Source organism: Myxine glutinosa, chromosome 9 (genome assembly GCF_964187855.1).
Source record: "Myxine glutinosa chromosome 9, kmMyxGlut1.1, whole genome shotgun sequence".
Taxonomy (NCBI): Eukaryota; Metazoa; Chordata; class Myxini; order Myxiniformes; family Myxinidae; genus Myxine; species Myxine glutinosa.
The window spans coordinates 138145447-138289625 of record NC_136269.1 but is presented as its reverse complement, the minus strand read 5'-3'; the positions used below and the strand labels follow the sequence as shown (position 1 = coordinate 138289625).

The window sequence follows — 144179 nt, the reverse complement described above, 5'->3', positions numbered from 1 at the left end:
ACACAAGTGCGAAAAGTGGGTTTTCAAAACTAACACAAGTGCGAAAAGTGGTTTTTCAACACTAACACAAGTGCGAAAAGTGGTTTCTCCACACTAACACAAGTGCAAAAGTGGTTTCCTGCACCAACACAAGTGCGAAAAGTGGTTTTTCAACACTAACACAAGTGCGAAAAGTGGTTTTTCAACACTATCACAGGTGCAAAAAGTGTTTTTTCCACACTAATACAAGTGCAAAAGTGGTTTCCTGCACCAACACAAGTGCGAAAAGTGGTTTTTCAACACTAACACCAGTGCGAATAGTGGTTTTTCAACACTATCGCAAGTGCAAAAAGTGTTTTTTCCACACTAATACAAGTGCATAAGTGGTTTCCTGCACCAACACAAGTGCGAAAAGAGGTTTTTCAACACTAACACAAGTGCGAAAAGTGGTTTTTCAACACTAACACAAGTGCGAAAAGTGGTTTCTCCACACTAACACAAGTGCAAAAGTGGTTTCCTGCACCAACACAAGTGCGAAAAGTGGTTTTTCAACACTAACACAAGTGCGAAAAGTGGTTTTTCAACACTATCACAGGTGCAAAAAGTGTTTTTTCCACACTAATACAAGTGGAAAAGTGGTTTCCTGCACCAACACAAGTGCGAAAAGTGGTTTTTCAACACTAACACCAGTGCGAATAGTGGTTTTTCAACACTATCACAAGTGCAAAAAGTGTTTTTTCCACACCAATACAAGTGCAAAAGTGGTTTCCTGCACCAACACAAGTGCGAAAAGTGGTTTTTCAACACTCACACAAGTGCGAAAAGTGGTTTTTCAACACTAACACAAGTGCGAAAAGTGGATTTTCAACACTAACACAAGTGCGGAAAGTGGTTTTGCAACACCAGCACAAGTGCAGAAAGTGGTTTTGCAACACTCACACAAGCACGGTAAGTGGTTTTGCAACACCAGCACAAGTGCAGAAAGTGGCTTTGCAACACAAACACAGGCACGGTAAGTGGTTTCACAACACGAGCACGAGTGTAGAAAGTGGTTTTGCAACACGAGCACAAGTGCTGAAAGTCGTTTTGCAACACCAACACAAGCATGGAAAGTGGTTTTCAACACCAGCACAAGTGTAGAAGGTGGTTTTCAACACCGGCACATGTGGAGAAAGTGGTTTTTCAACACTAACACAAGTGCGAAAAGTGGTTTTTTCACACTAATACAAGTGCAAAAGTGGTTTCCTGCACCAACACAAGTGCGAAAAGTGGTTTTTCAACACTAACACAAGTGCGAAAAGTGGTTTTTCAACACTAACACAAGTGCGAAAAGTGTTTTTTCCACACTAATACAAGTGCAAAAGTGGTTTCCTGCACCAACACAAGTGCGAAAAGTGGTTTTTCAACACTAACACAAGTGCGAAAAGTGGTTTTTCAACACACACAAGTACGAAAAGTGGTTTTTCAACACAAACACAAGTGCGAAAAGTGGTTTTTCCACACTAATACAAGTGCAAAAGTGGTTTCCTGCACCAACACAAGTGCGAAAAGTGGTTTTTCAACACTAACACAAGTGCGAAAAGTGGTTTTTCAACACTATCACAAGTGCAAAAAGTGTTTTTTCCACACTAATACAAGTGCAAAAGTGGTTTCCTGCTCCAACACAAGTGCGAAAAGTGGTTTTTCAACTCTAACCCAAGTACGAAAAGTGGTTTTTCAACACTAACACAAGTGCGAAAAGTGTTTTTTCCACACTAATACAAGTGCAAAAGTGGTTTCCTGCACCAACACAAGTGCGAAAAGTGTTTTTTCAACACTAACACAATTGCGAAAAGTGGTTTTTCAACACTAACACAAGTGCGAAAAGTGGTTTTTCAACACTAACACAAGTGCGAAAAATGGTTTTTTCACACTAATACAAGTGCAAAAGTGGTTTCCTGCACCAACACAAGTGCGAAAAGTGGTTTTTCAACACTAACACAAGTGCGAAAAGTGGTTTTTCAACACTAACACAAGTGCGAAAAGTGGTTTTTCCACACTAATACAAGTGCAAAAGTGGTTTCCTGCACCAACACAAGTGCGAAAAGTGGTTTTTCAACACTAACACAAGTGCGAAAAGTGGTTTTTCAACACTATCACAAGTGCAAAAAGTGTTTTTTCCACACTAATCCAAGTGCAAAAGTGGTTTCCTGCACCAACACAAGTGCGACAAGTGGTTTTTCAACACTAACACATGTGCGAAAAGTGGTTTTTCAACACTATCACAAGTGCAAAAAGTGTTTTTTCCACACTAATACAAGTGCAAAAGTGGTTTGCTGCACCAACACAAGTGCGAAAAGTGGTTTTTCAACACTAACACAAGTGCGAAGAGTGGTTTTTCAACACTAACACAAGTGCGACAAGTGGTTTTTCAACACTAACACAAGTGCGAAAAGTGGTTTTTCCACACTAATGCAAGTGCAAAAGTGGTTTCCTGCACCAACACAAGTGCGAATGGTGGTTTTTCAACACTAACACAAGTGCGAAAAGTGGTTTTTCAACACTATCACAAGTGCAAAAAGTGTTTTTTCCACACTAATACAAGTGCAAAAGTGGTTTCCTGCACCAACACAAGTGCGAAAAGTGGTTTTTCAACACTAACACAAGTGCGAAAAGTGGTTTCTCAACACTAACACAAGTGCGAAAAGTGGTTTTTCCACACTAATACAAGTGCAAAAGTGGTTTCCTGCAGCAACACAAGTGCCAAAAGTGGGTTTTCAAAACTAACACAAGTGCGAAAAGTGGTTTTTCCACACTAATACAAGTGCATAAGTGGTTTCCTGCACCAACACAAGTGCGAAAAGAGGTTTTTCAACACTAACACAAGTGCGAAAAGTGGTTTTTCAACACTAACACAAGTGCGAAAAGTGGTTTCTCCACACTAACACAAGTGCAAAAGTGGTTTCCTGCACCAACACAAGTGCAAAAAGTGTTTTTTCCACACTAATACAAGTGCAAAAGTGGTTTCCTGCACCAACACAAGTGCGAAAAGTGGTTTTTCAACACTAACACAAGTGCGAAAAGTGGTTTTTCAACACTAACACAAGTGCAAAAAGTGGTTTTTCAACACTAACACAAGTGCGAAAAGTGGTTTTTCAACACTAACACAAGTGCGAAAAGTGGTTTCTCCACACTAACACAAGTGCAAAAGTGGTTTCCTGCACCAACACAAGTGCGAAAAGTGGTTTTTCAACACTAACACAAGTGCGAAAAGTGGTTTTTCAACACTATCACAGGTGCAAAAAGTGTTTTTTCCACACTAATACAAGTGCAAAAGTGGTTTCCTGCACCAACACAAGTGCGAAAAGTGGTTTTTCTACACTAACACCAGTGCGAATAGTGGTTTTTCAACACTATCACAAGTGCAAAAAGTGTTTTTTCCACACCAATACAAGTGCAAAAGTGGTTTCCTGCACCAACACAAGTGCGAAAAGTGGTTTCCTGCACCAACACAAGTGCGAATGGTGGTTTTTCAACACTAACACAAGTGCGAAAAGTGGTTTCTCAACACTAAAACAAGTGCGAAAAGTGGTTTTTCCACACTAATACAAGTGCAAAAGTGGTTTCCTGCAGCAACACAAGTGCGAAAAGTGGGTTTTCAAAACTAACACAAGTGTGAAAAGTGGTTTTTCAACACTATCGCAAGTGCAAAAAGTGTTTTTTCCACACTAATACAAGTGCATAAGTGGTTTCCTGCACCAACACAAGTGCGAAAAGAGGTTTTTCAACACTAACACAAGTGCGAAAAGTGGTTTTTCAACACTAACACAAGTGCGAAAAGTGGTTTCTCCACACTAACACAAGTGCAAAAGTGGTTTCCTGCACCAACACAAGTGCGAAAAGTGGTTTTTCAACACTAACACAAGTGCGAAAAGTGGTTTTTCAACACTATCACAGGTGCAAAAAGTGTTTTTTCCACAATAATACAAGTGCAAAAGTGGTTTCCTGCACCAACACAAGTGCGAAAAGTGGTTTTTCAACACTAACACAAGTGCGAAAAGTGGTTTCTCAACACTAAAACAAGTGCGAAAAGTGGTTTTTCCAGACTAATACAAGTGCAAAAGTGGTTTCCTGCACCAACACAAGTGCGAAAAGTGGTTTTTCAACACTAACACAGGGTGCGAAAAGTGGTTTTTCAACACTATCACAAGTGCAAAAAGTGTTTTTTCCACACTAATACAAGTGCAAAAGTGGTTTGCTGCACCAACACAAGTGCGAAAAGTGGTTTTTCAACACTAACACAAGTGCGAAGTGTGGTTTTTCAACACTAACACAAGTGCGACAAGTGGTTTTTCAACACTAACACAAGTGCGAAAGTGGTTTTTCCACACTAATACAAGTGCAAAAGTGGTTTCCTGCACCAACACAAGTGCGAATGGTGGTTTTTCAACACTAACACAAGTGCGAAAAGTGGTTTTTCAACACTATCACAAGTGCAAAAAGTGTTTTTTCCACACTAATACAAGTGCAAAAGTGGTTTCCTGCACCAACACAAGTGCGAAAAGTGGTTTTTCAACACTAACACAAGTGCGAAAAGTGGTTTCTCAACACTAACACAAGTGCGAAAAGTGGTTTTTCCACACTAATACAAGTGCAAAAGTGGTTTCCTGCAGCAACACAAGTGCGAAAAGTGGGTTTTCAAAACTAACACAAGTGCGAAAAGTGGTTTTTCAACACTAACACAAGTGCGAAAAGTGGTTTCTCCACACTAACACAAGTGCAAAAGTGGTTTCCTGCACCAACACAAGTGCGAAAAGTGGTTTTTCAACACTAACACAAGTGCGAAAAGTGGTTTTTCAACACTATCACAGGTGCAAAAAGTGTTTTTTCCACACTAATACAAGTGCAAAAGTGGTTTCCTGCACCAACACAAGTGCGAAAAGTGGTTTTTCAACACTAACACCAGTGCGAATAGTGGTTTTTCAACACTATCGCAAGTGCAAAAAGTGTTTTTTCCACACTAATACAAGTGCATAAGTGGTTTCCTGCACCAACACAAGTGCGAAAAGAGGTTTTTCAACACTAACACAAGTGCGAAAAGTGGTTTTTCAACACTAACACAAGTGCGAAAAGTGGTTTCTCCACACTAACACAAGTGCAAAAGTGGTTTCCTGCACCAACACAAGTGCGAAAAGTGGTTTTTCAACACTAACACAAGTGCGAAAAGTGGTTTTTCAACACTATCACAGGTGCAAAAAGTGTTTTTTCCACACTAATACAAGTGGAAAAGTGGTTTCCTGCACCAACACAAGTGCGAAAAGTGGTTTTTCAACACTAACACCAGTGCGAATAGTGGTTTTTCAACACTATCACAAGTGCAAAAAGTGTTTTTTCCACACCAATACAAGTGCAAAAGTGGTTTCCTGCACCAACACAAGTGCGAAAAGTGGTTTTTCAACACTCACACAAGTGCGAAAAGTGGTTTTTCAACACTAACACAAGTGCGAAAAGTGGATTTTCAACACTAACACAAGTGCGGAAAGTGGTTTTGCAACACCAGCACAAGTGCAGAAAGTGGTTTTGCAACACTCACACAAGCACGGTAAGTGGTTTTGCAACACCAGCACAAGTGCAGAAAGTGGCTTTGCAACACAAACACAGGCACGGTAAGTGGTTTCACAACACGAGCACGAGTGTAGAAAGTGGTTTTGCAACACGAGCACAAGTGCTGAAAGTCGTTTTGCAACACCAACACAAGCATGGAAAGTGGTTTTCAACACCAGCACAAGTGTAGAAGGTGGTTTTCAACACCGGCACATGTGGAGAAAGTGGTTTTTCAACACTAACACAAGTGCGAAAAGTGGTTTTTCCACACTAATACAAGTGCAAAAGTGGTTTCCTGCACCAACACAAGTGCGAAAAGTGGTTTTTCAACACTAACACAAGTGCGAAAAGTGGTTTTTCAACACTAACACAAGTGCGAAAAGTGTTTTTTCCACACTAATACAAGTGCAAAAGTGGTTTCCTGCACCAACACAAGTGCGAAAAGTGGTTTTTCAACACTAACACAAGTGCGAAAAGTGGTTTTTCAACACACACAAGTACGAAAAGTGGTTTTTCAACACAAACACAAGTGCGAAAAGTGGTTTTTCCACACTAATACAAGTGCAAAAGTGGTTTCCTGCACCAACACAAGTGCGAAAAGTGGTTTTTCAACACTAACACAAGTGCGAAAAGTGGTTTTTCAACACTATCACAAGTGCAAAAAGTGTTTTTTCCACACTAATACAAGTGCAAAAGTGGTTTCCTGCTCCAACACAAGTGCGAAAAGTGGTTTTTCAACTCTAACCCAAGTACGAAAAGTGGTTTTTCAACACTAACACAAGTGCGAAAAGTGTTTTTTCCACACTAATACAAGTGCAAAAGTGGTTTCCTGCACCAACACAAGTGCGAAAAGTGTTTTTTCAACACTAACACAATTGCGAAAAGTGGTTTTTCAACACTAACACAAGTGCGAAAAGTGGTTTTTCAACACTAACACAAGTGCGAAAAATGGTTTTTTCACACTAATACAAGTGCAAAAGTGGTTTCCTGCACCAACACAAGTGCGAAAAGTGGTTTTTCAACACTAACACAAGTGCGAAAAGTGGTTTTTCAACACTAACACAAGTGCGAAAAGTGGTTTTTCCACACTAATACAAGTGCAAAAGTGGTTTCCTGCACCAACACAAGTGCGAAAAGTGGTTTTTCAACACTAACACAAGTGCGAAAAGTGGTTTTTCAACACTATCACAAGTGCAAAAAGTGTTTTTTCCACACTAATCCAAGTGCAAAAGTGGTTTCCTGCACCAACACAAGTGCGACAAGTGGTTTTTCAACACTAACACATGTGCGAAAAGTGGTTTTTCAACACTATCACAAGTGCAAAAAGTGTTTTTTCCACACTAATACAAGTGCAAAAGTGGTTTGCTGCACCAACACAAGTGCGAAAAGTGGTTTTTCAACACTAACACAAGTGCGAAGAGTGGTTTTTCAACACTAACACAAGTGCGACAAGTGGTTTTTCAACACTAACACAAGTGCGAAAAGTGGTTTTTCCACACTAATGCAAGTGCAAAAGTGGTTTCCTGCACCAACACAAGTGCGAATGGTGGTTTTTCAACACTAACACAAGTGCGAAAAGTGGTTTTTCAACACTATCACAAGTGCAAAAAGTGTTTTTTCCACACTAATACAAGTGCAAAAGTGGTTTCCTGCACCAACACAAGTGCGAAAAGTGGTTTTTCAACACTAACACAAGTGCGAAAAGTGGTTTCTCAACACTAACACAAGTGCGAAAAGTGGTTTTTCCACACTAATACAAGTGCAAAAGTGGTTTCCTGCAGCAACACAAGTGCCAAAAGTGGGTTTTCAAAACTAACACAAGTGCGAAAAGTGGTTTTTCCACACTAATACAAGTGCATAAGTGGTTTCCTGCACCAACACAAGTGCGAAAAGAGGTTTTTCAACACTAACACAAGTGCGAAAAGTGGTTTTTCAACACTAACACAAGTGCGAAAAGTGGTTTCTCCACACTAACACAAGTGCAAAAGTGGTTTCCTGCACCAACACAAGTGCAAAAAGTGTTTTTTCCACACTAATACAAGTGCAAAAGTGGTTTCCTGCACCAACACAAGTGCGAAAAGTGGTTTTTCAACACTAACACAAGTGCGAAAAGTGGTTTTTCAACACTAACACAAGTGCAAAAAGTGGTTTTTCAACACTAACACAAGTGCGAAAAGTGGTTTTTCAACACTAACACAAGTGCGAAAAGTGGTTTCTCCACACTAACACAAGTGCAAAAGTGGTTTCCTGCACCAACACAAGTGCGAAAAGTGGTTTTTCAACACTAACACAAGTGCGAAAAGTGGTTTTTCAACACTATCACAGGTGCAAAAAGTGTTTTTTCCACACTAATACAAGTGCAAAAGTGGTTTCCTGCACCAACACAAGTGCGAAAAGTGGTTTTTCTACACTAACACCAGTGCGAATAGTGGTTTTTCAACACTATCACAAGTGCAAAAAGTGTTTTTTCCACACCAATACAAGTGCAAAAGTGGTTTCCTGCACCAACACAAGTGCGAAAAGTGGTTTCCTGCACCAACACAAGTGCGAATGGTGGTTTTTCAACACTAACACAAGTGCGAAAAGTGGTTTCTCAACACTAAAACAAGTGCGAAAAGTGGTTTTTCCACACTAATACAAGTGCAAAAGTGGTTTCCTGCAGCAACACAAGTGCGAAAAGTGGGTTTTCAAAACTAACACAAGTGTGAAAAGTGGTTTTTCAACACTATCGCAAGTGCAAAAAGTGTTTTTTCCACACTAATACAAGTGCATAAGTGGTTTCCTGCACCAACACAAGTGCGAAAAGAGGTTTTTCAACACTAACACAAGTGCGAAAAGTGGTTTTTCAACACTAACACAAGTGCGAAAAGTGGTTTCTCCACACTAACACAAGTGCAAAAGTGGTTTCCTGCACCAACACAAGTGCGAAAAGTGGTTTTTCAACACTAACACAAGTGCGAAAAGTGGTTTTTCAACACTATCACAGGTGCAAAAAATGTTTTTTCCACAATAATACAAGTGCAAAAGTGGTTTCCTGCACCAACACAAGTGCGAAAAGTGGTTTTTCAACACTAACACCAGTGCGAATAGTGGTTTTTCAACACTATCACAAGTGCAAAAAGTGTTTTTTCCACACCAATACAAGTGCAAAAGTGGTTTCCTGCACCAACACAAGTGCGAAAAGTGGTTTTTCAACACTCACACAAGTGCGAAAAGTGGTTTTTCAACACTAACACAAGTGCGAAAAGTGGTTTTCCACACTAATACAAGTGCAAAAGTGGTTTCCTGCAACAACACAAGTGCGAAAAGTGGATTTTCAACACTAACACAAGTGCGGAAAGTGGTTTTGCAACACCAGCACAAGTGCAGAAAGTGGTTTTGCAACACTCACACAAGCATGGTAAGTGGTTTTGCAACACCAGCACAAGTGCAGAAAGTGGCTTTGCAACACAAACACAGGCACGGTAAGTGGTTTCGCAACACGAGCACGAGTGTAGAAAGTGGTTTTGCAACACGAGCACAAGTGCTGAAAGTCGTTTTGCAACACCAACACAAGCATGGAAAGTGGTTTTCAACACCAGCACAAGTGTAGAAGGTGGTTTTCAACACCGGCACATGTGGAGAAAGTGGTTTTGCAACACTCGCACAAGTGCAGAAAGTGGTTTTCAACACGAACACAAGTGCGAAAAGTGGTTCACAACACCAGCACAAGTGCAGAAAGTGGTTTTCCAACACTAACACAAGCGCAAAAAGTGATTTTGCAGCACTGGCACAAGAGCAGAAAGTGGTTTTCAACACCAGCACAAGTGCGCAAAGTGGTTTTCAACACAAGCACAAGTGCATAAAGTGGTTTTCAACACCACCACATGTGCGGAACGTGGTTTTGCAACACTAACACAAGTGCAAAAAGTGATTTTGCAACACAGGCACAAGAGCAGAAAGTGGTTTTGCAACACCAGCACAAGCACGGAAAGTGGTTTTCAACACTAGCGCAAGTGCGGATAAGTTGTTTTCAACATGAACACAAGTGCAAAAAGTGGTTTAAAATACCAGCACAAGTGTGGAAAAGTGGTTTTGCAACACTAGTACAAGCGCGGAAAGTGGTTTTGCAGCACCACCACAAGCGCGGAAAGTGGTTTTGCAACACAAGCACAAGTGTACAAAGTAGTTTTCCACACCAGCACAAGCGCGGAAGTTCTTTTGCAACACTAACACAAGCATGGAAAGTGGTTTTGCAACACTAGCACAAGTGCGGAAAGTGGTTTTGCAACACCAGAACAAGTGCGGAAAGTGGTTTTGCAACACCAGAACAAGTGCGGAAAGTGGTTTTGAAACACCAGCACAAGCGCGGAAAGTAGTTTTCCACATCAGCACAAGTGCGGAAGTTCTTTTGCAACACTAACACAAGCATGGAAAGTGGTTTTGCAACACTGGCACAAGTGTAGAAAGTGGTTTTGCAACACCAGAACAAGTGCGGAAAGTGGTTTTGAAACACCAGCACAAGTGTGTAAAGTGGTTTTCAACACTACCACAAGTGCAAAAAGTGTATTTCAACACTACGATGAGTGCATACAGTGGTTTTGAAACAATAACATGAGTGTGTATAGTATGTTTTGCAACACTAACAAGTGCGGATGGTGGTTTTGCAACAACAGCACAAGTGCAGAAAGTGATTTTGCAACACTGGCACAAGAGCAGAAAGTGGTTTTCAACACCAGCACAAGTGCGGAAAGTGGTTTTACAACACCAGCACAAGTGTAGAAAGTGGTTTTGCAACATCAACACAAGCACGGTAAGTGGTTTTGCAACAATAGCACAAGTGAAGAAAGTGGTTTTCAACACCAGCACAAGAGTAGAAAGTGGTTTTGCACACTAACACAAGTGCGGAAAGTGGTTATGCAACACCAGCACAAGTGCAGAAAGTGGTTTTGCAACACTAACACAAGCACGGTAAGTGGTTTTCAACACTAGGGCAAGTGCGGATAAGTTGTTTTCAACACGAACACAAGTGCAAAAAGTAGTTTACAACACCAGCACAAGTGTGGAAAAGTGGTTTTTCAACACTAGTACAAGCGCGGAAAGTGGTTTTGCAGCACCAGCACAAGTGCGGAAAGTGGTTTTGCAACACCAGCACAAGTGTACAAAGTAGTTTTCCACACCAGCACAAGTGCGGAAATTTCTTTTGCAACACTAACACAAGCATGGAAAGTGGTTTTGCAACACTAGCACAAGTGTAGAAAGTGGTTTTGCAACACCAGAACAAGTGCGGAAAGTGGTTTTGAAACACCAGCACAAGTGTGTAAAGTGGTTTTCAACACACCCCACAAGTGCAAAAAGTGTATTTCAACACTAAGATGAGTGCATACAGTGGTTTTGAAACAATAACATGAGTGTGTATAGTGGTTTTGCAACACTAACAAGCACGGAACATGGTTTTGCAACAACAGCACAAGTGTAGAAAGTGGTTTTCAACACCAGCACAAGTGTAGAAAGTGGTTTGGCGACACCAGCACAAGTTTGGAAAGGGGTTTTCAACACCAGCACAAGTGAAGAAAGTGGTTTTGCAACACCAGCACAAGTGTAGAAAGTGGTTTTGCAACATTAACACAAGCACGGTAAGAGGTTTTCAACACCAGCACAAGTGTGGAATGTTGTTTTGCAACACCAGCACAAGAGCGGAAAGTGGTTTTGAAACACCAGGACAAGTGTGTAAAGTGGTTTTCAACACCAGCACAAGTGAAGAAAGTGGTTTTCAACACCAGCACAAGTGTGGAAAGTTGTTTTGCAACACCAGCACAAGTGCGGAAAGTGGTTTTGAAACACCAGCACAAGTGCAGAAAGTGGTTTTGCAACACTAACACAAGCACGGTAAGTGGTTTTGCAACACCAGCACAAGTGTAGAAAGTGGTTTTTCCACACTAATACAAGTGCAAAAGTGGTTTCCTGCACCAACACAAGTGCGAAAAGTGGTTTTTCAACACTAACACAAGTGCGAAAAGTGTTTTTTCAACACTATCACAAGTGCAAAAAGTGTTTTTTCCACACTAATACAAGTGCAAAAGTGGTTTCCTGCACCAACACAAGTGCGAAAAGTGGTTTTTCAACACTAACACAAGTGCGAAAAGTGGTTTTTCAACACTATCACAAGTGCAAAAAGTGTTTTTTCCACACTAATACAAGTGCAAAAGTGGTTTCCTGCACCAACACAAGTGCGAAAAGTGGTTTTGCAACACCAGCACAAGAGCGGAAAGTGGTTTTGAAACACCAGGACAAGTGTGTAAAGTGGTTTTCAACACCAGCACAAGTGAAGAAAGTGGTTTTCAACACCAGCACAAGTGTGGAAAGTTGTTTTGCAACACCAGCACAAGTGCGGAAAGTGGTTTTGAAACACCAGCACAAGTGCAGAAAGTGGTTTTGCAACACTAACACAAGCACGGTAAGTGGTTTTGCAACACCAGCACAAGTGTAGAAAGTGGTTTTTCCACACTAATGCAAGTGCAAAAGTGGTTTCCTGCACCAACACAAGTGCGAAAAGTGGTTTTTCAACACTAATACAAGTGCAAAAGTGGTTTCCTGCACCAACACAAGTGCGACAAGTGGTTTTTCAACACTAACACAAGTGCGAAAAGTGGTTTTTCAACACTAACACAAGTGCGAAAAGTGGTTTTTCCACACTAATACAAGTGCAAAGTGGTTTCCTGCAGCAACACAAGTGCGAAAAGTGGGTTTTCAACACTAACACAAGTGCGAAAAGTGGTTTTTCAACACTATCACAAGTGCAAAAAGTGTTTTTTCCACACTAATACAAGTGCATAAGTGGTTTCCTACACCAACACAAGTGCGAACAGAGGTTTTTCAACACTAACACAAGTGCGAAAAGTGGTTTTTCAACACTAACACAAGTGCGAAAAGTGGTTTCCCCACACTAACACAAGTGCAAAAGTGGTTTCCTGCACCAACACAAGTGCGAAAAGTGGTTTTTCAACACTAACACAAGTGCGAAAAGTGGTTTTTCAACACTAACACAAGTGCGAAAAGTGGTTTCTCCACACTAACACAAGTGCAAAAGTGGTTTCCTGCACCAACACAAGTGCGAAATGTGGTTTTTCAACACTATCACAGGTGCAAAAAGTGTTTTTTCCATACTAATACAAGTGCAAAAGTGGTTTCCTGAACCAACACAAGTGCGAAAAGTGGTTTTTCAACACTAACACAAGTGCGAAAAGTGGTTTTTCAACACTATCACAAGTGCAAAAAGTGTTTTTTCCACACCAATACAAGTGCAAAAGTGGTTTCCTGCACCAACACAACTGCGAAAAGTGGTTTTTCAACACTCACATAAGTGCGAAAAGTGGTTTTTCAACACTAACACAAGTGCGAAAAGTGGATTTTCAACACTAACACAAGTGCGAAAAGTGGTTTTTCAACACTATCACAAGTGCAAAAAGTGTTTTTTCCACACTAATTTAAGTGCAAAAGTGGTTTCCTGCACCAACAAAGTGCGAAAAGTGGATTTTCAACACTAACACAAGTGCGGAAAGTGGTTTTGCAAAACCAGCACAAGTGCAGAAAGTGGTTTTGCAACACTCACACAAGCACGGTAAGTGGTTTTGCAACACCAGCACAAGTGCAGAAAGTGGCTTTGCAACACAAACACAGGCACGGTAAGTGGTTTCACAACACGAGCACGAGTGTAGAAAGTGGTTTTGCAACACGAGCACAAGTGCTGAAAGTCGTTTTGCAACACCAACACAAGCATGGAAAGTGGTTTTCAACACCAGCACAAGTGTAGAAGGTGGTTTTCAACATCGGCACATGTGGAGAAAGTGGTTTTTCAACACTAACACAAGTGCGAAAAGTGGTTTTTCCACACTAATACAAGTGCAAAAGTGGTTTCCTGCACCAACACAAGTGCGAAAAGTGGTTTTTCAACACTAACACAAGTGCGAAAAGTGGTTTTTCAACACTAACACAAGTGCGAAAAGTGTTTTTTCCACACTAATACAAGTGCAAAAGTGGTTTCCTGCACCAACACAAGTGCGAAAAGTGGTTTTTCAACACTAACACAAGTGCGAAAAGTGGTTTTTCAACACTAACACAAGTACGAAAAGTGGTTTTTCAACACAAACACAAGTGCGAAAAGTGGTTTTTCCACACTAATACAAGTGCAAAAGTGGTTTCCTGCGCCAACACAAGTGCGAAAAGTGGTTTTTCAACACTAACACAAGTGCGAAAAGTGGTTTTTCAACACTATCACAAGTGCGAAAAGTGGTTTTTCCACACTAATACAAGTGCAAAAGTGGTTTCCTGCACCAACACAAGTGCGAAAAGTGGTTTTTCAACACTAACACAAGTGCGAAAAGTGGTTTTTCAACACTAACACAATTGCGAAAAGTGGTTTTTCAACACTAACACAAGTGCGAAAAGTGGTTTTTCAACACTAACACAAGTGCGAAAAGTGGTTTTTTCACACTAATACAAGTGCAAAAGTGGTTTCCTGCACCAACACAAGTGCGAAAAGTGGTTTTTCAACACTAACACAAGTGCGAAAAGTGGTTTTTCAACACTAACACAAGTGCGAAAAGTGGTTTTTCCACACTAATACAAGTGCAAAAGTGGTTTCCTGCACCAACACAAGTGCGAAAAGTGGTTTTTCAACACTAACACAAGTGCGAAAAGTGGTTTTTCAACACTATCACAAGTGCAAAAAGTGTTTTTTCCACACTAATCCAAGTGCAAAAGTGGTTTTCCTGCACCAACACAAGTGCGACAAGTGGTTTTTCAACACTAACACAAGTGCGAAAAGTGGTTTTTCAACACTAACACAAGTGCGAAAAGTGGTTTTTCCACACTAATACAAGTGCAAAAGTGGTTTCCTGCAACAACACAAGTGCAAAAAGTGGATTTTCAACACTAACACAAGTGCGAAAAGTGGTTTTTCACCACTATCACAAGTGCAAAAAGTGTTTTTTCCACACTAATACAAGTGCAAAAGTGGTTTCCTGCACCAACACAAGTGCGAAAAGTGCTTTTTCAACACTAACACAAGTGCGAAAAGTGGTTTTTCAACACTAACACAAGTGCGAAAAGTGGTTTTTCAACACTAACACAAGTGCGAAAAGTGGTTTTTCAACACTAACACAAGTGCGAAAAGTGGTTTTTCAACACTAACACAAGTGCGAAAAGTGGTTTTTCCACACTAATACAAGTGCAAAAGTGGTTTCCTCCACCAACGCAAGTGCAAAAAGTGGTTTTTCAACACTAACACAAGTGCGAGAAGTGGTTTTTCAACACTATCACAAGTGCAAAAAGTGTTTTTTCCACACTAATACAAGTGCAAAAGCGGTTTCCTGCACCAACACAAGTGCGAAAAGTGGTTTTTCAACACTAACACAAGTGCGAAAAGTGGTTTTTCCACACTAATACAAGTGCAAAAGTGGTTTCCTGCACCAACACAAGTGCGAATGGTGGTTTTTCAACACTAACACAAGTGTGAAAAGTGGTTTCTCAACACTAACACAAGTGCGAAAAGTGGTTTTTCCACACTAATACAAGTGCAAAAGTGGTTTCCTGCAGCAACACAAGTGCGAAAAGTGGTTTTTCAACACTAACACAAGTGCGAAAAGTGGTTTTTCAACACTAACACAAGTGCGAAAAGTGGTTTCTCCACACTAACACAAGTGCAAAAGTGGTTTGCTGCACCAACACAAGTGCGAAAAGTGGTTTTTCAACACTAACACAAGTGCGAAGTGTGGTTTTTCAACACTAACACAAGTGCGACAAGTGGTTTTTCAACACTAACACAAGTGCGAAAGTGGTTTTTCCACACTAATACAAGTGCAAAAGTGGTTTCCTGCACCAACACAAGTGCGAATGGTGGTTTTTCAACACTAACACAAGTGCGAAAAGTGGTTTTTCAACACTATCACAAGTGCAAAAAGTGTTTTTTCCACACTAATACAAGTGCAAAAGTGGTTTCCTGCACCAACACAAGTGCGAAAAGTGGTTTTTCAACACTAACACAAGTGCGAAAAGTGGTTTCTCAACACTAACACAAGTGCGAAAAGTGGTTTTTCCACACTAATACAAGTGCAAAAGTGGTTTCCTGCAGCAACACAAGTGCGAAAAGTGGGTTTTCAAAACTAACACAAGTGCGAAAAGTGGTTTTTCAACACTATCGCAAGTGCAAAAAGTGGTTTATCAACACTAACACAAGTGCGAAAAGTGGTTTCTCCACACTAACACAAGTGCAAAAGTGGTTTCCTGCACCAACACAAGTGCGAAAAGTGGTTTTTCAACACTAACACAAGTGCGAAAAGTGGTTTTTCAACACTATCACAGGTGCAAAAAGTGTTTTTTCCACACTAATACAAGTGCAAAAGTGGTTTCCTGCACCAACACAAGTGCGAAAAGTGGTTTTTCAACACTAACACCAGTGCGAATAGTGGTTTTTCAACACTATCGCAAGTGCAAAAAGTGTTTTTTCCACACTAATACAAGTGCATAAGTGGTTTCCTGCACCAACACAAGTGCGAAAAGAGGTTTTTCAACACTAACACAAGTGCGAAAAGTGGTTTTTCAACACTAACACAAGTGCGAAAAGTGGTTTCTCCACACTAACACAAGTGCAAAAGTGGTTTCCTGCACCAACACAAGTGCGAAAAGTGGTTTTTCAACACTAACACAAGTGCGAAAAGTGGTTTTTCAACACTATCACAGGTGCAAAAAGTGTTTTTTCCACACTAATACAAGTGGAAAAGTGGTTTCCTGCACCAACACAAGTGCGAAAAGTGGTTTTTCAACACTAACACCAGTGCGAATAGTGGTTTTTCAACACTATCACAAGTGCAAAAAGTGTTTTTTCCATACCAATACAAGTGCAAAAGTGGTTTCCTGCACCAACACAAGTGCGAAAAGTGGTTTTTCAACACTCACACAAGTGCGAAAAGTGGTTTTTCAACACTAACACAAGTGCGAAAAGTGGATTTTCAACACTAACACAAGTGCGGAAAGTGGTTTTGCAACACCAGCACAAGTGCAGAAAGTGGTTTTGCAACACTCACACAAGCACGGTAAGTGGTTTTGCAACACCAGCACAAGTGCAGAAAGTGGCTTTGCAACACAAACACAGGCACGGTAAGTGGTTTCACAACACGAGCACGAGTGTAGAAAGTGGTTTTGCAACACGAGCACAAGTGCTGAAAGTCGTTTTGCAACACCAACACAAGCATGGAAAGTGGTTTTCAACACCAGCACAAGTGTAGAAGGTGGTTTTCAACACCGGCACATGTGGAGAAAGTGGTTTTTCAACACTAACACAAGTGCGAAAAGTGGTTTTTCCACACTAATACAAGTGCAAAAGTGGTTTCCTGCACCAACACAAGTGCGAAAAGTGGTTTTTCAACACTAACACAAGTGCGAAAAGTGGTTTTTCAACACTAACACAAGTGCGAAAAGTGTTTTTTCCACACTAATACAAGTGCAAAAGTGGTTTCCTGCACCAACACAAGTGCGAAAAGTGGTTTTTCAACACTAACACAAGTGCGAAAAGTGGTTTTTCAACACTAACACAAGTACGAAAAGTGGTTTTTCAACACAAACACAAGTGCGAAAAGTGGTTTTTCCACACTAATACAAGTGCAAAAGTGGTTTCCTGCACCAACACAAGTGCGAAAAGTGGTTTTTCAACACTAACACAAGTGCGAAAAGTGGTTTTTCAACACTATCACAAGTGCAAAAAGTGTTTTTTCCACACTAATACAAGTGCAAAAGTGGTTTCCTGCTCCAACACAAGTGCGAAAAGTGGTTTTTCAACTCTAACCCAAGTACGAAAAGTGGTTTTTCAACACTAACACAAGTGCGAAAAGTGTTTTTTCCACACTAATACAAGTGCAAAAGTGGTTTCCTGCACCAACACAAGTGCGAAAAGTGGTTTTTCAACACTAACACAAGTGCGAAAAGTGGTTTTTCAACACTAACACAAGTGCGAAAAGTGGTTTTTCCACACTAATACAAGTGCAAAAGTGGTTTCCTGCACCAACACAAGTGCGAAAAGTGGTTTTTCAACACTAACACAAGTGCGAAAAGTGGTTTTTCAACACTATCACAAGTGCAAAAAGTGTTTTTTCCACACTAATCCAAGTGCAAAAGTGGTTTCCTGCACCAACACAAGTGCGACAAGTGGTTTTTCAACACTAACACATGTGCGAAAAGTGGTTTTTCAACACTATCACAAGTGCAAAAAGTGTTTTTTCCACACTAATACAAGTGCAAAAGTGGTTTGCTGCACCAACACAAGTGCGAAAAGTGGTTTTTCAACACTAACACAAGTGCGAAGAGTGGTTTTTCAACACTAACACAAGTGCGACAAGTGGTTTTTCAACACTAACACAAGTGCGAAAAGTGGTTTTTCCACACTAATACAAGTGCAAAAGTGGTTTCCTGCACCAACACAAGTGCGAATGGTGGTTTTTCAACACTAACACAAGTGCGAAAAGTGGTTTTTCAACACTATCACAAGTGCAAAAAGTGTTTTTTCCACACTAATACAAGTGCAAAAGTGGTTTCCTGCACCAACACAAGTGCGAAAAGTGGTTTTTCAACACTAACACAAGTGCGAAAAGTGGTTTCTCAACACTAACACAAGTGCGAAAAGTGGTTTTTCCACACTAATACAAGTGCAAAAGTGGTTTCCTGCAGCAACACAAGTGCCAAAAGTGGGTTTTCAAAACTAACACAAGTGCGAAAAGTGGTTTTTCAACACTATCGCAAGTGCAAAAAGTGTTTTTTCCACACTAATACAAGTGCATAAGTGGTTTCCTGCACCAACACAAGTGCGAAAAGAGGTTTTTCAACACTAACACAAGTGCGAAAAGTGGTTTTTCAACACTAACACAAGTGCGAAAAGTGGTTTCTCCACACTAACACAAGTGCAAAAGTGGTTTCCTGCACCAACACAAGTGCAAAAAGTGTTTTTTCCACACTAATACAAGTGCAAAAGTGGTTTCCTGCACCAACACAAGTGCGAAAAGTGGTTTTTCAACACTAACACAAGTGCGAAAAGTGGTTTTTCAACACTAACACAAGTGCAAAAAGTGGTTTTTCAACACTAACACAAGTGCGAAAAGTGGTTTTTCAACACTAACACAAGTGCGAAAAGTGGTTTCTCCACACTAACACAAGTGCAAAAGTGGTTTCCTGCACCAACACAAGTGCGAAAAGTGGTTTTTCAACACTAACACAAGTGCGAAAAGTGGTTTTTCAACACTATCACAGGTGCAAAAAGTGTTTTTTCCACACTAATACAAGTGCAAAAGTGGTTTCCTGCACCAACACAAGTGCGAAAAGTGGTTTTTCTACACTAACACCAGTGCGAATAGTGGTTTTTCAACACTATCACAAGTGCAAAAAGTGTTTTTTCCACACCAATACAAGTGGAAAAGTGGTTTCCTGCAGCAACACAAGTGCGAAAAGTGGGTTTTCAAAACTAACACAAGTGTGAAAAGTGGTTTTTCAACACTATCGCAAGTGCAAAAAGTGTTTTTTCCACACTAATACAAGTGCATAAGTGGTTTCCTGCACCAACACAAGTGCGAAAAGTGGTTTCCTGCACCAACACAAGTGCGAATGGTGGTTTTTCTACACTAACACAAGTGCGAAAAGTGGTTTCTCAACACTAAAACAAGTGCGAAAAGTGGTTTTTCCACACTAATACAAGTGCAAAAGTGGTTTCCTGCAGCAACACAAGTGCGAAAAGTGGGTTTTCAAAACTAACACAAGTGTGAAAAGTGGTTTTTCAACACTATCGCAAGTGCAAAAAGTGTTTTTTCCACACTAATACAAGTGCATAAGTGGTTTCCTGCACCAACACAAGTGCGAAAAGAGGTTTTTCAACACTAACACAAGTGCGAAAAGTGGTTTTTCAACACTAACACAAGTGCGAAAAGTGGTTTCTCCACACTAACACAAGTGCAAAAGTGGTTTCCTGCACCAACACAAGTGCGAAAAGTGGTTTTTCAACACTAACACAAGTGCGAAAAGTGGTTTTTCAACACTATCACAGGTGCAAAAAGTGTTTTTTCCACAATAATACAAGTGCAAAAGTGGTTTCCTGCACCAACACAAGTGCGAAAAGTGGTTTTTCAACACTAACACCAGTGCGAATAGTGGTTTTTCAACACTATCACAAGTGCAAAAAGTGTTTTTTCCACACCAATACAAGTGCAAAAGTGGTTTCCTGCACCAACACAAGTGCGAAAAGTGGTTTTTCAACACTCACACAAGTGCGAAAAGTGGTTTTTCAACACTAACACAAGTGCGAAAAGTGGTTTTCCACACTAATACAAGTGCAAAAGTGGTTTCCTGCAACAACACAAGTGCGAAAAGTGGATTTTCAACACTAACACAAGTGCGGAAAGTGGTTTTGCAACACCAGCACAAGTGCAGAAAGTGGTTTTGCAACACTCACACAAGCATGGTAAGTGGTTTTGCAACACCAGCACAAGTGCAGAAAGTGGCTTTGCAACACAAACACAGGCACGGTAAGTGGTTTCGCAACACGAGCACGAGTGTAGAAAGTGGTTTTGCAACACGAGCACAAGTGCTGAAAGTCGTTTTGCAACACCAACACAAGCATGGAAAGTGGTTTTCAACACCAGCACAAGTGTAGAAGGTGGTTTTCAACACCGGCACATGTGGAGAAAGTGGTTTTGCAACACTCGCACAAGTGCAGAAAGTGGTTTTCAACACGAACACAAGTGCGAAAAGTGGTTCACAACACCAGCACAAGTGCAGAAAGTGGTTTTCCAACACTAACACAAGCGCAAAAAGTGATTTTGCAGCACTGGCACAAGAGCAGAAAGTGGTTTTCAACACCAGCACAAGTGCGCAAAGTGGTTTTCAACACAAGCACAAGTGCATAAAGTGGTTTTCAACACCACCACATGTGCGGAACGTGGTTTTGCAACACTAACACAAGTGCAAAAAGTGATTTTGCAACACAGGCACAAGAGCAGAAAGTGGTTTTGCAACACCAGCACAAGCACGGAAAGTGGTTTTCAACACTAGCGCAAGTGCGGATAAGTTGTTTTAAACATGAACACAAGTGCAAAAAGTGGTTTAAAATACCAGCACAAGTGTGGAAAAGTGGTTTTGCAACACTAGTACAAGCGCGGAAAGTGGTTTTGCAGCACCACCACAAGCGCGGAAAGTGGTTTTGCAACACAAGCACAAGTGTACAAAGTAGTTTTCCACACCAGCACAAGTGCGGAAGTTCTTTTGCAACACTAACACAAGCATGGAAAGTGGTTTTGCAACACTAGCACAAGTGCGGAAAGTGGTTTTGCAACACCAGAACAAGTGCGGAAAGTGGTTTTGCAACACCAGAACAAGTGCGGAAAGTGGTTTTGAAACACCAGCACAAGCGCGGAAAGTAGTTTTCCACATCAGCACAAGTGCGGAAGTTCTTTTGCAACACTAACACAAGCATGGAAAGTGGTTTTGCAACACTGGCACAAGTGTAGAAAGTGGTTTTGCAACACCAGAACAAGTGCGGAAAGTGGTTTTGAAACACCAGCACAAGTGTGTAAAGTGGTTTTCAACACTACCACAAGTGCAAAAAGTGTATTTCAACACTACGATGAGTGCATACAGTGGTTTTGAAACAATAACATGAGTGTGTATAGTATGTTTTGCAACACTAACAAGTGCGGATGGTGGTTTTGCAACAACAGCACAAGTGCAGAAAGTGATTTTGCAACACTGGCACAAGAGCAGAAAGTGGTTTTCAACACCAGCACAAGTGCGGAAAGTGGTTTTACAACACCAGCACAAGTGTAGAAAGTGGTTTTGCAACATCAACACAAGCACGGTAAGTGGTTTTGCAACAATAGCACAAGTGAAGAAAGTGGTTTTCAACACCAGCACAAGAGTAGAAAGTGGTTTTGCACACTAACACAAGTGCGGAAAGTGGTTATGCAACACCAGCACAAGTGCAGAAAGTGGTTTTGCAACACTAACACAAGCACGGTAAGTGGTTTTCAACACTAGGGCAAGTGCGGATAAGTTGTTTTCAACACGAACACAAGTGCAAAAAGTAGTTTACAACACCAGCACAAGTGTGGAAAAGTGGTTTTTCAACACTAGTACAAGCGCGGAAAGTGGTTTTGCAGCACCAGCACAAGTGCGGAAAGTGGTTTTGCAACACCAGCACAAGTGTACAAAGTAGTTTTCCACACCAGCACAAGTGCGGAAATTTCTTTTGCAACACTAACACAAGCATGGAAAGTGGTTTTGCAACACTAGCACAAGTGTAGAAAGTGGTTTTGCAACACCAGAACAAGTGCGGAAAGTGGTTTTGAAACACCAGCACAAGTGTGTAAAGTGGTTTTCAACACACCCCACAAGTGCAAAAAGTGTATTTCAACACTAAGATGAGTGCATACAGTGGTTTTGAAACAATAACATGAGTGTGTATAGTGGTTTTGCAACACTAACAAGCACGGAACATGGTTTTGCAACAACAGCACAAGTGTAGAAAGTGGTTTTCAACACCAGCACAAGTGTAGAAAGTGGTTTGGCGACACCAGCACAAGTTTGGAAAGGGGTTTTCAACACCAGCACAAGTGAAGAAAGTGGTTTTGCAACACCAGCACAAGTGTAGAAAGTGGTTTTGCAACATTAACACAAGCACGGTAAGAGGTTTTCAACACCAGCACAAGTGTGGAATGTTGTTTTGCAACACCAGCACAAGAGCGGAAAGTGGTTTTGAAACACCAGCACAAGTGTGTAAAGTGGTTTTCAACACCAGCACAAGTGAAGAAAGTGGTTTTCAACACCAGCACAAGTGTGGAAAGTTGTTTTGCAACACCAGCACAAGTGCGGAAAGTGGTTTTGAAACACCAGCACAAGTGCAGAAAGTGGTTTTGCAACACTAACACAAGCACGGTAAGTGGTTTTGCAACACCAGCACAAGTGTAGAAAGTGGTTTTTCCACACTAATACAAGTGCAAAAGTGGTTTCCTGCACCAACACAAGTGCGAAAAGTGGTTTTTCAACACTAACACAAGTGCGAAAAGTGTTTTTTCAACACTATCACAAGTGCAAAAAGTGTTTTTTCCACACTAATACAAGTGCAAAAGTGGTTTCCTGCACCAACACAAGTGCGAAAAGTGGTTTTTCAACACTAACACAAGTGCGAAAAGTGGTTTTTCAACACTATCACAAGTGCAAAAAGTGTTTTTTCCACACTAATACAAGTGCAAAAGCGGTTTCCTGCACCAACACAAGTGCGAAAAGTGGTTTTGCAACACCAGCACAAGAGCGGAAAGTGGTTTTGAAACACCAGGACAAGTGTGTAAAGTGGTTTTCAACACCAGCACAAGTGAAGAAAGTGGTTTTCAACACCAGCACAAGTGTGGAAAGTTGTTTTGCAACACCAGCACAAGTGCGGAAAGTGGTTTTGAAACACCAGCACAAGTGCAGAAAGTGGTTTTGCAACACTAACACAAGCACGGTAAGTGGTTTTGCAACACCAGCACAAGTGTAGAAAGTGGTTTTTCCACACTAATGCAAGTGCAAAAGTGGTTTCCTGCACCAACACAAGTGCGAAAAGTGGTTTTTCAACACTAATACAAGTGCAAAAGTGGTTTCCTGCACCAACACAAGTGCGACAAGTGGTTTTTCAACACTAACACAAGTGCGAAAAGTGGTTTTTCAACACTAACACAAGTGCGAAAAGTGGTTTTTCCACACTAATACAAGTGCAAAGTGGTTTCCTGCAGCAACACAAGTGCGAAAAGTGGGTTTTCAACACTAACACAAGTGCGAAAAGTGGTTTTTCAACACTATCACAAGTGCAAAAAGTGTTTTTTCCACACTAATACAAGTGCATAAGTGGTTTCCTACACCAACACAAGTGCGAACAGAGGTTTTTCAACACTAACACAAGTGCGAAAAGTGGTTTTTCAACACTAACACAAGTGCGAAAAGTGGTTTCCCCACACTAACACAAGTGCAAAAGTGGTTTCCTGCACCAACACAAGTGCGAAAAGTGGTTTTTCAACACTAACACAAGTGCGAAAAGTGGTTTTTCAACACTAACACAAGTGCGAAAAGTGGTTTCTCCACACTAACACAAGTGCAAAAGTGGTTTCCTGCACCAACACAAGTGCGAAATGTGGTTTTTCAACACTATCACAGGTGCAAAAAGTGTTTTTTCCATACTAATACAAGTGCAAAAGTGGTTTCCTGAACCAACACAAGTGCGAAAAGTGGTTTTTCAACACTAACACAAGTGCGAAAAGTGGTTTTTCAACACTATCACAAGTGCAAAAAGTGTTTTTTCCACACCAATACAAGTGCAAAAGTGGTTTCCTGCACCAACACAACTGCGAAAAGTGGTTTTTCAACACTCACATAAGTGCGAAAAGTGGTTTTTCAACACTAACACAAGTGCGAAAAGTGGATTTTCAACACTAACACAAGTGCGAAAAGTGGTTTTTCAACACTATCACAAGTGCAAAAAGTGTTTTTTCCACACTAATATAAGTGCAAAAGTGGTTTCCTGCACCAACAAAGTGCGAAAAGTGGTTTTTCAACACTAACACAAGTGCAGAAAGTGGTTTTGCAACACCAGCACAAGTGCAGAAAGTGGTTTTGCAACACTCACACAAGCATGGTAAGTGGTTTTGCAACACCAGCACAAGTGTAGAAAGTGGCTTTGCAACACAAACACAAGCATGGTAAGTGGTTTCGCAACACGAGCACGAGTGTAGAAAGTGGTTTTGCAACACGAGCACAAGTGCTGAAAGTCGTTTTGCAACACCAACACACGCGTGGAAAGTGGTTTTCAACACCAGCACAAGTGTAGAAGGTGGTTTTCAACACCGGCACATGTGGAGAAAGTGGTTTTGCAACACTCGCACAAGTGCAGAAAGTGGTTTTCAACACGAACACAAGTGCGAAAAGTGGTTCACAACACCAGCACAAGTGCAGAAAGTGGTTTTCCAACACTAACACAAGCACAAAAAGTGATTTTGCAACACTGGCACAAGTGTAGAAAGTGGTTTTGCAACATCAACACAAGCACGGTAAGTGGTTTTGCAACAATAGCACAAGTGAAGAAAGTGGTTTTCAACACCAGCACAAGAGTAGAAAGTGGTTTTGCACACTAACACAAGTGCGGAAAGTGGTTATGCAACACCAGCACAAGTGCGGATAAGTTGTTTTCAACACGAACACAAGTGCAAAAAGTAGTTTACAACACCAGCACAAGTGTGGAAAAGTAGTTTTTCAACACTAGTACAAGCGCGGAAAGTGGTTTTGCAGCACCAGCACAAGTGCGGAAAGTGGTTTTGCAACACCAGCACAAGTGTACAAAGTAGTTTTCCACACCAGCACAAGTGCGGAAAGTTCTTTTGCAACACTAACACAAGCATGGAAAGTGGTTTTGCAACACAAGCACAAGTGTAGAAAGTGGTTTTGCAACACCAGAACAAGTGCGGAAAGTGGTTTTGAAACACCAGCACAAGTGTGTAAAGTGGTTTTCAACACACCCACAAGTGCAAAAAGTGTATTTCAACACTAAGATGAGTGCATACAGTGGTTTTGAAACAATAACATGAGTGTATATAGTGGTTTTGCAACACTAACAAGCGCGGAACATGGTTTTGCAACAACAGCACAAGTGTAGAAAGTGGTTTTCAACACCAGCACAAGTGTAGAAAGTGGTTTGGCGACACCAGCACAAGTTTGGAAAGGGGTTTTCAACACCAGCACAAGTGAAGAAAGTGGTTTTGCAACACCAGCACAAGTGTAGAAAGTGGTTTTGCAACATTAACACAAGCACGGTAAGAGGTTTTCAACACCAGCACAAGTGTGGAATGTTGTTTTGCAACACCAGCACAAGAGCGGAAAGTGGTTTTGAAACACCAGGACAAGTGTGCAAAGTGGTTTTCAACACCAGCACAAGTGAAGAAAGTGGTTTTCAACACCAGCACAAGTGTGGAAAGTTGTTTTGCAACACCAGCACAAGTGCGGAAAGTGGTTTTGAAACACCAGCACAAGTGCAGAAAGTGGTTTTGCAACACTATCACAAGCACGGTAAGTGGTTTTGCAACACCAGCACAAGTGTAGAAAGTGGTTTTTCCACACTAATACAAGTGCAAAAGTGGTTTCCTGCACCAACACAAGTGCAACAAGTGGTTTTTCAACACTAACACAAGTGCGAAAAGTGGTTTTTCAACACTAACACAAGTGCGAAAAGTGGTTTTTCCACACTAATACAAGTGCAAAGTGGTTTCCTGCAACAACACAAATGCGAAAAGTGGATTTTCAACACTAACACAAGTGCGAAAAGTGGTTTTTCAACACTATCACAAGTGCAAAAAGTGTTTTTTCCACACTAATACAAGTGCAAAAGTGGTTTCCTGCACCAACACAAGTGCGACAAGTGGTTTTTCAACACCAACACAAGTGCGAAAAGTGGTTTTTCAACACTAACACAAGTGCGAAAAGTGGTTTTTCCACACTAATACAAGTGCAAAAGTGGTTTCCTGCACCAACACAAGTGCGAAAAGTGGTTTTTCAACACTAACACAAGTGTGAAAAGTGCTTTTTCAACACTATCACAAGTGCAAAAAGTGTTTTTTCCACTCTAATACAAGTGCAAAAGTGGTTTCCTGCACCAACACACGTGCGAAAAGTGGTTTTTCAACACTAACACAAGTGCGAAAAGTGGTTTTTCAACACTATCACAAGTGCAAAAAGTGTTTTTTCCACACTAATACAAGTGCAAAAGTGGTTTCCTGCACCAACACAAGTGCGAAAAGTGGTTTTTCAACACTAACACAAGTGCGAAAAGTCGTTTTTCAACACTAACACAAGTGCGAAAAGTGTTTTTTCCACACTAATACAAGTGCAAAAGTGGTTTCCTGCACCAACACAAGTGCGAAAAGTGGTTTTTCAACACTAACACAAGTGCGAAAAGTGGTTTTTCAACACTAACACAAGTGCGAAAAGTGTTTTTTCCACACTAATACAAGTGCAAAAGTGGTTTCCTGCACCAACACAAGTGCGAAAAGTGGTTTTTCAACACTAACACAAGTGCGAAAAGTGGTTTTTCAACACTAACACAAGTAAGAAAAGTGGTTTTTCAACACTAACACAAGTGCGAAAAGTGGTTTTTCCACACTAATACAAGTGCAAAAGTGGTTTCCTGCACCAACACAAGTGCGAAAAGTGGTTTTTCAACACTAACACAAGTGCGAAAAGTGGTTTTTCAACACTAACACAAGTGCGAAAAGTGGTTTTTCCACACTAATACAAGTGCAAAAGTGGTTTCCTGCACCAACCCAAGTGCGCAAAGTGGTTTTCAACACAAGCACAAGTGCAGAAAGTGGTTTTGCAACACTCACACAAGCACGGTAAGTGGTTTTGCAACACCAGCACAAGTGCAGAAAGTGGCTCTGCAACACAAACACAGGCACGGTAAGTGGTTTCACAACACGAGCACGAGTGTAGAAAGTGGCTTTGCAACACAAACACAAGCATGGTAAGTGGTTTCGCAACACGAGCACGAGTGTAGAAAGTGGTTTTGCAACACGAGCACAAGTGCTGAAAGTCGTTTTGCAACACCAACACACGCGTGGAAAGTGGTTTTCAACACCAGCACAAGTGTAGAAGGTGGTTTTCAACACCGGCACATGTGGAGAAAGTGGTTTTGCAACACTCGCACAAGTGCAGAAAGTGGTTTTCAACACGAACACAAGTGCGAAAAGTGGTTCACAACACCAGCACAAGTGCAGAAAGTGGTTTTCCAACACTAACACAAGCACAAAAAGTGATTTTGCAACACTGGCACAAGTGTAGAAAGTGGTTTTGCAACATCAACACAAGCACGGTAAGTGGTTTTGCAACAATAGCACAAGTGAAGAAAGTGGTTTTCAACACCAGCACAAGAGTAGAAAGTGGTTTTGCACACTAACACAAGTGCGGAAAGTGGTTATGCAACACTAACACAAGTGCGAAAAGTGTTTTTTCCACACTAATACAAGTGCAAAAGTGGTTTCCTGCACCAACACAAGTGCGAAAAGTGGTTTTTCAACACTAACACAAGTGCGAAAAGTGGTTTTTCAACACTAACACAAGTGCGAAAAGTGTTTTTTCCACACTAATACAAGTGCAAAAGTGGTTTCCTGCACCAACACAAGTGCGAAAAGTGGTTTTTCAACACTAACACAAGTGCGAAAAGTGGTTTTTCAACACTAACACAAGTACGAAAAGTGGTTTTTCAACACTAACACAAGTGCGAAAAGTGGTTTTTCCACACTAATACAAGTGCAAAAGTGGTTTCCTGCACCAACACAAGTGCGAAAAGTGGTTTTTCAACACTAACACAAGTGCGAAAAGTGGTTTTTCAACACTAACACAAGTGCGAAAAGTGGTTTTTCCACACTAATACAAGTGCAAAAGTGGTTTCCTGCACCAACACAAGTGCGCAAAGTGGTTTTCAACACAAGCACAAATGCAGAAAGTGGTTTCCAACACCAGCACAAGTGCGGAAAGTGGTTTTGCTACACTAACACAAGTGCAAAATGTGATTTTGCACACAGGCACAAGAACAGAAAGTGGTTTTGCAACACAAGCACAAGCACGGAAAGTGGTTTTCAACACTAGCGCAAGTGCGGATAAGTTGTTTTCAACACGAACACAAGTGCAAAAAGTGGTTTATAACACCAGCGCAAGTGTGGAAAAGTGGTTTTGCAACACCAGTACAAGCGCGGAAAGTGGTTTTGCGACACCAGCACAAGCGCGGAAAGTGGTTTTGCAACACCAGCACAAGTGCACAAAGTAGTTTTCCACACCAGCACAAGTGCGGAAAATTCTTTTGCAACACTAACACAAGCATGGAAAGTGGTTTTGCAACACTAGCACAAGTGTATAAAGTGGTTTTGAAACACCAGCACAGGTGTGTAAAGTGGTTTTCAACACTACCACAAGTGCAAAAAGTGTTTTTCAACACTAAGATGAGTGCATACAGTGGTTTTGAAACAATAACATGAGTGTGTATAGTGGTTTTGCAACACTAACAAGCACGGAACGTGGTTTTGCAACAACAGCACAAGTGTAGAAGGTGGTTTTCAACACCAGCACAAGTGTAGAAAGTGGTTTTGCTGCATGCTTTGATACAACCCTGCTTTGATACAACCCCGCTTTCCTACAATGCCGCTTTGATACAACCCAGCTTTGATACAACCCCGCTTTGATACAACCCCGCTTTGATACAACCCCGCTTTCATACAATGCCGCTTTGATACAACCCCACTTTCATTGAACATGCTTTGATACAACCCCGCTTTGATACAACCCCGCTTTGATACAACCCCGCTTTGATACAACCCCGCTTTCATACAACCCCTCTTTCATACAACCCCGCTTTGATACAACCCCACTTTCATTGAACACGCTTTGATACAACCCCGCTTTGATACAACCCCACTTTCATTGAACTCGCTTTGATACAACCCCGCTTTGATACAACCCAACTTTCTTTGAACACGCTTTTATCGGACACGCTTTGATACAACCCCGCTTTGATACAAACCCGCTTTGATACAACCCCACTTTCATTGAACACGCTTTGATACAACCCCGCTTTGATACAACCCCGCTTTGGTACAACCCCGCTTTGATACAACCCCGCTTTGAAACAACCCCGCTTTGATACAACCCAACTTTCATTGATACAGAAAATTCCTTCAGATACACACAACTCACTCTTTGAGTGCCAGTATGGCCTCAATGGAATGGGCACTTCACTCCGAGAGCTGGGCCATCCATTGTGGATTGTATCCAACAGGTGTCGCAACTCGAGTTGGGTCTGTTCCTGCAGCTGGACATACTTCTCACCTCTCCTTGGTGAAGGAGATGACGTCTAGCATTGGGACCTCCTCCAGATTGACTTCTTGCCCCGACAACTGTTAGTCAGATAACCACAAGACAGTGTATCCGGGAGTTGCATGTCCTTGCCTCTTTTATACTCGACTTCGAAATTGTACCACTGCAGATGTCACAGCATCTTCTGCAAGCGTATGGGAGCAGACTGAAGTTCTTTTTAAAATCTCTTGAAGTGGCTTCATCTTACTATAATTCACCAAATGTCCGTCTGTCCGTTCAAAGGTACCGCCAAAACGGCTCAACCGATCGCAACGATATTTTGGAGGGGTATTCCAGGGACCCCTGGGAGTAAAATAGGCTGTATTGTTTTTCCAGGTTTTCCAATTTTCCAGTTTTTCCAAACACGATGGAATATTATTTACCGATTATGAACAGTGATGTGGCTTTTATTGAAATTCTACAAATACTGTTGAGATTTTGATGACAAATATGAACCTGCCGCGAATGCGGAAGTGGACAGGTGACGGCAATGCACGAGTTTGATAATATCCAAATACAACCGTCAATCAATCGTAATGTTAAATCGTTAAACGTTAATCGTGTTAATCGTTTTGTTAAAGTATCAATTGATGATTGGAATTGAGTGAATACAATTACGATTTTAGAATTCGTAATTGTATTCACCCAACCGTACGGAACTTCACATCAGGATTTAAATGTTTGTTTATGTCACGAATGTTGTTGAAAGTTTATTTTTTATATTAATGTTATTTCATTTGTGATTGGAGTTATGCTGTTTGTAATGAAAAAAGAGATATCGAGTTCAAGTGAATGACGAAATGCCATGACGGTTTCTACTTTCTAAACGTGAATTCGCGGATCGCCATATGCAAATTCGCCATTGACTGGGTATGGAACACACGTACCCGTTTGTTTGCCAACGGGTACGTTTTTCATGGAAGTCCTTCACGAACTTGCTGTCCATGTCTGACGTGCGACTGAAGGTGCTACAGGAATGTGGAATTTATTGGTTTCATGCTTTAGCATTCGCCGTTTCTGCATTGTCTGTTTGCTTCTGGCCTCCCACCCGTGCGTAGCATGGGTACCTCACTAGTACATGAAATTTCATAAATGCGTGGGGGATTGCAAGCATTGCTTTTTCAATCTGTGCATACTGTTCGTTGTTCCACCTCCGAGAAGGGTCGCAAAGTGTATGCAGCAGACTTCCCCTTCTGTATTAAGACACCTCCAAGACCGCTTTGACTTGCATCCGCATGGATCTCCACCAGTGCATTCACGTCACCTCAATACTGGCTGGTGACAGCAGAGGTCCAATAGTTTATGGAAAGCTTGGTCCTTTGTGGGTTGCCAATCAAAAACACCATCAGCTCTCAATAAATCTCAAAGTGGTGCATCGGCTTCACTCAGTTGGGGAATAAATTTAGCCAGATAAGCAACAGATCAAAGGAAACGCACCGCGCTTCCTTTTTATTTTGTGGAAATGACATATCATGGAGGGTTTTTAATTCTCGAGTGGTCAGCCTTGAGTCTGTCTGCAGTAAGTAGATACCCGACATACCGAACCTCTTTTTGGTGAAATTTGCATTTTCAACTTGAGATTGTAGGTCGTAGCCCTCTCCATGACTTGCTTTAAAATGCTGTGATGATGAGTTCCATCTCATCCTGCAATCAAAATATCGTCCATGATCACTGTCGCTGCAGCAATTCCATCCAACATCTTATCCATGATATTCTGAAATATTTCTGGGGCACATTTCAATCCAATCAAAAGATGAACAGCGTGTTTGGGAAACACACATTTAACGCACTATTAATTAATTAACTAAACACCTCTTATCCATGTCATCCTCCCCGCGGTTTTATCAGAACGAGCTGATTCATCACACGGTCACGGATTTATTAACACCAATATGGGGCCGTTCAAAATTACGTAATGCTATTTTTAAAATAATTTACATTGCGTAACACTTTATTACCATGCGTTCTGACAGGCTTGATTAAACCTTGCTATTATTCAACATATTATTTGATTTTTTGGGGGTCCATAAATTGGGGATTATATTCAACATATATGATTTCAAATCCTCAACTCTCCCAACCCTCCCCTCCCACAACCCTTCAGAAACCTCAAGTCCTCGACTCTTCATGGTAGACATTTTCCACGAGTCAGTTCAGCACCAAATTGAGGGTAATGAAACCATTGTATGCAAAATATACAAAAAAGTTACCCTAAGCTGATGACAGTATGTATTAAACAGCTCTGTTTGGAACTGAAACATTATAATATTGGCGGCCCAGGCCAATAACCACCGATGCTGGATGGATAGACCGAACTAGCTTTATCCCCCTCAGACTGCGTTCAATTATGGCAGACTTTACCCGAACACAAAATAACATTGGAAGATTGAATCCGACGGTGGAGAATTCGATTGCAGGATGGGGAAAAGAAAAAATGGGGAATGCAATTAATAAATAATTAATTATATACAGTGTACGATGACGCCACACGTCAGTGTACTATGATGCCACACAACGAACGCCATTGTACTATGATGCCACATTCCTGACCACTCCTGACGTCCAGTGTATTATGACGCCAAACTTCTATCTTCTTTATTTATTAGACCTCTTACGGACGTAAATGGACACTCGTTTTACTATGTGCACGTTAGACCACGTTCAGCGAATTTCACCTCCCTGAACCTTGTATTTAATGTTATTTTAAAAAACGCTTCTGTACACCGCCCTTGAGGCTCGGTTTGCAAGCCACCGTTACAATTCCGTCTACAATTCCAATAGAAGAGACATATAATTACCCTTTTATGGAAAACGTTTTTTGAGTTTGATTTATCCTCTAAAATAGACCGTAGTGAACACACATTCGTGTTAAAAGATTGAACTTTAAAACCTACCCTTATGAAGGGGGGCAGACATCTGTGCAAACACACAAACTGATATTGTGGTTTACGTGGTAGATTCCAGTTTATCCATTTGTCCATGAAACCATGCTACATAACTATGCCAAGTTTCAAACTTGTACATCAAAACCCACAATTGCTCCACATATCTGCAACCAGTATCGACTATCTGGATGTATCATCTGCTGTCCATGCAACCGCTCATCTGCTGTCCATGCGACCGGTATCGGTATGCAATGAGCTCTAGCCGATCACACCTTCTGGCCTTGGGGATATCGAAGCGTCATGCATATCAAAGTAGATGGTATTCATAGAATACTTCCCCTGCGCAGTCAACTTGTTGCGAGGCAACTCTTCTGTTTTTGAACATTTTTTTTCTTCTTTGATCCAATATGGCCACCAGACCACGTGAGCGATGACATCATCAATTTATATTCTCTCATAATTGTTGCATAGATCATGCTCAATACATTTCAAAATGATCAGACTAAGCGTTGTCCCTGAAAATGACGTCATAATTATGGCACCAATGACATCACCATCAACATAATCTTATTCCCCATGGTGAGTACTTGACAACGAGCCTTGTTTCATTTTTTTCCATTGAGCGGTTTGGGAGATATAGAGGTGCAACGTTTTTCCAAGATGGCGTCCGTACGACGTGACCTACGACGTCATAATTATGAATAAAAAATTATACAGGCGGAGGCACTTCTATAGTAAAATTTTGTGTCAAACGGAACAACGCTTGCCGAGAAAATGAATTTTTAAAATGCAGACACTGCACACGGCACACGTACGCAACTGAATGCTTAACCCCACTTTTCGCTTCGCGAGCGCAGGGTAACTATCCACATGTTAGCTATGCGTAGGTAGGTCCATTGGTTTTTCATAAGACAAACATGTTTGTGTGCTTGAAAATGCTCCTTTTTTCCTGGATGTTCATGAGAATTAACACAATCAAATTAACCTTTTACAACGATTTCATTCATACATCATAGATGAATTATGAACCTTTCCAGTTTGCTGCACATATAAAAGAAAACGTTTATTAAATAAGACCAACTCATCATAAGCATTAAAGCTCTGTTCAGAAAAAAGCTGCCTCTATCATAATCATCATCATTCTCATGAGTGTCGTCGTTAAGCAGCCACTTGCCATGCCTTGCAGTTTGCGGGTTTGTAAATACAGCACCCATAGCACCAACATCCGTACACCGGACATTGAAGTTTGACCGACAGACGAGCAAGCTGAACCTTTCCCTTGTCTAAGGACCCGATTGCAGGTTTGGATGTAAGGCATAATAGATTCCGTTTAACTTTTTGGTGCGGCCCAGGTACTGCGCCTCCTTCGGGCACTTTGGTGACCCTGGTGACCCCCGTGGGAAGTATCAGGCCTGAGAGCGACAGAGTGCACACAGGGCGAGGAAGGAAATGTAGGGAGTCGAGGTCAGAGAAACTCAACATGACGAGAATGAAGAACGATTTCAGCGATAAATATCCTTGGCAATAATTCTTCCTTATGCTCCCGGTCCTGTGAAAACACGAACCACCCACAGCAGTTTCGGTTAACACTGAAGAAAGCAAACGACAACAGTGAGAGTCTGGTACGATGATGCTTCGGCAATCCTATACAATGGAGTCATCTTCGTGTTTAGCAGATGTTGCATCAATGATCTGCACCGACATTTGGAGGGATGTTCAGATAGATGTCCCGCCTGCTAGCATTTTCTGGTGGTCTTCACAAAGAGTAGGCCATTGTGTGCTAACCCTAACCCTAACCCTAACAACCCTAACCCTAACAACCCTAACCCTAACAATCCTAACCCTAACAACCCTAACCCTAACAACGCTCACCCTAACAACCCTAACCCTAACAACCCTAACCCTAACCCTTGCCTAGGAACTGCTTCGGCAGCACTGACACTACACTTGAATGTTGATAGTAATAAATCCATTAATTTATCACATCATATGATATTCCCAGAATTATGTTAATTTGAATTGCAATTCCAGATAAGGTATTGCCATCATGCACCATCCGTCCACCCGTCTCCTATTTCGACTTCTCCGGCCAAACCGCTGGGCCGATCCGGCTGAAATTTGGCACCAAGGTTCCGCTCCTGACTGGTCTCCTCCTGGACTGGACTGGGAATGCAAAGCTCGTTCTGGTCATGTGACTTTAAGTAGGTTAAATGGCGGATGTAGTCAATTCTTTCAAAAATCCTCTTCTCCATACCCACCAATTAGAATGGTACCAAATTTTGGTTACAACATTAGGTCGGGGTAGGTATGTTAAATTGTGGAGGTCATGCTGATCACATGACCAGATGTGTGTCAAAATGGCGGAGTTGGTCAAGTTTTTGGACAATCGTGTAAATTCCTTCAAAAATATTCTCCTCCAGGTCCACCAGTCAGAATGCTACCAAATTTTGGTTACAACATTAGGTCGGGGTAGGTATGTTAAATTGTGGAGGTCATGCTGATCACATGACCAGATGTGTGTCAAAATAGCGGAGTTGGTCAAGTTTTTGGACAATCGCATAAATTCCTTCAAAAATATTCTCCTCCAGGTCCACCAGTCAGAATGCTACCAAATTATGGTTACAACATTAGGTCGGGGTAGGTATGTTAAATTGTGGAGGTCATGCTGATCACATGACCAGATGTGTGTCAAAATAGCGGAGTTGGTCAAGTTTTTGGACAATCGCATAAATTCCTTCAAAAATATTCTCCTCCAGGTCCACCAGTCAGAATGCTACCAAATTTTGGTTGCAACATCAGGCCAGGGCTCAGATAAGGTACAGGTCCAGTGGTTCTATTTTATATCTGGAATCACTGCTCGGTGTTTAGATTACTTCTGTTAGTGCTGTGGTCAGCAGTTGTGCTGGATTTTTAGCCTGTGCAAACGAATTACTTGGTATTCAAAGAATGAACTGTGTTGTCGGGTTGCTATAGTTACCCGAGAAGAAGGTAGATGAGGCGAGAAGAGTCAGAATCCACACCGAGCCAAAGAGCTGCACCCGCTCAGCACCCGAGCAGGTTTTTCTTCCTTCCTCACAAGGACACGTCGTCACAGACACGGTTGTGCTTCCAGTCAATGAAGGACTCCCGTGATCAGATATGACAAAGACCAGACTCTCTGTGCCACGTCTGGGGGTTTCATTCGATACCAATCTGGTGTGTGTATCTGCGGTATGTAACAAGGGATAAAACAGCGGTGCAAAAATATTGACAGCATTCGATCAACCTTTTTATTATATATATTTATTTTAAATCTCTTTTTTTTCATTCTTCCATACAATGTTCCCTTTCAAATCTCATTGTTACATTTACGATGGCAGTTTGTCGACATATATCCACCATCCAAACTTTTGTGACTTGATCTCCAAACTTACTTTATGGAGACAAATACAAGGATAGTATGGCAGATCGGTGCAGGAATTGTGCCTTTGATGATACAAGCACGAGAGTTGGCACACAGTCAGAGTATGCCCTAAGGAAGATATTTGGCAAGAGGGCCATCGCAGATTTGTCCTTTTTTGAAAAATGGCCGCCATTGTTGTCACAGGACAAATCTGCGATGGTCCTATAACCAAATATCTTCCTTAGGGCATACTCCAACTGTGTGCCAACTCTCGTGCTTGTATCATCAAAGGCACAATTCTCCCAAATATTTCACCTATCTGCCTTACTAAAAATTGGGCGGCATTTTTATTCGACACATCTGTGATGACTCTACAACAACAACAACAACATGCATTTTAAGGCCATTTTCCCTGCTAGAGTGGGGGTTAGCCATGCGATCCGCATGACAATCTTCTCCATCTTGCTCTATTTTCTGCATCTCTCCGTGTTAACCCCCTTGCCCGCATTTCTTCTTCCACCATCTTTGGCCAAGTCTTTCTCGGTCTTCCCCGTCCTCTACTTCCTTCTACAGTCATTTCCATCACTCTTCTCAACCAGTCACTTTCATCCTTCCTCAACATATGACCAAACCATCTCAACCTGTTCCTCTTCACAACATCAATCACAGGCTCTATTCCCATAATTTTTCGCAATTCATCATTTGTCTTCCTCTCTCTCAACGATACTCCGCACATCCATCGAACCATTCGCATTTCCACCTTTTCCAACCTTCGTTGCTGCTCTACGTTCATTACCCATGTCTCGCTCCCATAAATCATAACACTTCTCACACATGCAGCATGCACCTTTCCCTTCAGCTTCAACGACACTCCCCTCCTCATCAGCACGCCACTCAGTTCCCGAAACTTCTTCCATGCACATCTCACTCGAGCAACCGTTGCCGAGTCTGATCCACCTTCTCCATACAGCATGTCTCCGAGGTAGCAAAATGTTTTCACACCTTCCAGCTTCACGTTGTCTCCAAGATCCAACTCAACATTTCCTCCATCTGCAGCTCCCTCTGTGCACACCTTACATTTGAATGTAGCTGCCACACTGGTTAATGACCCTCTCAGACCGCTACATTTTTGATGAACCCACTCAGCGCACATTGAACATTGAATGGAGTTCACTCCGACACCCTTCCTGCACACAGCACAGGGCCACTTCCCAGTTCCTTCCACCTCACCACATGCTTTACCACTTGCCATCACCTTCGTCTTTCCGATATTCACCTTCAGACCTTTTGTCTCCATACATTCCTTCCACTTGTTCATCTTTTCCTTCAGTCCATCCATACTTTCCGCAATCAACACCAGATCATCTGCATACAACAACTCCCATGGTAAACCCTCCTTTACGTCCTGAGCCAGCACCTCCATCACAGCTACAAATAGTAGTGGACTTAGTACCGACCCCTGATGCACTCACACCTTCACCTCAAACTCACCACTGTTCCCGTCCTTCATCCTTACAGCTGTGCGCGCTCTTTTGTACATTGCCATCACGACTCTGATCAACCATTCCTCCACTCCTAACTTCCTCATTGCACAAGTCAGTACTTTGCGTGGAACCCTATCGAATGCTTTCTCCAGATCAACAAACCCAAGAAACAACTTCTTCCTCTTCTCCATGTACTTCTCCTGCAACTGCCTCACAATAAAAAGTGCGTCTGTCGTTCCTCTTCCTGGCATAAATCCAAACTGCATTTCGTCGATCTTCACTTTCTTCCTTATCCTCCTCTCCAACACCCTTTCCAATACCTTCATTCCATGCTCCAATAACTTTATCGCTCGGTACGAGCCACACTCTAGAGGGTCACCTTTCCCCTTGTATGGAGGGACGAGGTACTCAGTTCCCAATCCACTGGAATGCGGCCTTCTTTCACTGCCAGATTACAGATCTCTGTCATTCTCTTCACACCCCAACTTCCTGCTGCCTTCAACATATCTCCCACAACTCCCGTCGGCCCTCCCGCTTTTCTACCCTTCATTGCTTTTATCACTTCCTCAACTTCCTTCTCAGTTATCTTCTCTGCCGGTCCGAAAACTGGGTTACTCTCTATGTTGCCATCCCATTCATTCTCTGTATTCAACAGCATTTCCATATATCTTTTCCATCTTCCTTTAATTCCATCTGGGTCGACAACGATTTGTCCCACTTCATCCTTCAAGCAACTCACCCCCATCACATCACACCTCTCTTTCGCTATCTGCTTTGCAATCCTGAATACCGCTCTCTGACCCTCTTCCGAATCCAAGCGTTCTCCAAACATTTTCCTACATGCCTCCTGCGCCTTTGCTACCTCTTTCTTTGCAGCCTTCCTGGCTGCCTTATAACTTTCATGCTCTGCTGTTTCTGCTCCCGTACCCTTCGCCTTCTGCCACTCCTTGAACTTCTTCCTCTTCTCGTCAATCCTCTTTCCAACTTCATCATCCCACCACCATGTTTCCGAGTGCCTCGGTGGTCCTTTTGTCCATCCACATACCTCACCAACGGCTCCCAACAGACTAGCTTTCATTGACATCCAACCACTTTCAAGCTCAGCCACATCATCCTCTACCCTACTCAGCCTCTCTTTTAATGCCTCCCTTACTGTCACCTCTTTCAACCTCCACACCTTCATTCTCGGTTGGTACTTCACCCGCCGAGCTCTCCTCGCACCTTTCACCCTTACGTCGCAGACAACCAAGTGGTGCTGTGAAACAGCCTCCTCCCCCGGGATCACCTTTGTGTCCCGGAGGTGCCCCCTATCTCGCCTACGCACCATAGGTATTCAACGGTTGTCGTCGACCCACCTGACGTGTATGTAACAAGCTTATTATCCTCTTTCTGGAACTGAGTATTACAAATCAACAAATCAGCTCCATCAGCAAACTCGAAAATCCTTTCACCTTCTCCATTTCTCACACCATATCCATAACCCCCATGAACTCCCTCAAAACCATCCATACTCCTTCCCACATGTCCATTTAGGTCTCCTCCTACCACAACAACTTCCTCATCTTTCACGTTTTCCATCAGCTTCTCTATCGCACTCTATCGCACATCTGTGATGACTCTAAAGTCAGAATATTTAACTGTGTACCAAATACCATGCTTGTATGATTCAAGCAACAGTTTATACAAATTAATATACCATATACCATATACCATAATATGCCATATAAATGGCGGCCATTTTTAAAACATTGTTGTCACAGGACAAATATATGATAACCCTATAGTTAGGGGGTCTTTAATTATGTGCCAAATGTCAAGCTTGTATGATCACAACAGTTTATACACAGTAATGTACCAAATATATATAAAACAAGCATTCTGAGTATTGCGCTGCAATACATGTCCCCTACCGGCAGTCTGTCGTCCAGAAAACTGTTGGGGAAATTACCAAGGGTTATTTACCCACAGGTTCTGAATCGTTCCCAATCGCTAATTACCTCAGGACGGGCTCACCTGTGATTCGCACTCGGGACTTCGATTTATACACCTTGCAGACAGGTCAGCAGAAGCATGACAAAATAAGTTGTTGATAAAGAACCTTTCGAGTCGCTAAATATCAGTAATTTATTATATTTTCCGGTTCACGATCAATGATCGATGTGTATATATATGTTGCTCGGCTTGGCTCCGCCCCCCCCCCCCCCCCAACCCGGAAAGCACGCGCTGTGTCACGCTTTGGACGTTCGCGAGACGAGGCTGAGGGCACGTGGTGCGGCTTGAGGAGAACTCCAGAATAAACAAGAGATATCCATTTTTTAAATATTTTCGTTTAATTAACGATATCTGCCAAACCACGTGCCCTATCTCATATTCCAAAATGACATTTTAGTGCTGAACAGATCTGTGAAGTTTCCCCTCGATTGAATCAAAAATGAGGGAGGAGCTCGGTTTTAAAGGTTCATGCTTAAAAACGTCATCACTCTGAAACCATGTGACACATGACGTCATGCTCGCTGCCTTTTTTGTTCGCCATGGGTATGCGATTCTGCCTGCAAAGTTTGGCCTCGATCTGTTCAGCCGTTGCAGAGAAAAAGGGGTTTTCGTGTTTTCACGAAAAACAATATGGCGGCCGAACCACGTGACCTGTGATGTCATAATTACCATTAAAATATTCTACAGACCAAGTCCCTCCTATGGTGAAAATTTGATCTCAATCGGTCCAATTATTGCAGAGAAAATCTTTTTTTAAAGGAAATTAAAACTTAAAATGGCACTGAGTTAATAGTCTGGAGGCACTTCCAGGAAATGTGACAGTAGGGGTACACTCATGTTACAAGCTGGCAACAATGTTTTTCTGAAAGCCCAGACCTCTAGGAACCCAAAAAGTCTTGTTGCCAGCTTGGGAAATGGTTTGGACCAGATTTGTGGCCATTTTTCAAAATGGCCGCCTACATTTTTGGTGTTTTCTAATATTTGAGCTCTAGAACTTATATCTGGCTGTCTTAAAGGTCTCTAGGGTTATGACCTTATAACATATAGTCACACAACAATCCTCACCCAAATTGGGGTGCATGGCATATCTATAAGTGGTTTTATTGAAGCAAAAAGGCAAAAATATGCCTGAAAAACGCCTTCATTTTGATTTTTCCAAATCACTAAATTGCATACTGTGAAGTTGTTCTTTGGTCAATTTCTTTCAAAATAGTTTTAAAATTTGCCCAGATCCCTCCTCTTCATTAGCAAATCTTCAGGAATATACCCAAGTTCTCAGAAAATATGTTTTATGCATGATCAGCTACCCCTACCCCTAAATCACAAAACGTGCCAATTTTCAATATTTCCAGATTCCAACCAATATCATTGTTGTATGACTTTTTCTCATCATGATAGGTCCAAATTAACTTACTCTATGTGATTAGGTGTTAATAAAAATTGAATTTCACACTTTAGTGAAAATCCAAGATGGCTGCCAAATGGCCAATAAAATATAATATTTCACATTATGACGTTAAGTTAAGGTAATGCAGTCTACCATTTGATACCAACACATTTTTGAGACATAATATATTGCAATAATGATGCTTTCCTTTGTATCCTTCCTCAGGTCCTGCCCGAATCATCATTTTAACATAATTGTTGTGTTAACAATGTACTATAACATATTGCTTGTTGCATGTGCTGTAAATAGCTTTCAGTGTTGTGGTAGACATAGTCTTTGTCTCTTTCCAGATATGAATGAAGATGGAACCTGTAGCTGTGATAGGCGAGAGACGGAAGAGAGAATCAGTTGCACTGGACATCGACTGGAGCACATGCTTCATTTGCCAAGGCAACAGAAAAAATGAAAAGACAACCAAGCCCACAGATGTTGGTCTCGAACGCTTTAAAGACTGTGTGATTACGAGACAGAAATACCATGACCATGAGTACATCTCAACACTTGACAGAATACAGAGTATTGACCTTGATGATGAAAAAGAACACATAGTATGGCACAGGGGCTGTTATTCAAAGTTTACACATGCCAACCATATTGAGAGACTGAAAAATCGGCATGAAAAGGAAGCAAAGGACTCGTGTGACCAACCATCTACATGCATTCGCCCCTCTTCTAGAGCATCAGTTGCTTCAGTGTCCTGGGACAAATGTATTTTCTGTCAGGAGGATAAGGCAGGAAAGCAATTGAGGAATGTAGCCACTTTAGAGACCTCAGACAGAATACTAAATGATGCTCAAAAGAACAAGATTATGAGATGCCGGTTGGCAGGAATAAGTGACCTAATAGCTGCTGAAGGGAAGTACCACCTTCCTTGTTATGTAACCTTCAGGAGGAAGTCTGAGTCAACTGTGGTAGAAGAAGGCCCAGAATATCCACCAGATGTTTGTTTCAACAAAATGATCGAGGAGGTGGATGCTGGGCTGTCTGGAGGAGACATCTATACCATGAAAACCATCTGGCACCAATACTGTTACATGATGAGAAGAGACTTCAGTGTCTGTGTGGAGCAATGTGACCGACAGAGTTACAAAGCATTCAAGAACAAAGTCAAAAGGGTATTAGGAGATAGGGCAGATTTTGTACAGTCCATGAATCAACAGGATTCACTTCTAGTCTTCCCACTAATTCAAACAGGTATTGTTGTTCAGAACTTAGCAGAGATGGCAGATGAGCTAGAACAAAGTGAGATACAAGATTCTGATGAAACCTCCCAGCACATTCCATCTTTCTCAGCCGAAACAAAGGACAAGGAACTCTTGAGTTGGCTTTACAGAGTGGCAGTCAAAATGAGAAATGACATCAAGACAATGCCAGGACACTCAGATATTGGAGACATCAATACTGAAAGTGCACAGAAGGTGGTTCCTGAAAGCCTTTACATTTTCCTACGCCTGCTGTGTGATTGTGACAGCATATTTGAAGATTCTGAAGGGACCTCCGAAGGTGATGATGATGGAGAAAGCAAAAGGATTTTGAGCATAGCACAGGACATAGTATGTTTGGCATCTGGTGGCAGAAAGCAGACACCAAAGCAACTAGGGCTAGCTCTCACTGTTCACCAAGCAACAAGGTCCAAGGACTTGGTGCAACTAATGCATGCTGCAGGACATGGTGTTAGTTATGAAACTGTAAGAAGAGCTGACACTGCCCTTGCAAACTCTGTCTTGGCCAGATATGTTGAGCAAAACAACACAATAATACCCCTGAATTTTGCACAAGCTACCTACCAAGGATACATCAGATATGCTAATGATAACATTGACATCATAGAGACCCTTGACGGTCAAGGCTCCTTTCATGCCTCACAGTCTGCTGCCTTTCGAAGAAGCATACCTGGCGAAAAGACCATTGCACCTGATGTCAAGTCAAGCAGTAGCAGATCTGTAACTGTGCCAGAGCATTTCAATGAGATTCAACCTTCAGGCATGGGCACCCAGAAACCCGAAGCAACATTTCCAGTAGCTGTGAAAGCTGATTGGTATATGGAATCGGATGCCCAGGTTATCTCTGAGGCTATGGCCATAGATGTGTCATGGCTCCTTGCACGTCAGTCTCACGCCGAGGACCAGCATGTTCCAGGCTGGACAGCATTTAACCAGCGTGTGTCTGATGTGAATCCAGCAAAGACTACAGTAGGGCCTATGCCGATAATCAATGAGCCTGCACATGAGTTTGACACCATCTGGACAGTGATTCAAAACTGCCAAAGGATGACTGCTGCACTAGGGCAAACGTATACAGTACTTACCTTTGATGAGCAACTGTACTGTAAAGCCAAGATGTTGCAGTGGGCCAAACCAGACAAATGCAAAAACCTAGTGGTGATGCTTGGTGGTTTCCATATTCAAATGAATTTCACCAAGGTTATTGGACAGTACATGGCAGATTCCGGCTTGAAGGACATTCTGGTAGAAAGTGGTGTGTATGGCGAGAACACTGCACAGAACATCCTCAACGGGAAACAATGGAACCGCACAATCCGTGCCCACAAGCTTGTGTTTGAGGCATTATGGCGAATTCTGTGGCAGAAGATCCTACATTGGCTGAATGAAAATGAAGTACAGATTGATGCAGAAATCAATCAGGTATCAGAGGACCTTTCGAGAGCTTTCCAGCAGGCAGACGATGAGGCCATCTACAGTGCTCTGAGGCGTCTGGTGCCCAAGGCCTACCAGGTCAGTGCCCTAATAGAAGACATGGACAGGGAACACGAGGCAAATGCCACATTTGTATATTGGCGGCAATACATGCATCTTGTGAGCATCCTCCTGAGGTTCACCCGTGCCATCAGAGATGCCAAGTGGGAATTGTTCCTGACCACTTTTCGCGAGATGCTCCACTGGTTCGGAGCCTTCGACCGGCCAAACTACCTGCGATGGGGCAGTGTGTTCCTGGCAGATATGAATCAGCTGGGGCACACTGCGCCTGAGGTGTTGGCAGGTTTCAATGAAGGGGACTTCGGAGTGAAGGAAAGCACACAAAAGTTCAACCAAGTACCTGATGATCAAGGACTGGAGCATGTCAACAAGATGGGCAAAATCGCTGGAGGAGTCATTGGTATCACACGCTCTGAAACTGCCCTAAATCGGTGGGGACTGACCTACATCGATAGAGCTAGGATTGCCGATGAAACTAGGGACATGCTCGGAGTAACAGAAGATAATAATGATGACCAGTCTGTGCACAAGGAATCTGGAAAAGCAAGGATGCTGAGGGATGAATCTGATGTCCAAAGCCTGATGTCGGTGTTTCAGAGATTTGAGGTCTTCAACAAAGAGTCTGAGGAACTTGTATGTCTCACTACTGGGGATATTGCAAATGCCGCAATTAAAAAGGACCTGCTATGTGCGGAGAAGGTTGGACATCAAGTGGCCCGTACCTTTGTGACTGAGCGTTTCATTGAGAAAAAGACCAGCCTACACACAAGCATCCCTGTATGACTGTATCCCACATTCTGTCACTTATGTATGAATAGCCAGATTAGCTTGTTGGGTATGACTTTGTTAATTCAGTGCCAAATATTTGTTTAGTTTAAAGGTGCAAGCATTGCATTGACGTTTGTATTGTTTGGATCAGTGTAACATAATAATGTTTGCATTATGTATACAAGTTATGTATGTTTATTTTTGTTTTACATTAAATAATATAGCTTATATTTTACAATCTTCTATGTCTTCATTTATGTAAGTGCCTTGTTTGTCAGCTATGTTGGAACTAATATACTCCGCAAACAAGGCACTTCCAAATCCACACTACTTTCCTGAAATTCAAATGTTATAAAACATAAATTTTACATAAAGTCCCCCTCTAAAATAATACATCTTCAACTCATCAAGACTCTTTCACATACATGTGACCTATAGAATAGTAGTGCCTCATATATTTAGTATAAATGGAACATTTTAGAAGTGCCTCTGAATGAAATTGCAGTCTTATGGTCTCGCGCCACCAAATATTATATGGCCATTTGGCAGCCATCTTGGATTTTCACTAAAGTGTGAAATTCAATTTTTATTAACACCTAATCACATAGAGTAAGTTAATTTGGACCTATCATGATGAGAAAAAGTCATACAACAATGATATTGGTTGGAATCTGGAAATATTGAAAATTGGCACGTTTTGTGATTTAGGGGGTAGGGGTAGCTGATCATGCATAAAACATATTTTCTGAGAACTTGGGTATATTCCTGAAGATTTGCTAATGAAGAGGAGGGATCTGGGCAAATTTTAAAACTATTTTGAAAGAAATTGACCAAAGAACAACTTCACAGTATGCAATTTAGTGATTTGGAAAAATCAAAATGAAGGCGTTTTTCAGGCATATTTTTGCCTTTTTGCTTCAATAAAACCACTTATAGATATGCCATGCACCCCAATTTGGGTGAGGATTGTTGTATGACTATATGTTATAAGGTCATAACCCTAGAGACCTTTAAGACAGCCAGATATAAGTTCTAGAGCTCAAATATTAGAAAACACCAAAAATGTAGGCGGCCATTTTGAAAAATGGCCACAAATCTGGTCCAAACCATTTCCCAAGCTGGCAACAAGACTTTTTGGGTTCCTAGAGGTCTGGGCTTTCAGAAAAACATTGTTGCCAGCTTGTAACATGAGTGTACCCCTACCACCTTTTCTAGGCCACTTTTGGGGATATGCCTCCAGACTATAAGGATCATCAGAATTATCAGAATTCCCAAAGTTCAAAGTGCCATAACTTTGTCAAAAATGATCGAAACGTCGTGAAGTTCGAACTTGATCTGTAACTTATCATGAGGAAACCATCTACCAAGTTTGAAATCATTAGCTTTAAGCGTTTAGCAAAAAAGTCCGGAAAACTGTTCTTTGCGTGACGGACTGACGGACTGACAGACTGACGGACTGACGGACGGAGGGACTGACGGACTGTCAGACGGAGGGACGGCGTGCAAACCTATAGTCCCCTCCGGTGTACACCGGTCGGGGACTAATAACAAGCAATGGAGCACATAGCATGCATGGTTCGAGTACCGTCGGGGTATTTCAGTAGCTGTTTGACCGATTTTGACCAATTAAAAATTATCAGCGGCTGCACAACCACCAACATTTCATGGAAAGTGAAAATAGAATTCAAATCCGAGTTAAGACAAGCACGTACGGCCAGCCTGCATAAATTGCGGCAAGTGAAAAATTAAATAATTACCCTCTCGCCACCTGAGGTAACTCGGTCAAAATTTATCCGATTTGCACCGGATTTGTGGTGGTCAGGTGTTAACACCCCCGAGCCACTCCCAATTCCGAAAACCGAATTCAAATCCGAGCTGAAACGCCCGTACGTCCAGCCTGCACGAATCGCGCCAAGTGAAAATTAAGGCGCGGCCCTCGGCAAAGGTGCGATTTCTTTATTCGACGATAACTTAAAAACTACAAATTCCACAATCTTCCAACTTACCTTATTCTTCCTTACGATTTAGGGATTTAGGAGGGATTTGAGTGGGGTTTTAATGGGAAATCTTTGAACACGACTGTGTCCACCGGTTAAAAGACCGAAAAGATTCCAAGGACCCAAAATACCCCATGGACCAAGAATATCCCAAGGATCCAAAAGACCCAAACGACCCTAAGGATCCAAACAACCCAGAGGACACAAAAGACCCGAAGGACCAAGAAGAGCCCAAGGATACTGAAGACCAAAAGACCATGAGGACCCAAAATACCCCAGAGACCCTGAAAGACCCAAAGGACCCCAAGACCCTTAGAGACCCAAAATACCCCAAAGACTCAAAAGACACCGAAGACTGAAAAGACCCAAAGATCCAAAAGACCCCGAAGACCCAAAACACACAAAAGACCCAAAAGACCCCGGTGACTGAAAATCGAAAAGACTCAGAAGACCCAAATATCCCAAAGACCCTAAAGACCTGATTTCCAAAGACCATAAAGACTCGGAAGACCCAAAATACTCTGAAGACCCTGAAAGACCCAAAATACCCCAATGACCCAAACACTCCAAAAGACTGAAAAGACCCTGAAGACACTTAAAGATCCTGAGGACCCAGTGGACCCCAAAGATCCAAATTACCCATAAGTCCCAAATACCCCCAAAGACCATTAAATACCCCCAAAGACCCACAGGACCGAAAAGATCCAGAGGACCCCAAAGATCCAGAGGACCCCAAAGATCCAAAGGACCCCAATGATCCAGAGGAGCCAAAAGACTCCAATGACCCTTAAGATCCTGAGGGGCCACAAGACCCTAAATATACGAAAGAGACTGAAGACCCAAAATATATTGAGGACCCAAATGACCCAGAGGACCCAAAATACCACGAGGACTCCGAAGACCCAAAAGAAGAGTAATTATGTCTCTTTTCTATTGGAACTGTAGACGGTGGCTTGAAACAGAGCCTCAAGCTCGGTGTACAGAAGCGTTTTTTAAAATCACAATAAATACAAGGCGCAGGGAGGTGAAATTCGCGGCATGTGATGTGCAACACACGCAGAGTAAAACGAGTGTTCATTTACGTCTGTAAGATGTCTCATAAATAAAGAAGAAATAAGTACACCTGACACTAGGCCCAGGCTTCAGGCTTTGGCACGCTCACGCGGCTGCACCGTCTAATAAACTGTTCCAACCTGTCATTTTTGACGGACTTTTTACTCGTTTAAAATAAACAACCTGCACCCACATTTTATACTTCCTGGTATGATAAATCCCATGGAGATGTTATTCGATGGACATTCTTGATATCGTAAAATAACGTGGAGAAGGAAGGTGGAAATGTTTTTGTCAAACCTCGACTCTGATTCTGCAACTGAACCAGACGGCATCAGCCCACGTGTCCTAAAATCCTGCTCTGCCGCTCTATCTCACCCTCTCTCTGTTCTTTTCACCATCTCTTTTGCTCAAGGTCATCTGCCAGCATCTTGGAAAACATAACTCAAAATGCAAACATAACCGCTTTGCACAAAAAAGGTGCAAAAACAGATCCTTGCAACTACAGACCAATCAGCCTGCTCCCAATTATCAGCAAATTCATGGAATCCATCATTGCTTCGGATATCAAATCCTTCCTCTACTCCAATGGCTTGATCTCCGATCATCAATTTGGATTCAGACCAGGTCACTCTACCCTGGACATGTTGCTTCCGCTGTTTCAACAATGGATGGAGGTCCTCAATGCCAAACAGGAAATCAGAGCTGTCTTCCTTGACATATCACGTGCCTTCAATACGGTCTGGCACCCCGCTCTACTCACCAAACTCTCCTCCTATGGTATCCATGGAAATCTCCACGCTTGGCTTGCAGACTTCCTCTCTGGTCGAAGTGAACGTGTGGCCACGAATGGATTTCTCTCATCTCCCCTGCCTGTTCTGGCTGGAGTTCCCCAAGGTAGTGTTCTGGGCCCTGTGCTATTTCTGGTCTTCAACAATGATCTCTCCGACTCTCTGGAAAATCCTCTCTATTTCTTTGCTGATGACTCCACTCTCTGCCGCTCCATTCCTCATCCTTCAGATCGGCAGTCTGCAGCCTCCTCACTCTCTGCAGACCTGGGCAAAATCACAGACTGGTCAAACAAGTGAAACATGTCTTTCAATCCTGACAAATCTCACACTCTCACTATGTCTCTCTGAAAAGACCGACTGGAAAACCCTCCCATCTACTTTCTCAACAATCCTCTCCAATAAGTTCTGTCACTCAAGCTTTTGGGTCTCACTATCTGCCATGATCTTTCTTGGGAAAACCACATTTCCAAGCTGGCCGCCAAAGCCAGTCGCCGACTGGGCATCCTCCATCGTGCGAAGTCCTTCCTTGGCACACCTGAGCTCTTCAACACATACAAGGCTTTCATCCGCAGCTCAATGGAATACTGTTCCCCCCTCTGGGCCGGTGCTCCTGCCTCACACCTAGCTCGGCTTCGCGCTGTTGAAACCAAAGCTTTCAGAATCATTGGAATCTCCTGCGATGAAGCTAACTCCGAGGGCCTTTCACTCACTCACCGCAGGCAGGTTGGTGGTCTTTCTGTCTTCTACCGACTCCTCTCCGGCCTTGCTCCCCCAGCTCTGTCTGTGCTCTGTCCCCCAAATATTCCTACAGGTCGCACAAGATCTGCCAGCAACCCTCTTATGGTTAAACTGCCAAAATCTAGGCTCTCTGCTCATCTTCACTCTTTCGTTCCCCATTTCTCCCGCCTCTGGAACAAACTCCCCCACTCCCTTCAATCCCACTCATCCCTCCAGGTCTTTAAAACAGCTGTTCACCACCATCTCTCATCTTCCCCCATCCAAAACCTTGATCTTTTCTACCCCCGCTAATTCACCCCAGATACACTTTTTCGAAATTCCAACTTCTTTCCTGGAAGTCCTTGCAGTGTCCATTTGTTTTATACCGCTCCCACCTCCCCCCAAGCCCTCTCCCTCCCACAGTTCTCTCGATGTCCCTGTTCTCAAATGTTGTGTTTGTGTCCTTCCCCCTCTCTCCCCATCTTGTCTGCCGCTCCCCTTATTTTGCGTTTTATGTGTCGGTTTGACTTTTTGTGTGATTAATATTGGCTCTTTCACGAGCCTCGATCTTGTATACATAAAAAAACGAAAAAAAAAACGTGTCTTGCACCGATGTAGGTTCAACCCGAAAGCTGAAACATCACCTTAACTTTGCTTTCCACGGCAGTTAGCATCACGTTCGCCAATCTTCAGTTCATAAAACTGAGGATCTTACTATAATTCACCAAATGTCCGTCCGTCAGTTCGAACATACCGCAAAACCGGCTGAACCGATTGCAACGATATTTTGGGTGGGTATTCCTGGGACCCCTGGGAGTAAAATAGGCTATATTGTTTTTCCAATTTTTCCAATTTTCCAGTTTTTCCAAACACAATGGAATAATGTTTGCCGATATGAACAGTGATGTGGTTTTTGTTGAAATTCTACAAATACTGTTTATTCTACGTAGCAGGAGAGAGCAGATCGACTCTTGACGAACTCTTCTGATATAAACGTGCGGCTCCGAAGTAACACGGCAGCGTGTGCAAAGCGACTGAGAAACAGGTGTAACGGCCGCTTCCGTGTTACCGATTCGGCGCGCACTCTTCACACATAAACGTGCGACCGAGAAAGACGTGTAGCGGCCGCTCCCGCTTTGCAGAATTCAATCTTTTTTCAAAATGGGCGCCATGTACTGTTTAGATTTTGATGATTTGCGTGTGATATGATTCAACGGATGTTTATATGAATCATTTAAAATAAATAAAAGCCTTCAATTTCTGATATTTTTCCTTTTCATTTGGGCTTCCCAATTGAAGCCCCGCCCATAGGGCGGGTACCGTTGCTTGTTTAGTTAATAAAAGAGTCCAAAATATCTCAATGTTTTTCTACTTTGAAAACGGCACTATGAAGGTCCCAAATTCGAGCACGTGGAAGTTTCATGTATCAGTCTACGAGTGTCACCTAAAATTTTCATCCGTTTCAACATAATCTCTGCATTTTGACAATACACAAATCCAGGATCCTAAAATTTAGTTTTACCTGAAAACCACCAATTTTTCAAGCTAAAACTAGAATTTTGAGATAAAACCGAATCTTTCGTAATGTGGGACCTAGTCCAAGCACTCACACAGCGAATGTTCGCTGCTCCTATCACTCGATCACTTCCAATTTCACCTTCGTTTGAATAGCCTTCCTTAGTTTCTTAGGCCAGAATCACAGAAATTAACAAAGTGTGTATATATTTGTTTTAGTGTCAAAAAAAGTCCAAAATTCTTCTATTCTGGGTCTTTTATCCTGAAAAACGGCAACGCTTTGGTCCGAAGGTTCCCAGATTTGTGCTTGGTTACCTGTATTTTAAACAAAAGGTTGAAATGCATCCTTCTGTTTTTCAACCATTCCTTAGTTGCTTGGTTATAGCTCCAATGTGGGTTTAACTTTGAGCTGAAAACCTCTGCAAGTACTGTATGGCAGGATTCACACCTCCCCACCACCTTCCATCCTTCTTCACCGACTCACCATTTATGGGACGAAGTTTCCATTCCGGGTTTGCCTTGCTCGTGGATATATCCTGTTGGATCAACTGGAAATGAAAAGGTGGGCCATGAGAAGGGATGTCGGCATCCTTGATATGCAGTATGGGGTTGGTGGACGTGTCGCCTTCACACATGATGACGTGTGTCGGGGAGACGATCGGGGCATTGTCATTCGTGTCAAGAAGGGTTAACATTATAGTTCCACTTCCTGTTGCTGGAGGATCTCCTGTAAAGGAAGAACAGCACGATCTTTAGATTTGCTGTTAGCTCAGATAGTAGTTGTTGTAATGTGATGTTGTAGCGGTTACCGCTGGGTATACACAATCGCCTTGCACCTACCGAGGACGCGGCCAGGGAGCGATCACCATTCCCGGACTCACCGTTCCCGGGCTCGCCCGGTCTCGTCTTTCCCAGGCATGCCCAGACTCGCCGTTCCAGGGCGCGCCCAGGACACCCGGGCATGTCCAGACTCGCCTTTCCAGGACTCGCCCAGGACGCCCGGGCATGCCCGCTCTCGCCTTTCCAGGGCTCGCCCAGGACGCCCGGGCATGTTCAGACTCGCCTTTCCAGGGCTCGCCCAGGACGCCCGGGCACGCCCAGCCTCGCCTTTCCAGGGCTCGCCTAGGATGCCCGGGCACGCCCGGTCTCGCCTTTCCAGGGCTCGCCCAGGACGCCCGGGCATGTCCACTCTCGCCTTTCCAGGGCTCGCCTAGGACGCCCGGGCATGCCCGCTCTCGCCTTTCCAGGGCTCGCCCAGGACGCCCGGGCATGTCCAGACTCGCCTTTCCAGGACTCGCCCAGGACGCCCGGGCACGCCCAGCCTCGCCTTTCCAGGGCTCGCCTAGGATGCCCGGGCACGCCCAGCCTCGCCTTTCCAGGGCTCGCCTAGGATGCCCGGGCACGCCCGGTCTCGCCTTTCCCGGGCAAACGCTCCGGCATGATGTGTATATATATTGCTGCCCGATAAACGGGCTTCACAGAGTGTGCCGGGTTCTGTACGAATAAACATGCTTTGAACTCAACCAAATGGCCTCGTTCTCTCGCCGTCCACGACTCCTAAACTGGTGACCCCGACGTGATGAGCAGATGAGCCAGGCCAGGCGTGACCTCGTCGTGACCTCGTCTACCCCCGAAAGGATTCGGGGGCTGCAAACAAACACGGCGGTTTCAATCGCGCTGCCGGAGTTTTGGCACCGACGAGCGGCCATGTGGTTTGCGCACCGCGCTCGGCTCTCCTCTACGACCGGAGGGACGAGCCCACTCCAGGACCCTCCGAAGGAACGCAGTTACGCGATGTGGGTGGCACTGCTGCTCATCTCTTGCGCGCGCTCTGACGTTCGCGGCACGGCTGCTTCTTTACCTTCACGCGTACTGCTGTTCGTCACCTTTGCACAACTTCACTCTTCAACTACAGCCGCAACTACTTCTCCGATCCTGCATCCTCGGGAGGCCCGCGAGGAACCTCGGCAGCCTCCCCCGAGGCCTTGACCAGCCCCTCGGTTGGCTCAACCGCTTTTCGCGTGCACCGACGCCGAGCACTGCTCGAGCCTCTCGGCACTGCACCCGCGAACTGCAACCTCGGGAGGCCGCAAGGAACCTCGGCAGCCTCCCCCGAGGCCTTGACCAGCCCCTCGGTCGGCTCAACCCCGGTCCTACGTCCCCCCAGCGCTTTGCACAGCGGAGTACGTCGCGGCGAGGCCGCCCCCCATCCATGCTTCCCCCCCCCCCCCCCCCCCCCACGACCCTCCAGGGGTCGCTTCGGCCGGGTCATCGGGACCCCACTTAAATTGACCCTGCCGGTGCAGGTCGATTCTGGAGGGGCGTGTGTAGCGGTTACCGCTGGCTATACACAATCGCCTTGCACCTACCTAGGACGCGGCCAAGGAGCGATCGCCGTTCCCGGGCTCGCCCGAGCCGCCCGGGCACGCCCGGTCTCGTCTTTCCCGGGCATGCCCGGACTCACCGTTCCCGGGCTCGCCCGAGCCGCCCGGGCACGCCCGGTCTCGTCTTTCCCGGGCATGCCCAGACTCGCCGTTCCAGGGCTCGCCCAGGACACCCGGGCATGCCCGCTCTCGCCTTTCCAGGGCTCGCCCAGGACGCCCGGGCATGTCCAGACTCGCCTTTCCAGGACTCGCCCAGGACGCCCGGGCACGCCCAGCCTCGCCTTTCCAGGGCTCGCCTAGGACGCCCGGGCATGCCCGCTCTCGCCTTTCCAGGGCTCGCCCAGGACGCCCGGGCATGTCCAGACTCGCCTTTCCAGGGCTCGCCCAGGACGCCCGGGCATGTCCAGACTCGCCTTTCCAGGACTCGCCCAGGACGCCCGGGCACGCCCAGCCTCGCCTTTCCAGGGCTCGCCTAGGACGCCCGGGCACACCCGGTCTCGCCTTTCCCGGGCAAACGCTCCGGCATGATGTGTATATATATTGCTGCCCAATAAACGGGCTTCACAGAGTGTGCCGGGTTCTGTACGAATAAACATGCTTTGAACTCAACCAAATGGCCTCGTTCTCTCGCCGTCCACGACGCCTAAAATGTAAAGTTTAGTAACAAGCAGCAAAGTGAGTAAAGTCCTACCTGTGTCGAAGGCAATGACTTTAGCAGTATAGATGTTGTTTTTAACTTGGGGCGATTCTCTGTCCAATTGTGCTCTTGTCCGCACATGCCCAGTTTTAGGATCGACCTCCAACCATCCCTCCGGATCATGGTCCACAGCAAAGCTGTCAAATTGGAACACAATTAGTCGGACAGCCATACAATCCATTAAAAGTTATGAAACCGCTGTTAGATGTGTGTGTGTGTTTTTTTGTGTGTGTTTTACGTGTCTACTCTCAAAGGATTAGGTTTACAAAGTAAAATGTAAATGAACGGTGCTATTCACTGTCTGGGGGTTGCCACCTCTGTAGCTCACGTTAATCCAATGTTAGCATGTTTCCTGGCAACAATGAGGCCAGAAAACTTTAGCAGCTTCACGAGGCAGCGATTTGTAATTACTCCAGAGGACCAACACACAATGAGCTGCACACGCGTGCTCAACCATGGGACGCCTTGCATATGTGCTTGAGGAAGGGACGTCACGCATGCATGCTCAAGGAAGGGACGCCTGTCATGCATGCTCAAGGAAGGGATGACTATCATGGATGCTCAAGGAAGGTATGACTATCATGCATGCTCAAGGAAGGGATGACTATCATGGATGCTCAAGGAAGGGATGACTATCATGGATGCTCAAGGAAGGGATGACTATCATGCATGATCAAGGAAGGGATGACTATCATGGATGCTCAAGGAAGGGATGACTATCATGCATGCTCAAGGAAGGGATGACTATCATGCATGCTCAAGGAAGGGATGACTATCATGCATGCTCAAGGAAGGGATGACTATCATGGATGCTCAAGGAAGGGATGACTATCATGCATGCTCAAGGAAGGGATGACTATCATGGATGCTCAAGGAAGGGATGACTATCATGGATGCTCAAGGAAGGGATGACTATCATGGATGCTCAAGGAAGGGATGACTATCATGCATGCTCAAGGAAGGGATGACTATCATGCATGCTCAAGGAAGGGATGACTATCATGGATGCTCAAGGAAGGGATGACTATCATGGATGCTCAAGGAAGGGATGACTATCATGGATGTTCAAGGAAGGGATGACAATCATGGATGCTCAAGGAAGGGATGACTATCATGGATGCTCAAGGAAGGGATGACTATCATGGATGCTCAAGGAAAGGATGACTATCATGGATGCTCAAGGAAGGGATGACTATCATGGATGCTCAAGGAAGGGATGACTATCATGGATGTTCAAGGAAGGGATGACTATCATGGATGCTCAAGGAAGGGATGACTATCATGGATGCTCAAGGAAGGGATGACTATCATGCATGCTCAAGGAATGGATGACTATCATGGATGCTCAAGGAAGGGATGACAATCATGGATGCTCAAGGAAGGGATGACTATCATGGATGCTCAAGGAAGGGATGACAATCATGGATGCTCAAGGAAGGGATGACTATCATGCATGCTCAAGGAAGGGATGACTATCATGGATGCTCAAGGAAGGGATGACTATCATGCATGCTCAAGGAAGGGATGACTATCATGGATGCTCAAGGAAGGGATGACTATCATGCATGCTCAAGGAAGGGATGACTATCATGGATGCTCAAGGAAGGGATGACAATCATGGATGCTCAAGGAAGGGATGACTATCATGCATGCTCAAGGAAGGGATGACTATCATGCATGCTCAAGGAAGGGACGTCACACAAGCATGCTCAAGGAAGGGATGACTATCATGGATGCTCAAGGAAGGGATGACTATCATGCATGCTCAAGGAAGGGATGACTATCATGGATGCTCAAGGAAGGGATGACTATCATGGATGCTCAAGGAAGGGATGACTATCATGGATGTTCAAGGAAGGGATGACAATCATGGATGCTCAAGGAAGGGATGACTATCATGGATGCTCAAGGAAGGGATGACTATCATGGATGCTCAAGGAAAGGATGACTATCATGGATGCTCAAGGAAGGGATGACTATCATGGATGCTCAAGGAAGGGATGACTATCATGGATGTTCAAGGAAGGGATGACTATCATGGATGCTCAAGGAAGGGATGACTATCATGGATGCTCAAGGAAGGGATGACTATCATGGATGCTCAAGGAAGGGATGACTATCATGCATGCTCAAGGAAGGGATGACTATCATGGATGCTCAAGGAAGGGATGACTATCATGGATGCTCAAGGAAGGGATGACTATCATGGATGCTCAAGGAAGGGATGACAATCATGGATGCTCAAGGAAGGGATGACTATCATGCATGCTCAAGGAAGGGATGACTATCATGCATGCTCAAGGAAGGGACGTCACACAAGCATGCTCAAGGAAGGGATGACTATCATGGATGCTCAAGGAAGGGATGACTATCATGGATGCTCAAGGAAGGGATGACAATCATGGATGCTCAAGGAAGGGATGACTATCATGCATGCTCAAGGAAGGGATGACTATCATGCATGCTCAAGGAAGGGACGTCACACAAGCATGCTCAAGGAAGGGATGACTATCATGGATGCTCAAGGAAGGGATGACTATCATGGATGCTCAAGGAAGGGATGACTATCATGCATGCTCAAGGAAGGGATGACTATCATGGATGCTCAAGGAAGGGATGACTATCATGCATGCTCAAGGAAGGGATGACTATCATGGATGCTCAAGGAAGGGACGCCTGTCATGCATGCTCAAGGAAGGGATGACTATCATGCATGCTCAAGGAAGGGATGACTATCATGGATGCTCAAGGAAGGGACGTCGCACAAGCATGCTTGAGAATAGGAGACATTGCATTCAATGTCCGCACAAACACATTGGAGGTGGGTTCAAATATAAATTGACTCAACAAAATGACCACGGGGTTCTACTCGTGTTCCTGCATGTAGCTTTTGCTTTTTCCAAATCGTTTTCCTGCATTTCCATCGCACTATTCTCATGCTATTTTATTTCTAAGGCAATGTCGTTAAGAATCAGCACGAAAGTGTGAAGATTGTGTTCATGAAAACAATCTCCCTCTTCTCCCCCTCTCATAAACTCACGAGATGTTCTGTTGTTGAGCCGTGTCGGGATCCTTAGCACTCAGCTTGGTTATAAAGGTCTTCACCGACACACTTTCATTCCTAACCACCACCAGCAGTTTGGGTGAAAACACCGGCGGTTCATTCTTGTCCGCCACACGGATGGACACTGTGGCGGTGGATGGAAGGATGTCGGATGCTATTTCTTCGTTATTCAACGAGACAATGAGGAAGTGTGAAGAATTCCTCTCGTAATCCAGAGGCTAAGGGAAGGGAAGGTTTGTGATGGGGATGGTGGATCAAGAGGAATATGGATTGTATAATGCAGCCAGTGGTGGTTTCTGGGGTTTGTGGCACTGCAATTGATTTGCTGAGACGTGATGGGGTTTTATTGAGGAGGTTAAAAAAAACATGAGGATTAAGAGGTGCAACAGATGGACAGAATTGGAGAAGTTAAATGACGGTGTTTCTAAGGAGTCGACACAGAAGAGCAATGGTGAGAAAAGGTGAATGATCTAATAAGGCTTTACCAGACACTTTGATGTTCACCACTTCATCCTGTTACCTTTCCACTTTCTTCACACTTCTTATTGCTTAAAGTGCCTTCGGAAAGTATTCACACCCCTTGGCTTTTTCACATTTTGTTGTGTTGCAGCCTGAATTTTAAATTTATTAAATTGGGATTGTTTGGCAGTGATCTAGACATAATACCCCATAACGTCAAAGTGGAAATGGTTTTTAGAACCCCTTTGCTATGACACTCCAAATTGAGCTCAGGTGCATCCAATTTCCTGTGATCATCCTTGAGATGTCTCTACAACTTAATTGGAGTTGACCTGTGGCCAATTCTATTGATTGGACATGATATTGAAAGAAACACACCTTTCGATATAAGGTCCCACAGTTGACAATGCATGTCAGAGATCAGAAACTCTACCATGAGGTCCAAAGAACTGTCCGTAGAACTCCAAGATAGAATTGTGAGGAGGCATAGATCAGGGGAAGGGTGTAAAACAATTTATAGAGTGTTGAGAGTTCCCAAGAGCACAGTGAGCTCCATCATTAGGAGATTGAAAGAATATGGAACTACTCAGACTCCTCCTAGAACTGGCCGTCCGACCAAACTGAGCAACCGGGGAAGAAGGACCTTGATCACGGAGGTGACCAAGAACCCAATGACCATTCTGATGGAACCACAGAGTTCTTTGGCTGAGATGGGAGAACCTACCAGAAGGACAGCAGTTTCTGCAGCACTTAACAAATCGAGGCTTTATGGGAGAGTGTCCAGATGGAAACTACTGCTGAGAAAAAGCCACGTGGCAGCACACCTGGAGCTTTTACAAAGGCATATGAAAGACTCCGAGAGCATCAGGCAATATATTCTGTGGTCCGATGAGACGAAAATTTAACTCTTTGGCTTGAATGCAAAGCGCGACGTCTGATGCAAACCGAGCACAGCTCATCACCCATCTAACACCATCCCTACCATGAAGCATGGTGGTGCCAGCATCATGCTATGGGGATGCTTTTCAGTGGTAGGGACTGGCAGACTTGTAAGGATAGAGGGAACAATGAATGGAGCCAAATACAGGCAAATCCTTGAGGAGAACCTGCTTCAGAGCGCAAAAGACATAAGACTGTGGTGAAGATTTATGTTCCAGCAGGACAATGACCCCAAGGATAGAGCCAAAGCAACACTGGAAAGGCTTCAGAACAGGAATGTGAAAGTCCTTGAGTGGCCCAGCCAAAGCCCAGACTTGAATCAAATTGAGAATCTGTGGAAAGACCTGAAGATTGCTGTTCACCGACGCTCCCCATCCAACTTCATGGAGGTTGAGCAAATCTGCAAGGAAGAATGGGAGAAACTTCCCAAATCCAGATGTGCAAAGCTGATACAGACATACCCAATAAGACTCAAAGCTCTAATCACTGCCAGAGATGCTTCTGCAAAGTATTGACTCAGGGGGTTGAATACTTATGTAAATTAGATATTTCTGTATTTAATTTTTAATTGTTTTGCTAAAATTTCTTTAAGAAAATTCCACTTTGACATTATGGGGTATTATGTGGTTGACCTCACCCCTTATAAAGGGAAAATTAGAACAATGACAAAAAAATCTCAATTTAATCCATTTTAAATTCAGGCTGTAACAACAAAATGTGAAAAAAGTCAAGGGGTGTGAATACTTTCTGAATGCACTGTACTCTACTACTCACCCCACCACTCATTGCTCATGCCACTCAATATTTACTCGACCAAACCAATCACACATTCGGTACATGTCTCTAACATCAGGGTACGGAAATGCAACACACCTCCAGCAACGTAACCATGCCATGGTTCGTGGACGGATCTGTGTTGACGGTGGCATTCTTCAAGTCTGTGTTCAGTATGGTGAAGACCGCAAGCCACGTGGGCTTTTGTTCTTCATCAGCATCACTCACCGTAATGTTGTACACCACGCCTGTGAGTCCCTCGGGGACCTCAACTGTCATCTAAATGAACAGAGCACAACATCCAAATCAAGGCAAACATCAGTGAGCTTGTACACTCTCTGTGGTACTCGTCATTATTATTACATTTATACCACACTCATGATTGTTAGCCTGTGTAATGGCCAAATACATGGCTGTCAGCCAAAATGGTACGAAGACAAGGTCTTCTGAATGGAGTGGAGGCCTCCGCCTTGATAAAGTAAGATAGATTTCTGCAGAATCTCCCGCGGAATCTCCCGCGATGCAGCTATCTCTGAGGGCCTTTCAATCACTCACCGCAGGCAGGTAGGTGGTCTTTCTGTCTTCTACCGACTCCTCTCCGGCCTTGCACCCCCAGCTCTCTCTGTGCTCTGTCCCCCAAATATTCCTACAGGTCGCACAAGATCTGCCAGCAACCCTCTGATGGTTAAACTTCCGAAATCTCGGCTCTCTGCTCACCTTCACTCTTTCATTCCTCTTTTCTCCCGCCTGTGGAACAAACTCCCTCACTCCCTTCAATCCCACTCCTCCCTCCAGGTCTTTAAAACAGCTGTTCACCACCATCTCTTATCTTCCCCCATCCAAAACCTTGATCTTTTCTACCCCCGCTAATTCACCCCAGATCCACCTTGTTTGAAATTCCAACTTCTTTCCTGGAAGTCCTGGCAGTGTCCATATGTTTTATACCTCTCCCACCGCCCCCTTCCCATGCCCCCCCCCCCCCAAAGCCCTCGCCCTCTCTCAGATCTCTCGATGTCTCCATGTCTCTCGGTCCCTGCTCTCAAATGTTGTGTTTGTGTCCTTCCCCCTCTCTCCCCATCTTGTCTACCGCTCCCGATGTTATATGTTTTATGTGTCGGTTTGTCTTTCTGTGTGATTAATGTTCGCTCTTTCACGAGCCTCGATCTTGTATACAAAAACAACAACAAAAAAAAAAAAAAGAAGATAGAGATGTATATGCTGAGTGGGCTGATGGGTATCACTCTGAATGAAAGGTATCAGGAGGCAGACAGGTGTAAGGGACATTCGTGAACAGGCATGAGAGGCATGTTTGTGTTGGTATGGGAGTATGGTTCAGGAGGGACGAGGGAATGTGCTCAGGCAGATCTTTGATATGGATGCAGTTGGCAGGAGGAGGAGGAGGAAGAGGAGGAAAAAAATTAAGGTCGGGAGGAACATGAAAGGTTGGACTGTCGAGAGAGGATGCTCAGGATAGAAAGGTGTGGAGAGAGAAAACTTGTGTGGTGGACTACACAATATCATGGGATGAATTTGGCCCAATGAAACACTCACGTTGTAAAACTTACCAATTAGGAAGTGTACCTGTGATATGCAGACGATCGTTTTCTACAGAACAAATTTTAATTATTAAGTAAATAAAGCCATCAGCAGTATGCAGGGCAAATTGCATTCAAGGTTTTCCACATAGCAAGTACCACACACACCTGGGTGCTGTCGAATATGGGAGGATTGTCGTTTCTGTCACCGATGGAGATGGTGGCCGTAGCAGTTTCACTCCGGCCTCCAGGCTTCCCCGCCATGTCTGTAGCTTGGATCACCAGAGTGTAATTGGGAATGGTCTGCAACGACACAGGGAAGCTTATGGGGGGTCCAGCCACGAGAAGATCACGAGTTATTTCCATTCCGAACCCAGAATTCTCTACTCATTCCATTAAAATCCAGAATGCTCTACTCATTCCATTCCGATCCGATCCAGAATGTTCTACTCATTCCATTCCGATCCAGAATGTTCTACTCATTCCATTCCGATCCAGAATGCTCTACTCATTCCAGAATCCAGAATGCTCTACTCATTCCAGAATCCAGAATGCTCTACTCATTCCATTCCGATCCAAAATGCTCTAATCATTCCATTCCGATCCAGAATGCTCTACTCATTCCATTCCGATCCGATCCGGAATGCTCTACTCATTCCATTCCGATCCAGAATGCTCTACTCATTCCAGAATCCAGAATGCTCTACTCATTCCAGAATCCAGAATGCTCTAATCATTCCATTCCGATCCAGAATGCTCTAATCATTCCATTCCGATCCAGAATGCTCTACTCATTCCATTCCGATCCGATCCGGAATTCTCTACTCATTCCATTCTGATCGATCCAGAATGTTCTACTCATTCCATTCCGATCCAGAATGCTCTACTCATTCCAGAATCCAGAATGCTCTACTCATTCCAGAATCCAGAATGCTCTACTCATTCCAGAATCCAGAATGCTCTACTCATTCCATTCCGATCCAGAATGCTCTAATCATTCCATTCCGATCCAGAATGCTCTACTCATTCCATTCCGATCTGATCCGGAATGCTCTACTCATTCCATTCTGATCGATCCAGAATGTTCTACTCATTCCATTCCGATCCAGAATGCTCTACTCATTCCAGAATCTAGAATGCTCTACTCATTCCAGAATCCAGAATGCTCTACTCATTCCATTCCGATCCAGAATGCTCTAATCATTCCATTCCGATCCAGAATGCTCTACTCATTCCATTCCGATCCGATCCGGAATGCTCTACTCATTCCATTCTGATCGATCCAGAATGTTCTACTCATTCCATTCCGATCCAGAATGCTCTACTCATTCCATTCCGATCCGATCCGGAATGCTCTACTCATTCCATTCTGATCGATCCAGAATGTTCTACTCATTCCAGAATCCAGAATGCTCTACTCATTCCATTCCGAACCAGAATGATCCAGAATGGTCTACTCATTCCATTCCGATCCAGAATGCTCTACTCATTCCATTCCGATCCGATCCGGAATGCTCTACTCATTCCATTCTGATCGATCCAGAATGTTCTACTCATTCCATTCCGATCCAGAATGCTCTACTCATTCCAGAATCCAGAATGCTCTACTCATTCCAGAATCCAGAATGCTCTACTCATTCCAGAATCCAGAATGCTCTACTCATTCCAGAATCCAGAATGCTCTACTCATTCCAGAATCCAGAATGCTCTACTCATTCCAGAATCCAGAATGCTCTACTCATTCCAGAATCCAGAATGCTCTACTCATTCCATTCCGATCCAGAATGCTCTAATCATTCCATTCCGATCCAGAATGCTCTACTCATTCCATTCCGATCCAATCCGGAATGCTCTACTCATTCCATTCTGATCGATCCAGAATGTTCTACTCATTCCATTCCGATCCAGAATGCTCTACTCATTCCAGAATGCTCTACTCATTCCAGAATCCAGAATGCTCTACTCATTCCAGAATCCAGAATGCTCTACTCATTCCATTCCGATCCAGAATGCTCTAATCATTCCATTCCGATCCAGAATGCTCTACTCATTCCATTCCGATCCAGAATGCTCTACTCATTCCATTCCGATCCAATCCGGAATGCTCTATTCATTCCATTCTGATCGATCCAGAATTGTCTACTCATTCCAGAATCCAGAATGCTCTACTCATTCCATTCCGATCCAGAATGATCCAGAATGGTCTACTCATTCCATTCCGATCCAGAATGCGCTACTCATTCCATTCCGATCCGATCCGGAATGCTCTACTCATTCCATTCTGATCGATCCAGAATGTTCTACTCATTCCAGAATCCAGAATGCACTACTCATTCCATCCCGATCCAGAATGATCCACAATGCTCTACCCAAGAAGGCTCGAATTATGGACTTGACATTGTAATCCCAGTTATCCGTACTAAATCCACCAATCATAGCATTGTTTACTTGCTTACACAATGATCAGATCTAATAATCTCAGTTTTGGCATCTGGGCTCCATTTATTACATCCCCCACCGAAGGTGGAGGAAGGTCATCTTTTCACCTCTGTCTGTCTGTTTGTTCTACGAGCAGGATAACTCTTAAATTATGGATGGATTCGGAGGAAGCTTGGTGGACAGGTTGGGTGTGTAACAAAGACGAATTCATTCGATTTTGGTGAAGATCCGGTCTGGATCCGAAACATTTTAAGTGATTCTTCATCATTGAGAGATAGGCAAAAATTATATATAGCAGGATATCTCAAAAAGGTGTGGACTGGTGGGTGTGTAATAAAGATGGTATTGCATTTGGAACAGTTTGTTGGTTACCTGGCAAAAAAAAAAAAAAACTTGACAAGTATGTTGATCACTACGGCTTGTGTGTTTGTCTGTCCACTCACTTATACTTGCCTACAGCTCACAATTATAAAATGATCTTCACGAAACTTCACCAAATGGTAGAGTTGGTGGTCCGACAAAATCCCTCTTTATTTTTGAAGTCAAAAGGTCAACATAGGCCAAAGGTCAACCACTTTTTCAGATTTCTAAAATCCTCAATTTTCATCCGATTGACTTGAAATTTGAATATGATTTTTATATCAGCAAAGTGATTTACATACCAGCTAACTAACTATATTTGAGGTCAACATAGGCCAAAGTTCTATAATTGTTAATTTTCATTCGATGAACTTAAACTTTGAAGAAGATTTGCATATCAGGTCACTGAATTCAACCACCAATTACTTGTGAGGTCAAAAGGATGCTCTACTGAGTGACATTTTACTTTGTTCTCTTTTGCCAAGTGTCGCTCTATGAGTGATTTTTCATTTGTCTGTCTGTTTGTCCGCACAAAACGTGGGTATGCTTTTCTCTGCAACAGTTTTTCTGTTTGACACGAAATTTTTACATTGAAGGACCTCCTCCTGTAGAATTTTTCAATGAAAATTATGACGTCATATGTTAAGAGGTACGGGCGTCATGTTGAGAAAACCAAAATAATTTGCAACTCTATATCTCCGAAACCACTCCATGGTAAAAAATGAAACATGGCTCGTTGTGAAGTACTCCCCATGGGGAACAACATATATTCACGACGATGCCATCGGTCCCTTTATTATGACGTCAAAATCACACAAATAGAAAGCTTGATCCGATCAGTTTGAAATTTGTTGAGCGTGATCTACACAAACATTGTATGGGAGAATTACATTGATGACGTCATCGGTCACGTGGTTCGGTAGCCATATTGGATTGAACATAAATCTACATCATCAATAAACCACACAGACACGTCCTGGCGAGAGTCTGCAATGTCTGATTGCTCTTTCTTGTTTCCATTGTGTATGAAATCATGGTGGGTATCTGTACTGTTATTGAAGATTAGATCCCCACAAAGTTCTGTGGGTATCAACACCTTATCAGGTATCCATAAGAAATGATACATAGACTGCACAGGAACAAAACTAATTCAGTCTGGCTTTGTAAGTTAATTATGGGTTACAAACCATGGCCACTGCGGTGTGCATACGGACATGCTCTCGGATGTTTTTCCTCACACAGGGAGTGGTGATGTGGGATGGAGGGAGATTTTATTTTATTTTTATTTTATTTTTTTTGTATGCAAGATCGAGGCTCGTGTAAGAGCTAACATCAATCACAAAAAAAACCCAAAAAAAAAACCGGACAAACAAAACAGACAATCAAGGGAGCGGGAGACAAGATTGGGAGAGAGAGGGAAGCACACAAGTACAACAGCAGAAAACAGGGACATTGGGAGATCTGTGGGAGGGAGAGGGCTTGGGGGGAGGAGGCATGGGGAGACAGAGGGGGGGGGGTGGGAGGAAAGGTATAAAACACATGGACACTGCTAGAACTTCCAGGAAAGAAAGAAGTCGGGATTTCAAAAAAAGTGGATCTGGGGTGAATTAACGGGAGTAGAAAAGATCAAGGTTTTGGATCGAGGAAGACAAGAGATGGTGGTGAACAGCTGTTTTAAAGACGATTTATACCACATGTACGATATGAAATAATACACACAAGCTACCATCTGTTAGCAAAAACAAAACATCAAACTCATTATCATTAGTTTTAGCTATCGCCACCTGATCCTGAGCCAAATTACACTTTTCTTTAATGGCCACTGCAAAAGCCCATATAAACGGTTAAATCATCAACGACAGCTGTTCCGCTGTGACGTCCTTAAAAGGGGTTGTTGGATTTAATTGTTGGTTGTTGGATTTTAAAAACAACAACAAAAAAACCATGTGACGATCGAAACAAGATCACTGTCACCTGGTAGTTTGTGCGAGGTATACATTAGCATTACAACCACGCTCAATAAATCGCCTTTGTGATCCGTGTCTGTGTCCCAGAAACACACCAGATGGGCTGCTTCCACCTCCTCGATGAATTAATCAAAACAGACTCATCCATTGTAATTCAACCAGCTAAGGCAAACCACATTCGTCATCTTGACTGGTATTCAATGACAACCCCAAGAGACACACTGGCAGACGCAGACGTACATTAAACATGTTTCAAATAAGGGATATTATCCAGAAGGAAACTTAGACAAAGGAAGAGGCCATTTGGCCAATAATCTCTGTGTGGTCAACATTTTGTGGCCCTGATGATTTTTTCTATTTCGTCTGCGGAGACGGTTCTTTGAGCTGTCTAGTTTCGGTGAGATTACAGACCCAACTATAAACCGTCCAACTGCTGCTTTTGCAGGCAAGTTCTCTTTCCGTCCCTTTATTTTTAAAATATGAAATGCAAACCCACACGAGATATGCTGACTTTGAAAGAGTTGTATCAACCCTTGGGATTGATGTGTGGAGAGAATCGTGTGGACTTCAAGCACTAGCTGAGTACATTCACTGGTCGTGAACTGAACACCATCAGGATGATCTTAGTCAACTCAATGAACCCTTGTCAGTTTCTTCAGGACCATTCACGCAGCTTGAAGTATTCATTTGTCTACTCAAGGCTCCAATAAACTTACTGATGGGACTTAACTGTGTTTGCTAGGTTTCTATGCCGAAGGGGGAAGTTTCCGCTGCATCAATATGTTCATGGTGCGAGGCAGGGGCGCCGGCCCAAAGGGGAGAGCACTACTCCATTGAGCTGTGAATGAAGGCCTTGTAGTAGAGTGAGGAAGTTTGTTCCAGAGGCAGGAGAAAAGAGGAATGAAAAAGTGAAGGTGAGCAGAGAGCCTAGATTTTGGCAGTTTAACCATAAGAGGGTTGCAGGCAGATCTTGTGCGACCTGTAGGATATTTGGGGAACAGAGCACAGATAGAGCCGGGGAAGCAAGGCCGGAGAGGAGTCGGTAGAAGACAGAAAGACCACCAACCTGCCTGCGGTGAGTGAGTGAAAGGCCCTCGGAGTTAGCTTCATTGTGGGAGATTCGAATGATTCTGAAAATGATTTAACAATACTTTGCCTCTGAATTCGTCCCGATCACACATAATATTTTTACTGTGTCTGCCTGTCTGGTCGGAAGTCAAACAAAATCGAAAATCATTCCAACCAGGAAAGTTACTGTCTCTAAGGATGTCATAAAGAACACAAACAACAGGCATGAAAAACTAATGTAATGTGTTAAATAAGGTGGTGTAAAAGACGCCGCATCAACGGCCGTAAACCTCCAAAAAAACATTTCTACAACCTTTAAAATCTTTCTTTTATTTCAGTTGAACTATATACTTGAACACTTCTCCTCCTCCTCCTCCTCTTCCCTGTATAAGGGGTGAAGTCCAATGGCACCGAGCTCCTGCCCTGCCTTCACCACGAGTTCCTCCAAGTCCCTCTGTCCTCAGCCAACTCTCTCCCTTCTCTACAACCACCCCCCCCCCCCCCCCCCCCCCACCTTAACACGAGAACACAAATCGACTTTTTGGCACTATCGAAACCCTTCTGTTTAAGAGTACTTGTCCAAAATATTAAGGAATTTTACTTCATCGCGACCAATCAAATTTGCTGCTCGCAGGCCCCGCCCATGTCCTTGTTTCTCAAATTTCTCGCAGGGCTAAGGTGTTCTCTGAACTCTCTAGTTTGCCACATTTTACCTATTCGTTAGCTTTTTGGCCAATTTTCTGCCGTTACCTGTGAGTCAAGTGCATTTTAAAAATAAACTTTGCTCATTTCACCTGTCTATCATGCCCAAAACTGAAGTTTACATATTGTACCACCTGAAAAATGTAATCATGAAACATAATAATCCAGCTTTGCATCCTTTCCGCCAGATAGTACCGACGACCTTATTTTGTCGGTTGAACCCACAGACCAAGGTGCTCAAACGAGAACACGAAATAGAAAAAATAAAACTGCACTTTACTTCTTTATGTATCCCATGTACTGGTGCTAAATCATGTATCGTGACATTTGCTTGTATGTACTCAAATATTGACACTCAATTATACGTGCATCCATATCTTGTATTGAATAATATTGCTGTGGCTTTGGGCGTCTGAGAAAGATCCTCACATAGTTAGAGCTAGTTATTTCATAGTATATTGCTTAGTTAAGTGTCCGATGTATACAGTCACGTGAAAAAGTAAGTACACCCCATGTAAAGTTTTGACTTTTTCAACATATTTCAACATACAGCTATTTGATCTTCATTTCAACAATATTGATAGATAAAGGTGATATAATATAACAAATATCATGAAACATTTACATTTTGTAGTCCATTGTATAATTTAAATAAACATAAATGCAAATTTCGCATGTGGAAAAACTAAGTACACCCCATGAAATGTTTTTTTAAATCTTTTTAACATATGTGGACATATCAATATTTGCTCTTCATGTAAACAGTATCTATAGATAAAGGTGATCTAATTGAACAAAACACAATGAAAAATTGACTTTGCAATAATTTATTCAACATACAAATTAACAGAGATGCCATTTCCTTCTGTGGAAACATGAAGTACACCCTTGGCTCTAATAGGTGGTATTGCCCCCTGTGGCAGAAACAACCTCAAGTAGACGTTTCTTATAACTGTCTACCAGTCTCTGACATCGACTGGGAGAAATTTTTGCCCACTCCTCCATGCAGAATTCTTTCAGCTGTGCGATGTTTGAGGGGTTTCTTGCATGCACAGCTCGTTTCAAATCCCCCCACAACATCTCGATGGGATTTAGATCCTGGCTATGACTTGGCCATTCCAGAACCCTCCATTTCTTTCTTTTCAGCCATTCCTTGGTGGATTTACTGGTATGTTTAGGGGCATTGTCATGTTGCAAGGTCCACCTTCGGTTGAGCTTCAACTTTCCGACAGATGGCCTCACATTATCCTCAAGCACCCTCTGGTACAATGAAGGATTCATAGTGGATAATATGATGGTGAGCTGCCCAGGCCCTGATGCAGCAAAGCTGCCCCAAACCATAATATTTCCACCACCATGCATTACAGTTGGTATCAAGTTCTTGTGGTCAAATGCTGTCTATGGTTTTCGCCAAACATGTCTTCTGGTACTGTGGCCAAATAGCTCTACCTTTGACTCATCTGTCCAGAGCACATTGTTTCAGAAGCGCTGGTCTTTGCCGAGGTGTTCATTGGCAAACTTTAGTCTTGCCCTGATGTTCTTTCTGGACAGCAAAGGTTTCCTCCTGGCACACCTCCCATGTAGATCAAATTTGTGCAGCCTCTTTATAATGGTAGACTCGTGCACTTTGACATCAACAGTGGCAAGAGCTACCTGTAGGTCCCGTGATGACATTCTGGGGTTCTTAGAGACTTCTTTCAGCATCTTGCGGTCTGCTCTCGGGCTGCACTTGCTGGGGCGGCCTGGCCTGAACAAGTTGGCAGTGGTTTGGAATCTTCTCCACTTGTAGATGATCTTCCGGACAGTCGAATGATTGATTTCAAATTGTTTGGAGATCTTTTTAAATCCCGTCCCAGACTCGTAGGCATCTATAACCTTCTTTCTAAAGGCATCAGAGAGCTCTTTTGATCTAGGCATGGTGACGCCGCACACTTCAACAACAAAGAGCAAACCAAACTAAATGTCTGAGGTTTAAATAAGACAGGTTCCCCCAAGATCCTCTCTAACGATGTTCTAAACATTTGCACCTGAGCTGGTGCACCTGATTCTAATTTTAGGTATTTGAAGTAGTGATGAATGTAGGGGTGTACTTACTTTTTCCAGATGCGAAATTTGCATTTATGTTTATTTAAATTATACAATGGACTACAAAATGTAAATGTTTCATGATATTTGTTATATTATATCACCTTTATCTATCAATATTGTTGAAATGAAGATCAAATAGCTGTATGTTGAAATATGTTGAAAAAGTCAAAACTTTACATGGGCTGTACTTACTTTTTCACATGACTGTATGTGGTTGTATATGCGTTGCGTATGAATTAGATAGATGGGTTTCCCCCCCCTATCCATATTGTGTTTCTAACACCTACAACAGCCCAATGTGTTAAATGTTCTTTCCTGCAGCTGTTTTTTTCCCTCCAACCTCTGTGGGAACCGTCCGCAATTCGGCATCTTTTCAGGTCCAATGCTGGGTCAACAATGATGCAAGCCCACCATAGCTAGAACCAATCGATTAGCGAGCGCAAATCAAAATCACGCCACATACAGGACAAATTCATCAGATCAGAAAGTGTTCAAGTCCCAAATTAACTAACCAATTGGGGCTGATTTAAGTGTAACACAGAACAGAAACGGGTAGAGTTGCAAAGGTGAGTACATCTTTATAAAATGCCCTATTTAACATCTTGCAAGCCTTGCTAGAGAGTGCATCCGGTTTCAGTCCTTCCGTGGTTTGTTCTTGTCATGAGCATCTGGTTTGGATCTTTTAAGAGCCGGCTTCTTCTGTTTTAGGTTCCCTTCTTCGCTGCCTGCCTGCCTTCCTGCATTATGTGGCATCCCAATGGATACATTCAGCAGATGGTGCCGCACTCGTGATGGTGTGCCATGCCGGCGTGGTCAAGCTGGGACCTGGGTGGGTCATGGTATGCAAGTTGCGGCTGTCGGTGTTTGGCACACTCCCCAGAGCATCAACTGAATAAACACCAGACTGCAAGGGTCCCATTCACCATGGTCACGGGGAATGCCCATGCCATCCAGTAGTCGTGGGCTTTGCAACTTGTGCAACCACCCAGAGGGACGTGCCAGTTACCCAGAACCATCGCACCATATTAGGTCCTCTTGTCTTCCCCAACTGTCTCTCCCTCTCTCCCTGTCAAAATGAAAGCGTCCTATATCATAAATGTTCTATGTAACAGTAAATATCCGATATTCTGAGGGTCGCAAGTGCCATGTAGAGTATTGGGAATGTTTGCTTGCTGTTGAATCAATTGCTAATGTACATACACTACATGGCCAAACGTATGCGGACACCCCTTCTAATTAGTGGATTTGGCTGTTTCAGCCACGCCCATTGCTGACAGGTATATATAATCAAGCACACAGCCATGCAATCTCCATAGACAAACATTAGCAGTAGAATGGGCCATACTGAGGAGCTCAGTGACTTTCAACGTGGCACCGTCATAGGATGCCACCTTTCCAACAAGTCAGTTCGTCAAATTTCTGCCCTGCTAGAGCTGCGCCATCAACTGTAAGTGCTGAATTTGTGAAGTGGAAACATCTAGGAGAAACAACAGCTCAGTTGCAAAGTGGTAGGCCACACAAGCTCACAGAACGGGGCTGCCGAGTGCTGAAGCGTGAAGCGTGTAAAAATAGTCTGTCCTTGGTTGCAACACTCACAACCGAGTTCCAAACTGCCTCTGGAAGCAACGTCAGCACAACAACTGTTCGTCGGGAGCTTCATGAAATGGGTTTTCATAGCCGAGCAGCCGCACACAAGCCCAAGATCACCATGCGCAATGCCAAGCATTGGCTGGAGTGGTGTAAAGCTCGCCGCCATTGGACTCTGGAGCAGTGGAAACGCGTTCTCTGGAATGGTGAATCACGCTTCACCATCCGGCAGTCCGATGGACGAATCTGGGTTTCGGCGGATGCCAGGAGAACGCTACCTGCCCGAATGCATAGTGCCAACTGTAAAGTTTGGTGGAGGAGGAATAATAGTGTGGGTCTGTTTTTCATGGTTCGGGCTAAGCCCCTTAGTTCCAGTGAAGGGAAATCTTAACGCTGCAGCATACATGACATTCTAGACGATTGTGTGCTTCCAACTTTGTGGCAACAGTTTGGGGAAGGCCGTTTACTGTTTCAGCATGACAATGCCACCGTGCACAAAGCGATGTCCATGCAGAAATGGTTTGTCAAGATCGGTGTGGAAGAACTTGACTGGCCTGCACAGAGCCCTGACCTCAACCCCATCGAACACCTTTGGGATCAATTGGAACGCTGACTGCGAGCCAGGCCTAATTGCCCAACATCACTACCAGACCTCACCAATGCTTTTGTGGCTGAATGAAAGCAAATCCCCGCAGCAATGTTCCAACATCTAGTGGAAAGCCTTCCCAGAAGAGTGGAGGCTGTTATAGCAGCAATTGGGGGGACCAACTCCATATTAATGCCCATGATTTTGGAATGAGATGTTCAACGAGCAAATATGGGTGTGATGTTCGGGCGTCCACATACCTTTGGCCATGTAGTGTATGTGATTGTGTAAATATGGATTGTGAAAATAAAACTGTTTTGTCTCTAACTGTGGTGCATTCTGTGAACCAAAGCGGTGGCATATGGTAGTGCGGAGGTTTATAGTACAAGTCATAGGTTAAAGTTCATCACGTGAGGAGGAACCTCGGCCTCATTAAATCACTGACAGCCGCGTGATGACTCAGCAGGTGTCTCGCTCGAACCCGGAAGGACAACAGACTCCACCGGGCAGTAGCGTGGCACACAAGCCCAAGCGCTTGCTCAGGAGAAGTGGGGTAGACTGGGGCTTCTGGTCACACGAACGTGACTCATGAATTCTGACCGGAGTTATCATGTATATTGCAGGTTACACAACACATTATTCACATAGAACCATTCCAATTGCTGACTTTGGAAATACAGTGCCTTCAGAAAGTATTCACACCCCTTGACTTTTTCATATTTTGTTATGTTACAGCATGAATTTAAAATGGTTTGAACTGAGATTTTTGTCACTCATCTATCCATAATACCACATAACGTCAAAGTGTAATTCTTTTTACAATATTTTATAAAAATAAAAATTAAAAAAAAGCTGGAAAGTTTTCAGTCAAGTAATCAACCCCTTTGCGATGACAGTCCAAATAGAGCTCAAGTGCATCCAATTTCCTTTGATCATCCTTCACATGTCTCCACCACCTGATTGGAGTCCACCTGTAGCCAATTCAACTGATTGGACATGATTTAGAAAGAAGCACACCTTTCTATATGAGGTCCCACAGTTGACAGCGCATGTCAGAGCAGAAACTCTACCATGGAGTCCAAGGAACTGTCCGGAGAACTCCAAGATAGAATTGTGAGGAGGCATAGATCTGGGGAACGGTAGAAAACAATTTCTAGAATGTTGAAAGTTCCCAAGAGCACAATGAGCTCCATCATTAGGAAATGGAAAGAATATGGAACCACCCAAATTCTTCCTAGAGCTGGCTGTCCAACCAAACTGAGCAACCGGGCAAGACGGACCTTGGTCAGGGAGGTGACGGAGAATCCAATCACCACTCTGACAGAACCGCAGAGTTCTTTGGCTGAGATGGGAGAACCTGCCGGAAAGACAACAGTCTCTGCAGCACTTCACAAATGTCGGCTTTATGGGAGAGTGGCCAGACGGAAGCCAGCCCTGAGAAAAAGGCACATGACTGCATGTCTGGAGTTTGAAAAAAGGCACGTGAAAGACTGAGAGCACGAGGCAAAATATTCTGTGGTCTGAAGAGATGAAAATTTAACTTTTTGGCCTGAATGTAAAGCGCTACGTCTGGCAGAAACCGAGCACAGCTCATCACCCATCTAACACCATCACTATCATGAAGCATGGTGGTGGTAGCATCATGCTATGGCAGTGCTTTTCAGTGGCAGAGACTGGGAGAGTTTTAAGGATGGAAAGAACAATGAATGGAGCCAAATTACAGGCAAATCATTGAGGAGAACCTGTTACAGAGTGCAAAAGATCTTAGACTGCGGCAAAGATTTACATTCCAACAGGACAATGACCCCAAGCATAGAACCAAAGCAACACTGGAATAGTTTCAGAACAAGAATGTGAAAGTCCTTGAGTGGCCCAGCCAAAGCCCAGACTTGAATCCCATTGAGAATCTGTGGAAATACGTGAAGATTGCTGTTCACCAACGCTCCCCACCCAAATTGACAGAGCTTCAGCAAATCTGCAAGGAAGAATGGGAGAAACTTCCCAAATCCTGATGTGCAAAGCTGATACAGACATACCCAAGAAGACACGAATCTGTAATCACTGCCAAAGGCGCTTCTACGAAGTATTGGCTCAGGGGGCCGAATACTTATATAAATGCGATATTTCGGTATTTCATTTTTTAATGATTTTGTAAAATTTTCGAAAAATAAATTCCACTTTGACATTATGTGATATTATGTGGAGATCAGTAACAAAAAAATTCTCAATTTAATCCATTTTACATTCAGGCTGATAGTACCCATTGTCCTTCACAATACATCAAAATGTGAAAAAGATCAAGGGGTATGAATACTTTCTGATGGCACTGTACCATGGAATATTGGGAGAGTGCACAATAAATACCACCCATATGGAGTGTGCCCATTAATATAATCCTCATGAACTCACAACCTTGATGTACTTAAAATGGAGCAATTATAAACTCCACTGCTATATGGAATGTTCTAGTTAAGGAGTCCTCACAAACTCCAGTGCTATATGGCGTGTGCACAATAATGGAACCATCACAAACTCAGTACTATATGGAGAGTGCCCATTAATAAAGCTCTTAGAAACTCCAGCGCAAGGTGCAATAGACATTCCCTCAAACATTAAAGCCAAAGACTGGTCTCTGTGGGTTCTGAGTCCTTCACCATGTTCTGCCATCTTACCTCCCGATCAAGGAGATTTGCTGACACAGCAGTGACGATGAAGCCAGAGTCCTCAATGTGGAACATCTTGTCTGAAGGAATTTTTGGTTGTTGTTGCACAATGCTGTAGCGGAGCTGTGCATGCTCTGTATTAGGATCATCACGATCCATCGCCGTCATTTGCATCACCGTGGTACCTGCACATGAGGTAGAATTTTTTCTTTTTTTAATCAATCTTACAAAATAGAGTACAATGTTTTTTTTGTATGCCAAGTCAAGGCTCGTGTAAGAGCTAACACATAAAACATATAATAAAGGGGACGGAAGACAGGAAGGGGAGAGAGAGGAAATCAGAACAACAGTGGAGAACAGGGACATCAGGAGATCTGTCGAAGGAAGAGGGCTGCGGCGGGGTACAAGGGATAAACAAGATGGACACTACAAGTACTTTCAGGAAAGAAAACGGAGTTTGAAAAAGGTGGATTTGGGATGTATTAACGGGGGTAGAAAAGATCAAGGTTTTGGATGGGGGAAGATAAGAGATGGTGGTGAACAGCTGTTTTGAAGACCTGGAGGGAGGAGTGGGATTGAAGAGAGTGTTGGAGTTTGTTCCAGAGGCGGGAGAAAAGAGGATTGATAGAGTGAAGGTGAGCAGAGAGCCTAGACTTTGGCAGTTTAACCATAAGTGGGTTGCAGGCAGATCTTGTGCGACCTGAAGGAATATTTGGGGGACAGAGCACAGATAGAGCTTGGGGAGCAAGGCCGGAGAGGAGTTGGTAGAAGACAGAAAGACCACCAACCTGCCTGCGGTGAGTGAGTGAAAGGCCATCAGAGTCAGCTTCATCGCGGGAGATTCCAATGATTATAAAATGTTTGGCTTCTACAGTGTGCAGCCGCGCTAGGTGTGAGACAGGAGCTCCAGCCCAGAGGGGAGAGCACTCGAGAGCAGCACTCCATCAAGCTGCGGATGAAAGCTTTGTACGTGGTGAGGAGCTCAGTTGTGCTAATAAAGGACTTCGCATGACGGAGGATGCCCAGTCGGCGACTGGCTTTGGAGGCCAGCTTGGAAATGTGGTTTTCCCAGGAAAGAACATGGCAGATCGTGAGACTCAAAAGCTTGAGTGACAGAACTTCTTCGAGAGGATTGTTGAGAAGGTAGATGGGAGGGTTGTCCAGTCGGTCTTTTCGGAGAGACATCGTGAGAATGTGAGATTTGTCAGGATTGAAAGACATTGAAAGTTTGTGATTTTTTTCCAGGTCTGAAGAGAGGGAAGAGGCTGCAGACTGCCGATCTGTGGGTTGAGATATGGAGCGGCAAAGAGTGGAGTAATCAGCAAAGAGATAGAGAGGATTGTCCAGAGAGTTGGAAAGATCATTAATGAAGACCAGAAAAAGCACAGGGCCCAGAACACTGCCTTGAGGAACGCCAGCCTGGACAGGAGGAGGAGATTAGAGAATTCCTTTTAGAGCCACACGTTGACTAAGACAGGAAAGGAAGTCCGCCAGCCAAGCATGGAGATTTCCATGGATACCATAAGAGGAGAGTTTGGAGAGCAGGGCGGGGTGCCAGACCATATCGAAGGCACGACGTGTGTCAAGGGAGACGGCTCTGATTTCCTGTTTGGCATTGAGGACTTAAAATTGAGGACATCCAGTCACGTGTAAGGAACAAGTGTTACCACTTGAATGTGTTGAGCTGCTGCTGTGGTTGGTTTGTCGTGTAACACGGTTATATTCAAGTTTAGAGAGAAGGTCTTCCTATTCTTCTTTTCTCGTGTGCAGCACAAGGCTGCAGGGTGTCGTCATTGGCCGAGGGTGCAGCTGTGCCACGGATGTAATGCCCTCTGCTGGTTAGTGCCGGAATTTGTAATATGTTCATGGTTTTTTTTCTCGATAGCTCGCCTACTCTTTACGAAGGGCACCATGCGATCTTTAACGTCCACCACCGAATGCTGGCAGACGGGACAGGAGAGGAGGTAAAAAAAGGATGTAAACAAAAGCAAAAAGATAAAAGTGTCCTGTCCTGCACAGTACAAATTTTGTTTTTAATTACAGGTGTTGAGGCTGATTAAAGAGCGGAACACCAGGGGACGAAGAGTCAATGGAGAGAAAATGTAGCAAAGGGGAAACAGGTGCAGAAAATGCACGGATGTACCAAAACAGGAATGAAAGGAGTTGCAGGGAATGGGGGAGAGGGCAGCATCTCAGTGGGTGTAATGGGAGAGGCAATAGGTGGCGGTGGGTAACAGGCTCGAGTAAGAGCATGAGACAAGACTCAGGAAGATGGTTTCATAGACTAGAGGAGAAGAGAATGAATGGAAATGTGTGCATGAAGCATAGACGGGAACGTTATCAAGGTAAGGGTTTCCAATGGAACATGTGTGTCTTGCGAGACAGGTGTCAGGGGTGGAGAAGTGAGAAGGCAGAAGAAGTGAGCCGGTAAACGACTGTTAGACCATAAACATGCCAGCACTGAGAAAGCAACACATCCTAATATTTGGCAGACTGTCATAATATCCAAATGGCACAGAAGGCCTCAGACTCCATGGTTTCAAAACTGGGAAGCATCAGCACAAGCCAATAGGGGAAGCAATGATCCATGGAAATTGGATGAAGGCCCTGTACAGCATTCAAACATGAGGATGATAAAGAAAATTCTTTGGACCTAAAGCAGATTTTGAGGTGGCAGCTGGTTTTGCAGGCCACCTGGGAGATATGATCTGCCCAAGACAGGTTAGTGCAGATCGTGAGGCTCAGGTGCGTCCCAGACTGTATACCTTCCCAGACACTGAACACAGAAATGAACAGGGCGATTTGCCAGCTGGTCTTTCTGGAGTAATTAAGTGCATGGAACACTCCTGCATTAAAAGGCCTGAACCAGAAAGCTGACCAGTTGCATATTTTATCGATAGCGGCAGAGATGGATGCTGTTGCAGCCCTGTAAGATATACTTCTTTAGTGACCTTCAGTGATAAGATTTTTCAGTGATAAAAAGGTCTTTGACGTAAACCAACAACAGTATTAGCCTCAGAAAGCTACATTGAGGGATACTGTTTTTACACGTAGACCATGGGAGATTTCACGTTCCAAAAGAACCCGCTGCTTGTGACTGTGGAGGAATATGGTTGCGATATTTTTGTTCAAGCTGACATCATTGTGTGAATCCAGTCACATGTAAGGAACGTTACAAAAGTATCTACTATAACAGGCTTGGAATGAGGGATTTTAAGCCTTTGGGTGAGTAGGGGGAGGTTGAGGACTTGGTGTTTGGGCGGGTTTGGGAGGGGGGGTTGAGGGCTCGAAGTCACATTTTGCATTGCGCGGGTGTTCCGCTGGTCCCTGATAATTATTCAATAATACCTGCAGGTGAACCTTCCGGAATGGAGTCCACGTACGATGTTTCCCCAAACTCTGGGCTGTTGTCGTTCACGTCCTTCACAACCACCTTGATCTTGAAAGGCGCAAGGACCTCCATCCCGTCTTTATCCATCAAGCGAACATTCATCTGCAAAGAAAAAAAAACAAAAAAACATGAATATATGTAATCAAGTCCTCTTGTCTGCCCAATATCTATCTGTGCTGCAGGTATGTCCATCCACAACCACCTATTGTAATGTACTCGTATTTGACATTTTAACCCATTAAAATACACCTGTCATTCTCCAGCCCTCTCATAACACAAGTGTCCATGATGATAACACGACCTCATTATGCAAGACCTCAGATCTATATGTTTATCCAATACCGTGTATGATGCCTGTTCTTCCCGATCAAGTGGTCGAGTCACGCGAATTAGCCCGTTGGACTCATCGATTGTAAACAGGTCCTGGTTTGGGCCCTTGACCTCCAAGATGAACTTACTCACTTCCAGCTGAGCGTTTGCAGCAACCTGCAGAGCACACGCAGACAGGACACCTGGCTTAGAGGGTGAACAAATATCTGCACTTTTTCTGTCAGGCTGATATTTGGATCTTGAGATGTAGTAAAATGTTACATAAGAGTTAATTGTCATTCATGTTACCAAGAACAATTACATAATGTCTAAACCAGCACTTTGTAAACCTTCATAACAGCTCTAAACTAGAACGGCGCTCGGTGGAGGGCAAACCTCCGCCAGGCTGAGCAGTTTACCTTTTGTGTCCCATTGATAGGTTGTATCTGGATCCAGACCTGAGACAAAATCGAATCTGCTTGTTCTTCTCACCTACCCAAGTCATCCACCTTGTTTGGTCATAACTCGTCCACATCTTTTTGAAATATGATGCTGTATATAGTTTTTGACCCATCCCTCAACGGTTGAAGTAGCACTTAAAAAATTCTCATCTCAGGTTCCGGATCCAGATCTTCACCAAAATATTTTTATTTATTTTTATTTTTTGCATTCAGAGTCGAGGCTCGTTTAAGAGCTAACACATTAAACAGGGAAACATGCACGGACACATAAAATATATAATAAAGGGAGCGGGAGACAAGAGGGGGAGCGAGAGGAAAGCACACCAGCACAACAACAGTAGAGAACAGGGGCATTGGTAGATCTGTGGAAGGGGGAGGGCTGGGGGGAAGGAGAGTACTCGGTATAAAACAAATGAACACTACCAGGAATTTCAGGAATGAAGTCGGAGTTTGAAAGAGGTGGATTTGGGGTGTTTTAACGGGGGTAGAAAAGATCAAGGTTTTGGATGGGGAAGATAAGAGATGGTGGTGAACAGCTGTTTTAAAGACCTGGAGGGAGGAGTGGGATTGAAGAGAGTGAGGGAGTTTGTTCCAGAGGCAGGAGTAAAGAGGAATGAAGGAGTGAAGGTGAGCAGAGAGTCTTGATTTTGGCAGTTTCACCAGAATAGGGTTGCTGGCAGATCATGTGCATCCTGCAGGATCATTTGGGGGACAGAGCACAGAGAGAGAGCTGGGGGAGGAAGGCCGGAGAGGAGTCGGTAGAAGACAGAAAGACCACCAACCTGCCTGTGGTGAGTGAGTGAAATGCCCTCGGAGTTAGCTTCATCGCGGCAGATTCGAATGATTCTGAAAGCTTTGGTTTTAACAGCGTGAAGACGAGCTAGGTGTGAGGCAGGAGCACCGGCCCAGAGAGGAGAGCAGTATTTCATTGAGCTGCGGATGAAAGCCTTGTTTGTGGTGAGGAGCTCAGGTGTGCCAAGGAAGGACTTCGCACGACCGGGGATGCCCAGTTGGCGATTGGCTTTGGAGCAAATTGAAATTTCAACAAATTCATCCTTGTCACATGCCCTACCTGTCCAGCAAGTTTCGTCCGAATCCGTCCATAACTTTTTGTGATATCGTGCTATAAATAATTTTTATCCCGATCACTCAATGGTAACGAATCACTTTTAAAATTCTCATATCCAGAGCCGGACCTTCACCAAAATCTAATCAATTTGACATGGCTACACGCTCAACCTGCCCAAATTTTGTCCAAATCCGCCCACAAGATTTTGAGATATCCTGTTCACCGACAAACAAACAAACAAACAACACGTCATGCAGAACATGGTATTTGCGAAATCCCTAAAACAAATTTGACCTAAAAACAATGGGTGGTTGAATTAAGTGAGTTGCACATGAAAATCCTGTTCAATTTCAAGTCAATCAGAAGGAAATCAAGGATTTTTAAAATTTCACCTAAATTGTTGACCTTTGGCCTATGTTGACCTTTTGACCAAAGTTGACCTCAAAATAACTGGTGGTTGAATTTATTGACCTGGTATGCAAATCCTCAAATTTCAAGTAAATAGGATGGACTTGAGTATTATAAATTTGACTAAGATGTTGACCTTTAGCCTATGTTGAATTTTTGACCTTTTCACCTCAAAATCAATAGGCTTCTTGACTAAGACCAACTCTGACATTTGGTGAAATTTCATGGAGATCGGTGGAAAATTGTGACCTGAAGGTGATTGACACACAAACAAACAGACAGACAGACAAACAGAATGAAAATCACGCATAGAGCGACACTTGGCAAAAGAGAACAAAGTAGAATGGCAGTCAGTAGAGCATCCTTTTGATCTCAAAAATAATTGGTGGTTGAATTCAGTTAGCTGATATGCAAATAGTCTTCAAATTTTAAGTTAATTGGATGAAAATTGTCAATTTTAGAAATTCGGCCTACGTTGACCCGAAACATAATTGGTGGTTGAATTCAGTTAGCTGATACACAAATCCTATTCAAATTTCAATTCAATCGGATGAAAATTGAGGATTTTATAAATTTGAAAAAAGTGGTTGACCTTAGGCCTATGTTGACCTTTTGGTCTATGTTGATTTCAAAAATAGTTGGTGGTTGAATTCAGTTCGATGATATGAAAATCCCATCCAAATGTCGTCAATCGGATGAAAATTGAGGATTTTTAGAAATTTGAAAAAAAAAGTGATTGACCTTTCACCTATGTTGACCTTTTGACTTATGTTGATCTCAAAAAAAGTTGGTGGTTTAATTCAGTTCGATGATATGAAAATCGTATACAAATTTCAAGTCAATCGGCTGAAAATTGAGGATTTAGAAATTCGAAAAAACGTGGTTGACCTTTGGCCTATGTTGACCTATTCACCTCTTGACCCCAAAAACAATAGGCTTCTTGCTTATGACCAACTCTAACATTTATACCAGCAAGGAATAAACGAATAGGAAAGGAAGAGAGGGAGTGAGAGGGAGGAAACACTGAAAAAAACAAGTAACAAGGTTGGATTATGAAGTCTAAATAGGGGTAATAAAAATTGTGGGACAAGATGGGGAAAGACACAAGGTGGTGGTGCACTGCCTCCTTGGTGGTGGTGGTGGTGGTGGTGGTGGTGGTGGTGGTGGTGCACTGCCTGCTTGAAGCCCTGGAGGGGGATTGAGAAAGATCGGCCTCTCAAAGGTGGAGATTCATGGAAAAAGCGAGAGGCGAGGAACAAAGGAATTTAGGTTTACAGTCAGCCTGGATTTTAGAAGTTTAATTAGGGGGGATTAATCCTGGAGGTACTGGGGGGAGTGATCGGGGGAGTCAGAGGACAAAGGGTTGTTAACACTTCATCTGACAATACACGTAGCAGGTTTGTACTCGTAGCTCAGCTTGTTATGCTGGACAGTGTGTGCTCACCTCATGTAGCTCTTTGAGATCTCCAACATCTTCTTTGTTCTCCTCAATGTAAATGACGAGGGATTCCTTGAGTGTCCGCCGATGCCGGAGATCAGAGCCCTGCAAGTCAGTATACAAGTCAGTACTCAAGTCAGTACACAAGTCAGTACACAAGGCAGTACACAAGGCAGTACACAAGGCAGTACACAAGGCAGTACACAAGGCAGTACACAAGGCAGTACACAAGTCAGTACTCAAAGCAGTACACAAGTCAGTACACAAGGAAGTACACAAGGCAGTACACAAGGCAGTACACAAGTCAGTACACAAGGCAGTACACATGGCAGTACACAAGGCAGTACACAAGTCAGTACACAAGGCAGTACACAAGGCAGTACACAAGACAGTACACAAGTCAGTACACAAGTCAGTACACAAGTCAGTACACAAGGCAGTACACAAGGCAGTACACAAGGCAGTACACAAGGCAGTACACAAGGCAGTACACAAGTCAGTACACAAGGAAGTACACAAGGCAGTACACAAGGCAGTGCACAAGTCAGTACACAAGTCAGTACACAAGTCGGTACACAAGGCAGTACACATGTCAGGACACAAGGCAGTACACAAGGCAGTACACAAGTCAGTACACAAGTCGGTACACAAGTCGGTACACAAGGCAGTACACAAGGCAGTACACATGTCAGGACACAAGGCAGTACACAAGGCAGTACACAAGTCAGTACACAAGTCGGTACACAAGGCAGTACACAAGGCAGTACACAAGTCAGTACACAAGTCAGTACACAAGTCAGGACACAAGTCAGTACACAAGTCAGTACAAAAGTCAGTACAAACGTCAGTACAAAAGTCAGGACACAAGGCAGTACACAAGTGAGTACACAAGTCAGTACAAAAGTCAGGACACAAGGCAGTATACAAGTCAGTACACAAGTCAGTACACAAGGCATTACACAAGGCAGTACACAAGTCAGTACACAAGTCAGTGCACAAGTCAGTACACAAGGCAGTACACAAGTCAGTACACAAGGCAGTACACAAGGCATTACACAAGGCAGTACACAAGTCAGGACACAAGTCAGTGCACAAGTCAGGACACAAGTCAGTACACAAGTCAATACACAAGTCAGTTCACAAGGCATTACACAAGGCATTACACAAGGCATTACACAAGTCAGTACACAAGGCAGTACACAAGTCAGTGCACAAGTCAGTACACAAGGTAGTACACAAGGCAATACACAAGGCAGTACACAAGGCAGTACACAAGGCAGTACACAAGGCAGTACACAAGACAGTGCACAAGTCAGTGCACAAGTCAGTGCACAGGTCAGTGCACAAGGCAGTACACAAGTCGGTACACAAGTCGGTACACAAGTCGGTACACAAGTCGGTACACAAGTCGGTACACAAGTCAGTACACAAGTCAGGACACAAGTCAGTACACAAGTCAGTACAAAAGTCAGGACACAAGGCAGTACACAAGTGAGTACACAAGTCAGTTCAAAAGTCAGTACACAAGTCAGTACACAAGTCATTACACAAGTCATTACACAAGGCAGTACACAAGGCAGTACACAAGTCAGTACACAAGTCAGTGCACAAGTCAGTACACAAGGCAGTACACAAGGCAGTACACAAGTCAGTACACAAGTCAGTACACAAGGCAGTACACAAGGCATTACACAAGGCAGTACACAGGTCAGGACACAGGTCAGGACACAAGTCAGTGCACAAGTCAGGACACAAGTCAGTACACAAGGCATTACACAAGTCAGTACACAAGGCAGTACACAAGTCAGTACACAAGTCAGTACACAAGGCAGTACACAAGGCAGTACACAAGTCAGTACACAAGTCAGTACACAAGGCAGTACACAAGGCAGTACACAAGTCAGTGCACAAGGCAGTACACAAGTCAGTGCACAAGTCAGTACACAAGGTAGTACACAAGGCAATACACAAGGCAGTACACAAGGCAGTACACAAGGCAGTACACAAGACAGTGCACAAGTCAGTACACAGGTCAGTGCACAAGTCAGTACACAAGGCAGTACACAAGGCAGTACACAAGGCAGTACACAAGTCAGTACACAAGTCAGTACACAAGTCAGTACACAGGTCAGTGCACAAGTCAGTGCACAAGGCAGTACACACGCTTCGAATGTTAAAGGCAGCACTTAACAACAGCTACGTGTAACACAAGACAGTACACAAGTGCCAAAGCCTCATATTTGTGTGTGTGATAGAGCCTCATATTTGTGTGTGCGCCAAAGCCTCATATTGGTGTGTGCTAAAGCCTCATATTTGTGTGTGCTAAAGCCTCATATTTGTGTGCCAAAGCCTCATATTTGTGTGTGTGCCAAAGCCTCATATTTGTGTGTGTGCCAAAGCCTCATATTTGTGTGTGTGCCAAAGCCTCATATTGGTGTGTGCTAAAGCCTCATATTTGTGTGTGCTAAAGCCTCATATTTGTGTGTGTGCCAAAGCCTCATATTTGTGTGTGTGCCAAAGCCTCATATTTGTGTGTGTGCCAAAGCCTCATATTTGTGTGTGTGCCAAAGCCTCATTTTGGTGTGTGCTAAAGCCTCATATTTGTGTGTGCTAAAGCCTCATATTTGTGTGTGCTAAAGCCTCATATTTGTGTGTGCTAAAGCCTCATATTTGTGTGCCAAAGCCTCATATTTGTGTGTGCTAAAGCCTCATATTGGTGTGTGCTAAAGCCTCATATTTGTGTGTGCTAAAGCCTCATATTTGTGTGTGCTAAAGCCTCATATTTGTGTGCTAAAGCCTCATATTTGTGTGTGCTTAAGCCTCATATTTGTGTGTGCTAAAGCCTCATATTGTGTGTGCTAAAGCCTCATATTTGTGTGCCAAAGCCTCATATTTGTGTGTGCTAAAGCCTCATATTTGTGTGCCAAAGCCTCATATTTGTGTGTGTGATCGAGCCTCATACTTGTGTGTGCTAAAGCCGCTGCCTCATATTTGTGTGCTAAAGCCTCATATTTGTTTGTGCCAAAGCCTCATATTTGTGTGCTAAAGCCTCGTATTTGTGTGTGCTCAAGCCTCATATATGTGTGCTAAAACCGCTGCCTCATATTTGTGTGCTAAATCCTCAAATATTTGTGTGTGCTAAAGCCTCATATTTGTGTGTGCTAAAGCCTCATATTTGTGTGCCAAAGCCTCATATTTGTGTGTGTGCCAAAGCCTCATATTTGTGTGTGTGCCAAAGCCTCATATTTGTGTGTGTGATAGAGCCTCATATTTGTGTGTGTGCCAAAGCCTATTGGTGTGTGCTAAAGCCTCATATTTGTGTGCTAAAGCCTCATATTTGTGTGTGTGCCAAAGCCTCATATTTGTGTGTGCTAAAGCTATATATTTGTGTGTGCCAAAGCCTCATATTTTTGTGCTAAAGCCTCATATTTGTGTGTGCCAAAGCCTCATAAAGCCTCATATTTGTGTGTGTGCCAAAGCCTCATATTTGTGTGTGCCAAAGCCTCATATTTGTGTGTGTGCCAAAGCCTCATATTTGTGTGTGTGCCAAAGCCTCATATTTGTGTGTGTGATAGAGCCTCATATTTGTGTGTGTTCTAAAGCCTCATATTTTTGTGCGAAAGCCTCATATTTGTGCGCTAAAGCCTCATATTTGTGTGTGCTAAAGCCTCAAATTTGTGTGTGCTAAAGCTATATATTTGTGTGTGCCAACGCCTCATATTTTTGTGCTAAAGCCTCATATTTGTGTGTGCCAAAGCCTCATAAAGCCTCATATTTGTGTGCTAAAGCCTCATATTTGTGTGCTGAAGCCTCATATTTGTGTGTGCTAAAGCCTCATATTTGTGTGTGCCAAAGCCTCATATTTGCATGCTAAAGCCTCATATTTTTGTCTGCTAAAGCCTCATATTTGTGTGCTAAAGCCTCATATTTGTGTGTGCCAAAGTCATATTTGTGTGCCAAAGCCTCATATATGTGTGCTAAAGCCTCATATATGTGTGCTAAAGCCTCATATTTGTGTGCCAAAGCCTCATATTTGTGTGCCTAATCCTCATATTTCTGTGCTAAATCCTAATATTTGTGTGCTAAAGCCGCTGCCTCATATTTGTGTGCTCAAGCCGCTGCCTCATATTTGTGTGCCAAAGCCTCATATTTGTGTGTGCTGAAGCCTCATATCTGTGTGCTAAAGCCTCATATTTGTGTGCTAAAGTCTCATATTTGTGTGCAAAAGCCACTGCTTCATATTTGTGTGCGCTAAAGCCGCTGCCTCATATTTGTGTGCTAAAGCCGCTGCCTCATATTTGTGTGCGTTAAAGCCGCTGCCTCATATTTGTGTGCCAAAGCCTCATATTTGTGTGTGCCAAAGCCTCATATTTGTGTGTGCCAAAGCCTCATATTTGTGTGTGCCAAAGCCTCATATTTGTGTGCTAAATCCTCATATTTTTGTCTGCTAAAGCCTCATATTTGTGTGCCAAAACCTCATATTTGTGTGTGCCAAAGCCTCATATTTGTGTGCTAAAGCCTCATATATGTGTGCTAAAGCCTCATATTTGTGTGCTAAAGCCTCATATTTGTGTGCTAAAGCCTCATATTTGTGTGCGTTAAAGCCGCTGCCTCATATTTGTGTGCCAAAGCCTCATATTTGTGTGTGCCAAAGCCTCGTATTTGTGTGCTAAAGCCTCATATTTTTGTCTGCTAAAGCCTCATATTTGTGTGCTGAAGCCTCATATTTGTGTGTGCCAAAGCCTCATATTTGTGTGCTAAAGCCTCATATATGTGTGCCAAAGCCTCATATTTGTGTGCCAAATCCTCATATTTGTGTGCTAAAGCCTCATATTTGTGTGTGCTAAAGCCTCATACTTGTGTGTGCTAAAGCCGCTGCCTCATATTTGTGTGCTAAAGCCTCATTTGTGTGTGCTAAAGCCTCATATTTACGTGCTAAATCCTCATATTTGTGTGCTAAAGCCTCATATTTGTGTGCCAAAGCCTCATATTTGTGTGCTAAAGCCTCATATTTGTGTGTGCTAAAGCCTCATATTTGTGTGCTAAAGCCTCATATATGTGTGCTAAAGCCTCATATTTGTGTGTGCCAAAGCCTCATATTTGTGTGCTAAAGCCTCATATTTGTGTGCCAAAGCCTCATATTTGTGTGCTAAATCCTCATATTTGTGTGTGCTAAAGCCTTATACTTGTGTGTGCTAAAGCCGCTGCCTCATATTTGTGTGCTAAAGCCTCATATTTGTTTGTGCCAAAGCCTCATATTTGTGTGCTAAAGCCTCGTATTTGTGTGTGCTCAAGCCTCATATTTGTGTGTGCTAAATCCTCATATTTGTGTGCTAAAACCGCTGCCTCATATTTGTGTGCTAAATCCTCAAATATTTGTGTGCTAAAGCCTTATATTTGTGTGCTAAAGCCTCATATTTGTGTGTGCCAAAGCCTCATATTTGTGTGTGCCAAAGCCTCATATTTGTGTGCTAAAGCCTCATATTTGTGTGTGCCAAAGCCTCATATTTGTGTGTGCCAAAGCCTCATATTTGTGTGCTAAAGCCTCATATTTGTGTGCTACTGTTGTTCGTGTTGTGAATGCATCAAAAGATCTTAAATGTTTTGACGAGTGCCCATTACATGATAGTGATGTACTATTGAGGATAATGTTATCGCTTCGGGACGGTGGCACACAATCGCTTCGGCACGGTGGCACACAATCGCTTCGGGACGGTGGCACGCAATTGCTTCTGGACGGTGGCGCGCAATCGCTTCGGGACGGTGGCACACAATCGCTTCGGGAAGGTGGCGCACAATCACTTCGGGACGGTGGCACACAATCGCTTCGGCACGGTGGCACACAATTGCTTCGGGACGGTGGCACACAATCGCTTCGGGACGGTGGCGCACAATCGCTTCGGGACGGTAGCACACAATCGCTTCGGGACGGTGGCACACAATCTCTTCGGGATGGCGGCACACAATTGCTTCGGGCAGTGGCACACAATCGCTTCGGGACAGTGGCACGCAATCGCTTTGGGACGGTAGCACGCAATCGCTTCGGGACGGTGGCACGCAATCGTATTGGGACGGTGGCACACAATCGCTTCCGGACGGTGGCACACAATCGTTTCCGGATGGTGGCACACAATCGTTTCCGGATGGTGGCACGCAATCGCTTCGGGACGGTGGCACACAATCGCTTTGGGATGGTGGCACGCCATCGCTTTGGTGCAGGGGCGCATGATCACTTCAGGATGGTGGCGCACAGTTGCTTCGGGACGGCGGCGCATGTTCGCTTTGGTACAGTGGCGTGCGATCACTTTGGAACAGTGGCGCGTAATTATTTTGGGATATTGGTGAGCAATTGTTTCAGGATGGGTGTATTGTGATGGGTACATTACAAGAAAATCGAGCCTTTTCTACTTCCCGTCAAACTTACCTGGGCAGCCACAGATGGTCTTGGCAGCACGATGAATGACAGCTCAACAGTATTCTGGCCTAACTCAGTGGTCATCATTACCACGCAGCGCATCGAAGAACCAGGAGCAACCAGTGTCGTGGCAAAAACATCACCATTAGGCCGAATCTTGCACCCTGGACCAACGGTGTCCAGAACGGTATGTTGCCCACATGCATCAAACGGAACTGTATCACAAGAAGAAATAAGAGAACACACAGGCTACAATAGAACGGTGATGGTGTTCAAAATATTTACGATGACCAAGAATAAGCGAAATCACAAACTGCGAGGCAGGAATTCGTGACTTAGGCAAAGCACCAACAAACGTCCTCATAATCGAAGCTTAAAATTGGTCAGATGGTGAATGCTCACCAAAGAGTTCTTGAATTTCTCACCAAATAATTCTTACTTACCTTAAGTGTTGAGCACTAAAATGGTAGTCGATAAAAATGATACTCAAAGTGGATCTGAAACTCATGCGGATCGACAATGATGAGCGAGCCGTCACATCACACCTGGTTTTCAGTCCGAAGATCCATGCTTCGTGCCACTTAAGGCCGAAACTGGGTTGGGTCAGTCAGACTAAAACCATTAGAGCGCAGCTGCTCATGGTGAACCTCCCACCCCCAATCCATCAAAAAGCGAGATCAATAAAGTGAGGGCCGGCATCAGGTCAATCAGTAACACAATATTATGGGCTAGATGGATTACACAGCACAACACTCGGACAAGAAGGTGGTGAGTTTTAATAAATGGTGGTGAGTATCATAGCTGCAGCATCTTTTCCAGGATAGTGTGGAATAAAATCAGAAATTACCATTGCTCTTTAACCTCAGAGAGTTGGGCATGGACTGAGGGGTGACTGAGGTCCTTGGCTTCGACGTTGGTCCCTCATTGCACAAAGTGATAGGCAAACTACGTCTTTATTTCTTTATTTAAATGCGGAATGTAATGTATACAATCCACTTTTAAGGTAAACAATTATTCATTACATTTGAATGCTTCCTACCATGTGCCCAACATTATATTTACATTCAAAATGCATATTATAATTTTTTGTTCAAAGTTTGCTAGACAGCTGCAGTGACACTTAATCAGTACACAGCGGAAGGAACTGTTGGGGGCACATGCAGTACCTTCAGAAGGTATTCACACACCTTGACTTTTTTCACATTTTGTCGTCTTAAAACCTGAATTTAAAATAGGTTAAATTGAGATTTTTTTGTCATCGATCAACACACAATACCCCATTAATGACAAAGTGAAAAAATGCTTTTAGAATTTTTTTACAAACTCACTGAAAATTAAATGCCTATCTAATTTACATAAGTATTCAACCCCCTGAGTAAATACTTCATAAAAGTGCCTTTGGCAGCGATTACAGCTTTGAGTCTTCTTGGGTATGTCTGCATTAGCTTTGTACATCTGGATTTTGGGAGTTTCGGCTTTGACTAGGCCACTCAAGGACTTTCACGTTCTTGTTCTGAAACCATTCCAGTGTTGCTTTGGCTGTATGCTTGGGGTCATTGTCCTGTTGGAACATAAATCTTTGCCACAGTTTGTATTTTGCACTCTGAAACAGGTTCTTTTTTTTTTCTTTTTCTTTTTTTTGGATACTGAATCGAGGCTCGTGAAAGAGCTAACATTTATTTCACAAACAAATCAACCAGACAAACAAAATATATAAAACTAGGGAGCGGAAGACAAGATGGCGAGAGAAGGGGAAGCACACAAACATAACATTTGAGAGCAGAGAGATGTGTGGGAGGGAGAGGGCTTGGGGGGAGGAGGCGTGGGAAGGGGGGGGGGGTGGGAGAAGTATAAAACACAAGGACACCAAGGACTTCCAGGACAGAAGTTGGTATTTCAAAAAAGTGGATTTGGGGTGAAATTAGCGGGGGTAGAGAAGATCAAGGTTTTGGATGGGGGAAGATAAGAGATGGTGGTGAACAGCTGTTTTAAAGACCTGGAGGGTGGAGTGGGATTGAAGAGAGTGAGGGAGTTTGTTCCAGAGGCGGGAGAAAAGAGGAATGAAGGAGTGAAGGTGAGCAGAGAGTCTTGATTTTGGCAGTTTAACCATAAGAGGGTTGCAGGCAGATCTTGTGCAACCTGTTGGAATATTTGGGGGACAGAGCCCAAAGAGAGCTGGGGGGGGGGCAAGGCCAGAGAGGAGTCGGTAGAAGACGGAAAGACCACCCACCTGCCTGTGGTGAGTGAGTGAAAGGCCCTTGGAGTTAGCTTCATCGCGGGAGATTCCAATGATTCTGAACGCTTTGGTTTCAACAGCGTGAAGACGAGCTAGGTGTGAGGCAGGAGCACCAGCCCAGAGGGGAGTATTCCATTGAGCTGCGGATGAAAGCCTTGTACGTGGTGAGGAGCTCAGGTGTGCCAAGGAAGGACTTCGCACTACGGAGGATGCCCAGTCGGCGACTGGCTTTGGAGGCCAGATTTGAAATGTGGTTTTCCCAGGAAAGATCATGGCAGATAGTGAGACCCAAAAGCTTGAGTGACAGAACTTCTTGGAGAGGATTATGCAGAAAGTGGATGGGAGGGTTGTCCAGTCGGTCTTTTCGGAGAGACATCGTAAGAGTGTGAGATTTGTCAGGATTGAAAGACATGGTCCACTTGTTTGCCCAGTCTGTGATTTTGTCCAGGTCTGCAGAGAGTGAGGAGGCTGCAGACTGCCGATCTGAAGGATGAGGAATGGAGCGACAGAGAGTAGAGTCATCAGCAAAGAGATAGAGAGGATTTTCAAGAGAGTCAGAGAGATCATTGATGAAGACCAGAAAAAGCACAGGGCCCAGAACACTGCCTTGGGGAACTCCAGCCTGAACAGGAAGAGGAGATGAGAGAAACCCATTCAGGGCCACACGTAGACTACAACTAGAGAGGAAGTCCGCCAGCCATGCGTGGAGATTTCCATGGATACCAAAGGAGGAGAGTTTGGTGAGCAGAGCGGGGTGCCAGACAGTATCGAAGACACGTGATATGTCAAGGGAGACAGCTCTAATTTCCTGTTTGGCATTGAGGACCTCCATCCATTGTTGAGAAAGCAGAAGCAGCATGTCCAGAGTAGAGTGACCAGGTCTCAAAACCAAATTGATGATCAGAGATCAAGCCATTGGAGAAGAGGAAAGATTTCATATCTGAAGCAATGATGGATTCCATGACTTTGCTGATAATTGGGAGAAGGCTGATTGGTCTGTAGTTGCTAGGATCTGCTTTTGCACCTTTTTTGTGCAAAGCGGTGATGTTGGCTGATTTCCAAGCAGATGGTAGATGACCTTGAGCAAAAGAGTGGGTGAAGAGAACAGAGAGAGGGAGTGAAAGAGCGGAAGAACAGGATTTTAGGACCCATGGGCTGATGCCGTCAGGTCCAGTTGCAGAATCAGTCGAGGGTTGACAGAAACTTTTCCACCTTGTCAGGAGGAAAGGACACAGAGGCAGGTTCTCCTCAATTATTTGCCTGTATTTGGCTCCATTCATTGTTCCCTTTATCTTTATAAGTCTCCCAGTCCCTGCCGCTGAAAAACATCTCCAGAACATGATGCTACCACTACCATTCTTCACAGTAAGGATGGTGTTAGATGGGTGATGAGCTATGCTCAGTTTCCGCCAGACGTAGCGCTTTGCATTCAGGCCAAAGAGTTTTCAGTTTTTGTCTCATTAGACCATGGACTCTTTTACCTCAAGCTCTCAGTGTCTTTCACGTGCTTTTTTCAAACTCCAGGTGCGCTGTCATGTGTCTTTTTCTCAGGAGTGGCTTCCGTATGGTCACTCTCCCATAAAGCCCAAATTTTGTGAAGTGCTACAGAGCTGTTGTCATTCTGGCAGGTTCTTGCATCTCAGACAAGGAACTCTGTAGTTCTGTCAGAGTGGTCATTGGGTTCTCGGTTACCTCCTTGACCAAGGTCCTTCTTTCTCGGTTGCCCAGTTTGGTCAGACAGCCAGCTCTAGGAAGTGCCTGTGTGGTTCCATATTCTTTCCATTTCCTAATGATGGCACACACTGTGCTCGGAACTTTCAACATTCTAGAAATTGTTTTATACCCTTCCCCAGATCTATGCCACCTCACAATTCTATCTCGGAGTTCTACGGACAGTTCCTTGGACTCCATGGTAGAGTTTCTGCTCTGGCATGCGCTGTCAACTGTGGGACCTCATATAGAAAGGAGTGTTTCTTTCTAAATCATGTCCATTCATTTTAATTGGCCACAGGTGGACTCCAATCAAGTTATAGAGACATCTCAAGGATGATCAAAGGAGATTGGATGCACCTGAGCTCAATTTGGATTGTCATCACAAAGGGGTTGAATACTTGACTGAAGACATTTCAGCTTTTTTTTTTTTTACTTGTAAAAATATGAAAATTAAAAATTCCACTTTGATATTATGGGTTATTATGTTTAACTTATTCCACAAACATATATATGCCCCAGACAGTATTAAATTCTCCCCCATAAACGTAACTATATATATATAGTGGGGGAGAGGACATCCATATACACTATAAGAATCCCGAGATAGTTATTTCTTAGTCCAGGTAAGGGTCGTTAGACCATTGCCCATTGTCCATCCCATCATTGCCCTTCGACCATTTACCCTTTGCCCATCTTTGTCCTTTGCCCATCTTTGTCCTTTGCCCATTTTAGCTCTTACACGAGCCTCGATCTTGTATCCCCAAAAAAAGAAAAAAGGGTTCGTTCTGGAATGGGAACGTGCATTGTGGTTAATTCGTCTATGTATTCCCGGTGTGGTGTCTCCCCATTTCCAACTATCTCTTTCTTTCAATTCCCATTCAGTTAGTTCCAACAAATCATAATCAGTTAATTCCTACCTCTTTGTGGCCTCCAACCCTTTGATTGTTCGGCTCTTTACTCTTTCATTATCAACCTACTCCAAACGCATACCAGCATCCGAATTCACAATTCACACCAATCACAGCAGAACACGGTGTGATTCTGTGCGGTGGTGAGCTGTGGTGTGCGGTGGTGAGCTGTGGTGCAAAATGGTGAGCTTTGGTGAGCGGTGGTGAGCTGTGGTGTGGGATGGAGAGCTGTGCTGAGCGGCTGTAGTGGTGGAGTGTGGCTACGGTGAGCTGTGGTGAGCTGCTGTGGAGTACCTCAGAAACAACCTTGGCGTTGTGTGGAGGCCTCGGTACAAGTGCAGTAGTACCTACTCAAAGGTTACCTGTCAGGATGAGCTGTGCTGGGTTCGGAATGAGGTGAGAGCACCGTGAGGCCACTCCTACATTAATCCTCCATCGCTATCCTCATTGCAACTCCCTCTTCCCACCTATATTATTTTCCTGATGCAGCCCCCTGTCTGGATGAAGTGAGACTGGAGTCGTCGTTCCCATACTACAAACTGCTTCTTTTGCTCTTTTATTCTTTCCTATCTTCTTCTTCTTCTTCTTCTTCTTCTTCTTCTTCTTCACGGAATGAGTGATGGTACAATGTCTTGTGTGTGTGTCGGTAAGATTGTATAAGAATACTCACTGAGAATAAGTGCTCTTTTGTACATTTTTACTTGGTTTGTTTTGCTATAAATACCTGCCTTTTGCCTTTGATTTTTTTTGGTGGATAAAGAGTTGTAAATAATGTGATTTTCACAAATGCTTTGTAATAAATAGTAATTGTGCATTTTCCAGCTGCTTCGGTCTCGTCCTTTCTTTCATTGATCCGACATGGTGTGTGTAGTGGATAGCTGGGAGCTCTGTCCCACTGTGTCGCTTCAGGAGTGGTTAGCCAGCATTCACTTATGGTTCGCTCGGCCGTAGTGGTAATAGCAGTCGTGGAAGACGGGTGAACGCTGAGGGTGCGATCCTCAGTTAGTTGGGCTACGTCGACCCCCAGGTAAACGGTGTCAGACGGGAGGCCCTGGGAGATTTCGCCATCTGATTGACATTAGTGGTTGGTTCCAGCCCGACGGGCCAAGGAGTTATCTGTGGCACGTCGGCCAGGTAGGGCTGGAGGGCAGGAGGGGTTCAAGGGATTGCCCCTCGTGGTAAACCCAGTCGAACCCCAGTCCCATAACAGTTTTTTCCCCATGAGTGGATATTTAGAAGAGTCTTTTAGTGAACAAATACTGTCCGTGTATTACATAGGGCACTTCCTCACGGTCCGAACAGATAATGAGAGTTTTCATGACAAATGGACAACACATCAGCTGCTTCATCAATGTTTTAACAAATATTTCTGGCATTGGGAAATTGGCCACATAAGGCCTTCCTCATGTTTGACCATGCTTGAAATAATGAAAGTGCCTTTTGTTGTTCTTCCACTTGCAGAAGCATGATATGCCCCCATTGCATGTCTAGCACAGCTTCCTGTGCAAAACGACCAATAATTAGGTCCTCCATTGCTAATGCATCAGCTGGTAATGAAGGCCGCGTTACAGTGATTATAGGCAAGATGAACTTCAGAATGTGGACACCTGTCTTTTGAGTCGCAAATTGGCATTTAGAGAGGCGGACGTTGAAGTCGAAGATCTTCCTGCTTTTACAATAGATTACTGGCCTGGAATTCTGTTCATGAAGATAACTTGTACACTTTGCCAAGACAGAGACTATGTTCTAGCAGCCAAGCTGAGCTGCTGCCGCTACTTCTACTCCTTACTACTACTACTATTACAACATCAAAGGCACCAGTTAATGCCACCTTCCTGTGAGGTCGGCCAGAGAACCTTTTCATTGCAAGTCTTTCACAAAATGTCTGGTCAGGCCAGTCTTTGACTGGAGATTATTTAGGCAGGAATTTGTAATTTGTTCAGGGTGCAGGCCATAACATGCCTACTCTTTACGATCTACAACGTCCACCAACGCCCAATGTTGGTAGATGGGGTCCTCTGCATTAATGTCCATCAGAAAGACGCACACATCGATACCTTGCATTAAACAACAGGACGACAGTTTATAGCTTGGTCGGGATTCGAACCCAGGTCACACAGCTCGGAAGCGAGTGTGCGCACCTCTAGCCTTCTACCAGCCCGTTGTACTGGCCAAGCCTAAGCAATGAAATCCCAGATAAATATACAGCAGAATAAAAACACTTGCACAAAAAACAAGATCACACAAGAGAAGAAAACCAAGAAGATGCATCGGATGAATAGAACTCATGGAGCTAACCACTCTAGCTGGATATACGAGGTGCCATGAACCCAACCGCAAAGCCATTAGGATAGCTGAGCTGAAAAGCACTTTGCGTGGCCAGGTTGTGGGGGTAGAGGGGGCCACAGGGGCCACAAAGACAGCTCAATGCATTAGGCACGCCTGTGCCGAGTCCAGTTTGTCAAGCCAATGTACAGTTTTCCATGGATTTCCAGACATTCATAGATGGTGCTGGGTTCCTAGGTTTCAATTCCACAAAATGTGTTTTCCCCATTGTGTGCAGTATCCTTGTTATTGTCCATGCATTTCCGAAGTTATGTTCTTTTCATGAGCATTAGCAACTGGGTGAAATAAATAAATAAATGAAAATCACCTCCACCCAGGTGGCCTAATATCAAGTAGTTCTCCAACTGGACCAGCCAGCAGGCTCGAGCACCCGCTACGAGGAGCCCACCATAGACCGTCTGCAATGACGACCACTGGTGGTAGTACAGTATTATATTATTTACTCTATCTGTGGGAATCCATTTTGTAAATCATCCCAGATAGTTTGTAAATTCACTGAAGCTATTCACACGGTCAGACTGGAGTAAGAAAATTAGAAGCCGCTGGCTTTGAGAGGACGTTGATGACAAAGATTTGTGTGTTGATGAGAAAGACACCACAGAATGAGGTGTTTTTATATTTGTGGCATATGTTGCATCGCTTGGAAACGCTGGGCACACGGATCCTGGCATCACGACCAAGCACCTGCACCAAGCGCCCCTGAATGTCAACCTCCATCATGTTTAGGTCATTTCTGCATCTCCTGATTCGGTATCATCACCTGATCCAATCAACTTGGGCTCACTTACAAAATTATTTACTATGACTACTTTACGAGAACATCGAGCACTATACAAAAGTGTGAGGGAAGAGGAGGGTGTGACAACAGAGAAGAGTGGACGCATTAGTCCTTATCAATATTTACTCCGCCCAGGCCGAGCAAAGCGATGTTGAGGCCGTTTATTCCTGATACGGACACACCCTGCAACCCATGCCTTCAGAAAACAGACTTTTGTTTGGATGAAAAAAAGAAAAAAAGAGTGAAATGAAAAAAAAATGAAAAATGAAAAAAAGTGAAATGAAAAAAAAAGAGTGAAATGAAAAAAAAATGAAAAAATATCCACTCTCATTTCCATTATCTCTTCCCCCATCCGCAGCATATTCCCCATCCGCAAAAAAATAAAATATATCGAGAACTAAAATATTATCCTGAACTTTGAATTGATAGAGTCCTTTTTCATCTCGTTTGCACAAGGATTTTCGGCGGACGTTCCACAATATGGCCACCGATGGTTGTCGACGCCTATTACTCGGACAGTATATCTACTGAACATCCGATAAATGTTGATGAACATCAATTCACAGATATTGAGAGTTATTGCCTTCAAGGATGCCGAATTGGCGTCATAATGACAATCATTGCTCAATATTTGACTTCTGTTTCCAAACACGATCCACAATCCCATCCTCATGCTAACCTTGAGAGCGCGCTGACCTTGGACACAAGAATTTATTAAATTTCCTTCTAATTTCATTCCAGCTGACTCATTCCACTGCGATTCCCGAACGTGCTTTCCATCACTGTCCATAACGCAAAAAATTCCCTTCAATTCCCCTTCAGATCCATTATCCATGATTATCGATACTTTAATGTCCAAGTCGAATCGCCATTTTTAAACCCTCTGGATATGTCCATCTCGTTTCATTTATATTGTTGTACAAGCACATACAGCAGACAAATGTTGTTGTTTTTTCATCCACTCTCTCCACTCTCCCTCATCCATGCCACCTCTTTAAAAATGGCCTCTGCTCATGCTCGGACGAGCTTTCTGATTTAAAAATACGAAGGCAAATAAAGAAGTGATTATTCCCTGGTGGGGCTGGCAGGATGGCCTCGACTATCCGTCTCTGAGCTATCTAGTCTGGGTTAGAATCCCGACCCAGCTATAAACGGTCATCCCTGTGTTTCGCAGGCCGGGTGATCCATCAATGTGTGTGTCGTCCCTCCGATGGACGTCAAACTGGGCGTCCTGGCAACCAGCATTCATTGGTGGATGTTAAAGATCTTTATGAAGAGAAGGCGAGCTATCGCCAGGAGCATGAACAAATTACAAATTTCTCTTCTAACTACTGCTGGAAAGGCAATGGCAAACCACCTAGTATAACCCTTGCTAACAAGCTGCTTCGGCAGCACCAGCACTCTGCAACAGAGTATGGTACATCAGAATCAGATCAGAGATTCCAGGGTGACGATCTACGAGCTAACCTCCCCAGAGACTTGCAACGGCCATTTTGAAAATCCATGCAACAGGCGGAGGACCCAACACCCAGGTCCAGGAAGATGGCACAACTTTCCCAAATGAGTGACCAATATTGGCGTGGGAAGGTTATCGATGCTATAATCCCATCACTCATCAACACCCAGGTCCAGGAAGATGGCACAACTTTCCCAAATGAGTGACCAATATTGGCGTGGGAAGGTTATCGATGCTATAATCCCATCACTCATCAACACCCAGGTCCAGGAAGATGGCACAACTTTCCCAAATGAGTGACCAATATTGGCGTGGGAAGGTTGTCGATGCTATAATCCCATCACTCATCAACACCCAGGTCCAGGAAGATGGCACAACTTTCTCAAATGAGTGACCAATATTGGCGTGGGAAGGTTGTCGATGCTATAATCCCATCACTCATCAACACCCAGGTCCAGGAAGATGGCACAACTTTCCCAAATGAGTGACCAATATTGGCGTGGGAAGGTTATCGATGCTATAATCCCATCACTCATCAACACCCAGGTCCAGGAAGATGGCACAACTTTCCCAAATGAGTGACCAATATTGGCGTGGGAAGGTTATCGATGCTATAATCCCATCACTCATCAACACCCAGGTCCAGGAAGATGGCACAACTTTCCCAAATGAGTGACCAATATTGGCGTGGGAAGGTTGTCGATGCTATAATCCCATCACTCATCGATTCTTGAATCTTTAGTCATCACTATATGATATAATCATTAAGTGGCCTCTCAACTGGTACAGAATCAACACCAGTTCTGCAACTCACCACTGCGGTAAACACTTTTAACTTCAAGGGTTAAAATATCAATAATTGTGTCTTTAAAGGGTTAAAATTATAGGAGTCCAAGGAGTGCAAGAGATGGCATCAGGGAGTGAGTGGGTAAAGGATGGGAAGGGAAGTTCAAAGGTGGTAAACATGGCGGTGATACACATAATGGGAGAATGTATTAAAGAAGGAGACGACAAAAATTAATGCACCTGTCAGTAGTCTTTGTCCCTCATTTACAGGTCCCAGGATCTGGATGGGTCTTGAGATCTCGCCAAACCCTTCCTGACACTCCGGGGTGGCACCCACCTGCCACGCACGCTGGCACAAGGGAAAGGTGCATGGCACAAACAACGCCCCTGGTTAGCTCAGATGTAAACCTCACATGACGATGTGACGTCACGCCAAGAACCCAGTCAGTGTGAAAATAACAAGGCAATGGGAGCTTGAGTAATAATGACCGAGTAGTTGTCGAGTTAGAAAATCAGAATCTTTATGTTTTAAAAGAAAATCTCAAAACTGTCTCAAATAGAATCAATGGTGAAGAATCACTTTTAAAATTATAAAAGCTGGATCTTCACCAAAATTTAATCGATTCTTCCTTGTCAGACACCCAACCGGTCCACCAAGTTTCGTCCAAATCCATCCACAACCTTTTGAGATATCCTGCTATGTATCGTTTTTGGCCCCATCTCCTAATGGTGAAGAATCAATTACAAAAATTCAAGTAGCTGGATCCGAATCCAGATCTTCACCAAAATATAATCATTTCGTCCTTGTCACATACACTGCATCTCTGCCAAATTTCGTCCGAATCCGTCCACAATTTTTCGAGATATCTTGTTCACAAACAAACAAACAAGAAAACGTCATGCGTAGCACGATACTTGCAAAATACGCCCTCCCCCAAAAGTTTACCATTGATACAGCAAATTGTCCATTTCATGAAGATTTAAATTTACAATCTTGATCAAAGCTCGGGTCAACAGGATGAAAATTGACGATTTTTCAGATGAAAAATGATGATTTTGGAAGGTTGACCTTGAGTTGACCTTTGACCTTTTACCTCAAAAGCAGTTAGTTTCCCTATTTAGTGACTCAATGTGCAAATGCTGTTCAATTTTCAAGTCAATCGGATGAAAATTGAGGATTTTAGAAATGTGGCCCATGTTGACCTTTTGGCCTATGTTGACCTCAAATATACTTGGTGGTTGAATCAGTCACCAGATATGCAAGTCCTCTTCAAATTTCAAGTCAATTGGATGAAAAATGAGGATTTTAGGATTTGGCCTATGTTGACCTTTTGGCCTATGTTGAGCTTTTGGCCTATGTTCACCAAAAATATAATTTGTGGTTGAATTCAGTGACCAGATATGCAAGTCCTCTTCAAATTTAAAGTCAATTGGATGAAAATTGAGGATTTTAGAAATTTGGTCTATGTTGACCTTTTGGCCTAAGTTGACTTCAAGAATACTTGGTGGTTGAATTCAGTGACCAGATATGCAAGTCCTTTTCAAATTTCAAGTCAATCAGATGAAAATTGAGGATTTTAGAAATTTGGCCTATGTTGACCTTTTGGCCTATGTTGACCTCAAGAATACTTGGTGGTTGAATTCAGTGACCAGATATGCAAGTGGTCTTCAAATTTCAAGTCAATCGGATGAAAATTGGGGATTTTAGAAATTTAGCAAAGTTGGTGACCTTTGGCCTATGTTGACCTTTTGACCTCTTGACCCCAAAAACAATAGGCTTCTGGCTTTTGACCAACTCTCCATTTGGTGAAGTTTCGTGAAGATCGGTTGAAAATTGTGACCTGTAGGCCGGTGACAAACTAACAGAGTCACAAACACAACCGACCAATATACTTGAAAAATCTTCGATTTTGCAAGTAACAAGAAGACGTCATGCGGAGCACGATACTTGCAAAATCCGCCCCCCACCCCCAAGAAAAAAAATTCCATTTCATCAAGATCGAAATTGACAATCTTGATCAAAGCTCGGGTCAACAGGAAGAAAAGTGACGATTTTTCAGATGAAAAATGATGATTTTGTAAGGTTGACCTTGAGTTGACCTTTGAGCCTTTGACCTCAAAAATAGTTAGTTTCCCTATCTAGTGACTCAATGTGCAAATCCTGTTCAATTTTCAAGTCAATTGGATGAAAATTGAGGTTTTAAAAAACTTGGCCTATGTTGACCTTTTGGCCTATGTTGACCTTTTGGCCTATGTTGAACTCAAAAATAGTTGGTGGTTGAATTCAGTGACCATATATGTAAATCCTCTTAGAATTTCAAGTCAATCAAATGAAAATTGGTGATTCTAGAAATTCGGCCTATGTTGTCCTTTTTGCCTTTTTGCCTATACCCTTCTCTCCCTGACCTAAAATATAATTTGTGGTTGAATTCAGTGACCAGATATGCAAGTCATCTTCAAATTTCAAGTCAACTGGATGAAAATTGAGGATTTTAGAAATTTGGCCTATGTTGACCTTTTGGCCTATGTTGACCTCAAAAATACTTGGTGGTTGAATTCAGTGATCAGATATGCAAGTCCTCTTCAAATTTCAAGTGAATCGGATGAAAATTGAGGATTTTAGAAATTAATCCACTTCAAATTCCAGGTCAATCAGTTGAAAATTGATGATTTTAGATATTTGGCCTATGTTGACCGATTGACCTTTTTACCTTTCAACCTCAAAAACAATTGGTGGTTGAATTCATTGACCTGATATACAAATCCACTTCAAATTCCAAGTCAATCAGTTGAAAATTGATGATTTTAGAAATTTGGACTATGTTGACCGATTGACCTTTTCACCTTTCAACCTCAAAAACAATTGGTGGTTGAATTAATTGACCTGATATACAAATCCACTTCAAATCAATCAGATGAAAATTGAGGATTTTAGAAATTTGGCAAAGTTGGTGACCTTTGGCCTATGTTGACCTTTTGTCCTTTGGACCCCAAAAACAATAGGCTTCTCAATTGGGACGACCTATACAGCTTGGTGAAGTTTCGTGACGATCGATTTAGAATTGTGACCTGTAGGCCGGTGACAAACAAACAGACAAACAGACAGACAGACAGACAGACAGACAGACAGACAGACAGACAGACAGACAGACAGACAGACAGACAGAACCACAAACGTAACCGACCAATATACTTGAAAAATCTTCGATTTTGCGAGTAACAAACAGACAGACAGGGGTGAAAACATAACCTCCATCCACCTTTAGTGGTCGAGGTAACAAGGAGCTCATGCTCTCGGTCACCCGCCTTTTTAGGTGGTATGAGGAATAGATCTGTGTAATATCAAAGCTAAATCTGTAACGGTTTTTGAAATGTCATGTACACGAGCTAAGTTACCAAGATGGTTGCCATGACAACATAATTCAGCCAATAAAGGTCGTGATCTAATCACGTTGAGATAATGTCTTGAGGTGACGAAGAATAGATATCTGCATTAAGAAAGCTATGATCTTCCCCAAAATCGAACGAATTTGTCCTTGTCACACACCCAACCTATCCACCAAGTTTTGTCCAAAACCATCCATAACTCTTTGAGACATGGTGCTCACAGAGGGGCATCAGACAAACAAGAAATATGTCGACGTTATTTGCAAAATCCCGAAAAATAAGTTGTTGACCTTTGGCCTATGTTGACCTCAATAATAATTGGTGGTTGAATTCAGTGATCCGATATGCAAATCATCTTCAAATTTCAAGTCAATCAGATGAAAATTGAAGATTTTAGAAAAATTAATTTAAGTTGTTGACCTTTGGTCTATGTTGACCTTTTGACATATGTTGACCTAAAATTATTGGTGTTTGAATCCAATGATCAAATATGCAAATCATCTTCATATTTCAAGTCAATCAGATGAAAATTGATGATTTTAGAAATTTGGCATATGTTGACCTATTGACCTTTTTACCTTTCAACCTCAGAAACAATTGGTGGTTGAATTCAAAGACCTGATATGCAAATCCACTTAGAAATTCCATGTCAATCAGATGAAAATTGAGGATTTTAGAAATTTGACAAAGTTGTTGGCATTTGACCTATATTTTTTTTTTTTTTTTTTTTATTTTTTTTTTTTTTTGTATACAAGATCGAGGCTCGTGAAAGAGCGAACATTAATTACACAGAAAGACAAACCGACACATAAAACATATAACATAGGGAGCGGTAGACAAGATGGGGAGAGAGGGGGAAGGACACAAACACAACATTTGAGAGCAGGGACCGAGAGACATGGAGACATCGAGAGATCTGAGAGAGGGCGAGGGCTTTGGGGGGGGGGGGCGTGGGAAGGGGGCAGTGGGAGAGGTATAAAACATATGGACACTGCCAGGACTTCCAGGAAAGAAGTTGGAATTTCAAACAAGGTGGATCAGGGGTGAATTAGCGGGGGTAGAAAAGATCAAGGTTTTGGATGGGGGAAGATAAGAGATGGTGGTGAACAGCTGTTTTAAAGACCTGGAGGGAGGAGTGGGATTGAAGGGAGTGAGGGAGTTTGTTCCAGAGGCGGGAGAAAAGAGGAATGAAAGAGTGAAGGTGAGCGGAGAGCCGAGATTTCGGCAGTTTAACCATCAGAGGGTTGCTGGCAGATCTTGTGCGACCTGTAGGAATATTTGGGGGACAGAGCACAGAGAGAGCTGGGGGTGCAAGGCCGGAGAGGAGTCGGTAGAAGACAGAAAGACCACCTACCTGCCTGCGGTGAGTGAGTGAAAGGCCCTCAGAGATAGCTTCATCGCGGGAGATTCCAATAATTCTGAAAGCTTTGGTTTCAACAGCGTGAAGCCGAGCTAGGTGTGAGGCAGGAGCACCGGCCCATAGGGGAGAACAGTATTCCATTGAGCTGCGGATGAAAGCCTTGTATGTGGTGAGGAGCTCAGGTGTGCCGAGGAAGGACTTCGCACGACGGAGGATGCCCAGTCGGCGACTGGCTTTGGAGGCCAGCTTGGAAATGTGGTTTTCCCAAGAAAGATCATGGCAGATAGTGAGACCCAAAATCTTGAGCGACAGAACTTCTTGGAGAGGATTGTTGAGAAAGTAGATGGGAGGGTTGTCCAGTCGATCTTTTCGGAGAGACATAGTAAGAGTGTGAGATTTGTCAGGATTGAAAGACATGTTCCACTTGTTTGACCAGTCTGTGATTTTGTCCAGGTCTTCAGAGAGTGAGGAGGCAGCAGACTGCCGATCTGAGGGAAGAGGAATGGAGCGGCAGAGAGTGGAGTCATCAGCAAAGAGATAGAGAGGATTTTCGAGAGAGTCAGAGAGATCATTGATGAAGACCAGAAAAAGCACGGGGCCCAGAACACTGCCTTGGGGAACTCCAGCCTGAACAGGAAGAGGAGATGAGAGAAACCCATTCAGGGCCACACGTTGACGACGACTAGAGAGGAAGTCCGCCAGCCATGCGTGGAGATTTCCATGGATACCAAAGGAGGAGAGTTTGGTGAGCAGAGCGGGGTGCCAGACCGTGTCGAAGGCACGTGATATGTCGAGGGAGACAGCTCTAATTTCCTGTTTGGCATTGAGGACCTCCATCCATTGTTGAGACAGCAGAAGCAGCATGTCCAGAGTAGAGTGACCTGGTCTGAAACCAAATTGATGATCAGAGATCAAGCCATTGGAGAAGAGGAAAGATTTCATATCAGAAGCAATGATGGATTCCATGACTTTGCTGATAATTGGGAGAAGGCTGATTGGTCTGTAGTTGCTAGGATCTGTTTTTGCACCTTTTTTGTGCAAAGCGGTGATGTTGGCTGATTTCCAAGCAGATGGCAGTTGACCTTGAGCAAAAGAGAGGGTGAAGAGAACAGAGAGAGGGTGAGATAGAGCAGCAGAGCAGGATTTTAGGACCCGTGGGCTGATGCCGTCGGGTCCAGTTGCAGAATCAGAGTCGAGGGTTGACAGAAACTTTTCCACCTTGTCAGGAGGAAAGGACACGGAGTCCAGGAGCAGCAGGGTACGACTGGGTATGGTGGGTACCGAGAGGGATGGGTTTGGGACACAAGATTTAGAGGCAAACACAGAGTTGAGGCATTCAGCTTTTTCACGTGCGGAGTCAGCTGTGTAGCCGTTTGAGGTAAGGGAGGGGATGGAGGGGGAACAAACACCAGAAACGGATTTGACCAGACGCCACCAGGATTTGGAAGAGGGAGACAGATAAGAGAGTTCGGTCTTGAGAACGGAGAGATATTGTTTCCTGGCTCTCCTGAGGGTGGACACACACTTGTTTCGGGCTTTGTGAAAGGAAATGAGATTTCCTTCCGTTGGATTTGCTTTCCAGGAGACGAAGGCAAGTTGTTTCTGGGCAACAGCCTCACCACAAGATTCCGTGTACCATGGACGGGAGGAAGGGTATGACAACTGAAGACGAGATGGGATAAATCTGTGCATGAGAGAGAGCAATTTACTTTGGAAGAATTCCCAGGATGAGTTGATGTCAGAGGTGGTAGAGATGGGAGACCAGTCCAGATGATTGATGGCTGCTTGAAGACCGTGCCAGTTGGCCTGAGTGAAATGCCAGACTCGTCTACGCTGAGCAGGCTCCCTGAGGATGGTCAGAGAGATGTCCACTTTAACAAGGACATGATCAGATGATCCGATCGGAGCAGAAGAAGAGCAGCAGACATTTTCAGGGAAGTTAGTCATAACCAAGTCCAGAAGAGAAGATGTTCCGTTGACTGAGATCCGGGTCGGGAAATTGACAGATTGTGTCAGTCCCAGTGAGTCGCAGAAGTCCTTTGCTGAGGAGCCATGGCTGGTGAGAGAGGTACCCACACCCAGCCAACTGGCATGATGACAGTTGAAATCACCACGTATGAGGAAGAGAGAGTTGGGATGAGTAGATAGAAGTTGGTCCATATCATCAGACAGCGAGATGTAGATGGAGTCATCACTGTTTGGTGGACGGTACAACACACATATGAACAAGAGGTGGGAGCGAAGGGGAAGCCGTAGCCAGAGGTATTCCTGGGGGTGAGGTGGAGAGAGTGCAGTGCAGGGCGAGTGAGGAAGAGAGTTTTTGATAAAGATAGCAACCCCGCCTCCAGGACGAGGCTCAGGTCTATCATACCGGAGGAGGGAGTAGCCCGGGAGAGATACTATGGAATCAGAGACATCATAAAGGAGGAAAGTTTCTGTTAAGCAGATCACGTCTGGTTTGACAGAAGCAACCTGTATGGAGAGATCAGTTAAGTTTGAACGAAGGCCCCGGATGTTTGACGTCCATACCGTTAATGAAGAGGAAGGGGGAGCATCAGATACAGAACAGGGGGGAGGAGGGGTAGGGTAGGATGTGGAAGAGGTGGAAGAGGTAGGGAGAGCTGTTGAAGGTGTGTCAGAGATTTCAGAATAGCTCGGAGAAAGGGAAGGATGGGGCGGACAAAAGGTTTGATGGTGATTGGGTGAGCCACAATGAGGTGTTATTTGAGGAGGGGGAAGAGCGAGGCAGAAGGTTGGGGGAGATGGAGGTGAGAGTTTGAAGGGGGAAGAAGCGGGGAGGATGCTTTGAGGAGGGGGAGTGAGAGGGGGGAAATTGAGAAGCAATGAGGGTGGGGAGATTTGAAGGGGAGGGGTGAGGGGGGAGTTTGGGAGGGAAGGGACAAGGGGAGGGATTTGAAAGGGATGGGATATGGGGGAGATTTGGAGGGGAGGGGTGAGGCAGGAGTCTAGGAGGGGAGGGGCGAGGGGGCGTCTTGGCGGGGAGGGGTGAGGGGGTATCAATAGGTTGACCTATGTTGACCTATGTTGACCTTTTGACCTCAAAATCAATAGGTTTCTTCCTTATGACCTACCCTGCGGTTTGGTAAAGTTTTGTAGATATAGGTTTAAAATTGTAACCTGTAGGCGATTGACATACAAACAGACAGACAAACAGAGAACAACACACATGACCAACCAATATAATTGAAAAATCTTCGACTTTCGCAAGTAACAAACAGGTGTGAAAAATAACCTGCGTCCACCTTCGATGATGGAGGTATATTTGATCGAGTTTAGCGAATCTTACTATAATTCACTAAATGTCCGTCTGTCCCAATAGTCCCAAAACGGCTGAACCGATCGCAACGACATTTTGGGTGGGTAATCCTGGGACCCCCTGGAGTAAAATATTGTAACGGTTTTTAGAACCTTCACTAGTAAATTTTAGTAAATGTATCCCTTATAAATGTCCCCCTGTAAATACCCCCAACAATTGGCTTGGTAAAGATCGCACTGTAGCGGTTACCGCTGGATGCACACAATCGCCTTGCACCGGCCAGAACACGGCCAGACGCGCCTCTCCCGGGCATGCCCGGACTCACTGTTCCCGGGCACGCCCGAACCTCCCGGGCACGCCCGGTCTCGTCTTTCCCGGGCATGCCCGCTCTCGCCTTTCCAGGGCTCGCCCAGAGCGTCCGGGCATGCCCGCTATCGCCTTTTCAGGGCTCGCCCAGAGCGTCCGGGCATGCCCGCTATCGCCTTTCCAGGGCTCGCCCAGAGCGTCCGGGCATGCCCGCTATCGCCTTTCCAGGGCTCGCCCAGAGCGTCCGGGCATGCCCGCTATCGCCTTTCCAGGGCTCGCCCAGAGCGCCCGGGCACGCCCAGCCTCGACTTGCCAGGCCGCAGCCAAACACGCCCGGGCAGGTCCAGACTCGCCTTTCCAAGGCTCGCCCTTGACACCCGGGCATGCCCGGTATAGCTTTTGCCGGGCAAACTTCCCGACATAAATGTGTATATATATTGCTGCCCGATAAACGGGCTTGTCAGAATACCTGAGCTGTTTTGTTTCAATAAAGCAACTCGGACGAATTCCGTCTTTGGTCGCGTCAATTCTTTTGACTCGCGTTGGAGCGCAGTTCCTTCATTGGTGACCTACCGACATGGATACGGCAGTGACGCTTAAGCTGCCTACCTTCTGGGAGGCTCACGCTGCTGTTTGGTTCGCTCAGGCGGACTCTCAGTTCGCCCTGCGAGGCATCACCGCGGACGACATCCGCTTCCACCATGTTGTGGCGGCGCTCGGTTCCGCCACCGCAGCCCGCGCCTTGAGCCTCCTCGAGCACCCGCCGGCTGCTGACAAATACGACGCGCTGAAGACACTCCTCCTCGATGCTTTCGCCCTCTCACCGGCAGCACGCGCACAGCACCTGCTCGCTCTGCCCGAGCTCGGCGACACGCGCCCGTCAGAGCGCATGGACTATATGCTCTCGTTGCTCGGTGAGCACTCTCCGGATTTTCTGTTCCGCGAGCTGTTCCTTCGCCAGCTGCCTCACCCGGTACGCCTCGCCCTGGCTGGCACGTTGATCACGGATTCCCGCGCCCTCGCCAGGGAAGCCGATAAGATCTCCTCGGCGGGCCAGCACATCGGCGCGGTTACCTGGAGCCCGCCGCCGTCCGAGGCGACGCCCACGACGCCCGAGCGCCCTGCGCGGTTGGAGGCCGAACTGCCGGTGCAACTGGCGGCCGCCACGCCGCACCGCCCGCTTCCGACACGACGGCCGGGGCCTCCACCTGACCGTGCATGGTGTTATTACCACGCCAGGTTCGGACACAAGGCTCGGACGTGCCGGCCCCCGTGCACTTTCGGCAGGTCGGGAAACGGCCGGGCCGGCGTTCATTCCCAGCCATGAGCGCCGGCCACTTGGGCAACTTGCTGTTTATTCGGGACAAAGCGTCTGGGCGGCGTTTCCTGTGTGACACCGGCGCCCAACTGAGCGTCATACCCGCCTCCGAGCAGGACAGGCGGGACGCCGTTTGCGGCCCCTCTTTGGTCGCTGCTAATGGCTCGGCCATACGCACTTTCGGCCCACGCGTCGTCACCCTCTGCTTCGGCAGCCAGCGTTTTCAATGGACTTTTGTGACCGCCTGCGTCCCCATGGCTTTGCTGGGCGCCGACTTCCTCTGCGCGCACGGGCTGCTGGTCGACGTCAAACGTCGTCGCCTTGTCAACGCCGAGACCTTCAGCTCCCTGGCGTGCACGATGAGCAGCTCCGCGCCGACCGAACTGGCGTGCGCCCTCCCGCCAGCGAACGAGTTCGCTCGCCTGCTCGCGGAATTCCCGGCCCTCACGCGGCCGACGTTTTCGGCCGTCGCGGTGCGGCACGGATCGAGCACCACATACCCACTACGGGCCCACCGGTCTACGCCAGGGCCCGCCGCCTCGACCCGGCCAAGCTCGCCGTGGCGAAGGCCAAGTTCGACGCGTTGGAGCACCTCGGCATCGTGCGGCGCTCCGATAGCGCGTGGGCCTCGCCACTGCACATCGTGCCAAAGCCGGGGGGTGGATGGCGCCCATGTGGTGAATACCGCCATCTCAACGACGCTACCACCCCCGACAGGTACCCCGATCCCGCATATTCAGGACTTTTCCGCCCGTTTGGCGGGACGGGTCATCTTTTCGAAAATTGACCTGATACGGGGCTACCACCAGGTACCTGTCCGGGCGGCCGACGTCCCGAAGACGGCCGTCATCACGCCGTTCGGCCTGTTCGAATTTTTGCGGATGCCCGTTTGGCCTCAAGAACGCGGCCCAGGCGTTCCAGCGCTTGATGGACGGCGTGCTGCGCGACCTGCCGTTTCTTTTCGTCTATCTGGACGATATCCTCGTCGCCAGCACGTCCCCGCGCCGAGCACCTCCTCCACCTCCGAACACTGTTCGGTTCGCCTCAGCGAGCACGGCTTAATTGTCAACCCGGTCAAATGCCACTTCGGCGTGACGACCGTTGACTTTTTGGGCCACCGCATCACCAAGACCGGGCCGTGCCGCTGCCGACCAAGGTTGAGGCCATCACCACGTTCCCCCGCGTCCCCGTTCCATCAAGGCCCTCCAAGAGTTCCCTCGGCATGGTGAATTTTTATCACCGATTCGTGCCGCGGCTGCTCAGCTCATGCGGCCCCTTTAAGAGGCCCTCCGGGGCAAGCCGGCCAAGCATGACATTGTTTGGTCCGTGGCCATGGACGCGGCCTTCGCCAGCGCCAAACGGGCCCTCGCCGACGCAACGCTGCTGGCTCACCCGGTGCTCAACGCGCCCATTGCCCTCACTACGGACGCCTCCAACTACGCGGTGGGCGCCGTCCATGAGCAATGGGTGGACGGGGTTTGGCAGCCACTCGCTTTTTTCAGCCGGCAACTCCGGCCGAACGAGTTAAACTACAGCACGTTCGACCGCGAGCTGCTCGGGCTATTCCTGGCCGTTCGCCATTTCCGACACCTCCTGGAGGGCCGCCCGTTCACGGCTTTCGTCGACCACAAGCCGTTGGTCTACGCAATGGCTAAGGTCATGGAGCCGTGGTCGGCCCGCCAGCAGCGCCACCTCTCCGCCGTGTCGGAGTTCACCACGGACATCCGGCACGTCGCCAGCAAAGACAACGCCGTGGCCGACTGTCTTTCTCGGGCCAGCGCGAACGCGGTCCACCTCGGCGTGGACTTCGCGCTCATGGCGGCCGACCAGACCACCGACGCCTCGGTGCAGGCACTCCGTGCGGCGGACACGGGCCTCCGCCTGGCCGACATTCCCTTCGCGGGCACCGTCCTGCTCTGCGACGTCTCCCAGGGCCAGCCTCGCCCCATCGTGCCCGTTTCCTGGCAGTGCCGCATCTTCGCCTCCATCCACGGCCTTTCTCACCCGGGCCGGAAAGCTTCTCAGAAGCTGGTGTCGGCACGTTTCGTCTGGCACGGCCTTCGACGAAACATCCGCGACTGGGCCAACGCCTGCACGGCCTGCCAGCGGGTCAAGGTCCACCGCCACACCCAGGCCCCGCTGGCACCTTTCGCCGTGCCTGAACGGCGTTTTGACCACGTCCACGTGGACCTGGTGGGTCCCCTGCCCCCCTCGCGGGGGTTCACCCACCTGCTCACCATGGTGGACAGGACCACCAGGTGGCCGGAGGCTGTGCCCCTCGCCTCCACCACCACCGCCGACGTGGCGCAAGCGTTCATCGCCACCTGGGTCGCGCGCTTCGGCGCACCAGCGGACATCTCGTCCGACCGCGGCCCACAGTTCACGTCTGAGCTTTGGGGCGGGGTCGCCCTTTCGTTGGGGGTCACGCTGCACCGCACCACGGCCTACCACCCCCAAGCCAACGGGTTGTGCGAGCGGTTTCACCGCTCCATGAAGGCGGCACTCATGGCCGGCCTTCAGGACGACGGTTGGGCCGACCGGCTGCCGTGGGTCCTTTTGGGCCTTCGCACGGCCCCCAAGGAAGACCTCCAGGCGTCCGCCGCCAAGCTCGTCTACGGCCAGCCGCTCCGCGTCCCGGGCAAATTCGTGCCCGACGCTACCAGTCCCTGGTCCGCCGCTCGCCAGCGCTCGGACATCCAGGAGGCCGCCCGACGATTTGCCCCCGTGCCGACGTCCCGCCACGGTGGCCCCCAGTCCTACGTCCCCCCGGCGCTTCGCACAGCGGAGTACGTCTTTGTGCGTCATGACGCGCACCGGGGGCCACTCCGGCCGTCGTACGACGGGCCCTTCCGGGTCCTGCGACGGGGCGAAAAGTCTTTCATCGTCGACTTCGGCGGCCGGCCGGACCGGATTTCTGTGGACCGCCTCAAACCGGCGCACATGGACGTCGACCGACCACCACGGTTGGCCCTTCCTCTGCGGCGAGGCCGCGCCCCGTCCACAGTTCCCCCCGCTCGACCACCCACCACCACATCGGACCCCTCCACACGACCCTCCAGGGGTCGCTTCGGCCGGGTCATCCGGACCCCCCTTAAATTGACCCTGCCGGTGCAGGTCGATTCTGGAGGGGCGTGTGTAGCGGTTACCGCTGGATGCACACAATCGCCTTGCACCGGCCAGAACACGGCCAGACGCGCCTCTCCCGGGAATGCCCGGACTCACTGTTCCCGGGCACGCCCGAACCTCCCGGGCACGCCCGGTCTCGTCTTTCCCGGGCATGCCCGCTCTCGCCTTTCCAGGGCTCGCCCAGAGCGTCCGGGCATGCCCGCTATCGCCTTTTCAGGGCTCGCCCAGAGCGTCCGGGCATGCCCGCTATCGCCTTTCCAGGGCTCGCCCAGAGCGTCCGGGCATGCCCGCTATCGCCTTTCCAGGGCTCGCCCAGAGCGTCCGGGCATGCCCGCTATCGCCTTTCCAGGGCTCGCCCAGAGCGCCCGGGCACGCCCAGCCTCGACTTGCCAGGCCGCAGCCAAACACGCCCGGGCAGGTCCAGACTCGCCTTTCCAAGGCTCGCCCTTGACACCCGGGCATGCCCGGTATAGCTTTTGCCGGGCAAACTTCCCGACATAAATGTGTATATATATTGCTGCCCGATAAACGGGCTTGTCAGAATACCTGAGCTGTTTTGTTTCAATAAAGCAACTCGGACGAATTCCGTCTTTGGTCGCGTCAATTCTTTTGACTCGCGTTGGAGCGCAGTTCCTTCAGCACCCTAGATAGTCCATGTACCACACGTAGCGAACCATAGGACCTCTCCGTAGTTATTTCATTATTATGTGTTTCAGTTAAGGACCTGTTCCCAATAATTGAATCTGCGTTGCATTAATCAAATAAGAGTAGGCCCAAAATTCCCTTCAAAAGCGGTGCGTGTGGTTTGCTAACTCCCCACCAGCCGCCATTGCCCATGCGGTCAGGCCGAGAGGGAAGGGGGAGGAGCCGCCAGAACAAGGTGTGGCAAGTCGGCTCGTCATCGGAGGTGGAGTCAGCAAGCCCTTACCGGCCAACCAGCACCGCGGTGAGCCAACCGATAGGCGTGCCCTCGGAGCCCGCGGCTTGATACGGCCACGAGCTATAAAGGCGGGGGCGGGGGACTGCTTAGGGAGATGAGTGATCCAGCCGAACCGAGAAGAGAGAGAGAGACGTGCGGGTGCTGGCATTGCGGCAATAGCCCGAGACCCTCTAGGGCCCTATTGTCACCGGCTGTTGAGACGCGAAGCTGCCGGCCGCTGTTCGCCTCGAGCCCGGAGCGTGAACCTGGAGTGAACCTCAACGCTTACCGCTGCCTGGACCCTTCTCTCCCTGGCGCATCCTTACCATCGGCCTGGACCATTCGCTCCCTGGCGCATCCCTACCATTGCCATTCTCCCTGTCGTGTAAGTCTGTTCGTGTTGTCCTGGGGTTTAATATAAGACTGTTTAAGGCTGCCCTATGTATCTTCTTCTTCTTCGTCCTGTATATTACTTTCGTTTCTTCCTTGGTTTCTTTGGTTTTGTAAATAGTTAATAAATATCTGGTATTCCTTTACTTTGGTTTCTTCTTTCCCCCGATCGCTTTAGTCCCTTCTTCCCATTGAGTACCTGTGGCACGATTCGGCCAATGCTTATTAATCGGGTTTAGTCTCTTGACAACGGCCCGAGTCGCAGCTCGCTTCGCTCAGCGCAATCCAATCACGCTGCGGCCCGGGTGGGAGTATTTCCTCGCTTACGGCCGGTGGTAGTACTTAGGTATTAAGACAAATTGGGCTTCCAACCCTACTTACCATCGACCGGGAATGACGTCATACCCCCAGGACCGGTCGGACGGCCAGCTTAACAGGACAAGGGGATTAACCCCCCCTTGCTAATGGGAGTGCCGTCCCCCGGATCCGTAACAATATGCTATATTGTTTTTCCAATTTTTTCCCAATTTTTCCAATTTTCCAATTTTCCAGTTTTTCCAAACACTATGGAATAATATTTACCGATATAAACAGTGATGTGGCTTTTTTTGAAATTCCACAAATACTGTTTAGATTTTGATGATTTGCGTGTGATATGGTTTAACGGATGTTTACATAAATCGTTTAAAATTTAAAAAGCCTTCAATTTCTGATATTTTGCCTTTTCATTTGGGCCTCAATTGAAGCCCCGCCCTTAGGGCAGGTACCGTTGCTAGTGTTTTAAAATTGCACGATCACCTTCTTTCAAATTAGTTAGCTAGTGGTGCCTGTGGCCGCTGGTTGCATCATTTTCTGGCGACACGGTTGTGTTTCTGATGCAGTGCCCTGGTACTAATTTTCCAACCTTGGAAGGATGACAGGCTGAGTCAACCCACCTGAAGTTCATGCAGCGGCATGGCAGGGGCTTGAACTCAGGACCCTAAGATCTCAAGGCAGCCACTTTAACTGGTAAGCCAACACCAGGTTAGTTAGTTAGTTCGTTAGTTAAGCCGTCATCACAGGTGCAACGACTGCTGTTCCATAATGATGATCTATCGCCACAGACTTCGATCTTGAGCCAATGTTCGTTCCTCCACCAATGACACAATTTGTCTGGCCCTGCATTCTGCCTTGATGTAGTCCATCCACCTTTTTGGTCTTGTGCATGTCCAGAATCCAGATTACTACTTTGTGATGTGATGTTTATGTTTAGCTTCATGTTTGTGATGTTTATCTTCATATCCAGATCCCTACTGCTGCTGTAAATACAACCTACGAGGATTTGCAGGTCTTCTGCAGTCTCTGTTAGCAAGACAATGTCGTCTGTAAATCGTAGGTTTGATATAACTTTGCCTAGGATGTGAACTCCTTGCGGAATATCGTGTACTAGCAAAGGTACCCGGCGTTGCCAGGCAATGCCGGGTCCCTCCTCCCACTCCCTCCGTCTCCTCTCCACTATTTCACCTCCACCCCCACTCTCTTCTCTCCCCTCTCCTCCCTCCTGTCTCTTCCCCTCTCCCCTCTCCTACCTCTCTCTACCCCCCTCCCTCTCCTACCTCTCTCCCCCCTCCCTCTCCCCCCTCCACTCTCTCCCTTCCCTCCCACTCCGCCCCCCACCCCCAATCCTAAACGATGTCAGTAACAGTGGAAATTCCACATTATGTAAACTGTGACTTCAAGACCTCAGCGATCCCCCACCTTCCCTCTCCTTCTAAATCCCCACTCTCTCCTCTCGCCCTTGACACCCACTCTCTCCTCTCCCCCTTGACACCCACTCTCTCCTCTCCCCCTTGACACCCACTCTCTCCTCTCCCCCTTGACACCCACTCTCTCCTCTCCCCCTTGACACCCACTCTCTCCTCTCCCCCTTGACACCCACTCTCTCCTCTCCCCCTTGACACCCACTCTCTCCTCTCCCCCTTGACACCCACTCTCTCCTCTCCCCCTTGACACCCACTCTCTCCTCTCCCCCTTGACACCCACTCTCTCCTCTCCACCTTGACACCTACTCTCTCCTCTCCCCCTTGACACCTACTCTCTCCTCTCCCCCTTGACACCCACTCTCTCCTCTCCCCCTTGACACCTACTCTTTCCTCTCCCCCTTGACACCCACTGTCTCCTCTCCCCCTTGACACCCACTCTCTCCTCTCCCCCCTTGACACCCACTCTCTCCTCTTCCCCTTGACACCTACTCTCTCCTCTCCACCTTGACACCTACTCTCTCCTCTCCCCCTTGACACCCACTCTCTCCTCTCCCCCTTGACACCCACTCTCTCCTCTCCCCCTTGACACCAACTCTCTCCTCTCCCCCTTGACACCCACTCTCTCTTCTCCTTCCACTCTGCCTCCCCCACCCATCAATTTCAAAAGGGGTCCTATATAGTATTACAAAAGATTTCCAAGTATAGTTACGACATAACTCCCCACTATTTCCTCTCTGACCTGGATAATGGGCGGTGCTTATGACGCTGCAGGAGAGGCGTGGCCTGTAGAATGGGCGGTGCTTATGACGCTGCAGGAGAGGCGTGGCCTGTAGAATGGGCGGCGCTTATGACCCACAGACACTAACTGAGCTTTAAATATAAGATTGCAAACAACATTACAAGTTCAAGCAGCAAGTTGAAGAGCTGGGGTGATGTCACCCATCCCTGACAGACCCCAGCTGTCGCACTGAACCATTCGGTCAGATCTCCATCCACTGTTACTACCCTCCTTAACTCCCTGTAGAGTGCCTGAAGTAGCTTGGTGATTTTAAAAGGGAGGCGGAAGAGTTTAAGTGCTCTCCATAAGCCATCTTGCCACACAGAGTCAATCGCTTTAACAAGGTCTATATAACAGCAATACACATCCTTGTTCATTTGCAGGTATTTTTCTATTATAACCCTGCTCTACATAACCCAACCCTCTCGAATAACCCTGTTCAAATGATTGTGCCAAATGTCAACACAAATGAGCAAACTCGTCATTGCAAGAACGGGTCAGCTCGGGGAAGGCTGATGCAACAGCAATGACAAATATAATAAAAATCTGATTTGCCTCCAATAACACAAAGTGTAATTTCCTTCGATACATTGTTCCTTAACTCAGAAAGCAAAGGCTTCCTCACTCAGCCCTGGGTTCAATCAGAGCGGTGGATCTCGAAGTCCTCCAGGAGAAGCAGGACATATGAAATCTAAATTCCAGAAAACAGTCCCACTAGGCCATTCTGAACTTAACCAGGCACTAGGTGATACTGTTCGTGAGATCACCAGATGAGATAATGAGACACTTGGAATAAATCCAGGTGAGTACATCAAGAAAACACACTTTGCTCCTTATTTATTCGTTATTGCGCTCAACCATAATAGTCGGGGAGGAGGGTACAAACCCACATCGAAGAAGGCACGGATGGTTTGACAGAATGTTCTCCACAGCATGTGGACTTCTCCCCTAACAGGGTGGAGAACTTTCCTACCCAGGTCGATACCTCTTCCACAACTGGTCCTGATGGCGCAAGTGTTCGAATCCTCAAGAAATGTGAGTCCTTCAGTCCCAACACCCTCTCTGCTCTCTCTCTCTCTCTTTCACAGATCCTTGGACAGGTAACTTACTCCTTGGAAAGTTGCCAACGTCACTCCTATCCATAACAAAACTTCCAAAACCGATTCCCTCAACTACAGACATGTCAGACTTCTCTGCATCAGAAAAGTCATGGAGTCCATCATCGATCTGGCTTCGAGCGCCATGTCTCTTCTCTAACAACCAGTCTGCTTTTGACTTGGCTATTCCACGTTTGATGCCGTTCTGACAATGCAGTGGATGGATTCCCCAGTGTATGGATGAAACACACGCTGATTCTTTCACACTCCGTTACTCTCAGGCCCATAATTGTTACTGGTTTTTGTGTTATTCCTCCTTTTGTATGTCCATTGTCCATCCGCCACCACATACTCTTTGGTTGTTCATAAAGCTTCCGCCCTTTATCCTTTGGCTCCTCCATGAGCCTCGACCTTGGGGCCACAAAAAGTGAACAATGCTTTTTGAGAGAAATTACATTACATACTGTATTTGCATCTACCTTTCATGACTTACGTAGGTTGGAGTTGAAACCAAAAGTGCAAGTCTAATTTGAACACCTGGATTTCAGGTTCAGAGCATTTTAAAATGCACGATGCATTTGCTCTCAATCACATATACAGGACACAGAGCATAAACGAGCATCATTTTATCTCATGAGTTGTTAGTGTTAGGGTTAGGGTTAGGGTTAGGGTTAGGGTTAGGGTTAGGGTCTTCCTCTCGACTCACTCACTCACTGACTCACTTCCTCACTCATGAATGTTTAGTACTTTCTCGGTGGGCTAGCCGAGATTCTCGAAGCCAAGTTTCCAAGAAAAATCACAAAAACGTCCATAAATGCAAATATCCATAAACAAAATGTCGGCCGGTGCAGCCTCGCTCCTGCTCGCTGAGGATCACACGACCAAAGGCAATAGCACGTCACGTGATCTTGCACAGGCACGATCGCTCGCGAAGTATGATTCGAGAGGTGTCTGTGGGTTTTTATTGTTTACGGACGATGTACAGTTTTTGTAGTTTCAGAACATATTTGAGTCAATGCGTATTTAGCCTTTACGTAAACATGATCACGTAAACGCGATCCTGCTATGTATCGTTTTTGGCCCTATCTCCCAATGGTAAAGAATCACTTTACAAAATTAAATAATTCTCATATCCAAATCCATATTCAGATCTTCACCAAAATCGAATCGAATCGTCCTTGTCAGACACCCAACCTGTCCACCAAGTTTCGTCCAAATCCTACAGAACCTTTTAAGATATCCTGCTATGTATCGTTTTTGGTCCCATCTCCCAATGGTAAAGAATCACTTTACAAAATTAAATAATTCTCATATCCAAATCCATATTCAGATCTTCACCAAAATCGAATCGAATCGTCCTTGTCAGACACCCAACCTGTCCACCAAGTTTCGTCCAAATCCTACAGAACCTTTTAAGATATCCTGTTATATATCGTTTTTGGCCCAATCTCCCAATGGTAAAGAATCACTTTAAAAATTATTGTCGCCGGATCCGAATCCGGATCGTCACCAAAATCTAATCATTTCGTCCTTGTCACATACGCTACATCACTGCCAAATATCGTCCGAATCCATCAACACTATTTTGAGATATCTTGTTCACAAACAAACAGACAAAAACCTTTGATTGCTGGAAAACCCAGATATAACTACATAGAACGCCACTCAGTGGAGCGCATACTCCCGCCGTGGGTCAAGTTGGAATAGTACGATTTCACAAAAGTTTGAGGGAGTAGTTCAGTGACAACACAACACAAGACAAGACAACACAAGACAGACAGACAGACACTGCACAGATATATATTTAGAATATATAGAAAATAATGTTTAAAAAAAACAAGGCAATTTCACTTACATTTCCGGATTCAGCGTTCAATTCTATATAAGTGAGTGTATTTTGAGGCATGTGTGACTTCAAATAAAATTGTAAGCCATGAAAAACGTTCGTTTCATTCCTTAGGGATACAACATGTAAAACTGGCCCAAACGTCAAAACAAAACTCGCTCATTTTAAGTCGTACAAGCTAATGCGACCACTCATTCTTCTGGGAAGAATCCCGTGCACATGCTTGTCACACTTATAACTCACCTAAGTCTTTATAAGTTCATCAAATACTGACACCGCGATTGACATTCGCTGAGGTAAATGTTGATATCTCTTCTGAGGTAAACAAAAAAAACAAAAAAAACAGTTTTAAAGAATTATACGTATCAAACGATACATTTTATGAAACGTGGAAACCTAATACACACGTTGGTGGTTTTAAAACGACAGAATATGTCTTTATTATAAATAAAAAAATGAACATTGAAGACGACGCTGCTAAAAAAATACACCGCTCTAACGCATAACCACGAGTTTAAACTACATTTACAACAAATATGAAAACTATTTTCATATCACAATGTTAAACATAGAATATATAGAAGATAATGTTTAAAAAAAAATGAGCCCCATCTTCCAATATTGTAAACAATCCTTCAAAAAATTCCTGGACCCGGAATAATATCCTGAGCTTCACCAAAAACTAATCAATTCTTCCTTATCCCAAGCGCAATCATCCCACCAACTTTCATCCAAATCCGTTCAGAACTTTTCCAGATATCTTGTTCACAAACACACGAACACATGAACATACGCACACACACACACACACACACACACGCACGGACACGATCGAATGCGTTACTCCCTGGCGGGAGTAAAAAACCTGCAAATCGCAAAGCCAGAATTGTTTATTTCGTCTGGGAAGCCCATGTGAGGTTTCTTCTTCTTCAGCCTCTCACAACCCTGGGTGAATATGCGATCTTTTTTTTAAAAAGTCGGAATTCTGCCAAATCTGTGTCATTCGTTTGTTAATATACCTCAGGCATTGACAAATCTGGAATTATAATTTTATCTGAGGTTCAAATTAACCCGGGAGATTGTGTCAAACGATGCCTGCAAGTCTGTACATGTGATAAATAATTAATCGTCCACAGTCGAAGACTCTTCTTCTTCATGCAATAACAACCTCTAGCTTCCAGACCGTACATCCAATCATCTTCAAATTTTGCAAACTTGTTACTCTTGAAGACTTCTACTACAGTATGAGGTTTCACGTCGATCAATGAAGTGGTTCAAGAGATATAAATGTTTTTATTATTTGCGTTTAATTAACGATATCTGCCAAACCACGTGACATATCGCAAATTCCAAAAGGACATTTTAGTACATTGATATGCTGAACAGATCTGAGAAGTTTCCCCTCAATTGGATCACCAATGAGGGAGGAGCTAGGTTTTAAAGGTTTGTGCTTAAAAACGTCATAACTCTGATACCATGTGATGCATGACGTCATGCTCGTCGACATTTTGTTCGTCATGGGTATGCGATTCTGCCTGCAAAATTTGGCCTCGATCTGTTCAGGTGTTTTGGAGAAAATTGGATTTTAGTGTTTTTCACTCAAAACAATATGGCGGCCGAACCACGTGACCTGTGACGTCATAATTACCATTAAAATATTCTTCAGACCGAGTTCCTCCTATGGTGAAAATTTGCTCTCAATCGGTCCAATTATTGCAGAGAAAATGGTTTTTAAAGGAAAACAGAAAAAAAAACCCCCAAAAAATTCTTTAAAAATTCCTGGATCCGGAATAATATCCTGAGCTTCACCAAAAACTAATCAATTCTTCCTTATCCCAAGGGCAATCATCCCACCAACTTTCATCCAAATCCGTTCAGAACTTTTCCAGATATCTTGTTCACAAACACACACACACACACACGAACACACATATACACACACACACACACACACACACACACACACACACACACACACACACACACACACACACACACACACACACACACACACACACACACACACACACACGGACGGACACGAGCGAATGCATTACTCCCTGGCGGGAGTAACTAGAATGCCACTCAGTAGAGCGCATACTCCCGCCGTGGGTCACTTTGGAATAATACATTTTGTTTAACATCCCCTCTCCCCAAAACAATAAATGAACAAGTACAAAAAGTTTTAATTAAAACAAAAGCCGCGTCGATGTTACACAATGCCTCGATGCAGCTGTGCCTATAACGTCGATGTTATAGGCACAGGACATTCCTATTGATTCGATTACTTGATGTTATTTTTGTGCAAAGTGAAAATATATCTCGGCAATTTCCCGTGTGTGGCGACGAATTTTTAATATATCTCGGCATTTTCCCGTCTGTTATTTCAGGCGGTGTATGACTGACCATGCCGCGATTTAAAAAAATATATATCTCGGCAATTTCCCGTATGTGGCGACACGTGAACGAAGCTATGCTCCTCTCTCCACATTATTGTGACGACGTATAAATTAAATATTTCATCGTGACGATTGTCATCAAATGGACGAATTTTTAATATATCTCGGCATGTTGCCGTCTGTTATTTCGGGCGGTGTATGACTGACCATGCCGCGATTTAAACAAAATATATATATCTCGGCATTTTCCCGTCTCTTATTTCGGGCGCTGTATGACTGACCATGCCGCGATTTAAACAAAATATATATATCTCGGCATTTTCCCATCTCTTATTTCGGGCGGTGTATGACTGACCATGCCGCGATTTAAACAAAATATATATATCTCGGCATTTTCCCGTCTCTTATTTCGGGCGGTGTATGACTGACCATGCCGCGATTTAAACAAAATATATATATCTCGGCATTTTCCCGTCTCTTATTTCGGGCGGTGTATGACTGACCATGCCGCGATTTAAAAAAAATATATCTCAATGGACTTGAAGTTACAGGCCTTTGAGAATTCATTTCGTTCTATAAAGGGCAACTTTAATCGGATTTTCTTCCCGTTTTTTTTCAATCGAGTCTAAAACTATGTTAGCGACTGTGAAAAATGAAATGATATATCGAATTTGATTTGAAATAAAACTGTGTGAGAGAGGAAGACACCACGGGCCTACAAAACAGGCCTCAAAGCTATGCGAGTTAATAAAATGGTGGATATTTGTTTATATGAAGCCTCTCCCACAATGGGTGGAGCTATGGTTCCCAGAATGGGTGGAGCTTTGAGGTTTTGTCTTCTCTGCAAGAACAAGAAGAAGAAGAAGAACAAGAATAAGAAGAACAACAACAACAGCAGAGGGCACTCTATGACCAGCGTCTTGCGACGCGGCTAAAAAGAAAGTAGGCCCTAACTGTCAGAGAATTTATTTTGATATATCTCGGAATTTTGTCACAATATACATTTTAAATACGAACAAAATGCATTTGTTCACCGTATAAGACTTTATTCCAGACGATTTAAAAGACTTGAATAAGTAAGGGGAAAGAAATATTCAACCCAGACAGGATTTGAACCCACAATCCCCAGCTTGGTAGTCTGATGCTTTATGCATTTATTTATGTATATATATTTATACATAAATCCGAATCGAATCCCGATCGATCGCGAAATGAACGCCAGGGAAGTTGACTCAGCCTGTCATCCTTCCGAGGTCGGCAAATTGAGTACCAGCTTGCTGGGATGAATGATCCCGGTGTGTACCCCTGTTTAGAATAGGTACACCGTATACCTGCGCATCGTAGGAGGCGACCAAGGGTTGGCGTCAGGAAGGGCATCCGGCCATAAAAACATTGCCTCAAACAGGGAACCATGATTGTCATGGGGCCCGCAAGGCTAACCCCCGCTCGAGCGGGGAAAATGGCCTTAAAAACGAACATTCATTCATTCATTCATTCATATATATATATTTAATTTTAAAGCAAAAACTATCGCACTTAGATGGAATTTATTTTGGAAGCCATTAAATAGACCTATTGACTGATGTATATTCCAAGTTTCAGCTTGTTTCAATGTATAGTCCTTGAGATATGAGAGCCAACACATTTTAGGCGAACAGACGGACGGACGGACAGACACCAACGTGATTTCGAGGGTTTTCTAAATAAAACTCAAGAATGCATAAACGGACGTGGCTGAAATTTGGAAAATATTACCTCAACGTACAAAGCATTTACTTCTGAAATTTGCAGCTGATTTCGTCCAGTAGAAGCTGAGAAACGTATTATTTTCAGTCCCCATGTAAAAGTCCTTCGGGTCCGCTCGAGCAAGGAGGCTTGCTTCGATCACTCCACAGCATCGAAGTCCTTTCCAAGGGTGTGGTGCTGACCGGGCCGCCGTGGTGCTGACCAGGCAAATGTGGTGTAGTGCTGAACGGGCCGACGTGGTGTGGTGCTGACCGGGCCGCCGTGGTGTGGTGCTGACCGGGCTGACGTGGTGTGGTGCTGACCGGGCTGACATGGTGTGGTGCTGACTGGGCCGACGTGGTGTGGTGCTGACCGGGCCGACGTGGTGTGGTGCTGACCGGGCCGCCGTGGTGTGGTGCTGACCGGGCCGCCGTGGTGTGGTGCTGACCGGGCCGCCGTGGTGTGGTGCTGACCGGCCGACGTGGTGGGGTGCTGACCGGGCCGACGTGGTGTGGTGCTGACCGGGCCGCCGTGGCGTGGTGCTGACGGGGCCCCCGCAGCCGTGATGCCCCCGTCCCCCATCCACCCCCCACCCCCCCCCCTCCCCCTCCCTCCCCAGAATTTCCATGTTTTAAATGTTTCCCAGTGCGTACCCTGGATTAGAATAGGTACACCGTAACCCTGCATGTCATAAGAGACGACCAAGATGGTTGGCGTCAGGAAGGGCATGCGGCCATAAAAACATTGTCTCAAAAAAAAGAACCATGACAATAATTACAACTACATATGGGCAGGGTCCAGCCCGAAGTAGAGATCGGTTTCTGAGGTTTGGGACATGGAATATAGGGACAATGACAGGGAGATCAGGAGAAGTGGTGGAAGTATTGGTCAGAAGAAGAGTGGACATATGTTGTGTGCAAGAGACGAAATGGAAGGGAAGTGGTGTGAGAATGGTGAAGGGTAGGCAGGGTCAGAAATACAAGTTTGTGTGGCAAGGGTGCCAGGAGGGCGTGAATGGTGTTGGTGCCCTGTTTTCTGAGGAGTTTGTAGACAGTGTAGTGAGTGTGACTAGAGTGAGTGATAGGTTGACGATGGTGAAAATGATGATTGGAAAGCTCTTGGTGAACGTCATCTCGGGATATGCTCCGCAGGTTGGTCGGAGAGATGAAGAGAAGGACAAGTTCTGGTATGCGATAGAGAAGCTGATTGAAAACGTGAAAGATGAGGAAGTTGTTGTGGTTGGAGGAGACCTAAATGGACATGTGGGAAGGAGTATGGATGCTTTTGAGGGAGTTCATGGGGGTAACGGATATGGTGTGAGAAATGGAGAAGGTGAAAGGATTTTGGAGTTTGCTGATGGAGCTGATTTGTTGATTTGTAATACTCAGTTCCAGAAAGAGGATAATAAGCTTGTTACATACATGTCAGGTTGGTCGACGACAACCGTTGACTACCTGATGGTACGTAGGCGAGATAGCGGGCACCTCCGGGACACAAAGGTGATCCCGGGGGAGGAGGCTGTTTCACAGCACCACTTGGTTGTCTGCGACATAAGGGTGAAAGGTGCGAGGAGAGCTCGGCGGGTGAAGTACCAACCGAGAATGAAGGTGTGGAGGTTGAAAGAGGTGACAGTAAGGGAGGCATTAAAAGAGAGGCTGAGTAGGGTAGAGGATGATGTGGTTGAGCTTGAAAGTGGTTGGATGTCAATGAAAGCTAGTCTCTTGGGAGCCGTTGGTGAGGTATGTGGATGGACAAAAGGACCACCGAGGCACTCGGAAACATGGTGGTGGGATGATGAAGTTGGAAAGAGGGTTAACGAGAAGAGGAAGAAGTTCAAGGAGTGGCAGAAGGCGAAGGGTACGGGAGCAGAAACAGCAGAGCATGAAAGTTATAAGGCAGCCAAGAAGGCTGCAAAGAAAGAGGTAGCAAAGGCACAGGAGTCATGTAGGAAAATGTTCGGAGAACGCTTGGATTCGGAAGAGGATCAGAGAGCAGTATTCAGGATTGCAAAGCAGATAGCGAAAGAGAGGTGTGATGTGATGGGGGTGAGTTGCTTGAAGGATGAAGTGGGACAAATCGTTGTGGACCCAGATGGAATTAAAGGAAGATGGAAAAGATACAGTATATGGAAATGCTGTTGAATACAGAGAATGAATGGGATGGCAGCATAGAGAGTAACCCAGTTTTAGGACTGGCAGAGAAGATAACTGAGAAGGAAGTTGAGGAAGCGATAAAAGCAATGAAGAGTAGAAAAGCGGGAGGGCCGACGGGAGTTGTGGGAGATATGTTGAAGGCAGCAGGAAGTTGGGGTGTGAAGAGAATGACAGAGATCTGTAATCTGGCGGTGAAAGAAGGCCACATTCCAGTGGATTGGGAACTGAGTACCTCGTCCCTCTATACAAGGGGAAAGGTGACCCTCTAGAGAGTGGCTCGTACCATGCGATAAAGTTATTGGAGCATGGAATGAAGGTATTGGAAAGGGTGTTGGAGAGGAGGATAAGGAAGAAAGTGAAGGTCGACAAAATGCAGTTTGGATTTATGCCAGGAAGTGGGATGACAGACGCGCTTTTTATTGTGAGGCAGTTGCAGGAGAAGTACATGGAGAAGAGGAAGAAGTTGTTTCTTGGGTTTGTTGATCTGGAAAAAGCATTCGATAGGGTTTCACCCAAAGTATTGACATGGGCAATGAGGAAGTTAGGAGTGGAGGAATGGTTGATCAGAGTAGTGATGTCAATGTACAAAAGAGCGCGCACAGCTGTAAGGACGAAGGACGGGAACAGTGGTGAGTTTGAGGTGAAGGTGGGAGTGCATCAGGGGTCGGTACTAAGTCCATTACTATTTGTAGCTGTGATGGAGGTGCTGGCTCAGAACGTAAAGGAGGGTTTACCGTGGGAGTTGTTGTATGCAGATGATCTGGTGTTGATTGCGGAAAGTATGGATGGACTGAAGGAAAAGATGAACAAGTGGAAGGAATGTATGGAGACAAAAGGTCTGAAGGTGAATATCGGAAAGACGAAGGTGATGGCAAGTGGTAAAGCATGTGGTGCGGTGGAAAGAACTGGGAAGTGGCCGTGTGCTGTGTGCACGAAGGGTGTCGGAGTGAATTCCATTCAATGTACAATGTGCGCTGAGTGGGTTCAACAAAAATGTAGTGGTCTGAGAGGGTCATTAACCAGTGTGGCAGCTACATTCAAATGTAAGGTGTGCACAGAGGGAGCTGCAGATGGAGGAAATGTTGAGTTGGATCTTGGAGACGGCGTGAAGCTGGAAGGTGTGAAAACATTTTGCTACCTAGGAGACATGCTGAATGGAGAAGGTGGATCAGACTCGGCAACGGTTGCTCGAGTGAGATGTGCATGGAAAAAGTTTCGGGAACTGAGTGGCATGCTGATGAGGAGGGGAGTGTCGTTGAAGCTGAAGGGAAAGGTGTATGCTGCATGTGTGAGAAGTGTTATGATTTCTGGGAGCGAGACATGGGTAATGAACGTAGAGCAGCAACGAAGGTTGGAAAGGGTGGAAATGCGAATGGTTCGATGGATGTGCGGAGTATCGTTGAGAGAGAGGAAGACAAATGATGAATTGCGAAAGATAATGGGAATAGAGCCTGTGATTGATGCTGTGAAGAGGAACAAGTTGAGATGGTTTGGTCATGTGTTGAGGAAGGATGAAAGTGACTGGTTAAGAAGAGTGATGGAAATGAATGTAGAAGGAAGTAGAAGACGGGGAAGACCGAGAAAGCCTTGGCTAAAGATAGTGGAAGAAGAAATGCGGCAAGGGGGTTAACAAGGAGAGATGCAGAAAATAGGGCAAGATGGAGAAGATTGTCATGGGGACCGCAAGGCTAACCCCCGCTCTAGCAGGGAAAATGGCCTTAAAATGCATGTTGTTGTTGTTGTTGTATGTAAAAGCTGCATACAGAGAGCCGATCCCTCATATAAAGGGGGCAGGGGGTGCTTTGCCCCTGCCTTTGATACTTCAATTGAAATAAAATAATGATTTTAAAGAATGTTTGAAAAAATTCTCGAAGTTTAGCGCTATTGAAGCAGTCTTATACGTCACCTTATTTAAAACGTCCAAGTACTGCAAAAAGGAAGGATTTTGGAAGTGACAATAAGGTGACTTGTGTTCTGCAGTGTTCATATACAAACAACAACAAACAACATGCATTTTAAGGCCATTTTCCCTGCTAGAGCGGGGGTTAGCCCGCTCATATATATAATTAAATTTAAATAAAACAAAAATCGTACAAATAAATAAATTCTGGAATTTACCGCTGTTGGTGCAGCGTCTTTTACATCATCCTATCTAACAAGTTTTATCGATTAGTTCTTCCTGCGTGTTGTTTGTGTCCTTTATAATGTCCTTAAAAACAGCAAGTTTCCTGCTTGGAATGATTTTCAATTTTGTTTGATTGCCAGGCAGGGGGACGGAGTAAAAAATATTACCTTACACCAATATGCGCATGCGTGATCTGTTTCCTGAGCTTATATTTACTATGTCTGCACATAGAATGGACTGCAAGCATGCAGTATCTGCTTACAGTCTGTAAGCACGCCCCACTAGTATTCTATAAAGTCATATAACCATTCAGTGATGGAAAAATGCGATGTTGTTCGAATTTAATTTATTTTCATTGGGATATTTTAAAATTTGAGCTCATAATTAACATTGAGAAAGCACTGCTTTACATCATGATCATGGGACGACGTCCACAATGGCTTATACTAACTAAGAGACCACTCAAGTATATGCAGCCAGCTTCAAGATCTGTGGGTAAAATGAGACTCAGCAAAACAAAGAGATCCTGAGCTTTCGTGGCGGTCAGAGGGAGAATTCCCAAGGCAGCTGTGGACTTACAGTCCTGAAAATTATAGATAATGTGAAACGTTATCTTTTATTCCAGCAACAAACTGAGCCTGTCTTGTAAGTCATGTGACGTGAGCACTGGACCATCCCTGAACATCCTCACAGAGTTCTCGTCAAATCTCATGGAATGTTTTCGTCGTGGGCTGCAAGTCGTAAAGTGTAAGACGTGAGCCGTGATGATGGTGAGTGATGGTCAAAGCAGTGATGGTGTAAGCAAATAGATGGTCAAAGCACTGATGATGTAAGCAAAGAGATGGTCAAGGCAGTGATGATGTAAGCAAAGAGATGGTAAAAGCACTGATGATGTAAGCATTGATGGTGTAAGCAATGGAATGTGATGCTGTAAGCAATTGGGTGATGTGAGCAGTGGTTGTGTAAGCTCTTGAATGGTGTATGCAGTGATGGTGTAAGCAAATAGATGGTCAAAGCAGTGATAATGTAAGCAAAGATGGTCAAAGCAGTGATAATGTAAGCAAATAGATGGTCAAAGCAGTGATGATGTAAGCAAAGAGATGGTCAAAGCACTGATGATGTAAGCAAAGAGATGGTCAAGGCAGTGATGATGTAAGCAAAGAGATGGTAAAAGCACTGATGATGTAAGCATTGATGGTGTAAGCAATGGAATGTGATGCTGTAAGCAATTGGGTGATGTGAGCAGTGGTTGTGTAAGCTCTTGAATGGTGTATGCAGTGATGGTGTAAGCAAATAGCTGGTCAAAGCAGTGATGGTGTAAGCAGTGATGGTGTAAGCAAATAGATGGTCAAAGCACTGATGATGTAAGCAAAGAGATAGTCAAAGCAGTGATGATATAAGCAAAGAGATGGTCAAAGCAGTGATGATGTCAGCAGTGATGGTGTAAGCAATGGAATGTTATGATGTTAGCAACGGGGTGATGTAAGCAGTGATTGTGTAAGCTCTGGGATGGTGTATGCAGTAATGGTGTAAGCAAATATATTGTCAAAGCAGTGATGATGTAAGCAGTGCTGGTGTAAGCAATGGAATGTGATAATGTAAGCAATGAGGTTATGTGAGCAGTGATTGTGTAAGCTCTTGGATGGTGCATGCAGTGATGGTGTAAGCAATAAAATTGTGATGGTGTAAGCAACTGGGTGATGTAAGGAATGCTTTGTGTAAGCTTGGGGTGGTGTATGCAGTGATGGTGTAAGCAACTGATTGTTGTAAGGAATTGGAGGAGTGATGGTGTAAGCAACGGGATGGTGTAAACATTGATGCTGTAAGCAATTGGTTGTTGTAAGGAATGGGAGGATTGGTGGTGTAAGCAACGGGATGTAATTATACCATGGTGTAAACACAACAACTATCCGTGAGCTGTGAGCACAATCCATGAGCCAGTACACGTGTGAACCTTTAAGCTTGCATGCATTTACGGAACTTGATGAATAGAAATGGGAGAGACTCTTTCTACACCTTACACCTTACAGGAACAACACACTTTACAGGTGATGACCAAATTGAACGAATCAGACACATATCTACACACCTACCAAATTGATATAACACGTATCATTCTGATAACATCACATAAATCTGTGATTGACGAAGCTTTGTGGCACTGACATGAGTTTCAATCAGGAAATTGCAACGAAAGATACTAAAGGTCACGTGAGGCTTTTTGGATTTCTGCAATGTTGGCACGTGGCCCACAATAATGGGATCCCAGGTTCAAATCCCATTGTTATACCCAGGTGATTTAGCTCATGAGACTGGGATCCCAGGTTCAAATACCATAGTTATACCATGTTGATTTAGCTCATGAGACTGGGATCCCAGGTTCAAATACCATAGTTATACCATGTTGATTTAGCTCACCAGACTGGGATCTCAGGTTCAAATCCCATTGTTATACCATGTTGATTTAGCTCACCAGACTGGGATCTCAGGTTCAAATCCCATTGTTATACCATGTTGATTTAGCTCACCAGACTGGGATCCCAGGTTCAAATACCATAGTTATACCATGTTGATTTAGCTCACCAGACTGGGATCACAGGTTCAAATCCCATTGTTATACCATGTTGATTTAGCTCACCAGACTGGGATCTCAGGTTCAAATCCCATTGTTATACCATGTTGATTTAGCTCACCAGACTGGGATCCCAGGTTCAAATACCATAGTTATACCATGTTGATTTAGCTCACCAGACTGGGATCACAGGTTCAAATCCCATTGTTATACCATGTTGATTTAGCTCACCAGACTGGGATCCCAGGTTCAAATACCATAATTATACCATGTTGATTTAGCTCATGATAATGGGATCACAGTTCAAATTCCATAGTTATACCATGTTGATTTAGCTCACCAGACTGGGATCACAGGTTCAAATCCCATTGTTATACCATGTTGATTTAGCTCACCAGACTGGGATCACAGGTTCAAATCCCATTGTTATACCACGTTGATTTAGCTCACCAGACTGGGATCTCAGGTTCAAATCCCATTGTTATACCATGTTGATTTAGCTCACCAGACTGGGATCTCAGGTTCAAATCCCATTGTTATACCATGTTGATTTAGCTCATGATAATGGGATCACAGGTTCAAATCCCATTGTTATACCATGTTGATTTAGCTCACCAGACTGGGATCTCAGGTTCAAATCCCATTGTTATACCATGTTGATTTAGCTCACTAGACTGGGATCTCAGGTTCAAATCCCATTGTTATACCATGTTGATTTAGCTCACCAGACTGGGATCACAGGTTCAAATCCCATTGTTATACCATGTTCATTTAGCTCACCAGACTGGGATCTCAGGTTCAAATCCCATTGTTATACCATGTTGATGTAGCTCACTAGACTGGGATCCCAGGTTCAAATCCCATTGTTATACCACGTTGATTTAGCTCATGAGACTGGGATCCCAGGTTCAAATCCCATTGTTATACCATGTTGATTTAGGTGACGAGGCTGGGATCCCAGGTTCAAATCCCATTATTATACCCAGGTGATATAGCTCATGATACTGGGATCCCAGGTTCAAATCCCATTGTTATACCCAGGTGATATAGCTCATGATACTGGGATCCCAGGTTCAAATCCCATTGTTATACCATGTTGATTTAGCTCATGATACTGGGATCCCAGGTTCAAATCCCATTGTTTTCCCCAGGTGATATAGTTCACTGGACTGGGATCCCAGGTTCAAATCCCATTGTTATACCCAGGTGATATAACTCATGATACTGGGATCCCAGGTTCAAATCCCATTGTTATACCCAGGTGATATAGTTCACTAGACTGGGATCCCAGGTTCAAATCCCATTGTTATACCATGTTGATTTAGCTCACCAGACTGGGATCCCAGGTTCAAATCCCATTGTTATACCATGTTGATTTAGCTCACCAGACTGGGATCTCAGGTTCAAATCCCATTGTTATACCATGTTGATTTAGCTCACCAGACTGGGATCCCAGGTTCAAATCCATAGTTATACCATGTTGATTTAGCTCACCAGACTGGGATCCCAGGTTCAAATCCCATTGTTATACCATGTTGATTTAGCTCACCAGACTGGGATCTCAGGTTCAAATCCCATTGTTATACCATGTTGATTTAGCTCACCAGACTGGGATCTCAGGTTCAAATCCCATTGTTATACCATGTTGATGTAGCTCACTAGACTGGGATCCCAGGTTCAAATCCCATTGTTATACCACGTTGATTTAGCTCATGAGACTGGGATCTCAGGTTCAAATCCCATTGTTATACCATGTTGATTTAGCTCACCAGACTGGGATCCCAGGTTCAAATACATAGTTATACCATGTTGATTTAGCTCACCAGACTGGGATCCCAGGTTCAAATCCCATTGTTATACCATGTTGATTTAGCTCACCAGACTGGGATCTCAGGTTCAAATCCCATTGTTATACCATGTTGATTTAGCTCACCAGACTGGGATCTCAGGTTCAAATCCCATTGTTATACCATGTTGATGTAGCTCACTAGACTGGGATCCCAGGTTCAAATCCCATTGTTAGACCATGTTGATTTAGCTGACGAGACTGGGATCCCAGGTTCAAATCCCATTATTATACCCAGGTGATATAGCTCATGATACTGGGATCCCAGGTTCAAATCCCATTGTTATACCATGTTGATTTAGCTCATGATACCTGGATCCCAGGTTCAAATCCCATTGTTATACCCAGGTGATATAGCTCATGATACTGGGATCCCAGGTTCAAATCCCATTGTTATACCATGTTGATTTAGCTCATGATACCTGGATCCCAGGTTCAAATCCCATTGTTATACCCAGGTGATATAGCTCATGAGACTGGGATCCCAGATTCAAATCCCATTGTTATACCCAGATGATATAGCTCATGAGACTGGGATCCCAGGTTCAAATCCCATTGTTATACCCAGGTGATATAGCTCATGAGACTGGGATCCCAGGTTCAAATCCCATTGTTATACCCAGGTGATATAGCTCAGGAGACTGGGATCCCAGGTTCAAATCCCATTGTTATACCCAGGTGATATAGCTCATGATACTGGGATCCCAGGTTCAAATCCCATTGTTATACCCAGGTGATATAGCTCATGAGACTGGGATCCCAGGTTCAAATCCCATTGTTATACCCAGGTGATATAGCTCATGAGACTGGGATCCCAGGTTCAAATTCCATAGTTATAGCCAGGTGATATAGCTCATGAGACTGGGAGCCCAGGTTCAAATCCCATTGTTATACCCAGGTGATATAGCTCATGAGACTGGGATCCCAGATTCAAATCCCATTGTTATACCCAGGTGATAGAGCTCATGAGACTGGGATCCCAGATTCAAATCCCATTGTTATACCCAGGTGATTAAGCTCACCAGACTGGGATCCCAGGTTCAAATCCCATTGTTATACCCAGGTGATATAGCTCATGATACTAGGATCCCAGGTTCAAATCCCATTGTTATACTGTGTTTCCAGTCCATAATATGGAAAGGGATTGATTGTTTAGAGCTTAGACAATCACAAAGGGCTGTCGAGAATACAATAATAACGACAACAAAGAGATTCATTTGCTCTGATGAACAAATCATTATGATTAGATCGAGCAAACATTGGTCCTTCAGCAAAATGGGATTGTATACATTATGCTGATTATCAATAATAATTACCATCATATTGCGTAACTGTCACGGGAAGTATCAAATGTCATACAACAATGATAATCACCAACATGATCATCGCCATTATTATGATAATCATTCCAATAATCATCACGATCATAATCATTACGATTATTGTAAAGAATTTGACCCGCTGCTGGCAATCATTGCCCCTGTGCCTCTGATGCGGTGCCTCGTGCACATCAGGGACAGGATCGTGCAACTTGGCCAGGTACAGGCACACAATGGCTTACTATTTTCGAGAGCCATCATTGGATGTGTAACGTCCACCAGGGAATTCTGGCAGATGGGATACCCAAAGGATACCCTACCTATGAGATACACCTGTCTACCTGTCACCTGTCTATCTGGTCTACCTGTCACCAGGTTTACCTGTGTGATACCTGTGAGATACCAGGGCAGCGGTTTTCAGTCGGGTCGGGAATCGAACCCGGACAAATGATGTCGAAGGTAAACTCAGAAAAGATCGTTCATAGATGAGTACGTACCTTCCACACTATCCTGAATTATTTATCAATCACTATAATGATCATAAATAATACTGTCGCCATTGTCAGGATCACTACAATATTCGTCATTATCATCAGCACAACCCAAGATGTCACAATCACAATCAGTAGTTCCTCAATTGTCTCAAATCAAACGAAAAACTGTTCCACACTGATTGATGTACACACATTATATATTCATAATCATAATCACAATTATCATTGTGCACAGCCATTGTGGAACCCTTTTGAGACACCCTTGGCTCATGGGTGATGACAAATCGGATTACCAAGGTGGTGCAAATCAATTGTGTCGAATGGATGAGCTGGACATGAGTGCGCTCTAAACACGACAGCAAGGTGAGCAAGGTGAGCCCAGGTGCAAGGTGAGCCCAGGTGTAAGGTGAGCCCAGGTGCAATTTACCAAGAGCAGGAGAAATGAGAGGACGCTCCGCGGACGAGGCCGAGGAATCATTGCGCTTGCTGAGCCGCCAATCGCTCCACGGGTTCTGAGGTCCCGGTGAGAAGAGAAGTCGGGAGGATGGAAGAGGGGGTGGGGCCAAGATGGGCCACGCCCTAAATGCGGGGATGGGAGGTAGGGGACTTGGGGATAAAGTGATCAGAATCGCTGTGTTGGGAAAATTGAGTGGGGGATATGAGTAGGAGGAGCCTCAATATGATGGGGAGTGGGAGGGGTAGAGGGAAGACGAGAAGGGGGGGTGGGGGGGAGGGGGTACTCAGGGCATGGGGTATAATATTAAAGGGATGCCATATTGGAGGGATACTGCAGAGAGGATGGATTTTATCAGAAAAGCTGAGTTGGGTTCAGGGGTCCATTTGATTAGCAGATACAATGGGATAGTAACTGGTCTTGGTGAAACAACCATTATCTACAATGACAAATTTAAACAACTGATATTATCAACCAAATGTCCGTGAGAGTTTTTAATCCACTTGGGGAAGTTATATTTTGCTTTGATGAAGAGGAAACGTCCCGAACGCCAACCGCACCTCGCGTCCCACGGTGGTTAAACGCACCTCGTTTGCCACGGTGGTTAACCGCACATCGTTTCCCACGGTGGTTAACTGCACACCGTTTCCCATGGTGGTTAACCGCACCTCGCGTCCCACGGTGGTTAACCGCAGATCGTTTCCCACGGTGGTTAACCGCACATCGTATCCCACGGTGGTTAACCGCACATCGTATCCCACGGTGGTTAACCGCACATTGTATCCCACGGTGGTTAACCGCACATCGTTTCCCACGGTGGTTAACCGCACCTTGCGTCCCACGGTTGTTAACCGCACATCGTTCCCCACTGTGGTTAACCGCACATCGTTTCCCACGGTGGTTAACCGCACATCGTATCCCACGGCGGTTAACCGCACATCGTTTCCCATGGTGATTAACCGCACCTCATTCTCCACGGTGGTTAACCGCACATCGTTTCCCACGGTGGTTAACCGCACTTCATTCCCCACGGTGATTAACCGTTGTTTGCACATGTTTACACATTGTGCTTCGTACATAGTAGGTACATAATACATAGAAGCTTTATGATAATTATAGGAAATCACCGACCTCCTTCCTGCTAGTTATCAATTTCGGTTATTTATTACTAGTGAAAATCGAAGATGTCTCAAGTATATTTGTTGGTTGGTCTTATTCATTAGTACTTGACAAAAAAAATGTTTTATTTGCAAGTTGATCACTCCGGTTTGTGTGTGTGTTTGTTTGTCCACTCACTTTACTTGCCTACAGGTTACAATTTTAAACCGATCTTCACAAAACTTCACCAAATGGTGGAGTTCCTGGTCCGACAAAATCCTATATTTTTTGAGGTCAAAAGGTCAAAGGGTCAACATAGGCCAAAGGTCAACAACAATTTCAAATTTCTAAAATCCTTAATTTTCATCCGATTCACTTGAAATTTGAATGGGATTTACATATCAGCGAACTCAATTCAACCACCAATTATTTTTGAGATCAGCATAGGCCAAAGGGTCAACATAGGCCAAAGGTCAACAACAATTTGAAATTTCTAAAATCCTTAATTTTCATCCGATTCACTTGAAATTTGAATGGGATTTACATATCAGCGAACTCAATTCAACCACCAACTATTTTTGAGGTCAGCATAGGCCAAAGGGTCAACATAGGCCAAAGGTCAACAACAATTTCAAATTTCTAAAATCCTTAATTTTCATCCGATTCACTTGAAATTTGAATGGGATTTACATATCAGCGAACTCAATTCAACCACCAACTATTTTTGAGATCAGCATAGGCCAATGGGTCAACATAGGCCAAAGGTCAACAACAATTTCAAATTTCTAAAATCCTTAATTTTCATCCGATTCACTTGAAATTTGAATGGGATTTACATATCAGCGAACTCAATTCAACCACCAACTATTTTTGAGGTCAGCATAGGCCAAAGGGTCAACATAGGCCAAAGGTCAACAACAATTTCAAATTTCTAAAATCCTTAATTTTCATCCGATTCACTTGAAATTTCAATGGGATTTACATATCAGCGAACTCAATTCAACCACCAACTATTTCTGAGATCAGCAGAGGCCAAAGGGTCAACATAGGCCAAAGGTCAACAACAATTTCAAATTTCTAAAATCCTTAATTTTCATCCGATTCACTTGAAATATGAATGGGATTTACATATCAGCGAACTCAATTCAACCACCAACTATTTTTGAGATCAGCATAGGCCAAAGGGTCAACATAGGCCAAAGGTCAACAACAATTTCAAATTTCTAAAATCCTTAATTTTCATCCGATTCACTTGAAATTTGAATGGGATTTACATATCAGCGAACTCAATTCAACCACCAACTATTTTTGAGATCAGCATAGGCAAAAGGGCCAACATAGGCCAAAGGTCAACAACAATTTCAAATTTCTAAAATCCTCAATTTTCATCTGATTGATTTGAAATTTGAATAGGATTTTCATATCAGCTAACTGAATTCAACCACCAACGATTTTTGAGATCAACATAGGTCATAACATCAACATAGGCCAAACGTCAACCACTTTTTTGAAATTTCTAAAATCCTCAATTTTCATCCGATTGACTTGAATTGTGAATAGTATTTACATATCGGCGAACTGAATTCAACCACCAAATATTTTTGAGATCAGCCTTTGGCCAAAAGGTCAACATAGGCCAAAGGTCAACCACTTTTTTCAGATTTCTAAAATCCTCAATTTTCATCCGATTGACTTGAAATTTGAATGGAATTTTCAAATCAGCTAACTCAATTCAACCACCAACTATTTTTGAGATCAGCATAGGCCAAAAGGTCAACATAGGCCAAAGGTCAACAACAACTTCAAATTTCTAAAATCCTCAATTTTCATCCGATTCACTTTAAATTTGATTGGAATTTTCAAATCAGCTAAGTGAATTCAACCACCAACTATTTTTGAGATCAGCATAGGCCAAAAGGTCAACATAGGCCAAAGGTCAACAACAACTTCAAATTTCTAAAATCCTCAATTTTCATCCGATTCACTTGAGATTTGAATGGGATTTACATATCAGCTAACTATCAGCTAAGCGGAAGATCACTTCCGCTTCCGGTTTCTCGAGCGAGGTGGCGACTTTTGATCTTTTCAGGCATCAAAAGTTTAAGTACTTTTCCATTCGTGTGTTTGTCAAATGTCCACTCGTTATTTTATTGTCTATGGGTTATTGTGGGTTTCTAGTTCGTTTTGGTTTGAAATTCGTGTAACTTGTAATTAATTAATCGTTTTCTGTTCGCTCCACGTGCGCGGCCTTGTAACTTGAGGCTTCCCTCGTCGGTGTTTTGTTAATTTAAGTCCCTTCCTTTGCTGTATTGCTTGGTTCTTAGATTTTTATCTTCTCCCCCGAACATGTACTCGTTGTCTAATGTTTTAAATTCCCCCACCCCCCAAATACAAACAAAAAAACATTTATTTCCTTTTCTCCACGTGTGCTGTTGTCTCATCGTGTGCTTCTGTCGTGTGCTTTTGTCGTGTGCTTCTGTCGTGTGCTTCTGTCGGTGTGCTTCTGGCATGTGATTCTGGCATGTGATTCTGCCGTGTGCTCCTGCCTCACACCTAGCTCGGCTTCACGCTGTTGAAACCAAAGCTTTCAGAATCATTGGAATCTCCTGCAATGAAGCTAACTCCGAGGGCATTTCACTCACTCACGGCAGGCAGGTTGGTGGTGTTTCTGTCTTCTACAGACTCCTCTCCGGCCTTGCTCCCCCAGCTCTCTCTGTGCTCGGTCCCCCAAGTATTCCTGCAGGATGCACAAGATCTACCAGCAACCCTCTTATGGCTAAACTGCCAAAATCAAGACTTTCTGCTCACCTTCACTCCTTCATTCCTCTTTTCTCCCGCCTCTGGAACAAACTCCCTCACTCTCTTCAATCCCACTCCACCCTCCAGGTCTTTAAAACAGCTGTTCACCACCATCTCTTATCTTCCCCCATCCAAAACCTTGATATTTTCTACCCCTGCTAATTCACCCCAGATCCACTTTTTTGAAATACCAACTTCTTTCCTGGAAGTCCTTGCAGTGTCCATTTGTTTTATACTTCTCCCACCTCCCCCCAAGCCCTCTCCCTCCCACAGATCTTCCGATGTTCCTGCTCTCAAATGTTGTGTTTGTGTGCTTCCCCCTCTCTTCCCATCTTGTCTACCGCTCCCCTTGTTATATGTTCTATGTGTCTGTTTGATATGTATCTTGTGTGATTAATGTTAGCTCTTTCACAAGCCTCGCTCGATCTTGTATACAAAAAAAAGAAGAAAAAAAAAGAATTCAGCCACCAACTATTTTTTAAATCAGCATAGACCAAAGGTCAACAACAATTTCATCCTGAACTCCACCAATCCACTCTGAAATCCTCCAATCTACCGTTAACTCGTTAAGTTGAAAGGTAAAAAGGTCAATAGGTCAACATAGGCCAAATTTCTAAAATCCTCAATTTTCATCCGATTGACTTGAAATCTGAATATGATTTGCATAACAGCTTACCGAAACCAACCACCAACTATTTTTGAGGTCAACATAGACCAAAAGGTCAACATAGGCCAAAGGTCAACCACTTTTTTCGAAATTCTAAAATCCTCAATTTTCATCCGATTGACTTGAAATCTGAATATGATTTGCATTTCAGCTTACTGAAACCAACCAACTATTTTTGAGGTCAACTAGGCCAAAAGGTCAACATAGGCCAAATTTCTGAAATTGTCAATTTTAATCCGATTATCTTAAACTTTGAAGAAGATTTGCATATCGGGTCACTGAATTCTAACACAAATTATTTTTTTTCGGTCAAAATGATGCTCTACTGAGTGCCATTCTACTTTGTTCTGTTTTGCCAAGTGCCGCTCTGTGAGTGATTTTTCATTTGTGTGTTTTTGTCTGTCGGCTCACTTATACTTGCCTACAGGTCACAATTTTAAACCGATCTTCACGAAACTTCACCAAATGGTAGAATTTGTGGTCCGACAAAATCCTATATATTTTTGAGGTCAAAAGGTCAAAAGGTCAACATAGGCCAAAGGTCAACCACATTTTTCAAATTTATAAAATCCTCAATTTTCATCCGATTGACTTGAAATTTGAATAGGGTTTACATACCGGCTAACTGAATTCAACCACCAACTATTTTTGAGGTCAGCATAGACCAAAAGGTCAACATAGGCCAAAGGGCAACAACCTTTTTAAAATTTCTAAAATCGTCAATTTTTATCCGATTGACTTGAAATTTGAATGGGATTTTTATATCAGCAAAATGAATTCAACCACCAATTATTTGTGAGGTTAAAAGGATGTTCTACTGAGTGCCATTCTAATTTGTTCTGTTTTGCCAAGTGTCGCTCTATGAGTGATTTTTCATTCTGTCTGTTTGTCTGTCTGTCTGCCTGTTTGTCTGTGTTTGTCTGTGTGTATCTCAGTCACCTACAGGTCACAATTTTCAACCGATCTTCACGAAACTTCACCAAATGGTAAAGTTGGTCATAAGCAAGAAGCCTATTGTTTTTAGGGTCAAAAGGTCAATAGGTCAACATAGACCATAGGTCACAAACTTTGTCAAATTTCTAAAATGCTCAATTTTATTCCGATTAACTTGAATTTTTAAGAGGATTTGCATATCTGGTCACTGATTTCAACCACCAATTATTTTTGAGGGCATAATAGGCCAACAACTTATTTTAGGGATTTCACAAGTATCGCACAACATTTCTTGTTAATTTATTTATTTTACAGATGCGTCTACGGTTTTTTACGGTTTATGGTTTACAGTACGTGGAGTTCATAAGATGAGTTTTTGGAGTTCACATCATCGATTGGTATAGCTGGATTGATCATTTCCCAAGGTGGGTTTCAGGGTGGATTGGTAGTTACTGGTGGATTGGTGGGTTTCAGGGTGGATTGGTAAAGTTCAGGGTGGATTAGTGTAGTTCAGCATGGATTAGTAGAGTTCAGGGTGGAGTGGTGGAGTTCAGGGTGGATTGGGGGAATTCAGGGTGGATTTTTATTATTATTATTTATTTATACAGAATCGAGGCTCGTGAAAGAGCTAACATTTCTTTCACAAACAAATGAAACAGACAAACAAAATATATAAAAAGAGGGAACGGTAGACAAGATGGGGAGAGAAGGGGAAGCACACAAACACAACATTTGAGAGCAGGGACATCGGGAGATGTGTGGGAGGGAGAGGGCTTGGGGGGAGGAGGCGTGGGAAGGGGGGGGGGTGGGAGAAGTATAAAACACAAGGACACCAAGGACTTCCAGGACAGAAGTTGGTATTTCAAAAAAGTTGATTTGGGGTGAAATTAGCGGGGGTAGTAGAGATCAAGGTTTTGGATGGGGGAAGATAAGAGATGGTGGTGAACAGCTGTTTTAAAGATCTGGAGGGAGGAGTGGGATTGAAGAGAGTGAGGGAGTTTGTTCCAGAGGCGGCAGAAAAGAGGAATGAAGGAGTGAAGGTGAGCAGAGAGTCTTGATTTTGGCAGTTTAACCATAAGAGGGTTGCAGGCAGATCTTGTGCGACTCTCTGACCCGTAGGAATGTTTGGGGGACAGAGCCCAGAGAGAGCTGGGGGGCAAGGCTGGAGAGGAGTCGGTAGAAGACGGAAAGACCACCAACCTGCCTGCGGTGAGTGAGTGAAAGGCCCTTGGATTGGGGGAGTTCAGGGTGGATTTGGGGAGTTCAAGGTGGATTGGTGGAGTTCAGGGTGGACCGGTGGAGCTCCAGGCAGATTGGTGGAGTTCAGGGTGGGTTGGTGGCGTTAACAGTGGATTGGAGTTCAAGATAGATTGGTGGAGTTCAGGGTGGATTGGTAGAGCTGAAGATGGATTGGTGGAGTTCAAGATAGATTGGTGGAGTTCATGGTGGATTGGTGGAGTTCAAGATGGATTGGTGGAGTTCAGGGTGGATTTGTAGAGTTCAAGATGCATTGGTGGAGTTCAGCATGGACTGGGGAGTTCATGGTGAATGGGTGGAGTTCGCAGTGGATTGGTAGAGTTCATGGTGGATTGGTGGAGTTCAAGGTGGATTGGTGGATTTCAGGGTGGATTGGTGGAGTTCAGGGTGGATTGGTGGAGTTCAGGGTGGATTGGTGGATTTCAGGGTGGATTGGTAGAGTTCAGGGTGGATTGGTAGAGTTAAAGATGCATTGGTGGATTTCAGCATGGATTGGTGAAGTTCACGGTGGATTGGTGGAGTTCACGGTGGTTTAGTAGAGTTCAAGATGCATGGGTGGAGTTCAGCATGGATTGGTGGAGTTCACGGTCGATTGGTGGAGTTCAGGGTGGATTGGTAGAGTTCAGGTTGGACTGGCGAATATACAGTCACGTGAAAAAGTAAGTACACCCCCATGTAAAGTTTTGACTTTTTCAACATATTTCAACATACAGCTATTTGATCTTCATTTCAACAATATTGATAGATAAAGGTGATATAATATAACAAATATCATGAAACATTTACATTTTGTAGTCCATTGTATAATTTAAATAAACATAAATGCAAATTTCGCATGTGGAAAAAGTAAGTACACCCCGACATTTATCACGACTTCAAATACCTAAAATTAGATTCTGGTGCACCAGCTCAGGTGCAAATGATTAGAACATCGGTAGAGAGGATCTTGGAGGAACCCGTCTTATTTAAATCTCAGATATTTCGTTTGGTTTGCTCTTTGTTGTTGAGGTGTGCGGCGTAACCATGCCTAGGTCAAAAGAGCTATCTGAGGCATTCAGAAAGAAGGTTATGGATGCCGACGAGTCTGGGAAGGGATTTTAAAAGATCTCCAAACAATTTGAAATCAATCATTCGACTGTCCGGAAGATCATCTACAAGTGGAGAAGATTCCAAACAACTGCCAACTTGTTCAGGCCAGGCCGCCCAAGCAAGTTCAGCCCGAGAGCAGACCGCAAGATGCTGAAAGAAGTCTCGAAGAACCCCAGAATGTAATCACGGGACCTACAGGTAGCTCTTGCCACTGTTGATGTCAAAGTGCACGAGTCTACCATTAGAAAGACGCTGCACAAATTTGATCTACATGGGAGGTGTGCCAGGAGGAAACCTTTGCTGTCCAGAAAGAACATCAGGGCAAGACTAAAGTTTGCCAATGAACACCGAGGCAAAGACCAGCACTTCTGGAACAATGTGCTCTGGGCAGATGAGTCAAAGGTAGAGCTATTTGGCCGCAGTACCAGAAGACATGTTTGGCGAAAACCAAAGACAGCATTTGACCACAAGAACCTGACACCAACTGTAAAGCATGGTGGTGGAAATATTATGGTTTGGGGCAGCTTTGCTGCATCAGGGCCTGGGCAGCTCACCATCATAGAATCCACTATGAATTCTTCATTGTACCAGAGGGTGCTTAAGGATAATGTGAGGCCATCTGTCGGAAAGTTGAAGCTCAACCGAAGGTGGACCTTGCAACATGACAATGACCCTAAAGATACCAGTAAATCCACCAAGGAATGGCTGAAAATAAAGAAATGGAGGGTTCTGGAATGGCCAAGTCAAAGCCCGGATCTAAATCCCATCGAGATGTTGTGGGGGGATTTGAAACGAGCTGTGCATGCAAGAAACCCCTCAAACATCGCACAGCTGAAAGAATTCTGCACGGAGGAGTGGGCAAAAATTTCTCCCAGTCGATGTCAGAGACTTGTAGACAGTTGTAAGAAACGCCTACTTGAGGTTGTTTCTGCCAAAGGGGGCAATACCACCCATTAGAGCCAAGGGTGTACTTACTTTTTCCACATGCGAAATTTGCATTCATGTTTATTTAAATTATACAATGGACGACAAAATGTAAATGTTTCATGATATTTGTTATATTATATCACCTTTATCTATCAATATTGTTGAAATGAAGAACAAATAGCTGTATGTTGAAATATGTTGAAAAAGTCTAAACTTTACATGGGGTGTACTTACTTTTTCACATGACTGTAGGTGTTTGAATGGTGGGTTGGTGGGGATAATGTGGTTAATTTTGATGGCGTTAACCATGGGACTTCTGCACAACAATGCATAATGGTTTATACCACTTATGATGCAACACTCTCCTGTGAGGTGCCAGCGCAATTGTTTACAGCCATTAGACTAATATAACTGTGACCTGCACAAACATATTTATTTTTACTGCTGAGAAGGCTTTTAACTTCACAGTTACATTCAAGACTGACGATCAAAGATAACCTTTATGATCATTTCCGTTTCCGTTATCCTGACGATGTAACAATGAGATATTGAGGGTTCGGATACATTTAACGAGAATTACATGTATTACGTTTAGAATAAAGCGTTTTATAATCCATAATTCCAGGAACGATGATGATAGTGTTGATAGATTGGTATTGATCATCTGTAATAATAATAATAAAAGGCTGTGTGTGTGTGTGTGTGTGTGTGTGTGTGTGTGTGTGTGTGTGTGTGTGTGTGTGTGTGTGTGTGTGTGTGTTTCCTCCATAACTCCAAAACCATGAAACCCAGTGGCTCCAAACTTTGCGTGCATACTGCTCAACTTCCAATGGAGTGCATGGATGAAAACTGGGTGTTTGGTGTGTTTAAACACCCCTTTTGAAAATCATTTACGCTAAAATTTACACTAAAACTTTGGTCAGCCTGCGTTCAGCTCGCTCAGCTCGGGGTCTTAATTCCGCCATTTTGTCCTCAGCTCAAATATGCCTCGCGGCCCTCGCCTCAGACCAGGTCGGTTTGTGTTCAATAAAGCTTCATATCTACGTATCATAATATAGCTGATCTTCATATCTACGAATCACTGTATTCCTGTATACATCGCAATGTTTATAGTCGTGCCTTTATTTAATTTCTGCACACGTTTTACATTTAACATGTGATAAGATCAAGAATCTCTTAACCTGAACCAAATTTGAACCCCCCTCCCTCCCCCATCTTCCCATCCTCTCACACCATCTTCCCCTCCCCTCACGCAATCTTCACTTCCTCTCCCCTCACGCTGTCTTCACTTCCTCTCCCCTCACGCTGTCTTCACTTCCTCTCCCCTCACGCCATCTTCACTTCCTCTCCCCTCATGCCGTCTTCACTTCCTCTCCCCGCACGCTGTCTTCACTTCCTCTCCCCTCACGCCATCTTCACTTCCTCTCCCCTCATGCCGTCTTCACTTCCTCTCCCCGCACGCCATCTTCACTTCCTCTCCCCTCACGCTGTCTTCACTTCCTCTCCCCTCACGCTATCTTCACTTCCTCTCCCCTCATGCCGTCTTCACTTCCTCTCCCCGCACGCTACCTTCACATCCTCTCCCCTCACGCTGTCTTCACTTTTTTATGCAGAATCGAGGCTCGTGAAAGAGCTAACATTTATCACACAAACAAATCAAACAGACAAACAAAATATATAAAAAGATGGAGCGGTAGACAAGATGGGGAGAGAAGGGGAAGCACACAAACACGACATTTGAGAGCAGGGACATCGGGAGATGTGTGGGAGGAAGAGGCCTTGGGGGGAGGAGGCGTGGGAAGGGGGGGGGGGGTGGGAGAATTGTAAAACACAAGGACACCAAGGACTTCCAGGAAAGAAGTTGGTATTAGTCAGGTTCACTATGTTAACAAATATAATTTCTTTCAAAATTTTGGGATTAGCAAACCTGTACATTTTTGGAATCTTCAGAGCATGGAGAATCCGAAAATCAATGTTGGCATTTGCACAGACACCTGCATAGCCGCCATTTTGGATTTTGAAAATGGCTGCCATAAAATACATATTTTGCGCGATCTCGGCTTCTAGTCAACCTAGAAACTTAATTAAATATGCTAATCCTATGTTTTCTGGGTCAAGGAATCCAATAAAGGCCTCAAAATAGTGCTCAGGATTACAGATAAGCAACAAACAAAGGTAATTGAAAACCATTGTCTTTATATTTGTGATATAACTGTATTACATAATACATGATATTGCAAGTCCTTTGAAGTTATAGGTTGTTATAGGAAGTTATAGGTAGTATCAGATTGAACTATAAGTCCTATACACAGGATCTACGAGGTCTACACCGTTCAGGAATATGCTTTTACAGATCTTCATCACTGTCCTGAGTGTCATTTTCGCAAAGGTGTCTACGCATTAATGTAAACATTAATTTTTGGATTCCTCATGCTCTGAATATTCCAAAAATGTATAGTTTTGCTAATCTACCAAAATTTTGAACGAAAAAACATAGTGAACCTGACTAAATTTCAAAAAAGTGGATCTGGGGTGAAATTAGCGGGGGTAGAAAAGATCAAGGTTTTGGATGGGGGAAGATAAGAGATGGTGGTGAACAGCTGTTTTAAAGACCTGGAGGGAGGAGTGGGATTGAAGAGAGTGAGGGAGTTGTTCCAGAGGCGGGAGAAAAGAGGAATGAAGGAGTGAAGGTGAGCAGAGAGTCTTGATTTTGGCAGTTTCACCATAAGAGGGTTGCAGGCAGATCTTGTGAGACCTGTAGGAATATTTGGGGGACAGAGCCCAGAGGGAGCTGGGGGGGGGGGGGCAAGGCCGCTCTCCTCATGCTGTCTTCACTTCCTCTCCCCTCACGCTGTCTTCACTTCCTCTCTCCTCACGCTGTCTTCACTTCCTCTCCCCTCACGCCGTCTTCACTTCCTCTCCCCTCACGCTGTCTTCACTTCCTCTCTCCTCACGCTGTCTTCACTTCCTCTCCCCTCACGCCGTCTTCACTTCCTCTCTCCCCACGCTGTCTTCACTTCCTCTCCCCTCACGCTGTCTTCACTTCCTCTCTCCCCACGCTGTCTTCACTTCCTCTCCCCTCACGCCGTCTTCACTTCCTCTCCCCTCACGCTGTCTTCACTTCCTCTCTCCCCACGCTGTCTTCACTTCCTCTCCCCTCACGCTGTCTTCACTTCCTCTCTCCCCACGCTGTCTTCACTTCCTCTCCCCTCACGCCGTCTTCACTTCCTCTCCCCTCACGCTGTCTTCACTTCCTCTCTCCTCACGCTGTCTTCACTTCCTCTCTCCTCACGCTGTCTTCACTTCCTCTCCCCTCACGCCGTCTTCACTTCCTCTCTCCCCACGCTGTCTTCACTTCCTCTCCCTTCACGCTGTCTTCACTTCCTCTCTCCCCACGCTGTCTTCACTTCCTCTCCCATCACGCTGTCTTCACTTCCTCTCTCCTCACGCTGTCTTCACTTCCTCTCCCCTCACGCCGTCTTCACTTCCTCTCTCCCCACGCTGTC

At 44.6% G+C, this 144179-nt stretch overlaps 1 protein-coding gene across 1 annotated transcript; it reads right to left on the bottom strand.

Annotated features, from left to right (window-relative positions):
* Positions 1-33420: 33420 nt before the first annotated feature.
* On the bottom strand, positions 33421-132042 carry LOC137414361 (cadherin-13-like). Its single transcript, XM_068099872.2, has 14 exons — positions 131877-132042; positions 97511-97619; positions 87057-87262; positions 80639-80737; positions 77290-77433; positions 76905-77049; positions 73566-73741; positions 60265-60399; positions 58661-58840; positions 56366-56607; positions 53320-53462; positions 50729-50971; positions 35359-35586; positions 33421-33930 (listed from the first exon to the last, which is right to left on the bottom strand). Exons 1-14 carry the CDS (start codon positions 131925-131927, stop codon positions 33917-33919), a joined length of 2115 nt encoding a protein of 704 aa, XP_067955973.2. The 5' UTR covers positions 131928-132042; the 3' UTR covers positions 33421-33916.
* Between the last annotated feature and the right edge of the window lie 12137 nt (positions 132043-144179).

Excerpts from the sequence above, each read along its gene's own strand:
- LOC137414361 (XM_068099872.2), bottom strand. The coding sequence starts at position 131,927 with ATGATTCCTCGGCCTCGTCCGCGGAGCGTCCTCTCATTTCTCCTGCTC. Across the intron at positions 87,263-97,510 it reads GGGACAAAGACTACTGACAG|TTCCGTTTGATGCATGTGGG; the intron begins GTGCATTAATTT and ends CTTGTGATACAG. Across the intron at positions 35,587-50,728 it reads GAAACTTCGTCCCATAAATG|ATACACACACCAGATTGGTA; the intron begins GTGAGTCGGTGA and ends TACATACCGCAG.